Source organism: Schistocerca serialis, chromosome 12 (genome assembly GCF_023864345.2).
Source record: "Schistocerca serialis cubense isolate TAMUIC-IGC-003099 chromosome 12, iqSchSeri2.2, whole genome shotgun sequence".
NCBI lineage: Eukaryota > Metazoa > Arthropoda > Insecta > Orthoptera > Acrididae > Schistocerca > Schistocerca serialis.
Genome location: NC_064649.1, coordinates 14,351,268 through 14,473,163, shown reverse-complemented (window position 1 = coordinate 14,473,163; position 121,896 = coordinate 14,351,268). Strand labels below are relative to the sequence as shown.

The following is a 121,896-nucleotide window of genomic DNA, read 5'->3' as shown; positions in this document are numbered from 1 at the left end:
CGCGGACCACACGTTGGGAAGCCCCCCCCCCCCCCCCCAGATAGTACTTAATCATAGGTAACTTCATCTTCTGCAAAAGCTGTGAGGATACCTGTAATATAATTTGCCAAGTTATTGATGTATAATACAAACATCAAGGGTCGCAATACACTTCTGTGGAGCACACATAAAGTTACTTCTACATCTGTTGTGATTCTTCATTCAAGATAACATGGCGCAGCCTCCTTACCAAGAAACCGTCAATTCTATCACAAATTTTAATACCCCATATGATCCTGCATGGGTTAACGCAAGACCAGAATCTTGTTCATTGTTATTATTTGAATCACTTGAAAACACTGCCATCTTTTGCATCTTTACAGATCTAATTTTGTCTCTGTCACGGAAATCATCCTCAGAACCATAAAAACACCATCCACACAAGCATCCAAGTCCTCATTCTCACTAAGAATAATCAAGTTAAAAAAACTGCAAAAGTATTTCAGGTTTGTTCATTTTTTTTCCATCTGCTAAATTGGACCACCTCTAAAACCATGAGGAATGTAAAGCCATCAATAGTAACAATTTTAAATATCAGAATACAATCAAAACGCCAAATTTGCTTCAAGCTATGGGGTGTGAAATTCGATCATTCTTGTGCAGAGATGGAATACGGTGCGGGAAAAGAATGCCACAATTCGCCCGGGGACAGTAAAGAATTGTCACACAAACCTATTGACCACAGGTTTGATGAAGGATGCAGGAAAACAGGTCATTCACCCACAACTTGGGTGTCCTGGGAATGTGGCGATTGTGCAGAACATGTTCAGTTGTAGCCCATGGAAATGAACACACACACAGATCATGAGAGCAGACTCACATGGCACACTGTGCATCATATGTTGCATAAAGAATTTACTTTCAAGCATGGAAGCCCTTAACATGCAGCAACTGACACCAGAAGACTGTGATCACAGAATGGAGTATGGAAAGTTGGCACGAAGGATGGCTTCAAATGTTTCCCCAACTTCCTCTAGAGTGATAAGGCCTTATTCTGGGGTGGGGGTTTCATCAATCGGCACAATTGCCATTATTGGGTGGCACTGAATCCTGCAGTTACAGTGGAGAAGATACAATCTCATCCAAAAGTGACTGTGGTGTGGAATAATGACCACAAAATGTCATCAGCCAATATCTTCTTCGTGACCAATGAATGGGACACACTGCCTTCGAATGCTTGAGGATTATGTTTGGCCCACGATATCTGAATATGAAAATACCGACAACATTATCTTCATGTGGAAATGGCTGGATGAGAATTTTCTAGGATGTTCAAACAAATTTCAGGCATGCATCCAGTCATCGATTAATTCACTGCGCGGTATTTCGACTAGGCAGCTGCCAGTCATCTTCAGGTGAGCCATTGAATACTGACGAAGACTTGCTCTGGTCCACCCTATATAGCACACTGTGAGTGTTCTGCACATGCATCAAAATTCAAGTTGACAGACGGACCACACTCCGTGGCCGCAGCACCCTCGCTGGTGGGACCGTGGAACTCCCCTTTTTTCTGTGTTACCACTCTCCCTGGCTGCCAGTGCACTCTGTCATCTTTGACCAGAACAAGTTGTGGAGATTATGGTGTTCCGTGCACTGCCCAATTGGTAGCTGCTATCACAATTCATTTGATTTTTTGCCAGGCGTTCAACCAAGAATATTTTGAACATACTGACAGTGTTACCATGGACAGCCCTCTGTCTTCCTTGGTGGCCGACCTTTTTTTAGAGGATTTCAAGGAGAGAGCACTTGAGTCAGTTGTCCCTAAACCAACTATATTTTGGAGACATGTCATGATACTTTCATACTGTGGCCTCGTGGAGAATATAAATTGATGGATTTTCTTCACCACCTCAACTCCATTCGGTTCACCATGGAAAGAAAGATGGTTGTCAGGCACTCTTGGATGTATTGGTTGGATGAAAGAATGATGGTTCTCTGGGACATTGTTTATTGTAAGCTTACTCATACTGATTTCTATTTGCAAGCATTAAGTTGTCATCACCCGTCGCAAACTATGAGCGTGCTTAAAACACTCATAAACAGAGCTCACACTGTCTTAGATCTGGATAGTTTACCTAAAGAGCGCAGCAACCTAAAGACAATATTTAGAAAGAATGGACATTCCACTCAGCACACAGTGGATATAGAGAAGAACACCAGCAAAATCTTTAGCTTTTTTTTCTTAATAACAAGAATCAGTAAATTACAAGTGATAGTGATTTTCCATCCACCATCTAAGGGTGCAGACCTTTTGGGATTGGTTAAGGATGACTTGTTATTGTGGAAGGCTGGAATTTGCAAAATACCTTGTCATTGTGGTATGGTTTAGATAGGACAGACCACATGCACTGAACTTCAATGCCGCACTCACCTTTGCAACCAAGCAAGACTGCTATTGTCAAACACTGTATTTCCCCTGGACATTCAATGGAGTATGAAACTGTGATTCTGACCACAGCTACATCTTTTTGGGACTCCATTATTAAAGAATCTGTAGAAATACGCCTGGTGGAAAATTTGATGAATTGTGATAGCAGCTAACGGTCCACGGAATCCCATCATCTCCACAATTTGCTCTAATTGAAGACGACAGAGTGCATCAAGGATGGTGGTGAGTGGCAACACAGAGGACAACTGAGTTCTATGGTTCCACCACCAAGGGTGCTGCCACCATGAAGTGTGGTACCGTCGTCTGCCAACTGGAATTTTGACGCATGAGTGGAATACTCACAGTGAATATGACTGGCAGGTGTCCAGACGAAATATCGTGCAGTGAATTAATTGATGATCGGCTGCAAGCCCACAATTTGTTTGAACATTCAGTTTGCTGGGAGAATTTTAAAATTCACAATTTCCAGGCTGACACCCTGTGCCTTTTTATTTTATGGGGCTGGGCAAAAGAGGAGATGTACCGGATGAAACCTTGCACGTTGGACATATTGGAAGCACAAATTTGGGAAATTCATACAAACATTCCACACAACTTCCTTCAGAAATCTATGGATCCCATTCCAGGTCGGTTGATGTCACAGGTGCATACACTGAAATTTAATTGACTTTTAATGTATGTATTCATATTCTCATATAACAATGTAAATATTGCATTAATTTCAAATAAATAACCCTGCAAAGACAAAAGTTATACATCAATTTCGATACCTACCTGCTCATCCTGTACATGAATGCAATCGGGTTTGATATATTGACCAGCAGTGTAAACATCTAAATAGATGAAGCTGTTAAAATATATCGCAGCAGATGGCACCTACAGACAGCATGTAGAAAACGCAAGTTATCTCGATATCCAACCGTAATGGATGGTGTGTGAAATACAAGTAAACTCTGGATCTGTCCATATTGTTAATAAGGGTTTATATGGAAGTCAAGGAAAACTGCATCTACCTGATTGCCTTGTAATGTAGCCCTCAGGATGTTGTATGGGAAACATGCAAGTCGGATTAGCATGACCAGTGTTTGCAGAAGCCACATTCTATCTTAAATACTCATTGTGCTTGAGCTGGGGATACGGTGTAAGATTCTACAACTGATGGATGTCAATGAAATGATAGCTGATTTTGTGCATCGTTTCTGCCACCCTGCTTATTGACAGGTGTGATCTGTGCTTTGTTCCAGCTATTTGGCATGGATTTTTATTTGAGGGAGATACAATTTATTATAGTCAAGAGGACCTAAGCCAGAATAGAATGTGATGGGGATCCTTTGTGCACTGGAGCTCTCTTCAGTTTCAGCTGTTTCTCAGTGTATATCACTCACCTTAGCAGTGTTGCGTGAATTGGTGACAGGTTCTGTCTTTAATGCATTAGCTAAGCTTCACTTGTGAGATATCTATAGACCATGTGTCAGTATGTGTGAATGTGATCCTCTGATCATTTGTATTGCAGAAGTAATTGCCATCTCATAGGTAAGTGTGAAAACATATTTAAGATGGTATTCAAAGGAGGACCAAGGTCTTCATACATGCCAAAAGGTGGGAAAGTCCAATGTGATTCCAAGACTAGTGAGATCGAGGCATCTCATATGCCAGCATCAAGATTAAATCAGCTTCAGAAGTGAGTACAAACCTCGATCTGCTGTGATTGCCATCTGCTGAAGTCTTCATCCTGTCGGTTTCCATAACAAGCAAAAAACAAAACAAGCCATTACATCTCGCTACTGGAACATGTGTTACGTACCTCCCAGCTGGCAGTGACTTCTGGGAACTGCTCATACTGCCCAAAAAGTAAGCAGTCTGTTTGCACAAAGCTGACAGACTGTCTGTATCAAGAGCCAACCAATCTTGCTACCCTCTGAAATGCATAGCTCTACAACAGCACAGAATGAAAGTATGGGTGTGACTGTTAGGTTTGGATCACTGCAGCTGCAGTGGGATAACTGGTTGCAGTTCATCCAGGATGGATTTGGACAAATAAACTGTAAGGGGGAAAAAAAGACACACCATGAAGGAGTTATCCGGATGGGATGGGAATCTGTAGATATGATGTGCATGCACAGACAAACAAGTTGTTATAATTTCAGAAAAACTGGGTGATTTATTCAAGATTAAGAGTTTTCTCTGCCTCTGGCCATTAGGGAAGCAGTTATTCAGATTGGCATTGATAGAGTTGTTGGATGTCCAATTGGCACTTTAGATCATCAAAATCTGAGCTGGTGCATAATACTCTAAGTGTTCTCAAGTGGGGAGAGATCTGCCTACCTCACTGGCCAAAGTAGGAATTGACAAGCACGATGAAAAACAACAGAAACTCTCACAGGCATTATCCTGCTGAAATGTGGCTTGCCACAAAGGGCAACAAATTGGGATATAGAATATCATTCACATACTGCTTTACTGTAAAGGTACCTCATGACAACCAAAGGGGTCTGCTATGAAAAGAAGTGGCACCTTGTATCATCACTCCTGTTTGTTGGTCCTAATGGCGGCCAACAGCCAGATTGATATCCCACCACTGTCCGGGTTGTCTTCAGACAAGCCTTTGCTGGCCACCAGGGCTCAGTTTGAAGTGGGGCTCATCACTGAAGAAAATTTTACCTCAATCAATGATTTTCCAGGCTGAAGACGTGTCTGGAGGCACCCCAGACAGCAGTGATATACCAACATCACATCTACCAATTTCTGTCCCACTCGAATGATTCCTTTGTTGTGCATTGATAACTCCTCCCCATCCCCCCCCCCCCCCCCTTCCTTCCTTCCTTAGAGTGTACATACATCTGTTAGAAGAACATATGCTGTCAATCACTTTATCCACTTGAATAGTTCTTCATCCCCTTTTTTTATGGCGACACATGAAAAACAACTAATAAGGAAAGAAGGGAGAGGATGCATTAGATGATATCAGCGTATTTGTGCCTTCCTCACATTCTCCCATTCCTTGAGAACTCGACATTGTGTTTAGCGCTGAGGAGGTATGTAGAATTCATATTATAAGTAGAAGTGCTAACATGTATTTTAAATTTTTCTCTTCCCCGAATCGTGTTACAATGCATATTTATTGTGAGGGAGCTCGATCATGCTCTCAGTTCATTCCAATACTCTGCCCCAGGGCCAGACACAATCCACATTCAGATGTTGCAGCACCTTTCTCTTGCAGGCAAGCACTTTCTGCTTAACACGTACAACCGCAGAGGGCACATTTCCCGGGCGCTGGTGTGAAGCCACTGTCATACCCATACCTAAGCTCAGTAAGACAAAAACCTTCCTTCTAGCTACTGCCTCATCTCTCTTACTACCTGTGTTTGCAAGGTGATGGAATGCATGATTCATGCCCGGCTGATATGGTGGCTTGAGGCTCGCAATTTACTGATGAATGCACAGTGTGGATTTCGAGCGCTGCATTCTGCAGTTGACCATCTCATTACTTTATCCACCCATGTCATGTATGGTTTTCTGTGGAAATCTCAGACTGTGGCCATGTTTTTCCATGTGGAGAAGGCCTACGACACCTGCTGGAGAACTGGTATCCTCCATACTCGTTACACATGGGACTTCCATGGCCGTCTGCCCCGTTTCCTTCAGGCATTTTTTGTTTTCAAGGTGCTTCTCCCACCATCTAAGCCTGTTCACTCTGACTGCTACATCTATAGAGTTCATTCCCAGTTTTTCTTTGATTTCCTCATTGTGGACACCCTCCTGCCATTGTTCCCATACTAGTACCTGCAATCATCCTAGCTACTTTCATATCCGTAACCTCAACCTTGTTGATAAGGTAACCTGAATCCACCCAGCTTTCGCTCCCATACAACAAAGTTGGTCGAAAGATTGAACGGTGCACAGATAACTTAGTCTTGGTACTGACTTCCTTCTTGCAGAAGAGAGTAGATCGTAGCTGAGTGCTCAGTGCATTAGCTTTGCTACACCTCGCTTCCAGTTCTTTCACTATGTTACCATCCTGTGAGAATATGCATCCTAAGTACTTGAAACTGTCCACCTGTTCTAACTTTGTTCCTCCTATTTGGCACTCAATCCGTTTATATCTCTTTCCCACTGACATTACTTTCGTTTTGGAGATGCTAATCTTCATACCATAGTCCTTACATTTCTGATCTAGCTCTGAAATATTACTTTGCAAACTTTCAATCGAATCTGCCATCACAACTAAATCATCCGCATATGCAAGACTGCTTATTTTGTGTTCACATATCTTAATCTCACCCAGCCAGTCTATTGTTTTCAACATATGATCCATAAATAATATGAACAGTGGAGACAGGTTGCAGCCTTGTCTTACCCCTGAAACTACCCTGAACCATGAACTCAATTTACCGTCAACTCTAACTGCTGCCTGACTGAAAATACATTAATCTTTCGTCCTATCTGTATGAGTACAAGTTCTCATTATCCAGAACACCAACCATTGCTTTTGAATTAGAGGAAGGCACTGAGTATATTGTGCAACTGGGCACCCTGAGGTCACTGTAGGCCTACCTTCAAAAAACTAAACATTATGACTGATTCTTATCTTTATTTCCAGTGTGTGCTGTATGTGGTCGCTGCTTTCTAGCAGTAATGTCTAATCAACAGGTACTGGCTCACAAGTTTGATTAACTCCAGCATAGGAGCTCAAAACTAGCTCCAGATACCTGACGAGTTGTCAAATGGGCACACTTGATACCCACAGCTGAGAAAGAGGACATGGCCTGCTCTATGAGAAGTGGATGATCCATAGCCCAATGTATTCTCTATTTTATGAAGACAACAAACTGAGCATCAATGACCTGAGGATGAAAGCATTCTCTCTTGAAATGCACAGCTGAATTAAATCAAGTGCTATTAAAGCGGTTGAATGAAAATAATTAGTACTGATAGTGTATAACAACTGCTCCCAAACATCCAACATTTGATAATATTAAAATAGTGTCATCAGCAATAGTGGGCGAAGACTTCTAGCACAGGAGTCCTTCCCTCATTCTGCCAATGGTCACGTCAATGAGGGCAGATGAATACACAGAGGCTCGGGGCATCATCTTGCCCTTGGAGTGGGAAACTGCCCCTCAGATATGGAACCATAAGAAATGACCGATGGCGCGAGGATATAGTGGGCAATGGAAACCCCTGCATTAGACACACATGACGTATATCCACAGGAAATATGGCCTGTACCATGATCTCTCTATTGATAAAAGAATCCACTTTTAGTCCCCCATTCAGATAGCTGAAGGGGACTGCCAATGGGAAGAGGGCCATGAGAAAAAAGACTGAGAAGGCAATGGAAGGGGTGACGTTATATGAATCTGAGTGTGGAATGTCAGAAGTTCGAATTGTTATACGCAAATTAAAAATTCTGAAAAGGAAATTGCAAACGTTGAATTTAGATATAATAGTAGCCTGTGAAGCGAAATTGAATACAGATTTCTGGATAGATTTATGCAGGGTAATATCTTCAAATACTTATCAACACCGACAATAATAGTTCAGGTATACATTCTGATGTTACAAACAGAAGATGGGGAGGGAGGGGGGATGTGTGTGTGTGTGTGTGTGTGTGTGTGTGTGTGTGTGTGTGTGTGTGTGTGTGTGTGTGTGTTTGTTGACGTTACTAAAAACAGGAGAAGGAATAGATGACAGAGTTGTGGAAGAATGTGGGCTCAATAGTAGGAAAGAGAGGAGACAAATATTCTTTGAGTGTAGTAATAAATTTTAGCTGGAATTTATAGAAGCACTATTCGAAAATCGCAATAGGAAAAAGGAACTTGGAAAAGACCAGAAAACACAGAAAGATGCTAGATGAAATTTTTCTCTATGAGAGGGAAGAACTGTCTTCTGATATGATAGAAGAATAAATGGGATTCAATTTGGACAACAGAGCAGATCCAGTATAGGAGTCAGAGACTGACAAAACTTTGGAAGGCTTGCTATCAAACAAGGCAGAATGTATAAATTATATTCCTTCAGAATTTCTAAGCTCACTGGGCGAGAGGGATGGCATCCCAATAATTCAGATTAGTGTACAGAATCCATGAGATTGGAGACATACCATCCAATTTTCCATAGAAGATCAGTTGTACAATTCTGAAGATAGCAAAGGCAGAACAATAGAAGAATAGTACAGTCAGTTCAATGGGTTGTGCATCCAAGCTGCTCATTAGACTTATATACAGAAGAATTGAGAAGAAGACTGAGGGTCTGCTGGACAACACACAATTCAGCTTTAGGAAATGTTAAGGAACAGGCACCAGAGAGACATTTCTGACTGGCAATGAAGGCAAGACACAGAAAAATAAATCAACAGTTTTTACAAGACTTGTTGAGCTTGCAAAAGCTTTTGCAAGTGTCAATTGGTGCAGGATGTTTTAATTCTCAGATATAAAAGTAAAGCTATATGAATGCGCAAGTAATATACGATATGTACAAGAATGGAAGAGCTAGGAGAGAAATGCTTGGATTATAAAATTGCACAAGGCAGGGATGTAGTCTTCCTCTCCTATTTGGTTTTGGGTTTGTTTTGCTTTAGGATGCAAAAAACCACTAGGGTCATATGCGGCCAAGTCAAAATTATAGAACATGAAGACAGAGACAAGTTAAAAAACGACTATACGTCAGTCCCAATTGACATAATAGAAGACAGCTAAAAACAGGCATGTGGAAAAAGGGCTAAAAAAGACACCATACAGAAACAGAAATCCAAAACTAAAAATTAAATGGCCTTCGCCATATTGCTTTGGCGGATAAGAAATAAAATACAGTTGACAGCTCGCGCTTCATTTGCTAAAACGGCCGATAACTCAGATGACAAACCCAAGCGAGAATGTAAATGGTTAAAAAATGGGCATTCCATCAGGAAGTGGCAGACAGCCTTAAACTTGGGCGTGCAATGTGCCAAAGTGGTGGGGTGGCATCACTTATCAAATGACGATGGCTAAAAAGGCAGTGCCCAGTACGCAGCCTAGTTAAAATGACCTCCTCCCAGCAGGAGGGTCGAAAGGAGGTCGTCCAAGCTGCTGGGAGAGGCTTAATAACCTGAAGCTTATTCCTCTGAAGGGAGGACCACTGGTGATGCCAAAGGGACACCACCTCCCGACAGACAGCAATACAGAGCTCATTGGAGGGAAGACAGGAACTTGCGGGCTGAGATACGAGGACTGCAGCTTTGGCAGCAGCCTCGTTTCCTGGCAGACCGACATGACCAAGAACCCACAGAAACATCAGACTGGCTCCACAAAGAGTGAGCAAGAGACTGTTTGCCTGGACCTGCTGCACTAAGGGATGGGCGGTGTGCAGCACACATAGACTTTGAAGGGTGCTGAGTGAATCTAAGCAGAGGACACAATTGAAAAGTCTGTGTCGCCAGATGTACTCTGTGGCCTGATACAGGGCAAAGAGCTCGGCTGTAAATACCAAGCAGTGTGCCGGAAGCCGATATCGAAAGACACGGGTGCCAATGACGAAGACACACCCGAACCCACAGTCAGTCAGAGAGCCATCAGTGTATACAAAGGTACTGTTGCGAAGTTCCATGAGGAGGTCGTGAAACTGAAGGCGAGAGACGGAGGCTAGAGTAGTGTCCTTAGGAAGCAAATGAAGGTCAAGGTTAGCATCGGCTGCTTCATGAAGCCAAGGTGGTTAAGGGTTCACACACGCCATGAAAGTTGCAGGTAGTGTGAAGTTAAGCTGCCGTAGCAAGTGCTGAAAGCGGACTCCAGGAGGTAACAAAGAGGGATGCGCCCCATACTGGCGATCATAGGATGGGTGGCCACGCATGCGAGGCAGACAAATGGCATGCATACCTGCTGAAGAGAAAGTCATGGCAGTAGGACAGTGGTAGTTCAGCAGCTTTCAGCATACAGACTCTCAACTGCGCTAGTGTAAAAGGTGCCCATGGCCAAATGGATGCCACGATGGTGGATAGTGTTGAGATGGCGTAAGAGGGACGGATGTGCAGACGCATAAACCAAGCACCCATAGTCGAGTTTCGAACGGAGAAGGGACCAGTACAAATGGAGTAGGGTCGTTCGATCGGCAACCCAGAAAGTACCACTGAGGACATGTAGGACATTGAGGAACCGTGTACAGCGGGCTGTCACATGGGAGGACCATGAGTGTTTCCTATCGAGCATGAGCCCCAGGAATTTTGCAGTTTCAACAACTGGAAGGGCAACAGGCTGAAGATGTAAAGATGGTGGGAGAAACCAACTGCATCGCCGGAAATTCATACAGACGATATTGTAAGTGGAAAAGCGAAAGCCATTGTCGAAGCTCCAGGAGTAAAGATAATCAAGACATCATTGAAGATGCCGCTCAGTGAGACAGGTCTATGGAGAACTCAATAGATGGCAAAATTGTCAACAAAAAGGGATCCAGAGATACTCGGCAGGAGGCAGGTCATTATAGGGTTAATGGCGATGGCAAAGAAGATGCTGCTCAGAATGGAACCCTGAGGCACAATATTTTCCTGGATAAAAGTGTTCGACAAAGCAAGGTTACCCAAGAGACTCATGGGTTCAGCAGTAGAGGGTAGGAGGAGTCTGGGCAGACCAAGGAGAAGGTACCTGGATTCAGTTAAGAATGATTTTGAAGTAATAGGTTTAACATCAGAAGAGGCACCAATGTTAGCACTGAATAGGGGATCATCGAGGAATTTTATAAGGGGGCTATGCTCCAGACTGAACGCTGAAAGGCATAATCAGTCTTAAATGATGATGATGGTGAATTTCTTTCATTGTTTCATAATGATGGATCTTTAAATTCTATTGCAAAGGCTATTTTTTTTCTACAGGGATAATGGAATATAGTCAAATTGAATCAAGTGATGCTGAAGGTATTAGATTAGGAATCAAGGCATCTACAGTTTTGAGTTTTGTTATATGGGCACAAAAATAACTGATGATGGCCGAAGTAGAAAGGATATAAAATGTTCACTGGCAATGGCAAAAAAGAGAATACAAGCTTTTGAAATGTGGCCCTACAGAATAATTCTGAAGATTAGATGGGCAGATCATGCAACTAATGAGGAGGCACAGGAAAGAATTGGAGAGAAAAGAAATTTATGGTGTAACCTGACCAGAAGAAGTGCGCTTGGTAGGACACATTCTGAGAAATCGAGCAGTCACCGGTTTAGAACTGAAGTGATGTGTGGAGGGTAAAAATCGTAGAGAGAGAGACCAAGAAATGAACACAGGTAGAAGATTCAGAAGGATGTAGGTTGCAGTAGTTATTTGGAGATGGAGAGGTATGCACAGGATACAGTAGCAGGAGAGCTGCATCAAACCAGTCTTCGAGAGAGACCACAACAGCAACATTTTTTTTCCCACTATTATATGCTGATATTCCTTTAAACTATAAAGGAAACATTGCTTACTGGATGACCTTTTTTTTCTTAACAAAAAAAAAATCACCTTGATATAACTGAGATGACAATTGGCTCTTATTGCTTAGGTACAATAGGCAATTTGTTTCTGTATTAACCAGTCACTTTTAAGCATTATCAATTTTGAGTGCTTCTGAATATAATGTGCCCCGCCCCACCACTCCACACACTTCATATGGTTCCAAACATTTAAAAAAAAATTCCATATTACAATTTCAAGTTGTCATGTTATAAACATATGTGCATATTTTGTTAAAATTGTACAGGCTTTGTATTTAATAAAAATTATTTCTTGATTTGATAAAAAAATAGAAGTGACATAAAGTAATACTCTCTGAATATAGTAGAAGTAGTGCACTACATTTTATGACATTCTCAGAATTAAAGCAATATGTTAAAAATATATTCTGTGTAGAAATATAAAACTGCGAAGAAACTTTAACAGGTTATGGGTCCTGTGACACAAGTTTTAAGAATCAAAGCTATGAGCAACAAATGCATGTTTAAAGTTATACTCATTGATAAAATGTTATAAAGCATTGTGGGTGTATGTAAACTGAATGTAACAACATAATTATCAGATGACACTAAACCTTTAACTGGAGAAGCAGAATGGCTGGTATAGAGAAGAAAAATTGACTTGCTGGACTATCATGAGGGGTGCATTAGATATCATACACAAATGATTAGTAAAACAATAACTGTCGTATGAAGGGGCTATGGCCTTAAAGCAGTAATTCAAAGCCAGTTGAAGATATTAGTTGTAAAAGATTTGCCTTTATCTGGCAACAGGTGAGGATATAGCAGCTCCCCTATGAAGATTAAAAAGCTTGTAGAATGAAACAATAGCCTTATAGCTAGGAATGAAAATATTTTGCCAGAACATGCACTAGTTTGCAAACACTTGCATATTTTGAAATTTTTCACTCTAGTTAGATGTTATTAAAAAATATGAAACCAAACCTTGATGAAATCAGTTCAACCACGTTTGCAGGAGAGAATTATTGTCAGAAATGTAAAATGTGACACTTTACAAAAGTCTTTGACTGTAGATGCAGACAAGCAAAAGCAGGCCAACAAAAATTTAGGACTACGAAATGCTGCACTTGCAACTACTGTAAAAAAAAAAGGGGGGGGGGGGCGGTCACTGCGCAAGGACATGAAAAAAGTAGATTTCTGATAGACGATTAAGTCAGAAAAAATAATCAGAAAACCCTGACAATTGCTAGTGCTGCTCTGATGCTTACTTGTGGAAACGCACTTGATGAAGAAACATGACTAGCTGTTCAAATTATTTAATTGGATACATAAAAAAATCTACTCGCCAAGCAGTGGCAGGAGAATACACACATAAAAGGAGGTTATACTAATGCAAGCTTTCTAAGCCAGTGCCCCCTTCTTCTGGTAGAAGTGTTGAAGAGGGATGAAGGAAAAGTACTGGAGAGGTTTAGGAAGAAGGGAAGATTTCAGAAGTCACCCAGAACTGCGGGTCAGGGGAGACTTACCAGACGGGATGATAAGGAAGGACTGATTGCTGGGGACTGCACCAGATGAGATTTGAAAAAGTGACAGCTTAAATGCAGAAGACAGGGTTATATGCAAGACAGAGATTCCTGCTGAAACATTGCATACAAGTTAAAAAGAGTGAAAAGCTAAGTGCATTGTAGGTGGGGGGCGGACTGCGAAAAATAGACAGGTCAGAAAATTAAAGATGTAGAAAGTAAAATGGAGTGAAGAAAGGGGTAGTTACTGTGAAGAAATGCTGAGAGGAAGTAATTAACGTAAATTAAGGCAAGATAAGTGGTGATAACCAAGAACAATGTTGTTGTGCTAGATCCCACCTGTGGAGTTCTGAGAAACTGGTCTCTGGGGGATGAATCCGGATGGCACATGTAGTGAAGCAGTCACCGAGTTCACAACTTTCATGTTGTAGACCATGCTCTACAGCAGGATATTGTGTGTTGCCAGTATACACCCTCTACCTGTTCATCCTAACTGACAACTTGGGGGTAAAAAGTCATGCTGATTTAAAAGGCCGAACAGTGTTTACATAGGAGCTGGTATATGACATGTGTCCTTTCACAGGTGGCTCTCCCTTTGATAGTATATGTTTTGCCAGTTACAGGGCTGGTGTAGGTGGTGGTAGGAGGGTGCATAGACCAAGTCATGTAGCGGGGAAGAGTTGGAACCATATGATTTCAAATATATTGTCTCCCTCAACGGAAAAGATCAATAAAAGAAAGTTTCTCCAGCAAACCGACAAAAATAACTTCATTGTTCTGCAAAGCAATTGATGCTTGACTGTCAGAAAGGCGGAAATAAAATAAAATATGCATCTAACGACACATTTTAGCCTTCCGTAATTATGTGAATGTATTTTAATTCACTTGATAGCCCCCTGCCACAGAAATCTGTTTTGTTTTCATTTGACGTGATAGCAATAAACAAAGAGGAAACAACAAAATCACTAAATGTAAACACGGGTCAAGTGGAGACTACCCACTTCCTCACTATAACTCAGACTGCTCTGCGCATCAGCCCTGGATCTACGATATTAACCGAACCAGGGCAATACCCCGCCACTCCCTCGAGCCTTTGAGATAGGATGTCAGAAATTAGAAAAAAATCTAATTTTCAAAAAATATTCATTTTGTAGCGCAAATCTTTCTGAGGAGTCTAATGCATAAAACGTGTGTTCGAAGAAATGTAAGACATGTTATTTGGTCGTAAGTGTGCCAAAGTGCAGTGCCACACCTCTTCACACAGCATTCTCCTACCGCGAAGGAATATGCTACCTCATAAAAGTTCGTCAAACGTTTTGCTACATGAGAAATCGAAATGTCGTTGTCTAATACTGAAAAAGCAGTTAATACAAATAGGACCCAAGACTGGTGTTGTTTCTCGATCTGATTTCGTCTATTTTGTGACTCGCTGCTAGATAAAACAAAATAGGCCTTTCTAATACTGCAACAATTGTAATACATACCAAATAAACGAGACTGTTTTGGCACAAACGGTCATTTGTTAACGACAGAATATAATTCACAAAGTACCAATATCAAATGCCTATTAGGCCTTCTACACGCAAAAAGCTTTACTTTAGGAAATAGTTAATTCATATGCTCCAATTTCTCAACCATGAGATCGAAAAGTAGTGGTACGAAATTTTTATACAAACTTGGAATCGTCATATTGTTCCATAATTTGTGAGATGTTCCCGTTTCTTCTCTTTCCTCGTTCTAACAAAGAGTCTTGTTATCACTAATTTTGTAACTATTCCTGTCAATGTCAAAGCTTATTTGCCTGTTAACTTCACTAACTCTGCCAGAATCACCAGTTTAGTTATCCCGCGATTATTCTCCAGTTAGGCGTTGTTACGTGTTTGTACAACGCGTTTTCCGTGTTACTTCCAGACTAGAACTTAAAGTGGCTGCTAGACTGGGACTATACAACTGGCCCTTACTAGTATAGCGATCTGGCCAAAAATTTTCTGTCAAAATTTAATTTTCTTGGATACACCGAGAAGGTAAATACGTAATCGCGGTTCTAGGCTCTTCAGTCTGGAACCGCGCGACCGCTACAGTCGCAGGTTCGAATCCTGCCTTGGGCATGGATGTGTGTGATGTTCTTATGTTAGTTAGGTTTAAGTAGTTCTAAGTTCTGGGGACTGATGACCTCAGAAGTTAAGTCCCATAGTGCTCAGAGCCATTTTAATACATAATCTGTCTTGTTATTCGTTTATTTCCACTCCGGTAGTCTGAATCTATTGATTTCGCTAGTAATTATAACAACGCGCATCATTCGCAAACCCAATCAACCACACAATCAGACAGCGGTTGGCATTCTTCCATTCGGCCTTACTCCGCTCAGCTCGTAAAGCCCCTTTTGTCTGTAGGAAAGTTTGTTTCTACATGCGACAAGGATTCCCCTGACAGAGACATCATGTACACTGTGTACGCATTCACAAATCAACTTACAATTCATTCAGAAATCAACTTAGAATGTGTTCGAAAATGTTCAAAAAACGACAGGGATGCGTTTCAGTCATATGAATAACTGATAGACTAAAGTGCGCTGGATGCTTTGTGAAACAAGGTTTTTTTTTCCTCAAGAATATGAATTTGCCCCCTCTCCCTCAGATCTGGGCCTGCTGCGCATGGATGAATTCGACAGCTTGGGCGCTCCAGTAAAATTTTTCATGGTAACATCTAGCTGCTCGCTGCGACTGCTTACTCAGCCAACAGCAACATTTCTGTAGCCAGAAGCGGGAGAAGCTACTATCTACTATGCGTACGCATGATCCCGCTGTTAACTGCTAAAACGTCACGCTCATCAGAGGCAATTTGTTGTTAACGAAGCATTGCATAGTCTTCCTAAAGCCTTTGACATATTTTGCTGTTGGCAGGCGCTTGTATGAGCCCTGTGTTTTGTTGTTGTATATGGCGCATTTCCTTTGCAGTTAAGTTTTATTTTCGTTTTTTCTCTCATTCAAGTTTTATTACTGCAGAATTACTCTGCAGTAGCAGGATACAGTTATATCCTTTGTTAGAGTATCGGTTCTTACCAGCCAAAATTACAATAATATACTGAAAAATTCCCAGGAATTCTAAAAAATTTCCGGGTTTTACCTAGTTTTCTCCCGGATGAAAATTTTCCTGGATCTCACGGTTGTCCCGGGTCGTATACATCCTGTGATTAACTAAGGCGGACATTTTCATTATTCCGTGTTCAAATCACTTTGAAGATATTCAAAATTTCGTGGTCCTTATGGTATGAAACCAGTTTCTTATCTGATGTTTACTGGCAACTGGTTTACGAGTTTTCACCCCAGAATATAAAATTTAATTTTGAGCCCTACCTAGGGATGCACCTTATATATAGAAATTATTTTTACTTTTAGTATTGCAGTTGTTAATGTCACTATTAATCCTAAATTCACTCTTATTATTAGCCACAAATATCATTGCTAAGTAAATACATTTGCAAATGAGTCTAAGAAAATCGAATTATTACTATTATACCCATGTAGTTGATGCCACACTGATTAAAAAAAAAAGGTCACTCCACATTATTAAAAGTTTTCTCCAAATGTACCAATGCAGTGCATATTTCTTTGTTTCTTCTAAATCTGGTCTCGATTATTAACTTAAGTGCTAAAGTTGCTTCTTGAGTTGTCGTGCTTCACTTAGAACCAAAGTGGTCCTCTCCCAGTGTACTTTCAGTTTTCCCTTTCACACTTTGTGTTTTTTTATGTATGTGATGTTAGACTGATTGTGTGGTATTGTTCACATTTTTATCTGCTCTTGCTTTCTTAAAAGCTTCTCTTAGTTTGGTGGAACTTCTCCAGTGACATAAATTTCATTCAAAACTTTGGCCTGATGCTCGCAAGAGTTCTGTGCATTTCTTCCTTCTCAGTTCGTGGAAAGCTTTTTGCAATTAAAAAATAAACATTGAATCTCCTTCATAATTTTCTCACATCACGCTGTTGATTTCAATTGGCTGTTATAGCTTCTCACTTATTTTCAGGTTCCATAACCCATTGCCTTTTTGCCTCTACCTTCATCATCTACAGTCTGGTCTCCCTGTATGATTAAATTCTCATCCATTTTGAATTATTTGCCAAGTTCATTAATATTATCACAATCATCTTCACTGGTATCCTTATATGTGGTTGGTATCAAGGTCACTTTTCTCTGTTATTAGTTTCCCTATTCATAAGTATTTATTCCCTTTTGTGTCATCAGTCCTCCGAGTGTTTCAATGTGTCCTGCCATTTCTCCTTTGCCAACCTCTTCATCTCAGAGCAGTACGTAATCTGATGACTTCAATTATTTCTTGACTTTCTGGGCATATTCCAACCTCTGTCTTTCCCTACAGATTTTTTTAACCTCTGCAGCTTCTTTTAGTACTACGAACATTATTCCTGGGTGTCTGAACATGTCCTGTCATCCTATTCTTTCCTCTTGTCACTATTTTCCACATTCTCCTAAACTTGCTGATTACCTGAAGCACAACCTCGTTTCTTACCTTATCAGTCCACCTAATTTCAGCATCCTTCTATAGCACCACATGTTAAACACTTCTTTTCACTGCATTTTTAGTTTTCCCAATCCATGATTCCCTTTCATACAATACTGTCTCCCAAATTTACATTCTCAGAAATTTCTTCCTCAAATAAAGTCAATGTTTGATATCAGTGGAATCCTATTGGGCACAAATGCTGTCTTTGCTATGCTAATCTGCTTTTTGTCTTCCTTTGCTTCCAAGGTAGAAAGAATTCTTTCACTTTGTCTATTGTGTGGCTCCAAATTTTATTATTAAGTTTATTGCTAATTTCACTTTTGCTACTCCTCTTACTTTCATCTTTCATATATTCTGCACACAGTAGTATGTTCATTCCATTCAATTTGTTCTGTAATTCTTCTTACCTGTCACCGTGGATAACAATTCTATTAGCGGATCTTATCATTGATGTTCTTTCATACTGAATTTTAATCCCACCCTTGAAACTTTCTTATACACTATACTGCAAAACTTACAGCTGAGGTAGATAAAGTAACAAAACATATTAACTATTTGGTGAAAAGAAACGAAAGTGTGAGAGCATGTTCGAAGAGGTCCCTCAGTCGTGCACAGAAAATTGGACATCACATAGCTTGAGATCAGTGTGACTATTGCACCAAATGGGGCTGGCACCACAACAAGAGGCAGCTGGAATGGGAAAGGCAGTGTGTGTCAATCAATGAGCAGATAAGCTCACACTGGTGGTGTTCTTCACTATAACATGCCCAGCAATATTCAGATGACTGCATACAGGGAAGAATAAAAACTAGGATGAGGACGAAGTGGGACGAGTATAGCCCAGAATTTGGTATTGCTCACAGCAGTTTCATGTGCACGGGGAGTGTTGTGAACCACAGGCACTGCTGCCCAAAGGAGATAAGGTGGTTGTCCACAGTCAGCTACAGCATCTGGCTGCTACATTGTGCAACAGGCAACAAGAAAGGCCCCACTTAAAAAACAGCAGATGCAATTGCAGCCAAATTTCACTGCAAGGCAAACAGTCTCGCACTCCTCAGTCGTGCAGTGACTGCATGGTTTTGGTCTTTCTGCCTGATGACCAGTACAGTTGTGTTCTGTTGACACCCATACATTGATGGCACCGTTTGCGGTGGTACTGAGAGTGTGAGGGACTCGACCAAAGGGCGGGGTCGCTTGCTTCTCTCAGGTGAGGGCAGATTCACTCTTGGTTAGTGATTCTAAGCATACCTTCATGTGGCGAGAGGTGCAATTACGTAATGCACCCACGAACATAGTCAAACATGAATTTTTGATGGTCCAGCTATTACGGAATGGAGAGGCATAATGTGGCATGGTGTATTGACCTCTGCGTCTCGGAATGCAGTACACTTACCAGTGAATGCTATTGTCACGCTTCACTCCTTCCCCATGTACATCTTTTCTGGGTGCATTTGTCAAACTTCATTTTTATGGATGACAGTGTGCAGCTGCATTGAACAGGACAGGTGGAGCAGTTCTTTGAATGAGAGCAAATAGCAAATGTACTGGTCTACCATCCCCCCCCCCCCCCACACACACACACACACATACCTCGACTCGACTTTCATTGAGCATATGTGGGATGCTTTATTGAGGTATAGCAGCATGTCCATATGCAGCAATTGAGCGCCAGCCGTTATCAACCACACTGTGGGAGGAATGAAACACCTTACGACAAGAACTCCTTACCAATCTTGTGGCCAGCGGGGGATCACATTGCAGAGCACACTTTGTCGTCCCTGGTGATTACACACTCTATTAACCATGCCCAACTCCTTTTGTTATGTGTAGGGGGCCATCATAAATTGTGGTAACTTCAGTGTAATTATTGTCTCTGAATAAAATTGTCACTTCTGTTTGTCTCATTGGGTATTTCTTTTAGTTACCTTCTGCATATACTGTAGCAGCTCTTCTTATGTATGGTCCCAGTTTCATTGAGCAACTCATATATTACTTGGCAGAGACACATGGTGTGAAAGTTATTTCCTCCTCAAGTTTTGCACACCAGTGTATTTTCAACGTTGCTTCTTTGATGTACAGGTTGAACATGAAGACTCCACTCGTATTCTACTGTTAACTGAGCTTCACTCCAAAAATCTTCCTCCGCATCCTTTTCGTTTCGTTTAGTATTTTACCTCCAGAATATTTTAGGCATCCAGTCCTAGGATTTTTACTGTCACTTATCACATCTACCACCTCTAGCAATTATTTGTATATGAGAAAAATGCCACACTGCACCACAGCTTGGTGTCCATGTTAAAATATAGGTCCTTCTTGTGTAAGTCAGTTTCAAAGCCTATACAGAGGTAAGGGTACACCGCCTCCAATAGGAAAATTAGACATCCCAGATAACACTGCCTCTAGACTCAATAAGCCTCAGTTCAGTGAGGAACAGTCCGTAAGTTTCTTCAGACATGTCACCCATCTGCAGTCAATCGACTGACAACTGAAACCCAAAGCACTCCCAGACTGAAAGGATAATTATTGTTATATTTCACCCCCTGCCCAAAGAGTCCCCAACATTTTCTGTGGGATTAATGTTAGGTGATTTAGTTCGGTAGTGGTGCAATAGTCTGCTTAAGGGTTCACAAAACTGGGAATGCATGCATGCAGCCCTGTGAACACTGTTTATTGTCTGAGAAGTTGGCTGCATCCACAGCATACCCGTCGAGAAGATGTAGAAGTGAGGGCAACATCTAATCACTGAGGATGTTTATTTACACAGTGTGAATGAATGGGTCCAAGTCGTCATCAAAACAATCCAGAACCACCTCTAGCATAAAATGCACCCTCCGTACACCAAAAATTAACATGTCGGCTCCAAACACACAGCGAGGGATGTTTCCCCACTAGGCCAGGCCGGGCCACACAGTCAGCTGTGAGGCTCTGCTGTAGCCACTGCCAGCCTCACAGCAGTTGACAAGTTAATTGTCTAGACGGGCCACCAGTGCAGAGGCAAAACTGCAACTCACTGTATCACATTACATGCCGTCCGCAGCTTCACAGGGTCCCGGGTTTGATACTTGGCTGGGTCAGGGATTTTTTCTGCTTGAGGACTGGGTGTTTGTGTTGTCCTCATCATCACCATCTCACTATTCGGGAAGTGCTGAAACTGGAAATGGAAAGACTGGGAACATGTACGGACGCTGATGACCATGATGTCGAGTGCCCCTCAACTCAACATCATCATCATCACACGCCTCCATCCAACTAATGTGCAGTTTCTGTGTCGTTCAGAGAACCGAATACGTACAGCTAGACACATGGTCAAAATAGTCTCGTGTTGTACCCAACTATGAATGTCCATTGTGTGAAATTCCCTTCGCCGTGTTCACACGGAAACCACTTGAGATGTATGTGCATCAAGTGGCACAGCCTTTCTCGTAGACAAGTCGGACAGTCCACATTGGCACACTTACAAATTGGCCACCTTCTTTCACAGAGTGGTCTTGAGCACATCCAAACATAATAGCAATTTCTGAATGAGCTTCACACAGGATGTAACACTTGTAAGAATATGTAAAAAGCGCTCTGATGTGAGAGCAACAAAGGCAGCGGACAGAATAGATGGGCAGCTCACCACTGCGACACGCATTCCCGAGGCACACGATTGGTCCAGCTGTTGCAAATGAGGCAGAGGAGCCTGCAGTCAAACGGCTGCGAAGGTACGAACTGGACACAAACTCCAACACATTGCCTGAAGACAACAAGTACTAAACTTGTCCAAAAGTTGTTGCAGAATAATGCATTGACTCAGATGAAAACCTGAGAAGACTTCATCATCGAAATTCAGTGAGAATGCCTGCATTCCCATATATTACGTCCTCTCTGCCACATCTCCATGTCGACCTGTTTCACTGTGCTGATTCCATCTAACTGACTGACACACACACACACACACACACACACACACACACACACCACTGCTGCTGCAATTGGCAGTCACGTGACTGCTTGTTCCAGTTCTACATAGAAGCATGCCTCGATATGAAGAGATTCAAGGGGTGAGGAGACAGTGGGGTCTTTGTGACCAGATATCTTAGGCATTCCAGAGTTATGCTGCAACACATGGTAGCATGCGGACTGTCAACTCATGGGGGAACAGTCATCTTCACTCGTATCATTTGCGTTCCACCCTGGAAGATAGTATGAGTGTAAAATTCTTTTCAGTGTTAAGCTAATTAGAAATGGACACGAAAAAGGAATTAAATCAGCCACCCCCTTATTTAAAACATCAACTTCCGTGCAGCTGTCAGTGGACACAGCAGGTGTTCACACCTGACACTATGCGCCCACCGATGGCCATTTGCTCCTCTCAGTTTATTACAGCATATAGTTCAGTACTGTGAATTCATTTTTATTTCTCATTGTAGGCGATGCTGGTGTACAGGAAATCATACACAATACCTTGATCGACATTTTGAACTTTGTTTTTTGGAAATTTACCCACCATCGAAAGATATATAATACTAAACGGAGTGGAGTGTGGGCTCACCGGCATGAGGAGAGTATATGGGGTCATGCTTGCACCTTTGCTGTGCCCACCAGGGGGCCTCATAGCAGTCGATGTGTTAAAAAAATCATTCATAAATTTAGTTCATTTGTGAATCTGAAGAATATACATGTACACTGCCAAACAGGTATTTGTCCCTTGATCCATTCAAGAATTAAATGTCTTACTGCGCTACACTGCTTGGTATATTCCACAGATGATTTGCCATTACTGTATTAACTTCTTACCAACCAGTGAATAAGTACCTGTCATGCATTTTAGTGTCAATTCTCCATTCCTAAATTTTGTGTTCTGAAATTAGACCACAGGTGTAATGGCACTGTGACATTTTATATGTGCTTGAAAAATATTTGTGAAAATGGATCAACCACAGCATTCTACATCATCTTTCAATGGATCTGTGACAGAAAATAAAGCACTAAAAATGAGAACAAACAACTTAGTAATGATGGAATATGTATGACAGAACATTTGTATCCTGTTATGACACTGTACATAAAATTTGGTTGTGTTTTACAGATTGTGCAATAAAGTTCTCCATTAACAATTCAAATGTTAGCACATACAGTGTTTGTTTTTGTGTCACAGTTGTACATAAGAATTTGCCCAGATTAGCAATTCTTTGTCAGCAACTTTATTGTCAGAAGAATACTGTTTACTAAAACAAGCTTCACAAATAAACTTGATAACCTTAACATGCTTGTACTTACAAGAATTCACATAGAAAATTCCACTGATATTTGCACTATGTACACATTTTCTTCAACACAATGGCTAAAAATTTTGGCACTTGCCACATCTTAGAAATTTCAATCTACACTTCAGCAACAAAACAAGCAATGGTCCCACGTGAACAGAACTGCATATTTTGTGCCTATTTCTAAATTTATTGACCACTATAATTTATGTCATTTTCTTTCTAAATTTCAGAAATACATGCATGTACTGTGTATTAGGAAATAAACACATTGCTCTTTAATCTATCTGATTGTATTTCAAAGGGTAGGAATTTCAGTTTTAGAGTTTTCTCTTGAAATATGATACAAAAGGCAATACATAAAATAATAAAAACAGTAAAACAATGATGTATATATATATTTATACATACTGCACACATGCCAGTCCTTAATTACATCCTCTTCATATTGTACAATAATATACATATATAAATTATTTCACATGTATTTACAGTAAATAGAGGAGACAGTTTTCCTGTGATACTAAATAACTTTTTCAGTCTCTCTATATTCACAACTAGAGGAAAGAGAATAACAAAGCTTCTTCAAGTGTTAACTACACATTAAAAAAATGAAAACTTTTACCCCTCTGTGTATCAAGTATAACATAATCACCTGACAGCACAAACACATTTATTCCAAAGTCATGCCACTTGGATATTGCAGGTCTTATGATATCTGTCACAAGTTACATACAGCAACAAACTTTTGTAGTTTTTAGACTAGTAATATACTACAGAGGATCCGTATCCATTATTAAAAATAATAATAATAAAAAAATAATGAACTGGTCCTTTCGTTAAGGGCAATTTACCTTAATTTCGTTATGATGCCAATGTTTACTCATCAATGTGTACACTGCAGTAAAATGAGGAAAAATATTAATGCAAACAATTCTCTTATCTATGACAGAGACGCAGATTGTACTCATCAACTAATGTACCATAAATAATGGCAACAAAATCAGAAACCATGCACTGAATATGTGCTGAATAATTACTTTCCAACCACATGTGGTACTTATTTACAAGAGCAGATAGCAGAAATGAGAATGAAACAAACAGGAAACAAGGAAACCAGGCTGGGGGAGGGGGAAAAAAAACTGTTTTGAAACTCATGCTGTATACATCAAATTTTCCTTTTGGGTAACACAGTCAGAATTAATTCTCTCCAGTAATGTACCAGTGGCTTGTCATAGTCTGACAGTCATTTCCAAACACAATTTTATACTGCTGAGTATGAAAGATCAATCATCATGGGAGACTGAAAGCTTTGAGCCACACTAGAAACCAACTACTTGTGCTCTGATGTGTAAAGTAACGATATCATACACAGACATTGCAGAATCCTTAATTTCACCCAACTTATACCCAATGCAACTGTGTTTCCTTGTAACCTTTTCCATTACAACAATGCTGCACGTGAATCCCTTCACTACTAGATGGCACTGAATAAACCTTCCCTGACAAGCAATGCATACAAAATAAAATATGTGGAAATATCATACAGCCTGAAAAAGGAGTAAAGGGAGGGGGAGGGAGAGGAGAGGAGAGGAACTGTATTTATCAATTGCCCCTTACTGTCAGAAAATTATCCTTTTCAGTCTTACAATTACCAGCACAAATTTAGTCTCCCATGATATACCTTCTAACAACAAACATCCTTCCTCACAGGTGCAACCTGCAAAGAATATGGAAATCTACAGCACCAAAAGTAACAGAAACCATAGCCATAGTAGTGATTAGAAAAGTGACAAGACAAGGAGAGCGATCCTGGTTCAAACGCATACTCAGCACACAATTTTTGTCTGCCTGTACATCATATTCTCTCGCACATCAGTGGAAAGTTCTTTGTGACTGTAAGATGACGAAATGGCTCTGTCACATTGTTAGCAAACTTGGCCGACATTTGGAAAAAAATCTCTGAAGAACAGAGATATAATTGTTTCTTATTTTATGAACAAAAAGAAGTGGGTAATCCATATAGCTACCCTTCTCCTTGACAAGTATTTACCTTCACGCAGCTCGGATGGAAGATACAGTACGCATGTTTCTGATAACAGTTTAAAATTTTCCACTCTGTGACTTTCGAGTCACGAGGGACAGACGGTAGGAAAGTACGCCCGCACTGCGCACTTCCTCCCCTTACTGGCGCACAACATCCTGGTCAGGGATGTAGGTGCCTAGCACAGTGAAGGCGACAACCCCAGTGAGCCCGACGAGTGCGACGGTCGTTGTGACGCTGAACAGCTGGGCGTACTGCAGGCGGCAGTACCAGGCCACCCCCAGCGCCAGGCTGAGAGACGCGAACAGCACATTGCCCAGGTCCCACTCACGTCCACCCTCTGTCCCCGCCGCTCCGCCCACACCAGCGTCACCGCCCCCCAGTGTGAGGCTGCCCCGGAGACTCGACTGCTGCGAGTGCAGTTGAGACGATGACCCCACACCTGATTTGATGAGCCAAACAAAACACAATTACTAAAACAATTACAAATAGAAAAACTAAATTCAGATAATACATAAGGTAGCTCACCGCACAATGTTTATTCCTATCTGTGGATTCATATTGCTAACACCAAAATAATTTTGTCTGCACGAATCCACAGCCTCAATATGATTTTCAAATGAAAATATTATCTGCTGTACAATTTTCACATTTATTTGCAACCAGCCAATTTTGACTTTTTAGTCATTATCAACCAACCTATTAATATACCAAAACACAGAATAAAACACGTGACACTTATAAAAGAAATGTGTAAAGCGTAGATGGGTGATGCTGGGGAAATGAAATAGTCACGGCAGGCAAAATACACTAAAAACACACTATGAAGGAATTATCCAAATAGGACAGAAGTCATTAGATGTGATGTACATGTAGGGACAAAAAAATTATTACAATTTCAGAAAAAATAGAAAATTTATTCATAGAAAAGAGGTTCACAAATTGAGCAAGTCAATGATGTGTTGATCCACCTGAGGCCACTATGCAAGCAGTTATATGGCTTGGCAGAGGGTTATCATGACAAACTGTTGGGGAACTGCAGGATATACAAAGGAAAATGGCTGTCAGAAAAGTCAGTTATAGTCAACATCCCAGATTTTAAATCCCTATCAGAAACTATCTCCCCAATAACCTTCTAATCAGGAAACAAAAGATACATGATCATCAACACACATGCACCAACAAATGATTGCAACAGAACGAAAGTGCAAAAAATTGAAGACTTTTGGGAACATGTGGAGAAATAACAAAAACACAAAACACCAGAAAGAAATATCAAAATTCTAATAGGAGATTTTAATGCATAACTATGTAAAGAGAAAAAGTACAAGTAAATTGCACACTCAGAGACAGCCACAAACAGGAATGGGGAAAATCTCATACATTATTCTCAATTATGTCAACAGAATTCCAAAAGCCAAGACAAAAACTCACAACATGTAAAATGTCCAAAAACATTTGGAGAGAATTCCAAACAGATCGTTAGCATAACAAACAGAAGTATAAGAGAAATTCTGGATGTGGAAACATGCAAAGAATCTTTGAGTCTGACCTCACTTGCTACAAGTAAGTGTTAGGCTAATCCCTAGAAATGAAAAAACTGTAAGAACAAACCCATAATAACTGAAGAACGTAGTGTACCACAACTACTAAATATTTAAAGAAGGTCTTAATTTACCAAGAGCTGCTGATACAATTTCTTTACTGAACAATCAATCAGTCCACGGAGCGTCATGTACGATGATGAAAATCGCTTTTATGAACTTGAGATGGCCCATTGATTGAAACTGGCTTTTCAAAAAAAAAAAAGAAATTTTATCATAAGCTCTTGGTGGTAAACTATAACATTCTTCAAAGACAAAATTATTGCAAAAATTAATCAAAATATGACAGAAAATTGGAAACCTTCAGAAGACAGTTCAAAAGCCAATGCATCTGGATCAACATTGCACAAAATGCAACTTGGAATCAAGACTACTGAACTAAGAATCGAGGCATGCAAGAAGTTTAGCAGTAACATAACAACAGAAACATGCCAGGATTCCCACAAAGTCTACAAAAATCCTTGAAAGATACTAGAAGAGTGAGAACATCATATGACAAAAGTACACTAAATGAAATTGAGGAAGACTTCAATAAAAATAAAATGAGAAATTTCTACAGAATATTCAGGGAAAATATAAAGGTTATTAGCCTCCATATATCTGCTACAAAATCACAGACACATCTGACAAAAAATTGTCAATTTTTGGAAATATAATGTAACCAGAGAGATAAATCTACTCACCAAGAAGCAGCAGGACACACACACATGAAAGTTAAGGATATTCGCAAGCTTTCTGAACTGGTGGTCCGATCTCCTGGCAGAAGGGTTGAAGGGCCAAATCATGGGAAATTTACTGGATGAGATGAGAAGGAAAGAATGATTGTTGGGGACTGCACCAGATGAGATTTGAAAACCTGAGAGCTTAAAGGTTGAAGCTAGGGTACTATGCAAGACAGAACTTACCAACAAAACATCGTGCAAGAGATGAGCAGAAAGCTAAGTGCATTGTATATGTCAGAGGTGGAAAATAGAGATGTCAGAAATAAGAGAATAGAAAATTAAAAGTAAGCGAAGAAAGGAATAGTTACTGAGAAGGAACACAGAGACCAAAGAAACTGACATAAATTAGGGCCAAGTGGGTGATGAGAACTGAGAACATTTTGTAATGCCAATTCCCAACGGCAGAGTTCTGAGGAACTGGTATCTGGAGGAAGAATCCAGATGGCACATGTGGTGAAATAGGAACAGAGGTCACAACTGCCATGTTGTAGAGCTTGGTCTGCAACAGGATATTGTGTGTTGCCAGTACATGCCCCCTATCTATGCCCATTCATCCTAACTGATAATTTGATGATACTCGAACCAATGTAGAAGCCCAAACAGTGTTTACATAACAGCTGGTATGCAATGTCTGTTATTTCAGAGGTGGCTCTACTTTCGAAAGCATATGTTTTGCCAATTAAAGGGCTGATACAGGTGGTGGGAGGATGGTGCGTAGGGCAAGTCTTACAGTGAGGATGGCCCACCTTTAAGCTCTCTATATTAAAAATGAAGAAATTCCTCCAGCTGTATTTAAGGTGTCAATTTCATTTTGGCAACTAGTTTCAACGTTATAATGACGTCATCTTCAGGCCCATACACTTGTTGCTGTCAACTGTGTGTGGCTGATACGAGAAGTCAGTGGTGAGATATGGACGTGCTCCACACCATCTTCCAAAACTCTTTAAACAAAATTTGAAATTTTTCCTTAACTTTTTCCTGCTAGCGTGCTTAATGGAAAATTTATAACACACAAACTCATCTGCATAGTAATCAGACATCTGAAGCTGTTTTGTACACAGAAATTCAACTTTAAAGGATCAGAACTTTATGGTAAACACTAATGCGAGTTTTGTATCTAATAAGGGCCAAAAATTTATAATGTACATGGGAGAACCATGTACAATTTAAGTTAAGTATCTATTGAAGAACAAACCACAAAGAATCCACATCACTTTATATATCAATCCCAAACTTATTCTCATGTAATGTCCACATTTTTGTACATTGGGACCACTGTTTTGTACTTCCATCTGCATTTGGATACATCCATCTGCATTTGGATACATCACTAGAATAAATTTGATGTTGGTGTATGAAATTATGTGGACTGCCAGTGGTTTGTTGTTCAATACATACTTAAGCCATATTTTACATGCATTATAAACATTCTGTTCCTATTTGATGCAGATCACAGTAATGTTTGTAACTGGCTCCACATGTGTGGGTGGGTTAATTTCCACACTACATGTGTTGTGACGTGCTAAATAGAGGTTATCTGAATGGACGTAGAAGGTTGCTTCCTGTGTTGAATTAAAAATACTGCTATTTGTCTTTTTTTTTTTTTTTACACACCCACATATTTTTGTCTGTGTTTTGGTATGTTTATTGACTGCTTGATAATGACTTAAAAGTTTAATCTGGCCAATAGCAAACAAATTTCAAAACTGTACAGTCCATAAATAACAATGTTTCCATTTGAAATATCGACATTATCGACAGGCATTACATCCAAATCAGAATAACCAAGTGATCGACAGTTAGCAGATTACAGAACAGCTACTGTAGCGACAACATATTAGAGACAAAAACCAGTTCCATCTTCTGTTTTGCTCAGAGTTGCGCACCGAAGCAATATGGCCTTTATGGTCTCACAAGGTAAACTCAGCACTACACAGGTTAATGGAAAATGCAAAGGAATTGGCACCAAATTGCACAGCTGCAATGCTTTCTACCATGTGAGCCTGGCACAGTGCCCACCTGTGCTTCCTGGGCGTGGCGTGTGCACCAGGCAGTGCACAACGCAGTTGTCGAACAGGCCCAGCTGTCGCAGGGTCTCCGAGTCGCTGCCCAGCACCTGCCCATTGAAAATCAGCCGCACCAGTTTGTCTGCCGACAGCTCAGAAGCGAAGTGCCTCCTGTAACACACCGACCAGTCTCGTTCTCAAAAATGATCGCCCTTTTTTTTTTTACGTTTCAGCTTGCAGGAAAACTGGGAAATAATGGTAAAAACCATATGAAAATTAAAAAAAAAATACTATGAGAGCAGAGCCCATATCAATAAATGAGTATCTTCTTTTGTCATTACGAACATAACGAGAAAAAATGTTGTGAAAGTTTGATATATATGGGGTGGCCAGGAAAAGAGGGTACCCGTGTTATACTGAACGTGATATCTGAAGCTATCTGAGTGTTGCTATTTTTCTTAATGCTGGTGCGGTGCTCAAACAGTGGCACGTTATGTCGAGTGGTGGTTTAGTGATCAGTGCTGTGATGTCAGTAGGCAGTTTCAAGCTTGTGAATACAGTTATACAGAATGTCTTTTTCAATCAAAAAGTGTATAATATCACTTTTTTTACATAAATCATTTAAAATGTTAAATTATAGGTTCATGACAAAATATACAGAGACAGCTGCTCTTGCAAGGAGTGTTGTGGAGAAACTGATCACTACATTTAGAGCAACATGTTCATTCAGTAACACCAATGTCGCTATGTAAAGGAAGTTTTTTCACCCGAAAATACTGAATGTGTCTATGGTAGAAGTTCACGGAAATTAACTATGTATCTATTCTCCCAACTAAACATCAAATGAATATCATGCTAGAAGACATTGAGGTTGTTACATATGAGAGCATACAAAGTAACAGTGAAGCAAACAGTTAAAACCTACAGATTACGCATAATGACAACAATATTGCAAATGGTAATTCACAAATGTTGCTGATGGTTATCTGTATCCAAATCTTTTCTTCAACTCAGACGAGGCCTGGTTTCACATTATTGGGTACATGAACTCTCAAAACACACACTATGGGTCAACAGACAATTCCACAGAATGCTTTGAGGTGCCTCTGCATGATCTGAAAGTAGGTGTCGGGTGTGCAGTTTTAGGCCAACAGATTGTAGACTCCATTTTCTTTAACAACACCATGAACTCTAACATGTATGTAATAGAACTGTTGCAACTATTCATAGCACAGCCATTGGAGGAAGAACAAGAGTGCGCATTTTTCGAACAAGATTGTGCTCCAGTGCATATTTCAATTTTCGTGTCAAATCTCCATGAAACTTTCAGAGAAGAATGTACAGTTTCCACAAATTTATGGCCTCCCAAACCACCCGAACTGTCTACTTGTGATTTCTGTTTGTGGGGTAAGAAACAACCTGCATACAGCTGAAGAGTTAAAAGCAAACATTCACAATGCAATTGCCGAAACTGTACCAAATGATTAGGCAAAAGTTTCCAGAAACAAGAGTTGTGTATCAAAGATTATTTTATTGTCAATGTTTATGGTGAACACTTTCAGCTCTTCTTGTGAACTACGGAATGTTCAGTACATTGTTTTTCATAGCAATAATTTACTACTCTGTATTCTGAATTTACAGTAAAAGAGTGAATTGTCTGTATGTTGTTTATAAGGCATGAGGCTTCTTTTATTTTGGCCACCCTGTATTTGCTGAACAATGAGGGTAAAAGTTCAGTTAAAGGTATTAAAAATTTAAAAGATATTTTGATAAGGTGTTACAATATACAGTAGAAGTCTGACAGTCCGGTACATTTGAGACTGGGCATGGCAGATTATCAAAAATGCCGGATTATTGGGAAGTACCTCTTACTACTGGTATAGGCTAAGCCATACAGTGAAAATAGCTGTAACATGGTGTTTTGCAGTAATATGTTAATTAGCAGAATTGTTAAGTTAATAACTTTAGCTCAAAATTAGACCAGTACAAAATTTTTATTCGACACATTTAGTTAAATAAATGTACTGTACAATATTTTAGTTTGGTTTAAGAAAATCTTGAACATCATTCTGTTTTCAGAATCGTTGTCACTTGGCACAAAAGTTATTTCTAATTATAAGTAAACCAACAACTTCAGAGGCATTATAATTAGTAACAGTCAGCAAAAGTGTTGAATTTATCTACGGACTCTGCAGTTTCTGCCCAACTGAGTCTCTCCTCTCCTCCTGTTTTCTCACCTGAGTCACTCTCTTCAAGTATCTGTATAAGTTGAGGTTTTACTACACTTTGGATAATGTCCTCCTACTCAAAAGGTTCATCATTATCCATTTGCATCCACTCTGCAAGTTGTTCTTCAGATATGTGTTCCAAAGGATTGTTACTGGTTACACTTCACTTAATGTCCAAAACTTCAGACACTGATTCAAAATGCCGTTCCTCCTCGACAATCTGTGATGTTGAATCATAAACAGGATTTGCAGTTGGCCAAAGTTTTCTCCCACAGTATCGTAAAATAACTTTGTACTCGAGCCTATGGCGGCATTACAGCATACACAGTATCTTGTATATTAAACTTTTTCTGAAAGTCTGTAACATCACACTCAGCATTTAACAGACTGTGAATAAAAGAGACCCTATGAAAACATTTAAAGTTCTGGATTACCCATAGATTTATGAGCTGAATCATTGATTAAGATTATGTGGCAGAAATGTTGTAAATAGTTTTCCAAAAACTAACTCAGCTACTAGTGGATGTGCTTTATAGTTGTCCAAATGAGGGATGGCTTGCTGTCTTCTGGTGTACTGAGATTTCTAAAGCTTTCTTCCAACTTTTTACCAATTACAAAAGGGGTTATTCAGTGGCTTCCATATTGTACTAGCACATAGCACAACTCTCTCTCTCTCTCTCTCTCTCTCTCTCTCTCTCTCTCTTCGCCCCCCCCCCCTCCTCCTCTCCCTATCACCCCTGGCTAGAGTGGGTCTCTTTCATCAGCCTAGTAAATTTGATCAGCTGTTAGATTATTACCTCTGATTATTTCTTCATACTTGTCTTTGTATTTATCCCCTGAGTCTTGGTTCACTGAAACAGTTTCTCCAGTTACATGAAGTCTTCAAATTCCTTGCCAAAACCTGAAGTTTCTGAGCCAACCATCAGAAAAATTGCATTCAGTTTCTACATTACCAAATTTCCTTGCATTTTCAACAACCATTGGCCCTGTTACCAACTTTCCTTCAGAGCATACTGCACTGAGCCATTTATATAATGTAAAATCCAACTGTTCCAATTTTGGCTTCTTAATATGTGCCTGAAAGCCAATTTTTCAGTTATTACCAACTGAGTTGGGCTGTTTTGGGGGAGGAGACCAGACAGCGAGGTCATCGGTCTCATCTGATTAGGGATGGACGGGGAAGGAAGTCAGCCGTGCCCTTTCAAAGGAACCATCCCGGCATTTGCCTGGAGCAATTTACATAATCATGGAAAACCTAAATCAGGATGGCCAGAAGTGGAATTGAACCGTCATCCTCCCAAATGCGAGTCCAGTGCACTAACCACTGCGCCACCTCGCTCGGTCTTACAGACTGAGAATCAAACTACATTAGTCAGTAAACGGTCAATGAACCAATATTAAATTAATGCATCAAAACATTTCTATTCTTACCTCTCTCTGGGCATTTGATGATTTCCAATTTCTGGTCGATGGTCAGAGTTATGTACTTGCATTTCTCTCCTGATTTGGAACTTGTAGAAGGTTTTGGTTTCGAGAACATTGTCCCTGCTTAAATATCAATAAAACTTCTGCAAGCTACTTCAATATTTACGTTCGCTACAGTAGTATGGATCCTAGTTTGCAAGGAAAAACAGCTTTCAATCAAAACAATGAACTGAACCTGTGTGTGGTAACAGCCGAGATAAGCTCTGTCAAGTTCAAATGCTACCAATTGATTCCAAACAATGTCGATTGAATCCAACAGTAGCAGATGTGTAGTGGAGACTTCCAAGTAGTTTCAAACTTGGGAGGATGGTGTTGGAAAATCTGATGTTCTAGATTGTTTGATGGTGGACTGATAGAAGTCTACTATACTTGAAGAGATCATCATCATCAGCCATGTCCATCATTAAATGACATGGCCTTTCCAAGTATTGAACTCAGGTATGCCTGCAACTAATTCTTCCACGAGTAATGGTCTAGCGAAATAGACAGCTGATTCCATCGACCTCCTGTAAGTCTTTGTGCCAACGCTCTGGCTGTCTTCCTCATGATCTGTCTGTCTCTTGAACTCCATTCCATCACCGCCTTTATTCATCAGTCGTAATTCCTTCTGACAACACAGACATTGCCATTTCATAGGCCTGTTCTCTCCAAGGGTGTCCTTGACATCGATAACTGGTCCTGTGTCTTTTGTGATTCTTTCATCTTTCTGTGTAAATCCCAACACACTCCTCTGCATGCCTTGCTGCACAGCTCTAAGTTTCTGCCTTGTATATTCATAAAATGTACAGTACTCACTGCTGTAACGAAAAATGGGGAGGACAGATTGACCAAAAATTTTTAATTTTGCCTGAAGATAATAGAAATGCCTGCCAGTCTAGTTCAATGTGTCGAAAGGTCATATTTATATGCCGGAAAATTTAGATGAATTCTCTGACAGTGTACAGTAGCGTGTTTTTGAGTTGTACATTTCCAACCATGCTCCATTTATCAGACTTAACATTTACCTTGGAAAGGGTTATGTTCAATCCCACCTCAGCAGTATGCAGATGGTAACTGCGTGCGCTTCACTGAGAGGGATTGTGCTTCCTCTTACTGTCAACCTCATACTATCGTCTTTTCAACCCTGAGAGTATAAAAAATAACAACAAAATCCACACCTTTAGCTGCTTAAAGGTGTTGATAAATATCAACGGGGACTGATGAAAAAGTGTGCTCTGGCTGGGACTCAAACCCAGGGTCTCCTGCTTGCATGGCAGACGCTCTAGCCGACTGAGCCACCGAGGACACACAGGGTAGTGGACTGCAGGGACCTATCTGCGGCATGCTCCACGTAAGACCCACACTTCCAACTTACTGTTCACACACTACCTTTGTAGCACCCCTGCCAACTATACTCATTACTCGCGGCAGTCAATCTACCAATTCCCGTAAGAGTTTGAGCAATGTGAGTGCATCTGCACTGAAGAAGATCAGAGATAAGCCCCTGCAACCACACTATCCTCTGTGTCCTCAGTGGCTCAGTCCGATAGAGCGTCTGCCAGATAAACAGGAGATCCCGGGTTGAGTCCCGGTCGGCGCACACATTTTCAACTGTCCTGTTGATATTTATCAACTCCTGTAAGCAATTAATGGTGTGGATTTCATTGTAATTTTACTCTTCGAGAGCTGCAAGATCACCAATGGTATCTGTTCTTTTGGACATGTCCGAAAGAACAGACACTCATCTTCATACTGAGAGTATTGTGTTTCTAGGTCTAATTTGCCTCTACTTTGAAAATTTTTTATTGGCCAAACTGTCAAGGAAGCAGGTGTGGTGATTAAACTTCATTATCTTTGAGCTTAAAGTCTGTGATGAAAGACTTGACGAGGCGAAACTCCATAACTGTTTATGTGTTATATCCACCTGACAATTCTGTGTTTGATATACATTACCTCGGCATTTATAAGGAATATCCAAAAATGTGGGATCACCTTATAAGTACACAATTCCCTTATCAATTTTTGAAATGTTTTTATGATCGAAATTTCCTGGCAAATTACAACTGTGAGGCAAACAGTGACAAATTTGAGTCCCAATCAACACAGAGTTTTAATCTTTCAGGAAATTTTGAAACAGAGCACACTCATAACATACTGTGTTCTTTTGTAATTCAGAATATCGACTCTTTTTAGCACCTTTAACAACAACAACAACAATACATACATCATAGACTGATTTACCACAAATACCAAGTTACAACCTTCTTCCATTAAATGTAAGTACAGTAACAGAGAACAGTATACACATCTGGACCAGCATGATAAAGATAAATTTGGTATCATTAATCTCAAAATCAGAAAGATTTCTACAACTTGAAACACTTACCCACGTCTAGAGTTCTACAGTATAAGGATGCACATGATAGCATCTAAACATACCAATACACTTCAAAGTTGTTGGCTACCTACTGAGAGACACGAAACTAAAGGAACAACTATAAAATAATATGTTTTGGTATTCAGATTAGAGTCTATCTGAGGAAGAATCTTAAACTTATGTTGATGGTATGTGGCAGTAAACTGGAAGATGAAAAAAATGAATGTAGTGTGGTGAAGGGGGTACTTGTCACACTTCAAATCAAAAGATTCAGGGTTCATTCCTCAGTCCTACGGCTTTTTTCCTCTCAGTTTTCGCTTCTTTCACCTCTGGAAACCATTTTTTAATGTGAAAAATGCCAGCGGCACAGTGGTTCAGAATTCACATTAAACTGTTGCTCTTCCGAAAACTAACTGCGCAGCTCGGTTCCAAGCTAAGAGGAAGGCAAGGGCATATCACATCCAACACGGCCACCCCAGGGCATTACCAATTAATGTCAACCCTAAGTTATAAATTTCTTGATTTGGCCTGACAAAGTTTCTGATGATATTTTGTTTCAAAACACAGAAAACTCATTCCACATATTTTCAAATACCTTTTAAACTCCCCCAACCGCTCATTCAGCTTGCCATCGACGAGTTTCTGATCGTCGTTGAGGTACTTCAGTCTGATACGTATGCAGTCTCCGGCATCTTCCGCTGCAGAGCTGGCTTCCTCTGCAGGTGGAGCACTAGCTTCCACAACAACATCAGATGTTGCATTTGGCTCTAAAAGAGTCACCTGAAATCAATTATTTATGAAACAGAAAATGCTGAAATGACTGTATACACAAAGATATGCAAAAGAAGTTATAACTGCGCAGTTCGATTCAGTTTGTAGTAAAGGTCACTAGATTTATGGATCCGTATGCACCAGAGAAACTTTTGAAATATGGCGTTACAGGAGAATGTTGAATATTAGATGGGTACCTCAGATAACTAATGAGGAGGCACTGAATGGAATTGAGGGAAAAAATTATGGTTCAACTGGACCAGAGGAAGAGATTAGTTTACAGTGTAACAATACAAGTCAAGATGGATGTAACGGAACTTGAATAGCGTATTTGCCTCTATTGGTTACGGTAGAGAGATCAATCTTCCGGCCCTGTCTGTATATTTATATATATGATGATTGTATGGCATTGTTGGCCGGGAGGCCCCATGCGGGGAAGTTCGGCCGCCGTATTGCAAGTCCTTTTTAGTTGACGCCACTTCGGCGACTTGCGAGTCAATGAAGATGAAATGATGATGAACACACAACACCCAGTCATCACGAGGCAGAGAAAATCCCTGACCCCGCCGGGAATCGAACCCGGGACCCCGTGCGCAGGAAGCGAGAACGCTACCACAAGACCACGGGCTGCGGACATTTATATATAATATTGCATGAATAAAGGCTGAGCGAGTGTAAAGCTATCGTTAAAAACGCACGCCGCGTGATTTGTTATGATTTGGTCTGTCATAATAATAATAACATGCTTTTGAATACAATTAAAATATAACGGCAATACCTGTTTAGTGTTATTGGAAATAATATGTAGTAAATTAATGAGTAAGGTAGCCGATCCTATAAGAAGAGGTAAAATTGGGCATATTGAGGTGTTTTGCTTTATATCGACGAAGCCGATGATACGACGTCATTTTTTTTTTCATTTACTCTTAGAAATAAACAAGTAAAAAAGTGCTAATTGTGCGTAGTGAAAAATATAGGGGCGAGTTTTAAATAACTATGGTATACAATCAGAGTAACAAAAGTACATTTAGTTACACGAAATCGCGGATAGCGAAGTGCGGTCATTAAATTGAGTACACCTACAGGGCGAGCGGGCTACAATTTACGAAAAGGAGAAAAACGTTAACTTTTACGCGAACTCTTAATAATGGCGGATCGGAGAGAAAAGTGTGTAATTGTCTTACGCCTAACAAACATTCGTGGAGGCGGTGGCTTAACTAGAAGAGTCAATTACAAAATACTGTATCATTATCATTGACTGTTGGTATCGAGCAACCAAAACTGTTCATTAAAGGGTTTGGATGGAACTTGGGAGTTAGGGTTCAGGCACTTGCATATACTCCACATCTGAGTATGAATGAGTGGTGAATACGAAATAAAACTGTGAACAAAGTTACATTAAATAAAACAGAAGAAACAAGACAGTTTGGTCGTATCTGTTATTATTCTATAAACTGTAACATTTCTTATCGTTGTACGAAGCCTTTATAGATGATCGTTATGACAATTTGCTTCGAAGGGATCTCATTACGAGTTAAGTTTTGGGGACCTGGTCAAGAGGGGGTAGTTCATAGATCCCAACTACTGCAGCTATTCTGGAATCAGGTGCTACGGTGACCGTTGTGTGTTGTCAATGACTTACGGTTACCATATCTCATGCTCTAAGATCGACGCGCCTTTCCACTTGGTGTAACGGTGCCTCACCGCAACAACAACAAACCGACGACGAAGGAAGATACGGTAGAACAGGACACATTGTGAGGCATCAAGGAATCACCAGTTTGGTGATGGAAGGAAGTGTGTAAGGTAAAACTTGTAGACAGAGAACAAGAATATGTACAGAGTGATTCAAAAGAAACTGAAAGTAACTGTACACACTCTGTGAGTGTAACGTATGCATCAAAATAAGAGAAACATGTTAAATAAAGTTTATCTCCGATTGCTTTATTCCAGATATATGCAGTTGAGTAATGATCACAAGTGCACCACAATTCTTTGTGATTCAAAAGTAACAGTACACACTTTGTGGGTATAATGTATGCATCAAAATAAGCATAAAATGTTAAATGAAGTTTTGTGTGAAACTGCTTTATTTTATAGGTATGCAGTAAAGTAGGGATCCCTTCGTGTCATTGCTTTCTGAGAAGAATTACTTTTGTGGTGTCTTCGTTACCCTTATGATTCCTACTTTACTGCATACTGTGTTCAAACTGATGTCCACGTAGACAAAGACAGTGGCATGTTCGACATCTTATCACTCTCTAACTGTTGCTGGCTCTGTCAATCTCATTCTGCACAGTTGTACAACAATTTTCAGTTTGCTGCTGTAATTGTGCCACATTTTGCAACACTGTACACAAGCTCCTTGAGATGGCCCCAAGGGTAGGAGTCCAGGGGTCAAAAGATCTGGCGGGCCGAGCAAATGGTCCTGCACAACTTGTCCACTTAAAAGGATAAGCAACATCGAGATGCTCTCTCACTTGCCGACTGAAATGTGCAGCAGCATGATCACGCATAAACTGTAAATTGGTTTGTGTAGCAAGTGGGACATCGTGAAGCAAATCGTCCAATTCGTGTTCCAAAAACTGTCAATACCTTTTTGACGAAGCAAGCTGTGATATTTTTACTTCCCCTCTTGTTTTACCATATGCCCCCTTAAAATTCATTTTTTCATGCCTGACTAATTATCATTAACATGTTGTTGTTGTGGTCTTCAGTCCTGAGACTGGTTTGATGCAGCTCTCCATGCTACTCTATCCTGTGCAAGCTTCTTCATCTCCCAGTACCTACTGCAACCTACATCCTTCTGAATCTGCTTAGTGTATTCATCTCTTGGCCTCCCCCAATGATTTTTACCCTCCACGCTGCCCTCCAATACTAAATTGGTGATCCCTTGATGCCTCAGAACATGTCCTACCAACCGATCCCTTCTTCTGGTCAAGTTGTGCCACAAACTTCTCTTCTCCCCAATCCTATTCAATACTTCCTCATTAGTTATGTGATCTACCCATCTAATCTTCAGCATTCTTCTGTAGCACCACATTTCAAAAGCTTCTATTCTCTTCTTGTCCAAACTACTTACCGTCCATGTTTCACTTCCATACATGGCTACACTCCATACAAATACTTTCAGAAATAACTTCCTGACACTTAAATCTATACTCGATGTTAACAAATTTCTCTTCTTCAGAAACGCTTTCCTTGCCATTGCCAGTCTACATTTTATATCCTCTCTACTTCGTCCATCATCAGTTATTTTGCTCCCCAAATAGCAAAACTCCTTTACTACTTTAAGTGTCTCATTTCCTAATCTAATACCCTCAGCATCACCCGACTTAACTCGACTACATTCCATTATCCTCGTTTTGCTTTTGTTGATGTTCATCTTATATCCTCCCTTCAAGACACCATCCATTCCGTTCAACTGCTCTTCCAAGTCCTTTGCTGTCTCTGCCAGAATTACAATGTCATCGGCGAACCTCAAAGTTTTTATTTCTTCTCCATGGATTTTAATACCTACTCCAAATTTTTCTTTTGTTTCCTTTACTGCTCGCTCAATATAGAGATTGAATAACATCAGGGAGAGGCTACAACCCTGTCTTACTCCCTTCCCAACCACTGCTTCCCTTTCATGTCCCTCAACTCTTATAACTGCCATCTGGTTTCTGTACAAGTTGTAAATAGCCTTTCGCTCCCTGTATTTTACCCCTGCCACCTTTAGAATTTGAAAGAGAGTATTCCAGTCAACATTGTCAAAAGCTTTCTCTAAGTCTACAAATACTAGAAACGTAGGTTTGCCTTTCCTTAATCTTTCTTCTAAGATAAGTCGTAAGGTCAGTATTGCCTCACGTGTTCCAGTATTTCTACGGAATCCAAACTGATCTTCCCCGAGGTCGGCTTCTACTATTTTTCCATTCGTCTGTAAAGAATTCGTGTTAGTACTTTGCAGCTGTGGCTTATTAAACTGATTGTTCGGTAATTTTCACATCTGTCAACACCTGCTTTCTTTGGGATTGGAATTATTATATTCTTCTTGAAGTCTGAGGGTATTTCGCCTGTTTCATACATCTTGCTCACCAGATGGTAGAGTTTTGTCAGGACTGGCTCTCCCAAGGCCGTCAGTAGTTCCAATGGAATGTTGTCTACTCCGGGGGCCTTGTTTCGACTCAGGTCCTTCAGTGCTCTGTCAAACTCTTCACGCAGTATCGTATCTCCCATTTCATCTTCATCTACATCCTCTTCCATTTCCATAATATTGTCCTCAAGTGCATCGCCCTTGTATAGACCCTCTATATACTCCTTCCACCTTTCTGCTTTCCCTTCTTTGCTTAGAACAGGGTTTCCATCTGAGCTCTTGATGTTCATACACGTGGTTCTCTTATCTCCAAAGGTCTCTTTTATTTTCCTGTAGGCAGTATCTATCTTACCCCTAGTGAGATAAGCCTCTACATCCTTACATTTGTCCTCTAGCCATCCCTCCTTAGCCATTTTGCACTTCCTGTTGATCTCATTTTTGAGGTGTTTGTATTCCTTTTTGCCTGCTTCATTTACTGCATTTTTATATCTTCTTCTTTCATCAATTAAATTCAGTATTTCTTCTGTTACCCAAGGATTTCTACTAGCCCTCGTCTTTTTACCTACTAGGTCCTCTGCTGCCTTCACTACTTCATCTCTTAAAGCTACCCATTCTTCTTCTACTGTATTTCTTTCCCCCATTCCTATCAATTGTTTCCTTATGCTCTCCCTGAAACTCTGTACAACCTCTGGTTCTTTCAGTTTATCCAGGTCCCATCTCCTTAAATTCCCACCTTTTTGCAGTTTCTTCAGTTTTAATCTACAGTTCATAACCAATAGATTGTGGTCAGAGTCCACATCTGCCCCTGGAAATGTCTTACAATTTAAAACCTGGTTCCTAAATCTCTGTCTTACCGTTATATAATCTATCTGATACCTTTTAGTATCTCCAGGGTTCTTCCATGTATACAACCTTCTATCATGATTCTTAAACCAAGTGTTAGCTATGATTAAGTTGTGCTCTGTGCAAAATTCTATCAGGCGGCTTCCTCTTTCATTTCTTAGCCCCAATCCATATTCACCTACTACGTTTCCTTCTCTCCCTTTTCCTACACTCGAATTCCAGTCACCCATGACTATTAAATTTTCGTCTCCCTTCACTATCTGAATAATTTCTTTTATTTCATCATACATTTCTTCAATTTCTTCGTCATCTGCAGAGCTAGTTGGCATATAAACTTGTACTACTGTAGTAGGTGTGGGCTTCGTATCTATCTTGGCCACAATAATGCGTTCACTATGCTGTTTGTAGTAGCTTACCCGCATTCCTACTTTCCTATTCATTATTAAACCTACTCCTGCATTACCCCTATTGGACTTTGTGTTTATAACCCTGTAGTCACCTGACCAGAAGTCTTGTTCCTCCTGCCACCGAACTTCACTAATTCCCACTATATCTAACTTTAACCTATCCATTTCCCTTTTTAAATTTTCTAACCTACCTGCCCGATTAAGGGATCTGACATTCCACGCTCCGATCCCTAGAACGCCAGTTTTATTTCTCCTGATAACGACATCCTCTTGAGTAGTCCCCGCCCGGAGATCCGAATGGGGGACTATTTTACCTCCGGAATATTTTACCCAAGAGGACGCCATCATCATTTAATCATACAGTAAAGCTGCATGCCCTCGGGAAAAATTACGGCCGTAGTTTCCCCTTGCTTTCAGCCGTTCGCAGTACCAGCACAGCAAAGCCGTTTTGGTTATTGTTACAAGGCCAGATCAGTCAATCATCCAGACTGTTGCCCTTGCAACTACTGAAAAGGCTGCTGCCCCTCTTCAGGAACCCCACGTTTGTCTGGCCTCTCAACAGATACTCCTCCGTTGTGGTTGTACCTACGGTGCGGCTATCTGCATCGCTGAGGCACGCAAGCCTCCCCACCAACGGCAAGGTCCATGGTTCATGGGGGGGATCATTAACATACTGGAGTATAATGGATCATTAACATACTGGAGTATAATCTGCACTTTCATAAAAGAGAAAGGTTGGCCCTCAGTTTTAAAGAATATAACACGAGATCTAATTTTGTGCTTAGTTTTATGTATGTAATTGATTTTCTAATTCATTTTGACTATTCCTAGTTAGTATTGTTATTGGGTGAAATCAGTAACTGTTTTGTAACTCAAATTCTATTGTTGACTTATAAACAAATATAAATTCTGTACTAATTGTAAACATTTGGAGGAACAACTAATAGTATTCTTAAAGGATCAATTTGGTTCTATTCGAAAACATGCTAGCAAAGCCAGCCCTTAATTAATTCCAAAGTAATCAACAGTTCTGTCAAAAGTATATTTTGGGTTACAATATCTGTTAATTTCATCATTTAAACAAATAATTCGGCCCAACTCTTGTAGTAGAAGAAACTGTTAAAAAGAACCAATTTTTCGATGTATGCAGTTAATTGAAGGAGTGAGGTTTTAATTGTGATTTCTGTAAATTAAACATCAAATAATGTGTAGTTTCAGTGACTATTATTGTGAGGATGTACAGGGTGTTACAAAAAGGTATGGCCAAACTTTCAGGAAACATTCCTCACACACAAATAAAGAAAATATGTTATGTGGACATGTGTCCGGAAACGCTTAATTTCCACATTAGAGCTCATTTTAGTTTCGTCAGTATGTACTGTACTTCCTCGATTCACCGCCAGTTGGCCCAATTGAAGGAAGGTAATGTTGACTTCGGTGCTTGTGTTGACATGCCACTCATTGCTCTATAGTACTAGCATCAAGCACATCAGTACGTAGCATCAACAGGTTAGTGTTCATCACGAACGTGGTTTTGCAGTCAGTGCGATGTTTACAAGTGCAGAGTTGGCAGATGCCCATTTGATGTATGGATTAGCATGGCGTGGTACGTTTGTATCGAGACAGATTTCCAGAACGAAGGTGTCCCGACAGGAAGACGTTCGAAGCAATTGATCGGCATCTTAGGGAGCACGGAACATTCCAGCCTATGACTCGCGACTGGGGAAGACCTAGAACGACGAGGACACCTGCAATGGACGAGGCAATTCTTCGTGCAGTTGACGATAACCCTAATGTCAGCGTCAGAGAAGTTGCTGCTGTACAAGGTAACGTTGACCACGTCACTGTTTGGGAGAACCAGTTGTTTCCGTACCATGTACAGCGTGTGCAGGCAGTATCAGCAGCCTCCACGGGTACACTCTGCGAATGGTTCATCCAACAATGTGTCAATCCTCATTTCAGTGCAAGTGTTCTCTTTACGGATGAGGCTTCATTCCAATGTGATCAAATTGTAAATTTTCACAATCAACATGTGTGGGCTGACGAGATTCCACACACAATTGTGCAATCACGTCATCAAGACAGATTTTCTGTGAACGTTTGGGCAGGCATTGTGGTGATGTCTTGATTGGGCCCCATGTTCTTCCACCTATGCTCAATGGAGCACGTTATCATGATTTCATACGGGATACTCTACCTGTGCTGCTACAACATGCGCCTTTACAAGTACGACACAACACGTGGTTCATGCACGATGGAGCTCCTGCACATTTCAGTCGAAGTGTTCCTACGCTTCTCAACAACAGATTCGGTGAGCGATGAATTGGTAGAGGCGGACCAATTCCATGGCCTCCACCCTCTCCTGACCTCAACCCTCTTGACTTTCATTTATGGGGGCATTTGAAAGCTCTTGTCTACGCAACCCCGGTACCAAATGTAGAGACTCTTTGAGCTCGTATTGTGGACGGCTATGATACAATATGCCATTCTCCAGGGCTGCATCAGAGCATCAGGGATTCCATGTGACGGCGGGTGGACGCACGTATCCTCACTAACGGAGGACATTTTGTTCATTTCCTCTAACAAAGTGTTTGAAGTCACGCTGGTACATTCTGTTGCTGCGTGTTTCCATTCCATGATTAATGTGATTTGAAGAGAAGTAATAAAATAAGCTCTAACATGGAAAGTAAGCATTTCCGGACACGTGTCCACATAACATATTTTCTTTCTTTGTGTGTGAGGAATGTTTCCTGAAAGTTTGGCTGCACCTTTTTGTAAAACCCTGTATAAGGGCCCACTTTTTGTCCCGAGACAGTCAGTCCACGGCCGAGTTAACTTAACTGTGATGTAAGTGTAACACAATTAGGCCATGTGTTAAAACAATGACAGTGTCTGTTCAATTTATTTGAAAGACGGTGAAATGTGTGGTTAGGCTTTTACTGTTCGTAGATGTTAACAGTAACCTATTGTAGCAGTATGTGGATGCTTGCCTGCAACCTATTAATGAGGCTTATCGAAAGTTAAACAACAGAGCACTGGCCATATACCTGTGTATTATTGGGGGTTGTGAACTGTGAAAGTAAAGAACTGCGAAACGCGAATGTGCATCTGTCAGCTACTTCATTTAAAGTAGTCAGCGTTGAACTTCCACGCTCATTTTTCAGCCAGTATCACAACACAGTACGTCGACACCAGGCACAATCGACGATGAAATAAAGCAGGCGAATGTCACACACTCTACCAATCAGGTACTGTGGAGTAACTTGCAGTCCAATTAATTGACTCTACACTTCACTGCGCCAAATGTTCACTGCAAAATTATTTCCATATCACCCTACTGTAGTTATGTGAGGATTCTCAAATGTCCACACGTGTAAACTATGAACATTCACGATACCTGCCTGGGTACAAAGGCTCTCATCCGTAAACAGTACTCGATGACCGAACCACGAAACAGCAGCACAGCACTCAAGTAACCACTGACAGAAATTCTGACGTCAAGTGTAGTCTACAGGTGTCAGCTAGTATACTATTTGCAGGTGAAAAGAGTGGAATTGCTGTCTGCATAGCAGGCGCCATACAGCTGATTGAGGAACCCTGACAGCAGCACTTATATGGCTGGATCTGCATCTACCTTTTACAGGATGTTCCTCGATACCCAGTCCATCCAGTTGAGGAAGACCTACCCGTGGCACAACACAAATGCCGTATTCCCTTATGTGCCTGTCCACAGCTGTGAAAGCATGGTGGTTTGGTACTTTTCTGTTTGGAAGCATTTTCATATACCGTCAGCTAGCTGCTCGTGCATTGCCTTCTGCTGCACCGTTTGGGTACGCCATCGTACCGTACGTATCAACTGCAGTCTAAGAACTACTGACAGAATGAATGTATGTAGTACATCTGGTACCAGGGCAACCACCATACAGTACAACAGGCCACAAAAAAGTCAAGTAAATAAAGGCATTTTGTGCCAGAATCAACCAGGCAGCGTAGAGGTGTGTACAAAACAATATGAGCTGACATGCAGGCCAACACAACATCCCGAAAGCATGTACTGGCCCGTGGTGTTCAAATGGCTCTGAGCACTATCGGACTTAACTTCTTAGCTCATCAGTCCCCTGCCCGTGGTGTAATGCCTACCAAAAATGACATTATGCATCATCACTCAGAATAAATAAATTTCACATAAATCTTTATTTAACATTTTACTCTCATTTTGACGCATACATTACACCAAGGAAGTGTGTGCTGTTACTTCTAAATCACCCTGTACTGTAGTGAGCAGGTTCAAGTGGACATCGGCTGCTGTGGTTACATATGGAGAGGCCTGCACAGGACATAATAGCACAAAAGCTACACTGAACCAGCTTTTGACTGAAGACCACAAAAATAATGACAACTGCTACAACAATGTACCAGGGACACTTGCAGAATTACGCACTTATACCTACAGCTTGTTGCTGTTTGCTTCCAAACTCAATATTTTAAATGAACCTCAATCATTTACTGGTGAAAAGGAGGAGACTGACATACACATGCCAAACAATACTATTTTTTACTGTCCAATAATGCACATTAAGGGGGGAAAATATTATCACTATCTGCTTAAAAGTCACTACCCCTTTGAACTGCAATACAGCAGCTATTTGCGTGGTATGCATTCGACAAGTTGTCGTTTGGTTTCTGGTGGTACATGACTGCAGATGTCTACATACAGATCTCACAATTCCTGTAAATTACAGCTAGTCGCTTGTGACCGTGGAGCTGGTGCCAAAAACATCGCAGATGTCGTCCTGTCGAGCACTATTGTGCTCCAGAAACAACTGTAGCACCATTTTGGCTTCGAGACACAGAAAGTTACCCTGCCGGAATATGCTGCTGCCGACAGATGAGACGCCGGGCATGAAGGGATGCGGTGGTTCACAATGTCTGCAGCTGTTGCAGTGCCTTCGATTACTACCATGCGTCCCACAGAAGTGCAGACAAATGTCCACCGCAGCACGATCCTGCCCCCTCCGGCATGATATTAGATTCTAACAGCTGTTCACCTCAATGAGAATGTATTCGGTTACGATTGTCGGCCCAGTGTGAGAAGGAACAAAATTCACCTGAAAGGGAGACATTTCCATTGATTCCCAGTCCAATCTCGAGGTCACATGTGCGCTACAGTCATTAGTGACAATTTTGTCAGGTGAACGTGGGAACACACAGGAGTGTGCATGCACTCAAATGACTGTCTTTGCCACTTTGGAGATGCTTGTGCTGGGCTGCAACAATGAGGCCTTTGTCAATAACAATACAATGAAGAGGAAAGTTGCGACTTATTATGTAGGGGTGATGCTTAGTCGCAGATAGGCACAATAAAAGACTGTCACAAATAAGCTTTCAGCCAGTAAGACCTTTGTCAAAACTAGATGACACACACACACACACACACACACACACACACACACACACACACACCTGTCACACACATGCCTGCAACTGAAGCCACACTGCGAGCAGCAGCACCAGTGCATGAGGTGATGGCAGCTGGGTGGAGATGAGGGGGAGGCTGGGGAGGGGGAGGGATAGTATGGTAGGGGTGGGGGACAGTGAAGTGCTGCTGGCGAGCCTGCAGGCACGAGGTGGAGAGAGGGTCGGGCAGCTATGTGCAGTTGGGAGGTTAGAAAGAGGGCAGGGGAGAGGTAAAGAGGATAGCAGAAAAGGAGCGATGGTGGAATGAGGGCTGTGTAGTACTGAAATGGGAACAGGGAAGGGGCTGGATGGGTGAGGGCAATGACTAACGAAGGTTGAGGCCAGGAGGGTTACAGGAACGTACGATATATTGCAGGGAAAGTTCCCATCTGTGCGACTCAGAAAAGCTGGTGTTGGTGGGAAGGATTCATACGGCACAGGCTGTGAAGCAGTCACTGAAATGAAGGATGTCGTGTTGGGCACAGTGCTCTGCAACAGGGTGGTCCACTTGTTTCTTGGCCACAGTTTGTCGGTGGCAATTCATGCACACAGATAGCATGTTGGTTGCAATGCCCACAAAGAATGCAGCACAATGGTTGCATCTTAGTCGTAGATCACATGACTGGTTTCACAAGTAGCCCCACATTTGAGAGGATAGGTGATGTTTGTGACCGGACTCGAGTAGGTGGTGGTGGGAGGATTTATGGGACATGTCTTGCTTCTAGATCTATTACAGGGGCAGAGCCATGAGGTAAGAGTTTGGGAGTGGGGATTTTGTAGGGACGAGCAAGTTTATTGTGTAGGTTCAGTGGATGGTGGAATACCACTGTGGGAGGGCGGGAAGGACATTTCTCATTTCAGGGCATGACGAAAGGTACTTAAAATCATGGCGGAGAATGTAGGTTGGTTGGTTGGTTTAAAAGAGGGGGGAAAGGGACAAAACTACGAGGTCACTGGTCCCTTGTTCCTAACCAAACAATGCCACAAGTGTGAGAATAAAACAGACAAGATGTATAACACAAAATGGAAGGAAAGGAAAGACCACAAGAATGAAGGAAAGGCAACAAATACTAAAAGGAACAAAAGAGGACAAGAGAACAACAGAGAGATGCAAGAACAAATTAGAAGAGAGTAAAACAAGGAAGCAGATTACAGTGGCTGGCCGACTACGAAAATAAAAAGGAAAAGCCAGGCACCCTGCAACACATTAAAACCTTCACCCTAAAAGCACTAGGGTGGAGGACACAGAGGGACAAAGGACAGGCACTAAAACTCAGATCGAAATGATAAAACCTACCTTCACGGATGAAACGTAAAACCAAATCAGCCGATGAAGCGTTGTCTGCTAAAATCAATGATAATGAGTCCGGCAACCGAAGATGAAGTCTCAGGGCAGCCTAAGAAGGACATAGCAGAAGAATATGGGCCACTGTCAACCGGGCGCTGCACCGACACTGAGGTGGGTCTTCACGGCACAGGAGGTAGCCGTGGGTCGCCCATGCATGGCCAATGTGGAGCCTGCAGAGAACCACAGAGTACCTGCGAGACGTCCTCATCGAGGACTTCCACACATTCGTGGTCCACTTAATGGCTCGCAGTTTGTTGTGCGTACTGAGATTTTGCCATGCCGTCTCCCAAAGCTGAAAAACCTTGCGGCGCAATAACGAACACAGGTCAGTTGCAGGGATGCCCATCTCCAGAAGTGGTTTGCGTGTAGCCTGTTTGGCCAGCCTGTCAGCTAGTTCATTTCCTGGGATTCCGACATGACCAGGGGTCCAGAGAAACACCACTGAACGACTGGACCATTCAAGGGCATAGATAGACTCCTGGATGTACACTACCAAAGGATGACAAGGCTAGCACTGGTCAATAGTTTTCAGGTTGCTCAGAGAGTCAGTACATAAAAGAAAAGATTGCCCAGGACATGAACGGAGATATTGAAGTGCACGAGAAATGGCCACCAACTCTGCAGTGAATACACTCACCAATCGGGTAAGGAATGCTGTTCAACATGGCCGCCATGCACGTAGGCAAAGCCAATGTGACCCTCAGCCATTGAGCTTTTGGTGTAAACCACTACAGAGCCCCGAAACACGTTAAGAATCGAGAGGATGTGACAGCAGAGAGCTGCAGGGTTAATAGAGTCCATAGGGCAACGTGAACAGTCCAGACGAAGCTGCGGCCGAGGTGTACACCATGGAGGCGTACATGAACGGACCACAAGTAGAGGTGGTAAAGGGAAGGGCTCCAGTTCGGAGAGTAGGGACCGCACGCGAACCTCAATCGTTAGCCCCGATCTGGGCCGCCGATGCAGGAGATGGACTGCCGTGGGAGGGAAAAGGAGACAGTAATTTGGATGCTCAGGGGAACTACGAATATGTGCTGCATTACTGGCGAGCAGTTGCACAAGTCTGATCTGCAATGGAGGGGCACCAGCCTCCACCAGTACACTGGTCACCGCACTCGTCCAAAAAGCTCCTGTCACTAGTCAAACCCCACAGTGGTGCACAGGGTCGAGTAAATGCAACCCTGAAGGCACTGCTGAACCATAAACTACACTCTCATAGTCAATTCGGGATAGGACAAGGGCTCTGTAGAGCTGCAGCAGCGTAGAGCGATCTGCAGCCCAATTTGTGTTGCTCAGGCAACGGAGGGCATTGAGGTGCTGTTAGCACTCCCGCTTAAGCTGACGAAGGTGAGGTAGCCAAGTCAATGGGGCATCAAAAACCAGTCCTAAGAATCGATATATCTCCACTACAGTGAGTGAAGCATCATTCAGATAAAGTTCTGGTTCCGGATGAACAGTACCACGCTGTCAGAAGTGCATGACACACGAATTCGCAGCTGAAAACTGGAAGCCATAGGCTAGGGCACGTGACTGCGCTTTGTGTTGTGAATGGCTCACTGTAGGCGCCGCTCAGCAACACCAGTACTGGAGCAGCAGTACGAAATGCAGAAGTTGTCTGCATCCAGAGAAGGTGAGATGGAGAGCCTGACAGCTGCTGCTAGACCATTAATGGCCACTAAAAATAGACACACACTCAATACAGAGCCCTGCAGGACGCCATTCTCATGGATATGGATGGAACTATGGGAGGCACCACCTTGGACAAGGAAAGTACGGAGCCACAGTAAGTTTTGGATAAAAACCGGGAGAGGGCCCAGGAGACCCCACTCATACAATGCGGCAAGGATATGATGTCACTAGGTCGTGTTGTATGCATTACGCAATTCAAAAAAGTCGGAACCAGGTATTGCTGTCTGGAAAAGGTTGTTCGGGTGGCAGACACAAGGGACACAAGATTATCAGTGGTAGAGCGACACTGGGGGGAGCCGCCCTGACATGGTGCCAGCAGACCACGTGACTCCAGGACCCAACCCAACCGCCGACATACCATACGTTCCAACAGCTTACATAGAACACTGGTGAGGCTGATGGGCCGATAGCTTTCCACATCGAGTGGGTTTTTAGCGGGTTGGAGGACCGGAATGATGGTGGTCTCCCGCCATTGCGATGGAAAGACACAATGCCACCAGATCCGGTTGAAGATGAGGAGGAGATGTCGCTTGCAGTCAGCTGAGAGATGTTTAATCATCTGGCTGTGGATCCGATCAGGCCCAAGAGCTGTGTCGGGGCAATGTGCAAGGGCACTGAGGAGCTCCCACTCTGTAAATGGGGTGTTATAGGATTTCACTGCAATATGTAGTGAATGAGAGAACATTCCCTTTCAGCTGCCGTTTGAATGCCTGAAAGGCTGGGGGTTTTTTCTCCAACGCAGAGGCTCGAGCAAAGTGCTCGGCAATTGCGTTTGTGTTGGTAGATAACACGCCATTTAAGGTAACGCCGGGGCACCTGTTGGGGCCTGGTACCCGAAAAGACGTTTAATCTTTGCCCGGACTTGGGAAGGTGACGTATGGCACCCAATGGTCAAGACGTATCTCTCCCAACACTCCTGTTCCCGTCATTTGATAAGATAGCGAACACAGGCAAGGAGCTGTCTAAAAAGGCTATGAAGTGCTCCAGGGAAAGGTGCCGCTTTAGAGCTCACCGACACTCCTTAATTGCTTCAGTGACTTGCGGCGACCCCCAAGGGGCTGCTTTACGCCTCGAGCACCCTAAAGAGCGAGGGATCACGTTTTCTGCTGCAGAAACAATTGTTGCAGTCACTTGTTCAACCATCACATCAATGTTACCGTGTGGGGGAGATTCAACGGTGACAGCAGAGGTGAAAGTTTCCCTGTCTGCCTTGTTTAAAGCCCATGTGGGCAGGCGTCCGTGGGCCTGATGCTGGGGCAATGACAGGAAGATGGGGAAGTGGTCACTACCACACAGGTCCTCATGTGCTCTCCAGTGGATAGATGGGACAAGTCTTGGACTGGAAATTGATAAATCAATGGTTGAGTAACTACCATGAGCCACACTGAAATGTGTGGCAGCCCCAGTGTTTAAGAGGCAGAGGTCGAACTGAGACAGTAAAGTTTCAACATCTCTGTCTCGGCCAGTAAGCATGGTACCACCCCACAAGGGGTTATGGGCATTAAAATCTCCCAAAAGTAGGAAAGGTTTAGGGAGTTGATCAATCAGTGTAGCTAATACATTCCGGCGTACTGCACCATCTGGAGGAAGACATACATTGCAGACAGTTATTTCCTGTGTCGTCCTTATTCTGACAGCCACAGCTTCAAAATGGGTTTGAAGGGGCAAATGTTCACTACATACTGAATTTAGGACATTAATGCAAACTCCACCTGACACTCGATTATAGTCGCTACGGTTCCTGTAATATCCCTTATAGCCCCGGAGGGCAGGAGTCCGCATCGCCGGGAACCAGGTTTCCTGGAGGGCAATGCAGATAGCAGGTGTAAAGCTTAACAGTTGCCGTAGCTCAGCCATTAGGTGGAAAAAACTGCCGCAATTCCACTGTAGGATGAGATCATCATGAGACTGGGAAGGCATGGAACAATTAATGAGGCAGTTTACGCTTCAGGGTCGCCTGCTGCCACCAACTTTTTGCCTGAGCAGTATATATCCATTTTGTCTGAGGGCCTGGTTAGATCTAGGTTCTCAGCAGATGCCTAAAATCTCTACCCCATACTCAGACGCAGAGCCTGTAGGTAGCGGTGGTGTGGGTGCCACTGCAATTTCCTTGGTCTTCGGTGTTTTCTTTTTGGATTTCTCTCGCTGCTCCTTGGGTTTCCCTGGTTGGGTGGACTTCACTTGCTCAGTCTTCTCCGGTACTGATGATGAGCATGAAGCCCTACGACCAACTGCTTTTAGGCTCTTCAGCCACTGGCGGGTGTCGTCTTTCCCACTAGCAGAAAGCTGGGAAGGGGGTGACCCAAGGGACCCCTTCCTAGCGAGAGAAGCTGAAGAAGACTTACGCTTCTCCGGCTTAGAAGTGGCGACGGATGTCCCAGATGGTTGGGGAAGGTGTTGCTCCCAAAGTAGATGGTGCAGGAGCAACAGGGAGGGAAATGCCCCCAACCATCAAGGGGGCAGGTGTAGTCTTCCGTCTCTGAGAGGTGACTTGGGTTAGCGGATCTGATGGTGCCAGAATTGTTGTAGGCGTTGCGTAAGACGATGTCCTACGCACAGGATGCAGGCATTCAAATTTTCTCTTAGCCTCAGTATAGGTCAGTTGGTCCAGGGTCTTGTGCTCCATGATTTTCCTTTCTATCTGGAGAATCCTGCAGTCTGGCAAGCAAGGCGAATGGCGCTCTCCGCAGATGACACAGATGGGAGGTGGGGGACGGACCCTGGTGGACACGCCAGACGAAATGTACACCTCGCCGCTCTAAATTGGTGCGCAACTCATCGTCAGACTGCAAAAGAAGGTCCCTGTGAAATATGATACCCTGGACCATATTTAAGCTCTTATGGGGCGTGATGGTTACAGAAACATCCCCCAGCTTGTCACAAGCAAGTAACGTCCATGACCGGGCAGAGGAAGCTGTTTTGATCAAGACTGACCCAGATTTCATTTTGGACAAGCCCTCCACTTCCCCAAACTTGTCCTCTAAATGCTCAACAAAAAACCAAGGCTTCATCGTCATGAAAGATTCCCTATCAGCTCTCGAACATACAAGGTAGCGAGGCAAATAAGATCCGCTGCCATCCTTAGCCTAACGTTCCTCCCATGGTGTAGCCAGGGAGGGGAATGATTTGGGGTCGTACTTCCGTGCATTGAATTGAGCTCATAATCACTTAGAGACTGCTGGTGTTTCCCCACCAGCAAGAGATGATGGACTATGCTTCATCACGTGTCGTCCACCTAGATGCTACCCACTCCAACCAGGGGCCCTTCCCAGGGCACCACGCAGCTGCAGCAAAGGCCACCTGGCAGGACGGCCATTGCCGGGAATCCCGATGCCCCAGGGGATGGGCATCTACCCCTTGCCATACATGAGGAGTTACTGGTGCAGGCATCAGCAGAGCGATCCCTGTGTGGTGAGGGGGCTACAACCAACAGGGTACATGGCGGCCCCACCACAACGAACTGGCTATCATGCTGGGTGTCAGGTGCAAAGAAGTCCATGGTCATCGTCGACGCAGAAAGCGACACTGCATAGTGCACAGTGGAAAACACACCCAGGAAGGTGTCCTCGCCCACGAGATGGAGAATGGGCGGGACTGCAATGCGACAACGAGAAAGTGGGCTAAAGATCTCAATGCACGATGGACACGCTGCACCATGTAAGGTGCCCTTCCCCAATTGTCTCGTTCTTCCGGAAAATTTTGAAGAATGGAGGTCAAACCCTACAGGGGACCATCACATAAAGTCCGAAACATTTGAAACTCCTTTTAATCGCCTCTTATGACAGGCAGGAATACCTCGGGCCTATTCTAACCCCTGTACCCGCAGGGGGAAGGCGGAGAATGTACTTCAGTTGCTTCAGTCCTGTGGCCAGCCAGTGAGTCTTTGGGAGGTGGAGGGAGACTGGAAAGATAAGCCACAGGAGATTTTTTTTTAACAAGGTTGGAAGGGTAATTTGTGTCTGTGAAGGCTTCGGTGAGACCCTCAGTATATATCGAGAGGGACCTCTTGTCACTGCAGAAGCAACGACCACAGGTGGCTAGGCTGTATGGAAGGGACTTCTTGGTATGGAACGGGTGGCAGTTGTCGAAGTGAAGGTATTGCTCGTGATTAGTAGGTTTGATATGGATGGAGGTACTGATGCAGCCATCTTTGAGGTGGAGGTCAACATCTAAAAAGGTGGCTTCTTGTGTTGAGTAGGAACAGGTGAAGCAGATGGGTTGTTGAGGTTATGGAGGAATGTGGAGAGGGTGGCCTCACACTCGATCCAGATCGCAAAGGTGCCATCAATGAATCTGAACCAAGTGAGGTGTTTAGGATGATGGGTGTTTAAGAATTCCTCTAGATGGTTCATGAATAGGTTGGCATAGCATGGTGCCATGCAGGTGCTCATAGCCGGACCCTAGATTTGTTTGTAGGTAATGTCTTCAAAGGAGGAGCAATTTCGGGCGAGGACATAGGTGGTCATGGCAACTTGGACTAGGGTTTCGAGTACCTCTCGTCGTGCCCTGAAATGAGAAATGTTCCTGCCCACTATCCTTCCCCCCCCCCCCCCTCCCAACCCCCTTACAGTGGTATTCTGCCTACCACCGAACCTGCACAATATACTCATCCATCCCCACACAACCCCTGCTCCCAACTCCTTACCTCATGGCTCATACCCCTGTAACAGATCTCGATGCAAGACCTGTTCCATCCTCCCACCACTACCTACTCCAGTCCAGTCACAAACATCACCCATCCCATCAAAAGCAGGGCTCACTGTGAAACGAGTCGTGATCTACAAGCTAAATTGCAACCACTATGCTGCATTCTATGTGAGCCCAAGTGGACAACACTGTTGCTAGCATGCTGTCTAACACGACATCCTTCATTTCAATGACTGCTTCAGAGTCTGTGCCATATTGATCCTTCCCAGCAACACCAGCTTACCAGCTTTTCTGAAATAAGCACGTGAGAACTTTCCCGTATCCCTCCTGGCCTCAAACTTCGTTAGTCATTGTCCTCACCCTTCCAGCCCTTTCCCTGTTCCCATTCTGGCACTACAAAGCCCTCATTCCCCCATCACACTCAGTCTTTTTATGTCTCTCCTTTTCTGTTACCCCTACCCTGCCCCCACCGCTCCCCTGCCATCCGTCTAACCTCCCAACTGCAAATAGCTGCCCTATCATCTCCCTGCCACGTCCCTACACACTCCCCAGCAGCATTTCACTGTCTCCCCCCCCCCCCCCCCTCTACACTACTATCCCTATCCCTCCTTGCCTCAGCCTCTCCCTTACTGCCACTCAGTCACCACTCCCATCATGCACTGATGCTGCTGCTTGCAATGTGGCTTCAGTTGCCAGAGCCTGCAGTCATATGTATATGTGTTTGTGTTTGTGTGTGTGTGTGTGTGTGTGTGTGTGTGTGTGTGTGTGTGTGTGTCTCGTCTATTCAAGATGAAGGCCTTGCTGGCCACAAGCTTATTTGTGACAGTCTTTGTTGTGCCTATCTGCGACTCAGCATCTCCGCTATATGGTGAGTGGAATCTTTCCTTCTCATAACATTGTTGGCCTTCGTCAAAATTTCTTAAGTCAGGGGCTTTTTTCATTTGTGCCCTGCATTACAGCTACAACAATTTCCTGTTTGTCTGTGCTCTGCTTATATACTTGCCCTGTTGCACCACACTGCACACCACCACCAGATGCCATTCAGTCTCGCGGTGGACAGAGGTCATCATGTTTTGCCTCATCGGTATATCTGCCACATTTTGGCCCATTCTTTAAGTTTGTTCTTTCGTTTGGCCCCATATCGAACCTCTGACAGAAAACAATGTCTGCCTGCTGATAATGTTTCACAACTAGCCTTAAGTTTCTTGAGCCGTGCGTGCACTGGGCATAATATTTGAATTGGACACAGCCAATAGGCACTGCTCACAAGGTGCAGATGCATGGAGGCCGCCGCCGCCGCCGCCACCACCAACACTGCCATCATCATCATCATAATTATTATTCTTCATTGATTGATTGATTCATTCATTCATTCTGGTCCAAGCTGCCGAAGATGGCAGTCGTGTGTGTGAGGTGTTGTAGCGATGCAAGGGGCACAAAATTTGTTATAAAAGTCAGTAAATTTCTCAACGGACAGTATTTTTTCAGTACAGGTATTTCATTCATTCCGAGCAAATGTCAATTCGTGACGTCATCGTCCAGACACGAGTTGAATGTAATCTGAATCCCTTTTAACAAACTAATAATTTCACTCAGGCAATAAAATTTTATTGATTATGAAATACAAGTTCTTAAAGTTTATTCAGCATCGGAAATGTTTCATTAGTAATTACATGCCATAATTTATTTGTCTAACATAAAGGTGTTTTGAATTTTGTATGCATAAAAAAGGGTGAATTTATGTGCGGTTTTTACTCTGAGACGAGTTATCACTTACAGTGCAAAAAGTGCACATGTACAATTCGCTGACCTATGTGGTGAATTTTATTTTGTCATCTTGAACCGAATGGAGAGTAAATTCAGTTCATTTAAACTTTACATGAGATAGACACATCACATTATTACAAAAAGTCGTTTAGCCCATTAGGGGAAACTGAAACCTGGCCGCTCGATTTGAAATACATAACACGCCAGTGCACTATCGAGCTGTCCAGTAAATCGTGTACAGTAGTTGCAAATGTGTTTGGACTTAATGCACGAAGTTGGACATCATTTTTGAGACAAGTGCCGATTTTGACAAAAAAATGAACCAAAAGTTTATTCAAAATATTGAGGCCCATTACACACACACACACACACACACACACACACACACACACACACACACAAGTGTTACACAAAGTTTGCTGACCGCATGAGAGTATTTTTCTTTTCATAAATGCCAATAAACCAGCAGTTTTAAAAGTTAAATTATTAACTGTGGTGTAACTTCACTGACAGTCCTACACCACTACAGAACTTGTCGAATCGTGTCTCTTCACAAGAGATCTCTAGAAGCCGGGATAAACAAGAAGAAGAAAAAGACTAAAGAAGAGGCATTGGTATATAGTGTGCTTGCTTGTGTGAATGAGTGAGTGAGTAAGGGGGGGGGGGGAGAGGGGGAGAGGGGGGGAGAGGGGGGGAGAGAGAGAGAGAGAGAGAGAGAGAGAGAGAGAGAGAGAGAGAGAGAGAGAGTGTGTGTGTGTGTGTGTGTGTGTGTGTGTGTTTTTGCCTTCTCTGAAATTGACTTTCACTGAAAGCTAATGTATAATTGTCTTTTCTTTGTTCTTTTCTCAAACTCAACATGTCATCTTTAAGGTGAGTACCCATGTAGTTTTTCCTTATATCATGATATTCCAATCTGGAGTTTCCACTGTTTCATTATGTGTTGTGGTGTACAGGACTTTTCTAAATCAAAGTGTAGCTTCAACTTCATATAGAGAGAACAATTATAATGACAAACACAACATTTAGTGATCTGTAATTACTTGTTGTCAATTACAGCCTCTATTTTCAATACAGCGATCATTCTTAAAATGATCTCGTGAATTGCTATTGGGCTAAATAGAAAAACTGAACTTATCTACTAGTTCAGGGCAATATTTAACATTTGCAGATCCCTAGGCTCAGCCTATAGTGCGAGTCCTTGCAAGGGAAACTTGGTGACCACTAACGTGTGCATGAAAATGGCCCAGAACTACTAATTACGATTGGCCAATTGTGGAACAGTTAGATAGACGTGGGGAGCACGGATGATGGCATGTGGGAGGAGATGAGTTATGTTGCACCAAACCACCACTAATGTAGGGTGTAGATGCCACCAACAGTGCCCTATGCAACAGAGTAGGACAGAGGAGAGTTACACTCTTTCCAGCTGTGAGCTGCACTCTCTCCTCGGCAGTACACTGCTCACCTGGCGACTTTGGAAGAAAGCCAGTCTCCTTCTCCTCAAAGTGTTTGGCGAACCAGTGCCCTCCGAATCGGGCTCTTTGTCGTCCACGGAGCCGCTCTCTGTGTCACCTCCTGCTTCTGCCTCAGCAACTGCAAGAGTGTCGTCAGCCGTCGTCTCTTCTGCCGGAGAACCCTCGTCCGCCGCGTCAACGGTGACGTCCGTTTGCCCCGTATCGTCACTCTCTACAGACGAATTGGCCCCTACGGTGGCACTGGGAGGTGGGAGTTCCCCCAGAGCTTGTCTGAGGCGGCTGCGACGTTCCAGTATCAGCACCTGGCAGAATGGGATCGGCACAATTAGCGAGTAGCTCTGAGGACAGCTACTAAGGATCTGAACCTTATACTACAAAACATTACGATAAACAATTAAAGTTAGAGTGTTCCTGTGCCATTAATTGAAAAAAATCAGCAACTACACATGTTTCTTCATCTTGCAATATTAAGAAAAGGGTAGTTGTTACCATATAGTGGAGAGGGTGAGTCACAGATAGCCACAACAGAAAGACGGTCAGAAAGTGAGCTCTTTCAGTTAACAAGGCCTTTGTCGAAATTACTAAAAAACACACACACACACACACACACACACACACACACACACACACACACACAGGTCCACAGTCCCTGGCAGCTGAAGCCACACTGTGAGCAGCAGTGCATGCTGCAAGACACAACCAGCTGGTGGCGGTAAGGAGGAGGATGGGGCAGGGAGGGAGAGGGATAGCAGGGTAGGGGTTGGGGATGGTAAAGTGCTGCTTTTGGGAGCATACCATCCCCTACCCCTACCCTGCTATCCCTCCCCCTCTCGCCCTAGCCTCCCCCATTTTCCACCACCGATTTGCCTCTCCCATCGTGCTGCTCCTCGCAGTCCAGCTTCAGCTGCCAAGGACTGTGGTCATGTGTGTGTGTGTGTGTGTGTGTGTGTGTGTGTGTGTGTGTGTGTGAATTGCATTTGCCTGAGTTGGTGTGTGTGTGTGTGTGTGTGTGTGTGTGTGTGTGTGTGTGTGTGTGTTGTCTAACTTTGACGAAGGCCCTGTCGGCCGAAAGGTCACTTTCCAACAATCTTTTCATTGTGCCTAACTGCAACTCAGCATCAGCACTGTATGGTGAATAGCAACTGCCTTTTTCATAATACTGTAATATTCCATCCTGGATTTTCCTTTATGCCAGGATGCATTTTAGGCTTTTGCCCATTTTCAGTTGGTGTAATACATTTATATCTTCAGTAATATGACTGTGACAGAGGAACCCTGAGTCTGTCTTTGACAGTTCACCTAAATATTACTAACATGCATCCTGTTGACATATGTTGGGAAGCAACTGACAACCAACTGAAAGATATAGAAAGATTGGCTCTCCAACCTATTCTCTCCTTCCAGAAGAAAGTACTAATAGTTTAAAAAGCTAGGATAATGTCTTTGCATTTACATTTGTGTGTGTGTGTGTGTGTGTGTAACAAATAGTAAACATTTCGTTTCCTGAAGGTAAGTACTTTCCAGAATTTCCATCTCATTTCCCTGAATGAACTTTCTTTTGACACAAAGTGCTTTCTTACACATTTTTGGTCAGATGAAAAAGTGCTAGGCTGGGATTAACTGTCACGCAGTAAATTTATAATTCGATCACAATGAATTTCACAGAGATTTATCTCAAATAGTAATTTGTGCGTCCCACACTGTGGGGTGTGGTACTTGCAGAAAGAGTGAAGCATTAGAATTAAAACAGTTAGTCGTTATCAGTCAAGCATCTTGCCCTCTAACCCTAAACGTAACAGCTGATGCTTTTGCTCCTAATAAATAAACACTGTGTGCCACCTATCTTACTGCAAGCCTTTCAAGCTTACTGCTGCTTTGGTTACTCATGTGTCAATTTTGCCACTTTTATATTCGAGTAGCTTTTCGCTTGGACTCACACAGCTGAGGGAACCTCCTTCCACACCTTTCCACCATAAACCAAACACGAGACCTCAGCATTACTAGCCACAAACACTAACCACTAGACTATGTGGTCAGTCTGTTATTGTTGCTGTTGACATTCGCTTTTTCTTTAATGACACTAGAAACGCTACATATCACACCAAAAAAGTGTGTGATGACAACTGCGGGTGAGATACATTAATTGATGATGAAACAGAAAATGTAATAAAATCAGTCAGTATAGATTCAAACAAAGCGTCACCCATTATCATCGTCAGTCAATGACAAATGAATTCAGCTTTCACCGGGTGAGGTAGTTTTAGAGATATTGCCAGCAAAGCATTGAGCAATCAACGTGTACTGTACATTCTGTCCCCACTCTCGTTATAAATGGACACTTCATTCGGTGACATCCACAGACGTGTAGCGCACGACGGTGCTCCACTGGAGCGTTTACTGTTACTGCCTCCCCTACCCACTTCTCAGGCGTAAACACAACAGTGCTGTCACTGTGGCCAGGTAACCAGTTCCGGTTCACCTCCCCGAGTAATAACACATTTATTGGCCTACTGTGCTGCAGTAGTAAACCTAAAAGTGAGTCTGTTGAACATATAAAGCTAGAAAAACTATACATAAATAACATGACCAAAGGCAGCTCCATCATTTGAGTTGCAGTCGATAACAGCATTTTACTTATGAAAATATAAACATGAAAAAATTTCATCTGTTGTTCTTAGCTTCATCACAGCCAACCCCACTCTTTTTCTGGTTCATTTTCCTCATTTCAGAATTCATTTGCATCACAGATTGTCGTGTTTTTGCTTACTTCTCCAACATTTATTTCTCTGGATTCTCTAATAGTTCCAAATGCTTATGTTTTTAATACCCAATCTTACCAGTAATTGTTTGTCCTAGTCAACTAATCACACCATTTTCAAATCTCCAAACTTCATCTACGACACATTCGCAGAGTGCGAAATCCATTTCGCACGATGAAGAGATTGAGACTGCTCGTTACAGAATAGGAACACTGTGTACATTGTACTGTATGCTATAGCCTGGCTTTGTCACTCTTTAAAGCTTCCAGCTACATCCGCAACAGAGCCCTCAAGAGCCTTCTCTCTTCCAAACTTCTCAGAGAGATTTCAAACTAGAGCAACTCTGCGAGAAAACTCTACAGTGTACAGGTATCTTAAATTTATTAATGTCACGTTACATTGTGTTATAGCGCATCACATCTTTGCCATAATTACGCCACTGTTTTTGGATTTTTATGGCGTACTTCTCATGAAACTAGCACTCATCAATTATAGTCCACTATGATAAGCTACTGTTTCGACAAGCACCACTGTGCAGACTGTTTAACTGAACTGAAGAAACCTGTTACCTGCTCGTTCAATTACTGAATGTAAATTCCAACTCACGATGATAAAAGCACATTCTACATGAGATAATGATGATGTCAAATTTGGTGTGCTTAACAGCATAGTCGGTGGCATCCTTACTAGCTATTAATGTAAGCTCCTCACAGTTTGAACAATGTCTGTTCTCACAAATGGAATTGCTCCAAAGATTCTTAGCTGCGACAGGCAGAAGACATGCTTCATTGGTGCTGCACATTTTAGCAATTTTGATCAAGATAACTCACGCTGCAATGTTGTTCTTGCAAACCAGTGTAGAAGTGGGCACAGAATCAGCTAAGTTAAAAATTCATGCAATACGCACATATAAACAAAGATGCAGTGACTTACCAAAAGGGAAAGTGCTGGTAGATAGACACAATAAAAACACACACACACACACACACACACACACACACACACACACACACACACACACACACAAATTTCAAGCTTTTGCAATCTCTGGCTGCTTCATCAGGAAAGAGGGAAGAAGTGGAGGGAAAGACAAAAGGATGTGTGTTTTAAGGGAGAAGGTAAGGAGTCATTTCAATCTATGGAATTTATTTATATATATACACTGACTTAGGAATTTTCCTTTGTGTGAGACATCGTGTACAAGGTTATGTGTCGATTTGAAGTTCCGGATTTGCATATTTTACTGTTCCTGGATAATCTTTCACTGAGTGTGTGAAATTTCGAACATTCACGTGTCCCACGGTAAACTCTTACCCTTATCCAGAATGAGATTTTCACTCTGCAGCGGAGTGTGCGCTGATATGAAACTTCCTGGCAGATTAAAACTGTGTGCCCAACCGAGACTCGAACTCGGGACCTTTGCCTTTCGCGGGCAAGTGCTCTACCAACTGAGCTACCGAAGCACGACTCACGCCCGGTACTCACAGCTTTACTTCTACCAGTACCTCGTCTCCTACCTTCCAAACTTTACAGAAGCTCTCCTGCGAACCTTGCAAGGTTCGCAGGAGAGCTTCTGTAAAGTTTGGAAGGTAGGAGACGAGGTACTGGTAGAAGTAAAGCTGTGAGTACCGGGCGTGAGTCGTGCTTCGGTAGCTCAGTTGGTAGAGCACTTGCCCGCGAAAGGCAAAGGTCCCGAGTTCGAGTCTCAGTCGGGCACACAGTTTTAATCTGCCAGGAAGTTTCTTACCCTTATCGTTAAATGTAGGCCTAAATTTAACTGTGATCTTTCAAAATTGTTGTGCACAGGTAGGCTATCCTTGTTCAAAACAATCGTTCTCTAGTTTCAATGTATAATTATGTGAGAAATAGTTTTTTTTTGAGTATTTTCAGACACTTAAAAAACTATTTCCATTAAGTTACTGGTACGGGATTTTTGGATATATAATTTGTTTTGTAGCAAATCAATGTTTGTATTTTCTGCCAAAGAGTACATTACCCCTGAACTTCATCGCATGGCAATGAAAATAAATGTGCATTTTTGAGAATTTTTGGAGGCTACCACTGTTATATGCATAATCTACAAGCAATTGTTTGTTTGTGATTTAGTTACTATAGCAGATTTTCTGACGAACATATTGTGTTACACCTAGTTTTCCCTCAAAGAGGAGCAGCACTATATATTATCTGCATTTATTGCAAATTACTTCAGGTTTTTGAATTTGCTAACAACTATAATTAACTTCAAAATGTTCTAGGAAACTAGCAGTTTTTACTGCAGATTTTTGGGTTATCTCGTTTCGTTATTTGCTACAATTCTTATACGGAATTAGCAACTTTTTAGCTTGACAGGTTAAAAGATAATCAGCGGGCTTCATTTAAAGTTATTTGTTCACTGCCTTGTAATATGTTGCACCAGCCAAAATGTAGCCCCACTGTGAATGCTGTTCTCGAACACAGGACGAGTTGATTAAAGTTCGTACACAGCTGGAAATCATCCCGACTACTGTCAAACGATTGGCAGTTGCTGTGAATTGGTGTGTTGGAAAAGTTCCACAGAGTCATGTACCTGTGATACCTACACCTGAGTTACCTTAAGTACTATCCTCTCCCGTGGATCCTGTTTCCTCTGCAGAAGGTACAGGATCTGTCATTACTTCTCCACCTGACTGTGAGTGGGATGTTAACAATAGATCTCGGTGACAGGTGGACAGGGACCAGGGAGGACTCAGGATGTTGTACCAATCCTCCTAACTTAACAAGTCTGAGATGCTGTCTTTCACTGAAACTGAACCGAGCCAGTGGGACTCACTTCATCTGTTATGGGGAAATCTGTTTTGTCTGGAATCAGGAGGAGGCAAACACAAAAGGATAGGGTCTATTAATCGTTGACAGTTCAAATGTATAACGAATGATGATACATCTTAGGGAATTGGCAGCAAGGGCCAGGAAAGGACAGCAGGTGCGAGGTGACCAGCCTTGTGCATGGAGTTTCAATGAAGATCACAATTTGCAAAATTGTCCCCCGAACTGTTTGTGGCACTTTGGTTCTGAGTCAACTGGAAGGACTGAACCAGAGACTTCAAAAGTTCTGTGACAAGTTAGGCTGCAACTTCCTGGACTTGCGCCATATGTTTGAGAACTGTTGCGTCCCCCAAAATGGGTCAGGTGTGCACTGCACATCAGAGGCTGCCACTCAGGTAGCTGACTGTGTATGGGGTGCACACAAGACTTTTTTATATTAGGTCGCTCTCCAACCGATCCAGATAACTACTGCTGTAGGAAACCGATAAATATAAGTGTAAGATTGAAATAAATGCCTCCCACAAGTGTGGGTATTAAAATCCTAATGCTAAACTGCTGAAGCATTTGCAACAAGTGTCAGAGTTTGAAGTGCTCATGAAAAGCAGTGAAGCTCACGTAATATTAAGTACAGAAAGCTGGTTGAAACCTGAAATTGATAGCAGTGCAATTTTTGGGGAAAATTTAAGTGTATATCAAAAGGATAGCCAAATGGGTATAGAGGTGGTGTATTTGCACAGTAGAGAAGAAACTCAATTCCACCTGCATGTGGGATTGTTGGAGCAAGACTCAGTATCAGGGGTGGGCATAAAATAAATGGATCCTTCTATCGCCCATCAGACTCATCTCCTCATTAAACTGAAAACTTTAGAGAAAACCACTGTTTACCTGTATGTAAGTTCCCAACATACTGTAATCATTGGTGAAAACTTTAATCATCCAACAATTCATTGGGAAAACTGAAGTTTTGTTAGTGGTGGGTGTGATAAGACATCCTGTGAAACTTTAATAAATGCATTCTCTGAAAACTACCTAGAACAGATAGTTAGGAATCCCACTCATGATGGAAATATATTGGATCTAATGGCAACAAATAGACATGACCTGTTTGAGGTTGTCCACACTGAAACCAGTATCAGTGACCATGACATGGTTGTGGCAACAATGATTACCAAAGTACAAAGGAAAACTAAAACAAGCAGAAAGAAATATACGTTCAGTAAGCTGGATAAAAAACCAGTAGTGTAATATCTAAATGCGGAACCTGAAACTTTCAGCACAGGGTAGGAGCATGTACAGGAACTCTGATTCAAGTTTTTAAAAAAAATAGTTGACCATGCACTGGGTACATACATACCCAATAGAACAGTTCATAATGGAAGGGAACCCTCCATGGTATACAGACACTGTAATTAAACTTCTAAAGAAACACAGATTACTGCATAATAGATGTAAAACAAAGCATAGGGCTATAGATAGAGAGATGCTGAATGAAATACATTTGGCTGCCAAGAGAGCAATGGATGATACCTTCAATGATTACCATATTGCCAAGTGATCTTTCACAGAACCCAAAGAAATTCTGGTAATATGTAAAGGCTGTTGGTGGGGCCAAAGTTAGTGTCTGGTCAATTGAGGGTAGCAAAACAAACATTGAAATGTGTAGCTCCAGTTTCAAATGTTTCTTTACAAAGGAGAATTATCCCAATTTCATTATTGTACCATTGAAAAGATGAATGATATAAGTCAGTGTTGTTGAGAAACAGCTCCAGGACCCAATGGAATCCCTGTCACATTCTATATTGAATTCATGGCTGAATTAGCCCATCTTGTAGCTGTAATCTATCGTAGATACCTCAAATAAAAACTCATGCCCAGTTCTTGGAGAAAGGCACAGGTCATACCCAAGAAGGGTAGCAGAAGTGATCCACAAAACTATCGTCCAATATCCTTGACACCGATGTGTTGTAGAATCTTAGAAATATTCTGAGCTCAAACATGAGGTATCTTTAACAGAAAGATCTCCTCAATAACAACCAGCACAGATTTCAAAAACACCAATCTTGTGAAACCCAACTCGCATTTTTTTCGCACGACATACTGAGAGCTGTTTGATCAAGGCAATCAGGCAGATGCTGTATCTCTTGATTTCCAAAAAGGATTTGATACACATACATTTACATCCAAAAGTATGATCATATGGAGTATCAAGTGAAATTTGTGACTCAAATGACGTTTTTTTAGTAGGTAGAATGCAACATGTTATCTTGGATGGAGAGTCATTGTCAGATTTAGAAATAACTTTGGGTGTGCCCCAGGGAAGTGTGTTAGGACCCTTGCTGTTCATGTTTATATTAATGAACTTGCAGATAATATTAACAGTAAAATAAGGCTTTTGCAGACGATGCAGTTATCTATAATGAAATACTATCTGAAAGGAGCTGCATAAATATTCAGTCAGATCTGGATAAGATGTCAAAGTGGTGCAAAGATTGGCAACTTGCTTTAAATGTTCAAAAATGTAAAACTGTGGACTTCACAAAACAAAAAACATAGTATCCTTTGCCTATCATATCAGCGAGTCACTGTTGGAATCGGCCAACACATAAAAATAACTGGATGCAACCATATGTACGGATATGAAGTGGAATGATCACATAGCTTCAGTCAGGGATAAAGCAGGTGGCAGACTTCGGTTTATTGCTGGAAGTGTAGTAAATCTACATAGGAGATTGCTTACGAATCACTTGTGCAGCCGGTTCTAGAGTACTGCTCAGGTGCGTAGGACCTGTACCATACACGACTAACGAGGGATTGAATGTATACAGAGAAGGGCAGCACGAATGGTCTTCTGACAAAGTTTCAAGAAGTGGCTTTAAATGATTACTCTAGAAATATACTACAGACCCCTACATATCGCTCACATAGGGATCATGAGCATAAGAGTAGAATAATTGCTGCACGCACAGTGGCACCCAAACGAGCTTTCTTCCCACACTCCGTATGTGAATGGAACAGAAAGAATCCATAATAACTGGTGGTTTGCAGAGTACAGATGTAGATGTAGACACAGTTTCTCCAGAAACATGTATTCATAGTTACCTTCAGAATTTTTTGATAGGTCAACACGTAAGTGTGGTTGTCACTAGCAAAATAAATTGTCCAGTTATGTAATCATATATTAAAATCCATTAACTGTTTTGAAAAATGTACTTACAACACACTAAACTGTGACATTCAAAATATCCAATTCGCTGTTACTGTAGTGGGTGGTCAATTAGCGTCCCATTTCACACTGGTGTCTCCTAAAGTTGAGGAAAACTGTACCAATCCCAACGCAAGACGGTAGTTAAGGGAACAAGAGCTGGCTGATTAAAAATTCTAAAATATGTGCATGTGGGTGGCTGGCAACTCAATAACAATTGGGGGCTCAACCGTGCGGTCAGAACTGACCTACTTCCTCTCGCCAGCTCTTTAGGTAAAAGGCCTGACAATTCACATGGTATTAGATTGCGTGCTAAACAGTTGCTGTGGTCATCTAGACAGCTAGGTAGGTCTTCAGCCATGGAGAGGGTTGTCAGTATGTAAGCATACCAAACACATGCACCTAACATATACTGTACTGACAGTAATATTTCATGACTTTCACACATCAGTGGAAGATTCCGCTGCAGAAATAAATGTGAGTGTTGCTTCCTTCTATCGGTGTGACAGGCGCGACATTTGCCACACCCAGATCGGTCGAATGTACCATCTACAATTCTTCGTTTAGCCCCTGCGACTACTCCCGTTCTCACCAATGTCACAATCCTCCTTTCCATTATGTGTTTTGTTACAACCATTTCCTCTCAGTGCCAATGAATACTCTTCAAGATAAATGAAGTGAAGCATTTCAGTGAGAAGGTAGACAGGTAGGCTGTTGATGACCACAAAAAAATAGAGATACACTCAATACGGAACCCTGCGGAACGCCATTCTCCTGAATATGGGGGAACTATGGGAGACACCAACTTGGATACAGAAAATACGGAGCAGGCCCCAGATAGCCCACTCATGCAATGTGGCAAGGATATGATGTCGCCAGGTCGTGTCACATGCTTTGTGCAAGTCAAAAAAGATGGCAACCAGATGTTGGGGTCTGGAAAAGGCTGTTCAGATGGCAGACACAAGGGACACAAGATTATCAGTGGTAGAGTGACCCTGGTAGAAGCTGCCTTGAGATGGACCAGTAGACCAGTGACTGCAGGACCCAACCCAACCGCCAACACACCATATGTTCCAGCAGCTTACAGAGAATGTTGGTGAGGCTGATGGGCTAGCTATCCACATCAAGTGGGTTTTTACCAGGCTTTAACACCGGAATGATGGTGCCTCCTGCCACTGCGATGGAAAGACACCATCCCACCAGATCCGGTTGAAGATGACGAGGATATGTCACTTGTAGTCAGACAATAGATGTTTAATCATCTGATTGTGGATCTGATCCGGCCCAGGACCTGTGTCAGGGCAATGTGCAAGGACACTGAGGAGCTCCCACTCTGTAAATGCGGCGTTATAGGGTTCGCTGTGGCGTGTAGTGAATGAGAGGACTTTCCTTTCCATCTGCCATTTGAGGGTGCGAAAGGCTGGAGGGTAGTTCTCCTACACAAGAGGCTCGAGCATAGTGCTCAGCAATCACGTTTGTGTCGGCAGAGAGCACGCCACTGATGATAATGCCATGGACACCTGCTGGGGTCTGGTACCTAAAAAGATGTCTGATCTTCGCCCAGACTTGGAAGGTGACGTATGGCACCCAATGGTCGACACGTACCTCTCCCAACACTCCTTTTTCCGTTGTTTTATAAGCAGGCGAACATAGGCACGGAGCTGCCTAAAGGCTATTAGGTGCTCTAGGGAAAGATGCCACTTATGTCACTCTAGAGCTCACTGACGCTCTTTACTTGCCTCTGCAACAGTCTTACACTGGTGGCATCCTAGAGGACGAGGGATCGCATTTTCCACTGCACAAATTATCGTTGCAGTGAACTGCTCAATCACAAAATTGATGGCATCACGTGGGGGAGATTCAATGGTGACAGCAGAGGTGAAGGCTACCCACTCTGCCTTGTTTAAAGCCTGTCTGGGCAGGCATCTGTGGGCCTGATGCTGCGGCAGTGACAGGAAGATGGGGAAGTGGTCACTACCAAACAGGTCATCATGTGCTCTACTGTGGACAGACTGGAGAAAGTCCTGGGCTGCAAATTGATAAATCAATGGTCGAGTAAGTACCATGAGCCACACTGAAATGTGTGGCGGCCTCAGTATTTAAAAGGCAGAGGTCGAGTTGGGACAGTAAATTTTCAACATCTCTGTCACGGCCAGTAAGCATGGTGCTATCCCACAAGGAGTTATTGGCGTTAAAATCTCCCAAAGTAGGAAAGGTCTAGGCAGTTGATCAATCAGTGCAGCCAATAAGTTCAGGGGTACCGCACTATCTGGAGGGAGATATATGTTGCAGACAGTTATTTCCTGCATCGTCTGTATCCCGACAGCCACAGCTTCAAGAGGAGTTTGAAGGGGCACAGGTTCATTAGATACTGAGTTCAGGGCATAAACGAAAACTCCACCTGGCATTCTATTACATTCGCTACGGTTCTTGTATTATCCCTTGTAGCCACGCAGGGGTCCACATTGCCGGGAACCAGGTTTCCTGGAGGGCAATGCAGAAAGCAGGTGTAAAGCTTAAGAGCTGCCATAGCTCAGTCAGGTGGCCACAATTTCACTGGAGGATGACGTGATTGTGAGACTGGGAAGGCATGAAACACTCAATGAGGCAGTCTACACCTCAGGGTCACCTGCTGCCACTGACATATTTCCTGAACAGGTTATACCGTATTTACTTGAATCTAAGCCGCACCTGAAAAATGAGACTCGAAATAAAGGGAAAAAAAAAGTCCCGAATCTAAGCCGCACCTGAAATTTGAGACTCGAAATTCAAGGGGAGAGAAAAGTTTTAGGCCGCACCTCCAAATCGAAACAAAGTTGGTACATTGTAATATGAGACACAATTTAGGTTGAATGAATGACGATACCGCTATAGTAGTTTGGTTTGAGTCGTAAGCTTAGCAGTTAAGCTTTACCAGGTAGCCATTGCTATGCATCAGACGCTCTGTCCGTATTTATATGGGTACCCTTCCTTTTTCACGTGCTTCGTCTGGTTTGAACTGATTGCTTAGTTTGCTTTGATCTGATAAGTGCCGTTTTTTTTTTGTTATAGGTGTTTACGTCACTCTAAGCTGAAAATGTATTACTGTACTGTGTCATGCATTGTTTGTCGCATTCTGATAGTGCGTGTTTACGGCCTGTTGCCGCTTGCGGCGTGGCTTGCTTTTGTGCGCGCTACTGCTGCTTACAATTAAAAAAAAAAAAAAGAAAGAGAAAGAGAAAGAGAGAGAGAGAGAGAGAGAGAGAGAGAGAGAGAGGAATCGTCTCATTAGTGAAACAATGGCAAGAGACTGCTATTTGTTGTTACTTACACTGCTGCTTTCTTTGATAATGATCAACAAGAACCAAATAATAGACTGCGTATGATAGAACATGTTCTGAACGAGAGTTAGGCGAAAATTTTTCTCCGTTTGAAAATCTTTGCAGCCGCTTCTTTAGTACATCAAATTCTGCACAGAAATTAGTAATCTTATATTTAAAAATCTAATCAGTTGCCGTGCGTCATTTTTGACAGTATCACTATTAGGCATAAGAATAATACGAATATAAACATGACATGATACGTATATTCTTCCGCGTTTGCTGTTGTCTCATTCTAGTTTTGTAGTTTATTAGGCAGACAGGATTTAAATGAGATAGCAGCAAACACGAAAGAATACATGGCAAATTGATTATATTCGTATTATTCTTATGGTGAAGAGAATACTGCATGTGAATCACATTTCATCAGGTTCCTATTAGCAACCATCTCTTCTCACAGGTAGGAAAAAATTCAGAATGTAGAGTTGGCCACATTGACAAACACCCTAAACAGTCTTGCCAGTCGGATTTTCGTAGTACATTGAAATTCTGCTACATTCAAAGATGAACAATACGGAATTTGTATTTACTTTGTTGGATAATGTATGAAAATGCAGTGGTCAAAACTCGGGGCAGAGAAAAAAAAGCTCGTCTTCCACCTTTTTTTTTAAATTTATTTACTGACGCAAGGTTTTGGCGCCAGTATTTATCTTTGTGCCTACAAAGCATGCCTGTGTAGCACTACATATATTTGACGGCAGAAGTTAGTTGTGGCGGCACCTACCAACATTTTTCAGAACTTCTGTTTGCTTTGCACTCGATTCTAAGCTGCAGGCGGTTTTTTGGATTACAAAAACCGGAAAAAAAAGTGCGGCTTAGATTCGAGTAAATACGGCATCCATTGTGGCAGCATCCTGGCATTTGCCTGATGCAATTTAGGGAAATCGTGGAAAACCTAAATGAGGGTGGCCAGATGTGGATTTAAACTGTCATCCTCCCGAAAACAATGACAAGACAGTGAAGTCTTAAAGCAATTGGATGTTGAAGGTACATTAGATGAAACAACACAAATGTCATAAAATAATTCAAAATAGATCTAGTTGTGTAGCCTCTCCTGTATTGCATTAAATTTAAAATTACTCGGCTAATATTTTTGCACTACTGCCAGATTTGCTATGAATAGGGCCAATTATATAATTAATTGTCATTTTTGTGCAAAACCTAAGATGATTCAAAGGTGCATTTCATTCTCAAATGACAAAATATTCACTCAGAGTATGAACAACATTAACATTTATTTTTAGTTATCCTTATTAACAATTATTATTGGATATTTACCTTTCCCACTAAGAATATTTCTGATACTGGGAGAACAAAAATTATTTTAAGATTCACAAAAGAGATCCAATCACTTAGCACAATTTGAAACCACTGATTTGATCAGACAAGATAACCAGGCCTATAAGAGTTTCAAACCATTCAGTATAAATAAATTATTCAGAAGCTGAATGAAGCAAAATACAGCATTGAGACAACTGCAGCAAGCACAGGAACCTGCTCTACAATATTCTTAGTTATGAAGATTTCTGGAAAATAGACTTCTTTTCTGCCTATCAATCTTTTTTAATTATTGCCCACTTCTGATCTGTTAAACAATATTTTAAAAAATTAAAACTGGTTTCTAATCTTGTGTATTCTGTATTATATAGACCTTAATCCTTTTCTATCTGATTACTATAAAATGCTGTATTAACATACCACTTCTTGTAGGTACAAAGTACACTAATTAGCCTTAATGGAACTATCACTTTCACTGTCATTCACTAAACCCAAACTTAATATTTTAAAATGTGTAGAGAGCAGTCAATAATATTACAGAATTAAAAACCGATCAAGAGCTCTTTCAAAATTTATTTTGGCAGCCTACCCAGCAATCCTATTCAGGTGCTGCAAGTTTTGCTGTTACGTGTACTCACTGCCTGGACTCCAACCAGACTGTGAGCTATTGTCAGTCTCACGCCACTATTTTCACCCAACTCTGATTTCCGATATCCACTGCGTCCTCTGACGCTCTTTTGTTTTACGAAGCACGCACTAATACCCTGTAAAAACAAATTGGTGTTCCGAAGGGGTACTCAGAGCAACAAACCGAACAGGTAATACAGCCAAACTCAAAAATCGCTGAGAAAAAAGCTGAGACTGGAAAGGTAGGTAGACTTCTACAGAAACGTGTCACCCAGTGTATTTTGTTCACTTCAACTACGATAAAAAAGTATGTTTGTTGCGGGTGTGTACCACATTCCTTGCAACGTTTTACGTCGAACTATCAGAACAGTCAAGGAGAGAAGTAAGGAATACAGTCTGCGACACACCTGACTAAACCAACCGAAGTGAATCAGCGGTCACAGAGCAGTGCCTTGAGTATAATTGTAAAATGAAATGAGAGCAATATCGTAGTGCAAATGCCAAGTTTCTGGGACAGCATAATTCAGGAGTCTATTGAAATTAAGATGTCAGAAAACTTAATAAACAGGAATGGAGTTCCAATTTAAATAACCCTTGGGATTCGGCACTCAATTTATTAATACCTCAATGACCATCAGATTCATCAGAGTTGGAAAGCACTGAGGGAATCTGCATTTCATGGAGTTATCAGTATGTGCTCTGAAAAACAAAAAGAGCATCAAAGGACAAATCAAACTCTGATACAAATAGCTGTGTGAGACCAATAATAGCTCACAGTTTGATCAGAGTCCAGGCGGCGAGTACACGTAGTAGCAGGACTCACGGCAACTGAAGAAGACAACTGGGCCGGTCGTCGAAATATTGTGCAGAAAATGTAGACAGCAACTAAGTTCTACACCGGGAAGCTCTCTATTAATCAGTCATGCCGAAAAACTAAAGAGATCATATTTTTATTTTATTTGACAGATTTGAAGATGGGTGACACTGCCTGAAATCAGTCAGTTTTAAATAATATAAACACAACTATTAATAAATGGAAAACAAATTTGTAATAACAATTAAGGATCCCTCCGAAAACAGTTGCGGAGCTGACGAAGATAAACGAGTAAACCTGTGGCACTGTTCTAGTCCTAGTCTAACATTTCCCCCATAGACAAAGCGAGAAGTTAATTAGCGAAACATAATAAAGTTTACTACAACTGATCATACCTCCACTGTGCAAAAACTTTCATACTGCACTCCAGTGCTAATTAGAATAGTTCTGAACAGGTTTCTGTTTAAAGCAAAATTCAGTGCTTGCTATATTCACAGTCCAAGTATGTGAGCACAACATTCCATGTAAGTTGTCATTACACAGCAACAGCAACCAGAGTACACATTTCTTTCTTCTGTTGTGTAGTACATACAATTTCACAAACAGAAAATTATATTTTAATCAGACCACGTGTTCTGTTAGGTCAGTATTGTTTATTAAATTCATTTTGACCTGCAATACCAAGTACTTGTCATAAATAACATTAAAGATTATATTTACATATCCTTCACAAAATAACAGCAGCCACAGGCACAAACTCCGATCAGTCACTCGCATATCTAATAAACGGTGATATAAGCTTCCAGCTGCCAAATTTGAAAGGCGCAGACACGATAAATGTACCGAGAAAATATTCTGCTTCCTTTTGTGACCCAGTTCCATACTAAATCTTTTGAAAAGTAACAGTATAGACTACCGAAAAATAAACCATACGTTCACAATACAATTGACAATGAGCCAAGTTTCTACTTAGCAGCACCATTGGAACTTATTTTAGAGCGAATGTAACAGACACTTTGCATGTACAGGCACAGTGAATACAACACATGAACTGAAACAATTAGAGATCAAAGTTTCACCATATAGGTGCGGTTCCGCACCGTACGGAAGATAGGTCTGTCAGAGATTCCTGTGGATCGCCAGGCCACCACCGCGACAATCACAGCAATCAGCACCGAGAAGAACTGTATCACCTCATCTCCGACACCTTCAATAAGAGGCATCTTGTTGTCACAGCCTTCTACCTGTTGAGCAAAACAAAAACACGTTAATTACAGTGGAAAGTTCTGGCAGAATATAAAAGCTTTAGGAGTAAAGAAGACTAATCACCAAAACGCAGAAATGTCAAGTCATCAACACGTGTAAACAAAAATAAGAAAAACTTGCCAGCTTTTGGAATGTGTACATTGTTGAGCTTTGTATTGGCAGGCACATGGTACACACGTGTCAGAGCCACTGGGGAGCAGTGAACGATGAAGCTGAAGTAGAGACGTGAATTAGGGGGAGGTAATAGGACAGAACAAGAGGAAACTGTTTGGTGGAGGAAGTGACGACAGTGGGCTAATGGAGATAAGCGTCCAGGACAGTTACGGATAGAAAGGATGTGTTGTGAGGACAACTCCCATCTTCGTAGTTCAGAAAAGCTGGTGTTGGGAGGGAAGGATCCAGTTGGCCTGGGCTGATAAGCAGCCATTGAAAATGAACTCGTTGTGCCCAGCTGCAAGTTGTGGTACAAGTTTTTTCTCAGCCACAGTTTGGCAGTGTCCATTCATTCCGGTGGACAGCTGGTTGGTTGTCATACTGACATTAAAAGCTGTGCAGAGACTGCAACAGAGATAGTATATTATAAGGCTGCTGTCACAGGTGGCCTGGCCTCTGATGGGACAGGATAAGCCTGTGACAGGACTGGAGAAGGCGGTGTCATATGAGTCGATTTGGGAGGTCTTGCATCTGTCTTCCACAGGGCTATAACCCCTGTGGCATGGAGTTGGGAGTGGCATAGAAAATGAACTAGGATGTTGTGTAGGTTGGGTGGGCCCTGGAACGCCACTTTTAGAAGGGTGGGAAGAATCTTGGATACGATGGTCTGTCATTTCAGGGCATGACAACAGATAATCAGAACACTGTTGAAGTATACAGATCACTTGTTCAACTCCAGGGTGATACTGAATGATGAGAGGGTGAGCTCCTTTGTCACTGATTCTTGGGGTGGTGGAAGGGTTGGGTATGTGTGAGGATATGGCACGGAAAGTCTTTAAAGGTCCTCACGAGACCTTCAGCATACTGGGAAAGGGAGTTCTCATCACTGCAGACACGCTGTCACCAAGTGGCCAGACTGTGCGAGAGGGATTTTTTCGGTGTTCGGGGGATGACAGCTGTCAAAATGGAGATAGAGTTGGTGGTTAATGAGTTTAATATGGGCAGAGGTGTGGATGGAGACATCAGAGGGGTTGAGGTGAATTGCAATGATGGAAGTCATCTTTGCAACACACCCTTCGCGTCCATAACCCTCCTGGCCTCAATCTTCATTAAGCCACTGTCCCCACACCCTCCACTCAACAGTTTCCTCTTCCTCTCTCCCATTACCCACACTCAATTCGCACCTCCCCTTCACCCCTTATCATGCACTGCTCGCCATCACCGCTGAGCAAACCAGCTGCCTGTCTCTTGAGCTGCTACCCACATTCCCCCAATGCCCTTTCCTGCCTCCTGCCAGCATCACCCATGTCCACCAGTGAAACTGCAATTCTGGTACTGTGAATGATGCCGGTACTGTGCAGGGGCACAAAAGTGTGTGTGTTTTGTGCATGTATTTGTACTTTGATGTTTCTGCTTTTTGGTGAGTGGCCAGCTTTACTCCTACATTATTTATAAAACACTATAATGAACAGTAGTCTATGCAGCTTGAATATGGTGAACAAAAGCCACTTTTAAATAACACTGACTGATGCTATATAATACGAATATTTACTTGCTGTCTTGCTGAACTAGTATCAAGCACAACACATATCTTCAGTAAAACAATCCGAAATATTTGTACTGCATAAGAACACTGATCCCTCCCAGGAGATGTCAGATAATACTGTGTCACACCGCCTCTAGCCCTGATAATGGCTTCAATTCGATGAGAAAGGGGCTTCACAGCTTTTTTCAGCTCTGCCACATTTGGCCGAAGTTACTCATCAATGATTAGATTAGGAAGAGCTATCAAGAAGCAAGGATTTTGATTACTACGTTTCACCGGCTGTTACAAATAGTCCCAGACATTTTCCACAGGCTTAAATTGGGGGATTTAGCTGGCCAGTCCAGGTGGAATAGGATGCCCGAGTGTTTATCAAAAGGAAATGTATGCATGCAGTGCAGCCCTGTGTGCATGAATGCTGTTACCTCTGAAGATGGGAGTGTTCATAGCGTACTAATCAAGAAGAAGCAATACTGATGCTGGCAACATTGCTACAACTTGCAAGTGCTGCCAAGTTTTGGTATTTTAGTGATTAAAAATCTACTAAAAGTGGTACTCAGAAGTCTAGTTTTACTGTATCTGCAGCTGTAGTAGTGAGTATAGTACATTGTTTATGTTACTAGCCAAACAGTGACAACATACTTTCTTAAGTGCTATCTCTACAGACAAAATGCACACTTTTACTCAACTCAGAGGATAAAAATAACACACTGTGGGCAGCAGTGCTAACAAGGGAACCTCCCCATCGCACCCCCCTCAGATTTAGTTATAAGTTGGCACAGTGGACAGTGCACATTATTCACAGAGAGTTTACAGAGAAGTTTACCAAGATTACACAGCAGATGAGAAATTTAATTCTTTCCTAAAAAAATATACTCACAAATATATGAATTCGGTTTTCCTTCAACAAACACGGCCATTCACAGTGGAAGCAAGGAAAAAGTGTGGCAAACATTTGTGATCAAAACACTTTGTGCTAAGTGAAGACAGAGCTTTACAAAGAGGTGACAAAAGTCATGGGATAGTGATATGTACATATACAGGTGGTGGCAGAATCACATACACAAGGTATAAAAAGGCAGTACATTGGTAGAGCTCTCATTTGTACTCTGGTGATTCATGTGAAAAGGCTTCCAATGTGATTATGGCTGCACAATGGAAATTAAAAGACCTTCAATACTGAATGCTAGTTGGAACTAGATGCACAGGACATTTCATTTCAGAATAGTTGGAGAATTCAATATTCCAAGGTCCACAGTGTCAAGAGTGCGCCGAGAATACCACATTTCAAGCATTACTTCTCACCACGGACAACACAGTGGCCAACAGTCTTCACTTAACAACTAAGAACAGCGGTGTTTGTGCAGAGTTGTCAGCGCTAACAGACAAGTAACACTGCACGAAAAAACCACAGAAATCAATGCGAGACATATGACAAACATATCTGTTAGGATAGTGCAGAGAAATTTTCCATTAATGGGCTATGGCAGCAGATGACCAATGCAAGTGCCTTTGCTAACAGCACATCACCTGCAGTGTCTCTCTGGGCTCATTATCTCACCAGTTGCACTCTACACGACTGGAATGGCATGATCAGATGAGTCATGATTTCAGTTGGGGAGAGCTGATGCTATAGTTCATGTGTGGTGCACACCCCATGGAGCCATGGACCCAAGTTGACGAGTGCTTGAGGTATACAGTCGAAGGCTTCGTTGAGGTCACACAGTACAACAGATAACAAATCCTTATTTTAAAATTCAGTTAATATCTGGTGAACAACTTTAGTTACAGCAGTATTCAAAATACAAATCTTGTTGTACATTAGAAATTAAAAGATTTAGAAAAAACTGGAACAATAGAAATTGGTCACTAGTTTTCCAGCACATGCACATCTCCTTTTCTTAAAGATAGATACTATTTAGAGCAGTTTTAACTGGACCCAGAAAAAATCAAAGAAAGCAACTGCTGATAAAAAAAAAAAAAAAAAAAAAAATACATTTTATTACATAATTTAATTTGAGAACCAATAATAGTCCACAGTTCTGGAGTTGGAGAACCCTGACACTAATTTTACAACACCGGCTAAGGTTATGTACTGGATCTCCTTCCCCCTGAAATCTTGAACATTCTGTGTCACTCAGCACGAAGAAGATCTAATGCAGAAATTCTGTTTGTCTTGATTTTGTTTTTCAGCTCACTCACTGAGGTTAGAAAGTAATCACTCACTTCCAGTGGGGCCAGCAGTATATCTTGTATGCAAATTTGGGAATCTTCTTGTCTGGTAATGTTCCATGCTGCTTTGAAGTTGTTTGAACCACCTTCTGCGTGAAGTTCGAGTGCAAGGTTTTTCACCAGGGTCAAATTTATTTATTACAATTTAAATAAGGTCTATCAGTAGTGTCTTCCAGTAGCATACAAGAATTTTTACATATTATGCACAGCTTGAGTATCTCTACTGTATTGAGGGCCAGCTCATGTGTATATCATATAACATTTTCTCTTTCATTTTATGCCTGGAGATATTTTTGATTAATGACGAACGTGAGTACCATAACTCAGAGAGTTTGGTTCAAGAAATTATCAAAAACTGAGTCCCAATTGACATCATTTAACATGTCATAATATATTCGTCTTTCTTCTCTCTTATCTGCTTAACATTAGAATTGACATTGGCTGATCCGTCTGGCTTACACAATTGTTCACAGCAGAATGTTAAAATTAAAGGTACATTGTCTGCTGCAGCTCCATATGCAAAGCTGACATCATACATACCTCTTCAAAAATTATTAGGCCTATCCAAGCAAACATTATTTCATGAGGCTATAGTTTGCACAATGTAAATTCAATTAGGCCTATCTTAAGACACCAAAAAAATATTATTGTAGCACATACATCACCACCAGCCACTGGAACACTGAAATCATAATACACAACGCAGAAATTGTTTGATACACATCTAGCCATATGTGGCAAGAGTAGGAGAAACAAATACTTCGACACAACAAAAAATGTCAATCAAGTTTAATAAAAACAATCGCTTTACAGAGCACACCGAGGAAAAAATCAATGGCACAACGAAGTAAATTGGAACTGAGATAAAATGTGACATTTACATTTTGAAAATGAACGAAAAAATACAATAATATTGTGGTAATATTTAATTTGCAATACATATTTACAGTTCATACAATGTCTGTGTTTCTCTAGTCATTGACAAGATACGTAATGTAGGGAAAGTAATAGGGGACGCGGATTACACGAACTACGGACGCAATCGCAAGTGGTATCTATTTAAATAGTCCTATAATTCAATTTCGCATTGATACTCCAACACAAAGAAAAAAAGCCATCAAATAGAAATTTTCTTAGTGTTCCTGAAGTGACGGCCTTGGGAAATAACCAAGGCAATTTATTTGTATGACAAGCCCAAGGCAATCAATTTTTTTCTCTCTATACCTTCGAAAGTTTGCATTCAAACGCACAACTATACAATGCCATGTCTTACAAAACGCCACTACGAAGATTGGATACATACCTTTAATAATGCAATTAAGCGCTTTCTATCCACTGATGACTGCAACTGACAGTCCGATTTCTGAACTTTTCAAAATCAACCAAATCGTATTTCAACTATCACATTTATCAACAGCACTCAACAACGTTCAAAACACTCACAAAGACAACAAACACAAATAATAACATAGTTCCTGCCTACATTTATCTTTCAAAACCCAGAACCCCCCTACTATACAAACGAGCAAAGATTTTATTTAAAATTGTAATCGAATATGCGATCTCATACTACAAAGCAAGTCCGACAAGCTTCCAGGCCTTGACATATCCATCTAAACATTGGATTACTAAATGCAGCACGAATTTAAAACTAATTTTTCCCAGAATTTGTAAATATGTAGTGGACTAGGATATCCAATAATGAACCAAAAGTATCCCAATTTAATTATTCCTTCTTAAATTTCCTGATAACCTGATACATATTTATTATATCTGAATCATTAAATGTTACTTAACCTTGCAGTTGCGCATTTAAAACAAAAATGCAGCCAATATAAGTTTCAAGAAGAAACTTTCAGCGAAGTATGGCTCCGTATGAAGCATACCATTAAGACGGAGACTTCAATATGACAACACAGTGCAGCAGTCAAATACGTCAAACAGACGGCAGGAGACACAGAATGGACAAATTCACATGAAAACCAAGTTGTTTTCCCCCCTAACACATACAGTTGTGTGTTTAACACATACCCACAAGAACAAATCACTGATATCTTCCTATTCAATAACGACGAATGTAATTTTAATAAGTTTCGAAAATTCTGAAACACGACAGCGGAGCTTTGTGCACAGTGCAGAAATTTATATTGCAAGACAGGACGTGTCATATTCTCATATAAAGGAAGTCTCAGGAGATCCCGGGTTCGAGTCCCGGTCGGGGCATACATTTTCAACTGTCCCCGTTGGTATTTAGGTCTGGATTTCATTGTAATTTAAATTTGTCACTGTCAATATCCCTGGAACCACAACAGATATTGACAATCGGCTTTCACGGGTATGAATGTACGGCAGAGGCTCTCGAAAGTAAATACTATAAGACATGCTAAACTCTGTGCAAATATTGGTTTCAATTCAAACTTCTGTTTCTCTCTTTTTTTGTAATGGACACCCCATGTTGTTCTATTCAATCAATAACATCAGAAATCACAATAGTAATGGCGTTGGTTGCATCGCAAAACGTCGATTACATTCGGAGAGACTGGAACGTGAAGTTGACGTGTGAAATGAACGAAACGCGCCACTGTTGCAGATATCGAGTTGCAAACGTGACCCACACGTCGCTCGTAATCGCGATGTGATTGACCTATTACTATGCTTCAAACTCTGTACCTACATATTGTTACGTACACTGTTAGTACATGACCTGGGAAACATATGGATGCCCAGTCACTCACAATGAAAACAAGGATATTATTTTCTCATATGTGCTTTATTGAACTGTTTGACTGAACTACACTCGACATAATGGCAATGAAATACCGATAACTACTGGCCAGATTAAACAAAATTAATGGCTGTCAAAGGGTCGCACAGAGGGATACATGCTATTTGTATGTAGTTGTACATCAATTACACAATGGTACATGCCATGTACAGGAGCATACCATTGAATATCTTTAGTGACTGGGACACAATTAAACTGTTGCAGATGGTGCAACACATACATAAATGTACATTAGTAACAACAACAAAACAAACATACATCTTCATTGTAATACACAAAATGTGCAACCACATATCTCACAGCTGAAATGCTACAGCATATGTTCGAAGAGATCATCATTTGCTTGGCAGCACCAATGCGCATGCTCCATCACTGATCCACTCATGGCTGTCAGTATTTATGGGGTTATTGCAGCCTATACAGCGGTAATACGTCCTTTCATGTTGGCCATTGTTGTTGGGACCTGCTGATACACCACATCTTTCACAAGTACCAAGAGAATAGATCCACGATGGTGAGGCCTGATGACCGTGCTGGAAATCCCTTATTGGGACTGCCGCAGCTAATCAATCAATGTGGGAATTGTTGTGCAAGGGATCCATCATGCTGATAACACATTATTTGATGCAAATGAATGGGTAGGTCTATCATCAGTCCAGGTAAGGTACATCTCAGGAACCGCTCGTACTGTCAACCATTAAGAGTGCAGTGATGTAAGTATTTTAAATATTCTTCTGTGTTAATCAAACATTTATTTAATAGTTAATTTTTTAATCCTAACTTAAATTTTCCCACATCTTCCATTTCCTTGATGCAGATTGTCACAGCATTATACAGCTTCATTCTATAATGACTCACATGTTTTTAAGTTTTTTTTTTTACTCTTTCTACATGCAGATTCTTACCGATTGTGTGTTCTTGTTACGTAACATTACCCCACAGCTCTGCTATGGGGTTTATTCACACAGTCTGTCACGTCATGTAACATCACATCAAATCCAAGCTGTGACTGTGAGTTGTGAGGAAGGCCAATTCACATCACGCCAGTTCAAGTTTCGTGATCTCAACTCACATGACTTTTATGGGAATTGGGGTCTTCATAAGATGATTCTCATTTGTATAAGCAATTCACAATTTTGTACTAATCTGTTACATCGATACAGTTTATTCTGTCTTCACTCTCTGACGCTATATTTCAATATTGCTGCCTTTACAGGAAATATTTTTAACAGGTGTCGCACATCTTACAACAACTAAATTCAAAAGCAATCAGGATTCATATTTCCCTTAAAGGCCATTTCACACTGGCCATCTTTCCTTTAGTTTATCATCAGCCTTTCCATCACATAAATGATGTAGGAGTTGTCATAATATTGTACAGCATATGTACAGCACAAGTCTACAAATTAATATAACAAACATAAACTTAACACTTTACATAGTGTTAAGGAAATTGGCACAATAAACTAATGCATTTAACTTACATATGCTTTCTGAGCAAGTAAGTAATGAATTCAAATACATGAAAGACACTTTGAAAAACTCATTTATCATATCATTTTTATCCCATCATTAAGAGCAAAAAGAGTATACAAACAAAATATAAAATCTACACTTAGAAAAGCAAGATTCAAATGACAATGAAGAAAATACAGTACATGTTAGTGATGTAGGTATTTTAAATATTCTTCTGTGTTAATCAAACATTTATTTAATTGTTAATTTTTTAATCCTAACTTAAATTTTCCCACATCTTCCATTTCCTTGATGCAGATTGTCACAGCATTATACAGCTTCATTCTATAATGACTCACATGTTTTTAAGTTTTTTTTTTTACTCTTTCTACATGCAGATTCTTACCGATTATGTGTTCTTGTTACGTAACATTACCCCACAGCTCTGCTATGGGGTTTATTCACACAGTCTGTCACGTCATGTAACATCACATCAAATCCAAGCTGTGACTGTGAGTTGTGAGGAAGGCCAATTCACATCACGCCAGTTCAAGTTTCGTGATCTCAACTCACATGACTTTTATGGGAATTGGGGTCTTCATAAGATGATTCTCAACTTTTTTTTGCACAAAGTGCATGTACGCAATGCGGTAGCTTATATGCATTGATACTGGAGTCCATATTTTTACGAATGTGACATTTATCAGACGAAAATGGCATGCAGCCTGCAGAGTGGTTACCATTCGGATGGTTTTAGCTGGAAAAATAGAGAATTTTCCCATTTTGTTACAGGCACCGTGCAAAAGCGCATATGATGGTAGTATGCATCGACAGGAGCAGAACAACATTCTGTGCTTTCATTGCATGCAAGAAGGCATATGGCTTCATTCATTTTGGAAGCAGGTTCAATGCTTTATCGTAATATTTCGTATATTTTACATTTGGGAGCTGATTTATTCGAGGAAATAGTGTGTTCAAAATGGGTGGGAGTGTGACAAATCCCACGAAAGCAAATTAGATATTCAAACCAGTACACACCGGAACAGAAGCCTGATAGTGTATCATTCAGTTTGGGAAAAAGAATTTCCAGTATTGCGACGAATTCCAGCAAATGCATATAAAGCAAGGTGTACTACATGCTTTGGAAAAGATGGAGAGGGATTTTACATTTCACATAGCACTGTAACTGATGTTAGGCATCATTTTAACATTGTTACCGATAAATGCAGACCCTCAACATCAGTACAAACCACACTGACGAACAATCTGTACAAGATGGACTCTGCTGAAGCAGACAAGATATTTAGTAAGTGCACACTAATTTCAACATTTCTAATTTTCAAGATAATGAAAGATGCGTTTAGGAAATTATAAAAAGTTACTATTAATAGTGATCTTTTCGTTTCAGATAACTGCATTTGCTCTTAAATTCGGGTTTCAAATATTTAAACATCATTTTAACTACACCAGCACTGAGTGCAGTGTGAAAATATCGCCTCAATTATTCCCAGATCCGATAATTGCAAATAAAATCACATGTGGTAAAAAAAAATGTCAGTCATCAATTACTGGTGTTTTGAACCCTAACAGCATCAATAATTTAATTCAAAACTTAAAGCATAAAAAATTTTTGCTGTGGTGTTTGATACTTCCAACAAAAGTGTTCCTCTTTCTGTTAGGTATTTCGATGAGCAAGCATATGTATCCCACAGAATTCTAGATTTCTATGAGGACTCAGGCGAATATGTATCTGCAGTGTATGAGCAGATCTTGAAAAGCTGAATCTGTCCCATGTTTCAAGTTTTACTGTAAACAATATAAATGCAAACTATTGGAAGAACAACTTTCCCTATGTTCACTTAAAAAGGAAAGTTGTGAAAATTGTGGTATAGTGAAACCAAATGGTAATGTACATATAGACTATAAATACACAACTGGAAGAATGCTGACATACATATAAACTGTGTCTGAAATATTTAAATAAATTGTTTGATTTTGATGATAGTAATATTTTGTCCTTAAGGATACAGGATTCCTATAAATGGTGGAAAAATCGATTTTGTTATGACTTTATTAATTCCTATAATCTTTCCTGATTACATTGATACATAAATTATAGGTTTCAAAAAAAATTACAATTTTTAAAGTGAAAGTCATGTATACTGCCACACCCCCTGTATTTCTGTTACAGAAAAAAGTATTATTTCGAAAAGAACTGTGAACTTTCTGTTTCCAGCGATTATACGTTTGATACATTATATATGTTGGTAACAGTGCAGGTCTCTGGTGTCTGTATATGATTATCTTTGCTAGTATTTACTTTTGTTTTGCTGAATCAGTTTGTTCACGTGTTACTGAATGTTTATTGCCCATATATTTGTGGAAGTACATATGCTTTAGTGTGCAATAAAGACGAACTATGCCACACATCAAGCAATTCAATAAAAGTAAATTCCTTGGTAACCAGTTCACAAACAAAGCAAGCCACACTGCTGAAAGTAACCTATGTATCAGTTCTTCAGGGAAGAAAAACCCACTTATCACACCTCCTGGTGATTCAAATTTCTATGTTAAGAAAGGCGCTGTTTGTAGTGGATTTGGGCATCTTTTCTTATTTGATAAAGGAAGTGGCGAAATGTAAACAATGTGATTGTGTAGGCTGTTTAGAAATAACTGAACAACAAAGTAGAAGGAAGGGGTTTAGCGACAAAATTAGTTGTCCAATGTGGATTCTGCAATAAATCTACCTCAAAAATGACTTCGAACATTGTGCATAGTTCATATGATGTGAATTTGAAGTTAGTGTATGCGATGCGTGCAATAGGAAAAGGAAAAAAGGTTACTCAAACGTTTTGTGGTTTGATGGACCTTCCTGCTACTCCCAGTAGGTTCAGGAAGTACATAAAAATACTTTTAGGTGCCTTGATGGTTGTGTCTAATGCTACCTTTGTGGAGAGTGGAAAAGTTGTTGATGTTGAGTGCTTATCTAAATACTGCCACACCTGCCATGGTAACACTGAAGGACATATTGAACATCAGTTTTCTAAGAAGTATGATGGTTGCAGTGGAGGTATGGAGTGTGATGGAGCTCTAAAAATATTTCAGAGGTCGGTGCCCATTTGTAACGTTAGGTATACGAAGTACCTAGGCGATGGGGACTCTAAAGCTTTCAATAAATTTAATAAGTTCAATGTTTATGGTGATACCTTGGTAACAAAATTCGAGTGTTGTGGACATGTGCAAAAGAGGATGAGCGCTAGAATGAGCAAGCTGCGAAGAGAAACGAAAGGATAGTTGCTATCTGATGGAAAAATCTCTGTCTGACAGAGGCAGATTGACAGAAACTGAAACATCCTGGCCATTAGACGAACTGCACCTCTGAATCAAATTACAGCAATGAGAAAAGCTATATGGGTCACCTACTTTCATAAGTTGTCCACAGATGATCACCCTGTTCATGGACTTTGCCATAAATGGGCAGATTCTTGGCTTGGTTACTAAAAAGCAAAAGAAAGTGGCCATAGCATCATAAACATTCTCTTAATGAGCCTGTTATGAATGAAATAAAACCAATTTTTAGAGACCTGAGTGACCCTGTTTTGCTTAGTAAACGTCTTCAAGGGCGCACTAAGAATAAAAATGAAAATTTCAACCATTGCATGTGGGAAACATTACCCAAGAATGTTTTTTTAGGACTAAATATATTAAAAGTTGTTGTACTAGATGCAGTGATATATTTCAATGATGGATTGATAGAAAGGTTGTAAGTCCTGAGAAATGTAGGCATAAAATGTGGCTCTAATAAGGAAGATCAATTGTTTGCCTGTGACAGACAATGGGGGCATTAAGCTGAAAGATTCGCTCTTCAAGTTACCAAAGAAGCAAGAAGCACTAAAAGGAATGCCAAGAGGAAGCTAGAAGATGCAGAAATGCTGCAGGATGGAGACTATGTTTCAGGAATGTTCTGAAGCACAGTTTAATTGGATTCATATCTTCACTCAGAACTTTCTCAAGTTGTATTTTTCAGAATTCAGGTACAATTATTTCCTAAAGTTTATAAAGCATTGCTCTAATTTTTTACTGTAACTTGCAATAGTCCATACTTATACAGTAGACCTAAGCTTTATTGCAGAGTTAACTAAATTACAGAAAAAATAACATTTTCATTAGGAAAAAATTATAAAAATTAAAATGTAGGATGTGCTATTTTCTATCATTGTAATATACATAATAGGTGGAATTAAGTGGGTCTAGTACTGTTGGGGATATGTGACCAAACATTTTGCAGCGTGCATAGTGGCACACAAGATAAGATGTGCAGAGTGCATTAGACTCTATGGAATATGCATGTTCCGTGTTTGCTGATGGGGCAACGTAATATAATTTGGTAGTCAAATGTATTAATATGTGTTGAGCAAATAAAGCATAAGCTTATTTTGTTCCTTAAATAGTTGTTACCTGTCAATTAGCTGCGGTAATCTGCATAAACTACAACAGGTTATGGGGCCAGGTAAAGCGAAATAATAAGCTTTAAGGTGACGTGTGTTAACACAAAAGGTGCGCGGAAGTTGTATACACTTGGATTGTGAACACTATACGAAGAAGAAAGTAACTGAAAAATGAGTACAACACAGATACCACAAATAGAGCGGCTTGTAGGGCGCGAAAACTACGTGACTTGAAAATTTGCCATTGAGGCGTATTTGCACTTGGATGACTTATGTCGCCAGCAGGTGTGGCCGAGCGGTTCTAGCTGCTTCAGTCTGAAACCACGCGACCGCTAAGGTCGCAGGTTCGAATCCTGTCTCAGGCATGGATGTGTGTGATGTCCTTAGTTAGGTTTAAGTAGTTCTAAGTTCTAGGGGTCTGATGACCTCAGATGTTAAGTCCCATAGTACTCAGAGCCATTTGAACCATTTTACTTACGGGACGTCGTAAACAGTAAATTAGTACCTACGGAATCAATTTTCGCTACTAAGGATCGGAAGGCGAAATCAAAACTAATCCTTTTGATTGACCCAGTGAATTATGTTCACAAAGAAAAGGCTATGTCAGCAAAAGAGGTATGGGACAAACTGAAAAACTCATTTGAAGATGGTGGTTTAACCAGAAAAGTAGGATTACTTCATGAGCTGATAACCACAATATTGAATAAGTGTAAAAGCGTGGATGAATATCTGAATAAAATAATTTCAGTCTCCAATAGTCTGAGGAATATTGGTTTTGAAAATACGGATGAATAGATTGGAGCTTTATTGTTAACTGGACTACCAGAGAAATATTCGCCAATGATTATGGGTTTGGAAAGTTCGGGACTATCCATTACAGCAGATAGCGTTAAAGTAAAGATTCTATAGGATGTGAGGAATGAACCAGATTATAATGCTTCAGAAAAAGAAACAGCGTCGGCTTTATACACTAAGTACAAGAAGAAGAAGCCAATAATATGTTTCAGATGCCAGAAAATTGGACATATTGCTTCAAAGTGTAACGAAAAGTTAAGTATAAAAGAAAAGAAGCATGTTAATTCTAGTAGTCCTGAGAGAAAGGCTACTGATAAAGGTAAGTCATTTTCTGTTTTTTACTATTTTAATGAAGCGAGTGACGATTATGCAGAATGGTTCCTAGATTCAGGAGAATTTGTGCACATTACCAAAGCTCCGTCAGGTTTGTGTGATGTTCAGTCAAGGATTGACATTGGAATTTCTACAGTTGACGGATCTAAGTTAAGGTGTGAACTCGCACGAAAAGTGGATCTTAATTTGCTTGTGAATGGGGAAAAGGAAATTGGTACTGCTCATGATGTACATTATGTAAAGAATATTGTAACTAATTTGTTGTCAGCAAGTGAAATAGTAAAGAAGGGTAATAAAGTTATCTTTGACATAGAGGGAGCCAAATTGATAGACTCTTGTGGTGATATTGTAGCTACTGCAAGTAATGTAAGAGGTATTTACAAAGTGAAAGCAATTCAAAATACTACTGAAACAGGAAATGAGTCTGTTTATGCTGCAAAAGGTTTCTTGTGGCATAGGAGACTTGGACATTTGAATAGGAAAAATATGACTTTACTGAAGAATATGGCAATTGGGATGGATAATTATGGAATGAATAATGTTTAATGTGAGGTTTGTTTGCAAGGGAAGCAGGCTAGATTGCCATTTAAATTGAGTCAGAGCAGATCTACCGAGGTCTTGCAACTCATACATTCAGATCTCTGTGGACCTATGGAGAATGAAACCTTAGCAGGTAACTTCCATTTCCTGATATTCATAGATGATTTTTCTAGATACATGCATGTTTTTTTATAAGTAGCAAGGTTCAAGTGAATGACGTATTTGTTATTTACCGCAAAATGGTCGAAAGACACACAGGAATGAAAATTAAAATTATTAGATCAGACAATGGATCATAATACGTAAACAGACAGTTTAAGGAACAGTTTAATGGAATGGGTATTAGGCATCAGACTACCATTCGCTACAGTCCTTCTCACAATGGAGTTGCAGAACGAGCCAACAGAACCATTGTAGAAAAGGTTAGAAATATGTTAAGGAATTCTGAGCTACCGAAGTGTTTTTGGGCAGAGACTGTGTCATCAGCAGTGTATTTAATTACCAGATCACCTACCAAAGCTGTGAGGCACAAGACACCTTATGAAGTATCGACTGGGAAGAAACCGGTCCTAAAGCACTTAAAAGTCTTTGGATGCGAAGCCATGATTCAGATTCCAAAGTCATTAAAGGAAAGTGGGAAGCAAAATCTCAAAAAAATATTTTTGTTGGCTACTGTGAGGACAAAGCCCCAGGAGTAGGCAACATTCCATTAGAACTACTGACAGCCTTCGGAGAGCTAGTCCTGACAAAACTCTACCATCTGGTGAGCAAGATGTATGAGACAGGCGAAATACCCTCAGACTTCAAGAAGATCATAATAATTTCAATCCCAAAGAAAGCAGGTGTTGACAGATGTGAAAATCACCGAACTATCAGTTTAATAAGTCACGGCTGCAAAATACTAACGCGAATTCTTTACAGACGAATGGAAAAACTAGTAGAAGCCGACCTCGGGGAAGATCAGTTTGGATTCCGTAGAAATGTTGCAACATGTGAGGCAATACTGACCCTAAGACTTGTCTTAGAAGCTAGATTAAGGAAAGGCAAACCTACGTTTCTAGCATTTGTAGACTTAGAGAAAGCTTTTGACAATGTTGACTGGAATACTCTCTTTCAAATTCTGAAGGTGGCAGGGGTAAAATACAGGGAGCGAAAAGCTATTTACAATTTGTACAGGAACCAGATTGCAGTTATAAGAGTCGAGGGACATGAAAGGGAAGCAGTGGTTGGGAAGGGAGTGAGACAGGGTTGTAGCCTCTCCCCGACGTTATTCAATCTGTATATTGAGCAAGCAGTGAAGGAAACAAAAGAAAAATTCGGAGTAGGTATTAAAATCCATGGAGAAGAAATAAAAACTTTGCGGTTCGCTGATGACATTGTAATTCTGTCAGAGACAGCAAAGTACTTGGAAGAGCGGTTGAACGGAATGGATAGTGTCTTGAAAGGAGGATATAAGATGAACATCAACAAAAGCAAAACGAGTATAATGAAATGTAGTCGAATTAAGTCGGGTGATGCTGAGGGAATTAGATTAGGAAATGATACACTTAAAGTAGTAAAGGAGTTTTGCTACACTCCTGGAAATGGAAAAAAGAACACATTGACACCGGTGTGTCAGACCCACCATACTTGCTCCGGACACTGCGAGAGGGCTGTACAAGCAATGATCACACGCACGGCACAGCAGACACACCAGGAACCGCGGAGTTGGCCGTCGAATGGCGCTAGCTGCGCAGCATTTGTGCACCGCCGCCGTCAGTGTCAGCCAGTTTGCCGTGGCATACGGAGCTCCATCGCAGTCTTTAACACTGGTAGCATGCCGCGACAGCGTGGACGTGAACCGTATGTGCAGTTGACGGACTTTGAGCGAGGGCGTATAGTGGGCATGCGGGAGGCCGGGTGGACGTACCGCCGAATTGCTCAACACGTGGGGCGTGAGGTCTCCACAGTACATCGATGTTGTCGCCAGTGGTCGGCGGACGGTGCACGTGCCCGTCGACCCGGGACCGGACCGCAGCGACGCACGGATGCACGCCATGACCGTAGGATCCTACGCAGTGCCGTAGGGGACCGCACCGCCACTTCCCAGCAAATTAGGGACACTGTTGCTCCTGGGGTATCGGCGAGGACCATTCGCAACCGTCTCCATGAAGCTGGGCTACGGTCCCGCACACCGTTAGGCCGTCTTCCGCTCACGCCCCAACATCGTGCAGCCCGCCTCCAGTGGTGTCGCGACAGGCGTGAATGGAGGGACGAATGGAGACGAGTCGTCTTCAGCGATGAGAGTCGCTTCTGCCTTGGTGCCAATGATGGTCGTATGCGTGTTTGGCGCCGTGCAGGTGAGCGCCACAATCAGGACTGCATACGACCGAGGCACACAGGGCCAACACCCGGCATCATGGTGTGGGGAGCGATCTCCTACACTGGCCGTACACCACTGGTGATCGTCGAGGGGACACTGAATAGTGCACGGTACTTCCAAACCGTCATCGAACCCATCGTTCTACCATTCCTAGACCGGCAAGGGAACTTGCCGTTCCAACAGGACAATGCACGTCCGCATGTATCCCGTGCCACCCAACGTGCTCTAGAAGGTGTAAGTCAACTACCCTGGCCAGCAAGATCTCCGGATCTGTCCCCCATTGAGCATGTTTGGGACTGGATGAAGCGTAGTCTCACGCGGTCTGCACGTCCAGCACGAAGGCTGGTCCAACTGTGGCGCCAGGCGGAAATGGCATGGCAAGCCGTTCCACAGGACTACATCCAGCATCTCTACGATCGTCTCCATGGGAGAATAGCAGCCTGCATTGCTGCGAAAGGTGGATATACACTGTACTAGTGCCGACATTGTGCATGCTCTGTTGCCTGTGTCTATGTGCCTGTGGTTCTGTCAGTGTGATCATGTGATGCATCTGACCCCAGGAATGTGTCAATAAAGTTTCCCCTTCCTGGGACAATGAATTCACGGTGTTCTTATTTCAATTTCCAGGAGTGTATTTGGGGAGCAAAATAACTGATGATGGTCGAAGTAGAGAGGATATAAAATGTAGACTGGCAATGGCAAGGAAAGTATTTCTGAAGAAGAGAAATTTGTTAACATCGAGTATAGATTTAAATGTCAGGAAGTCGTTTCTGAAAGTATTTGTATGGAGTGTGGCCATGTATGGAAGTGAAACATGGACGATAAATATTTTGGATAAGAAGAGAATAGAATCTTTCGAAATGTGGTGCTACAGAAGAATCCTGAAGATTAGATGGGTAGATCACATAACTATTGAGGAAGTGTTGAATAGGATTGGGGAGAAGAGAAGTTTGTGGCACAGCTTGACTAGAAGAAGGGATCGGTTGGTAGGACATGTTCTGAGGCATCAAGGGATCACCAGTTTAGTATTGGAGGGCAGTGTGGAGGGTAAAAATCGTAGGGGGAGACCAAGAGACGAATACACTAAGCAGATTCAGAACGATGTATGCTGCAGTAGGTACAGGGAGATGAAGAGGCTTGCACAGGATAGAGTAGCATGGAGAGCTGCATCAAACCAGTCTCAGGACTGAAGACCACAACAACACAACAACAACAACAGTGTGAGGACTCAAAAGGCTACAGAGTTTATAATCCAGTGAATAAGAAGATAATAAGTAGTAGAGATGTAGTGTTTTGGAGGATTATAGACCTAAAATAAAGGAAAGTAGTCCAAATGATACAGTAATGCAACGAAGCATAATGTGTAATAGTGCTGAAACAGAGATGGAAACTGAAACAGAGGAAGATGAGAATAAAGAGTAGGCTAATGTGCTACCAGAGAATCAAATTGAGGAAGTCAGTTTAAAGCGGTCTTCATGTATGGAAAAACCGAAAGAATATCCAGATTAAGAAATGCACGCTGCCCAAACAATCAACAATGAACCAATCACAGTTGATGAAGCTGTAGCAAGTTCAAATGCTCACGATTGGAAAAAGGCTATTGAAAATCAGTTGCAATCTTTTGTGGATAATGATACATATGAATGGGATGACATGCCTGAAAATAAAAAGCCACTATGAGCAAGTTGGGTGTTTAGTATTAAAATTCCTGAGAATGCAGTACCAAAATTCAAAGCCAGATTGGTAGTTAAAGGATATTCCCAGAAAGAAGGAATAGATTACAAGGAAACTTTCTCACCAGTGCTGAGGCATTCATCATTAAGATAACTTTTAGCTCTGGCAGTAAAGGAAGACTTATTAATTCATCAAATGGATGTGAAAACAGCCTATCTGAATGGAAGACTGGAAGAGAAAATATATGTGACTGCTCCTGAAGAAATTAAGCGACCTTATCAAGGGAACAGGAGAATTTGGCGTTTGAAGAAAGGCATATATGGATTAAAAGAAAGTTGCCATTGCTGGAATAAATGTTTGCATAAAAGTTTGAGAAAACGAGGCATGTTACAGTCAAAGGCAGATCCCATCATATATCATAAACAGAGCAATGAAGAAATTGCAATCATAGCCATATGTGTAGATGACTTTTTTTTATTTTAACCAATAGTGAAAGACAGATGGACTTTTAAAGAACAGTTACGGTTAGAATTTAATATGCATGATTTAGGGGAAATTAATCAATACTTAGGCACGAAGATTCTAAGAAGTGCCAACAGAGAATGATTATGGATTGATCAATCTCTGTACACAAGGAAGATCTTAGACGAGTTCAATATGGAAAATTGTAAACCTATTTCTACTCCTATGGAGAATATGCAAAACTGCTAATAACTGATGATGACAAGAAATGTAAGGAAAGTGTACCCTGTTTGGAAGCTGTAGGAAGTCTACTGCAGTGATCCGAGAGAAAAGTACTGGATGGCAGTCAAAAGAATATTCAGACATTTAAATGGCACTGATGATTATAGGTTAAAATATTCTAAAACTGGCAATGTAAATTCAAAAGGATACAGTAATGCAGACTGGGGAAATGAGATAGAAACTCCATCACTGGAAGTCGTTTTAGACTAATGAGAGGATTGATATCATGGTCTTGTAAGAGACAAAGAACTGTTAATAATGTCACTAGTGTAAGATCCAAACATATTGACTTAAGGTATCACTTTAGAAGACATCATGTGGAACAGGGGAATATAATCCTCAGTTATCTATGCACGGAAAAAATGTTATCTGACCTCCTAACCAAGCCTCTCAGTAAGGACAAATTTCAGAAGCTGGTGAAACATTATGGTTTAACCTGGGATGTATAGTGCTGAGTATCTGAAAAATATTTGTTCAAGGGGGAGTGTTGGGGATATGTGAACAAACATTTTACAGCGTGCATAGTGGTGCACAAGATATGATGTGCAGAGTGCATTAGACCCCATGGAAAATACATGTTCCGTGTTTGTTGATGGAGCAACATAATATAATGTATTAATATGTGTTGTGCGAATAAAGCATAAGTTTATTTTGTTCCTTAAGTAGTTATTACCTGTGATTTAGCTGCGTTAATCTGCATAAACTACAAGTACCTCAGCCATCATGTCATTCGTATCTGGTAAAAATTACGTCTCCTTCAAATGTATAACATTGGATTAAGTGCTACCTCAATTTAAAGAAGCACTTTGAAAAAAAATTGCACCAATTTCTTTGTAGTTTTTTTAATATATCTAAGCAGGTTCAAAAATATTCAAAATACTTCTAATTTGTTTAGAAAGTGTGCTGCATTACCTGATATCAACAAAAAATCTGTAAAATATACACATTACAAACTGTGCCTCAAAGAAATAGCTGCTGTTTTTTACATAATATTGAGCCAGAAAAGTACCATATATCCTTAAAGAATTGTATACTACTTTTAAAAAAACCTGTGTTTCTAAATATTTAGGGATTAGCCAAATCATTTTGTGTTGTTAATTTCCTTAGTTCAGATAGTATGTGTTCAGAGATCACTATGGTAGTGATTTGTTTTTCTGGGGAAGGGATTGACCATTTGAATGCAAAGGCAGCTACGATGAGAATATCACAGAGATGGATCTACATCATAGAACTGACTGGCATATCAAACATGTGCAGTCTTTTGGTTTATTTAAATTTGTTTTGAGTAAATTTCCTACAAATGCACACAAAGAGAGTGTTTTTTTCCATTATGAGGGACGAGCGAAACATATCTTCACCTAATCTAATAAAAATTGATTATACACTTACTTCAGTTATGATGAACGTTGCAGTGATTTCTATAAGATTGTGTTGCCCAATGAAAAAGTGTTGAGAAATTCATACTCAACTGAGAAGTACTCATCTTAATTGTATTGGATGTATTCTGAAGAAAATATGCAGTAAATATAATTTTTTAAAAAAGTCTGCATCAGTATATGCGTTCCCATTTTTCCCGCTGACCTCAGGCACCCGTAACTTGCACAGAGAATTTGTATACTAGAGGACGAAAACAATATAAAAACGAGTGGGGTTTCAAAAAATTATGTCACAGTAGGCTAATTTTACATACTCTACAAGGAGCTCAAGGAAGAGGAATCCGCATTTTATAAATATTTTAGAATCTCGAAAACTCAATTTTTTCATTTGTTACCTCAAATTACACCATAAATTACTAAAAGGGACGCAGTGCTAAGAGCTCCCATCAGACACTCTGAAAAATTCATCTGTTTACGGTTAAGTTTAGTCGCCAGATGAGTGCAAATTTTTGCTGTAGTCATTTCTCCCCCAATACCTTCCCCTTCAAGATTTACAGGTTTTGTTTACATCTTGGATTTGGCATTTTATAGTTCAGGTACCTTATTTCTACTGTGGTTAGCTAGTGAAACTACAAATCAAGAAGCTGCTTAACATATTTATACATATGGCTATATTAAATCAGTTGATGTTTAATTCACAAAATTAGCATTTTTCCACTGGAGGTTTCAGTCCATCTCTTTAGTAAGCATTACGTATGCCTGACGACATACAAATAAATTCCACTTACTAATCAATCTGATTCTGTCCACAATACGTTTTTAACTTCAAGTTCAGCAATATTGCAGTCCATTTCATCGCAAAATACACAGAAAAAACCGCTTTATAAATGTGATAGAGGTGAAGTAGTTTAGAAGTGCGATTGAAAAACATTTCTGGCACATCCTAATTACAATACAAAAGGATGAAGGTTTAAAGTGTTTATAATCAGACCTCAAATATTCTTTAATTCAGTTGTGTTCCATAATGTCTCTTTCCTAACAGAGCTTGTGTACCTCCTAATTGTTCAGACTGCTGATTCAAGTATCTTTCATCACTCACTATAAAGTATTTAATTTTAACAATATAAATAACGAAATGGAAAAATTTATAAGAAATAACAAAAATAATGAATAACAATGACTTAGAATAACGTAACAACATTGAAATGTATGAGAAAATGAAGTGTGGAAGATGTTTGCCATATACTTACCAAACATAACTAGACTGCTCACTAGTGTTAATGCAGCTTTCCCATACTGAAGCCGTCATTTGTAGGACAATGCTGTGTTTGGACTTAGTAAATGATGATCTGAGAAAACTGAACCCACGAGTTGACTTTTCTGCAACGTATACTACGAGGTGTGGTCTCTGAGACCCCTATCTTTAACCCAAGATTTAAGCTGTAAATCATTTGACAATTTAATTTATGTTACATAATATTTATCGTTACAACTATGTAAGTGTTGTTTAAATACTCCTTGTTGATTTTCTTGCATTAAATATAGCCAACAGTATTTCATGTTTGCACCAAGCAAAAATCACATACTTTTGTGAAGCTTTTTCAATAGAACACAAAACGAACTGTTAGAGAACTGGAACTTCACATTCTGAAAAATTATGCTATCTCTGTACAAAGAAAATTTTCGCATAAAACTAATTTCTGGGGTTTAAACTTGCATATAAAAGCTCATCTCGATAGCCAGTAAAAGAAAGGCTGCGAAATTAATATTCAGTACTGAGATCTACGTCTTTCTTTACCACCACTCAGTACATATTTAATTTTAACTTAGTATTTTGTCGGAGGAACAGAAAGATCCTCATCACCATTATCCTGAAGTTCTTCCTCTGAATGGTCCTCTTGTTTAATAGCAGAATTGTGATCACTGGCTATTGGAAAATCGTTGTCTTCTTCGTCTACTTCTAGTTCTACATCCTCACATCATTCTCCATCCACTGACTAAAAATTTCATCGAACTTATAGTGTGAAAAATTGTCACATTCATGCTGACACATTTTGTACTGAACTGACGAAAACAGGTGTGTAGTTCAAGAGGCGTGGTCTACGAGACCTCATCACATATGAGTAACACATGTCAACAACAATCAAATAAGGCGATAATGCAACTGACATTTGTAGGGTTAAAATAAATGATAATTAAATGAAACCCACAGCTGGCGATAGCTATTGTTCATATACCTCGATGGGGACATCTGAAAATGTGTGCCCCAACCAAGACTCAAACCCGGGATCTCCTGGTTACATGGCAGATGCTCTATCTATCTAAGCCACTGAGGACACATATGAATAGCGAGACTGCAGGGTCTTATCACTTGCACGCTTCCCATGAGATCCACATTCCCAACTGTCCACAATCTACATACGTAATGTACCTAATTGATATTTGCCCATCCACTCAGAACTCGCACACACTAAGGTGACGATTCGTGTAAGAGTTCAGACAACCTGTGCGCACTGCCACAGACGAAGGTCAATGGCTGGGTAGCCTTTAACTATATATATGAAGATAGTAACTATTCTCGAAAGAACAGATACCATTGATGATCGTGCAGCTTCTCTAGAATAAATAATTAATTGAAACCCTCAGCTGCCGACAGTTGTTGTTGATATACCTCTATGGGGACAGCTGAAAATGTGTGCCACAACCAGGACTCGAACCCGGGATCTCCTGCTTACATGTCAGATGCTTTACCCATCTGAGCCACCGAGGACACAGATGAATAGCGCAAATGCAAGGACTTATCCCTTGCATGCATCCCATGATACTCACATTCCTAACTGTCCACGATCTACATATGTAATGTACCTAATAGATATTTGCCCATCCACTCATTACCCGCGCACACTAGGGTGACGATTCCCGGAAGAGCTCAGGAAAACCTGTGCGCATTCGCACAGACGAAGGTCAATGGCTGGGTAGCCTTTAACTATATATATGAAGATAGTAACTGTTCTCGAAAGAACAGGTACCATTGATGACCGTGCAGCTTGTCTAGAATAAATGATAATTAATTGAAATCCTCAGCTGCAGCTGCAGCTATCATCACATATATTTGTAGGGTTGGTGATTAAATGAGGGTAGGTGGCGTATAAAAACGTTCCGCCATAATTGACCTACGAGAGCGACTTGGAAAATTCTGGCGCAGTCTGAGAGAGCACACCTCATGAGTTAAGGGTTAAGAGATGCAAGTAACATTCAGAAGCACTCTGTATCGCTGTCGTTGGGAAAAAATGTGAAAATGAACTGGCAGAGTTCTATTGGAGATCACAATTATTCACGTCCAAGCTAGTCAAATATGAGATACAATAAAATTATGGAAAGTAAGGTAGATGCAATGATAAAAAAAAGATGTGGAAGAAGCAGTATTGGAAGTATGCAGAAAGAAAAATAAGGAAGAATAATCCACAGTTTCCAGGAAAATACGAGCAAAAAGTCAAAGAAAGCACCTCCAAGAGGATTCCAACAGATGTAAAGCAGCATATGAAAATGCTAATACAGGAACTAAAAATCTTCGCAGAAATAAAAAGAGAGAACATGTGGGTAGTTTAACCAGAAGAGCAGAGGATGATAAAAGTACAGGGAATACAAGAAATTTTTACAGATCAGTCAAATTTTTCAGAAAATGACATATACCACAGTTGTATGGCATTAAAGATAAAAGTGGCAATACAGTTTTGAAAAGATCCAAAAGTATGTAAATTTGGAGGGAACATTTTGAGGAGCTTCTAAATGTTTAAGACAGAACTACACAAATGAAGCAACAGCATGATTATCAGAATGTAGCTCCCTTTGTACAACTGCCTAAAATGAAAGAGACAATAGGCTCAGTCAAAATACTAAAAAAAAACAAAGCTCCAGGGAGAGATGGCATAACAGATGAATTGTTTAAGCAGGAAGAAATAAAAAATGCAAAACAAATAATATCTGGAATGAAGAAAGAATGCCAGATGAGTGGATAGAAGCAATAATAATACCAATTCATAAAAAGGACGACATATAAAAATGCAGGAACGACAGAGTCATCACATTAATTAGCACTGCCCATACATTGTTCTCCAAGATGCTCCAGAAAAAATTAGAACTATATTTAAAAGAGATAATAATTGAGAAACAAGCAGGATTTATGAAGAATCGTTCAACTACCGTCCAGATATTCACACTAAAAGAGGCCATATTCAAATATAGGGGGTGTAACAAAAAAAAAGGCAATATTATTTGTTGATTTTAAGAAAGCCTATGACAGTATATCCAGAGATGAGTTGTGTGGGAAAATGCAGAGATTCGGAATACCGAAGAAGATTATAAATCTTGTGAAGGTGACACTGCAAGGCTCGAAAGGGGTAGCGAAAATGAATGGAGAATATTCCAGGGCGCATAACATAAAAACAGCAGTCAGGCAGGGAGATGGAATATCACCCCTCTTGTACAACACCGTAATACACGAATCCCTGGACGCAGCAAGTGAAGCAGAACAGGAAATTAAAATAGGAACAAAAATAAATGTATTGTGCTTTGCAGATGATATAGCAATAATCGCAAAAAATTCGAATTACCTTAAAATACTAGAAAAAAGGCGCTTTCAAAAAGCAAAAGAAGCTGGATTAGAGGTAAATGATGAGGAAACAACATTCATGAGGGTAGAAAGCTTTATGGAATACCCATTCTTTCAACCAATTGAATTGTTGTTATAAGGGTAGTAAAATTAGTTGCACACACGTTTGATCATTTGCAGCTGTTGAGAGTGCATTTACAAAGTTTCACACCTCTAATGCCTATGCAAAAAATCCTAAATTTAATTCAGGCAAGTTCTGTACCCACTCAACAGTTTTGCAAATGTTCAAAACTACACAATACACTGTGATACACAGAAGCCTTGTTAAAATTAATAGACCATGCGAAAATGATATGAACAGTAAAATATTAGACTCTAAAATTTCGTATCAGACCTATCTGGGACACAATCAATCACACAAAAAGGATAGCCAGCCCATAAGCTCATACGTGTGAATAAACATGCGAAATACACGAATTTTTCGCTTAACTAAATTTGTGGCACATACACTATTGTACCAAAGATGAACACTGCAGTTTATCACTGTGAAAAAAGAGCAAAAAATAGTTTGCAGCATCAAAGGACGACTCTCTGCTTGGGACTGCTACAGTGGAACTAATGAATAAAACTTGGACATTCGCCATGTGAAATACAAAAATCGTTGCAATTTGGATTGCTGTTATTCTGTAGCCTTAATTATGGATTTAACACTGTTGGACAATTCTCTCAAGGACTTTTTCTGTGTTCTGAATGAACACATTAACCTCTATTGAAATGTACACACAGTTTTCCTTACTATAGATAATTGGATCATTTGTGGACGTTAGTTATTTCAGAATAAACTTTACATATAAAACGATAATGAATTCTGGTGCTGCCAGAGCCAAATAACTAATTGCACTGTATCACACAAGTGGAGGACTGTGCTGAGCAGACTGTTTGAGGTAAAATGTAATATGAACCCAAGAAATTCCTGTCATCGTCTCCACCTTCATGTATAGGATGACCAGACGTCCGATTAATCAGGACATATCCTCCTTTTTAGGTCTTTGTCCGGGGTCCAGGAGGATTTTTGCAGTGTCCGGATTCTTCGCAAAGTTGGCGTAATACAGTTAAATTTACAATTCGTCCCGTTCTATTGCTCTTTTCTTAAATACTTTAACTATTGGCATAGCCTTCGTGATAAACACGCACGAAGGCGGTGTTAGTAGGTGGCACCAGGATCGACGATGTTATCGTTGATCTACCTATAAGCGAATGCAAATATCGATTATTTGAAATTTTCATTTCGTATCTTCGCTTTGTATTGGCTTGGCTTCCTGTAGTGCACGTGTGATTTGTGAGTGTAATTTTTAACCAAGTGAGTTACATAAAATATTTGGCTATGCCTAAACGAAAGTGTACATTCTCTTATGTCCTTTCCTGCAAATGTCCGGCTTTAAGAAAAGGTGAAATGAATTTGAAGCGTAATGTGAGATATATGGAGCTGGAACGTACGTCTCAGTGGCCAATAAAGGTAAGAAACAACTCGACAGATTAACTGTCATGGTTTTATTTCATTGTATCGTAGTCATTCAATTTATTTGTATTCGGAAGGTTAAAGTGCAGTTTACATGTCATCAGTTGCTGCTTGAATTGTAGATGTTGGTAGCGGTGCGTCGAATGAAAGGAGGTGAATGGTCTTACATTTTATGCTTTGTAAACAATTCCGTGTTGTTGACATAACAAAACAATTGACGCCACACTGTCACCACAGTCAATGTTTCTAATTTTTTTATATTCCTCAGTTAACCACCACCTGACCTTCGGAACAATTAACTACTAGTTTTACCGGTAATTCCCGGCAGTCACGTGACTTCTCCAAAGCTGACAGGTGGTATCCTCATCTGCAGTTGACCCGTTCGATGTGTCCTCTTTTTTCTTCCTTTGTACTCCTTTTTGAAGCCGTTTGTCCTCCTTTTTAAACAATATAATCTGGTCACCCGATTCATGTCTTCCCAGACTTTTGGTTCTTTCAGATGGACTCTTTAAAACACATGGAGTAAAGATGAATAATGGAAATTTATAGAGTTTGATGACTTATAGATACCTAAATTTTTTGAGAAGGAATAATTCCAGCATTAGAGAGTGTAGGAACTGGCGACAGACTTAATACTGAGAAAATGTTCGGGCATTCTTCAGAAGTGACTGAAATTTGAAACAAGATTGCAGGATGGGAGACCTAAACCAGCTTCCTTTGAATGAAGTCAAACGACCAAAATACTGTACAACCACTCTCAGTACTTCCGAGCGAATGTTTTCGCCTAACATATTGAGGTAACGCTCATCTACAGAACTAGAAAAATATTAACTACAGAATCTTCTTTAAAATGCGAGAATTAAAGGAGTTCCTTTTATATGATTGAATTAGCTCATTTCTTAAAAACGATTAAAAACTATGCAAGTCCAGTTCCCAATAATGAACTACTGTTTTAGCCTATTTTTAAAGGCATGAAGTTTTCATTAATCGCCTATAATCTTTGTGTCTTAGTCTAGAATCAGGTTTGGACACTGGAAGCACTCACATAATGTACAACCAAAATGGGGTTGACGTCTCCTATCAGTCTATTTGATCTCTTTTGTGGACGCACACTTACAGGAAAGATACCTAAGTCCTCATGGAACTTGAATCAGATGTGACCAAACTACAGTAAACAACTTTCCTAAAGTAAACAACTTCCTGCCTTATCCTAACCTAATCCTATCCTACTCTGTTTATATTTTATATATGTATTTAAGACTTCTGTGTTGTATATGACATGTCTGGTACTGTTCTACTGAATCGTCCAAGAACGAATAAATAAGCTATATGGTCAGAACAAAGAAGAGAAAAATATAGGGAAAGAAAGAAGAACTAATGGAAAGAAAGAAAGGAGGAAAGAAAGAAGATCTGCGCTATTTCCTGTGGTTCTTAGTAGGCCAAATCAACAATAAATAAAAAAGTAACAATTATACTAATAATAATAACAGTACCATAAAGATTAAGAAAACGCAAGTTCACAAAATCTACTACCATAGTTTTAGTGAGCGCAGCGAATAGTCTAAATCCCTATGTTAGCAGACAACTGTATCGTCCCCTCACCACAGTCAATGTCAAAACTTTCTTCCCTGGAAACCTTGACGCTGCTGTGTCTGGTGTCATTTTAAGTCCATAGTGTGATCTTTTGAGATTTAATCCCATACGTAAATGTTCAAACTTAGTCAGCCTAAAGTTACTCTTACAATCCTGTCTCATTGCCGAACTTAAATGTTCTTTCATATCACAGGTGACTTGTCACAAGCCAGAGTCATGGCAAATGACAACGCAGCAGACTTTTCCCGACGCAGAACTATATTTCGGCCAATCCACACTGGCTATCAAAACATTCCACAGTGCAATTCAAATAGCTGCATTCACAGAGGCTGTTTATGGATCGTCATGCCACATCACATGACGAGAAGGTTTCTCAGAAAGCAAGTTTTGACGGCTGCATCGTCTGATAACACTGCCGCGCCCACTGATATCATAGGAGCGGATTTTTTGTTCTTATGTCTTCTTAACCCTTATTTTTATTACTGTACTTTGTTACCGTGACATATTGCAAATGTTCCACAGCGACTTCGATACTTGTTCTATTCAGTGTTCCTCCACAAGCAGGGTCAGATATCTGGAAATGAAGAATTATTTACGGTTTACAGTAACAAAACAGAGCTGATGGCCACACTGTATATAAATAAGAACATAAGTTGCTGAAGCAGTTTTCATTAAATAAAAGTGTAAGTGAACAAGTCAGCTCCAATAAAGGAGAAGAACACAGTCTTTTGTGATGTTATTAGTTACATAAGATAAAACAGGCTCTATTTACGCCTTTTAAATATTTTTTGACGTGTATCTGTGTATAAATTTTCGATAGCAAATCGATGTGGTGTTTTACTTCTCACTATTTTACCACACAAAACTGATCAAGAACGTTTGGCACGAAGTTTGCCCTGGTCATTAATAACCTTCATTGTTGCTAGTTCCTCAGTTTTGTTACTATACTCCTACATTTCGTATCATGGATAGTAAAGGACAGTTCACATTGACCATCACATCAAGACACGTCCCTTCAAATCACTGTGTAATGCATTTCAAATAATGGCATCACCACTGGCCATCACATCACACTACCATCAAGGTTTCGTGAAAAGAAAGTTTTGACAGCTGATGTTATTGATCTTTGTTGATCTCATAACCTGTAAGCTCATTTCCGCCAATACACAGCCATATGCTCATGAAGCCTCCACCATGACATAGTGGAGAAGTGTGGAATCTGTTCCCAAATTGAAGACTGCGAAAGGAATACTATTATATGATTTGAATGAAAGACTGCAAAATGAAACTGAAGAACAAAATACACTACTGGCCATTAAAATTGCTACACCAAGAAGAAATGCAGATGATAAATGGGTATTCATTGGACAAATATATTATACTAGAACTGACATATGATTACATTTTCACGCAATTTGGGTGCACAGATCCCGAGAAATCAGTACCCAGAACAACCACCTCTGGCCATAATAACGGCCTTGATACAATTGGGCATTGAGTCAAACAGAGGTTGGATGGCGTGTACACGTACAGCTGCACATGCACCTTCAACACGATACCACAGTTCATCAAGAGTGGTGACTGGCGTATTGTGACGAGCCAGTTGCTCGGACACGATTGACCAGACGCTTTCAATTGGTGAGAGATCTGGAGAATATGCTGGCCTGGGCAGCGGTCGAACATTTCCTGTATCCAGAAAGGCCGGTACAGGACCTACAACATGCGGTCGTGCATTATCCTGCTGAAATGTAGGATTTTGCAGGGATCGAGGGGTAGAGTCACGGATCGTAACACATCTGAAATATAACGTCCACTGTTCAAAGTGCCGTCAATGCGAACAAGAGGTGACCGAGACGTGTAACCAATGGCACCCCAAACCATCACGCCTGGTGATATGCCAGTATAGCGATGACGAGTACACGCATCCAATGTGCGTTCACGGCGATGTCGCCAAACACGGATGCGACCATCATGAGACTGTAAACAGAACCTGGATTCATCCGAAAAAATGACGTTTGGCCATTCGTGCACCCAGGTTCGTCATTGAGTACACCATCGCAGGCGCTCCTGTCTGTGATACAGCGTCAAGGGTAACCGCAGCAATGGTCTCCGAGCTGATAGTCCATGCTGCTGCAAACGTCGTCGAACAGTTCGTGCAGATGGTTGTTGTCTTGCAAACGTCCCCATCTGTTGACTTAGGGATCGAGACGTGGCTGCGCGATCTGTTATAGCCATGTGGGTAAGATGCCTGTCATCTCGACTGTTAGTGATACGAGGCCGTTGGGATCGAGCACGGCGTTCCGTATTACCCTCCTGAACCCACCGATTCCATATTCTGCTAACAGTCATTGGATCTCGACCAACGCGAGTAGCAACGTCGCGATACGATAAACCGCAATCGAGATAAGCTACAATCCGACCTTTATCAAAGTCGGTAACGTGATGCTGCGTATTTCTCCTCCTTACGCGAGGCATCACAACGACGTTTCACCAGGGAAAGCCGGTCAACTGCTGTTTGTGTATGAGAAATCGGTTGGAAACGTTCCTCATGTCAGCACGTTGTAGGTGTCGCCACCAGCGCCAACATTGTGTGAATCTACTGAAAAACTAATTATTTGTATATAACAGCATCTTCTTCCTGTCAGATAAATTTCGGGTCTGTAGCACGTCATCTACGTGGTGTAGGATTTTAAATGGCCAGTAGTGTAAGATGTTATATACTTCACAGTTCCTGCGGAGTAATAAACTCTGTCTTAAACGTTTGCAGTTTCCTAGTTTTCTGTCTTAAGCTTCCATCAAAAGACAGGAATATATAAATATCTATTCAGGAATGTAGGATTCGTTTCGTACAAATATGAGCGAAAAGGCTGTTTGTTTTCAGTTCGGTATTGTGGAATGAAACTTATGAAGTAGCAGATAGTGTGGTTAGTTTATCATTCACTAAATTTCGGTTTCAGTTCTTGTTTAATATTTCCTGGCACATTTTCTGCGTCTGTCTTTTGCGAATATTAGAAGTCTTTAATTTATTTTTGTATGGCTTTACATACTAACTCTTCTGGCCCCAAAAACCACAGTCGGTTTTGGCCTCATGAAGTAGCCTCTCCCACTGTCTAGCACCTTTCCTTGCTCCCAGTACCTGAAGATCCCTGGCAACCTGGTCTCTCCATTTCAGTTTCAGTCTGCCTAGAGGTCTTCGTCTTTCCGGTTTATTTTCTGAGACTTCTCTGAGTAAAGATCCCTGCTCTCTTCGATACATGTGGCCGGCCCATCTTAGTCTTCTTGTCTAGGCTTCTGCAACTACATCTGGTTCATTGTATAGCTCCCTGAGTACCCCGAGCTTCCTTCTTCGCCATTCTCCTCCCTCATAGAATGGTCCAAATATCTGTCGCAGAATTTTATTTTCAAAAACTTTTATCTTTCTCTTCGTATATTTATCTTACCCATATTTCCGCCCCATATATATAGTAATACTGATCTGATCATGGTTTTACATATTCTTACTTTTGTTCCTCTTGAAAAAATTTTAGATGACAAATATTTGTTGAGTCAGTATCATGCTCTGGATGCAACTTTGATTCTCGCCTCTATTTCTTGCTTCTCATCTATCTGCAGATATTTAAACTCATCTGCTTCTTCAAACATGCGATTATCGATCTGCAGAGTTTTCTGGCATCACGATACCGTCACATGAGAGGAAACACATGAGGATGCAGGGTGTCCAAGGCATACCATTGTGCTATCAAGACGGCAGGAGTGGCCAAGCGGTTCTAGGCGCTTCAGTCTGGAACCGCGCGATCGCAACAGTCGCAGGTTCGAATCCTGCTCAGGAATGGATGTGTGTGTCGTCCTTAGCTTAGTTAGGTTTAAGTAGTTCTAAGTTCTAGGGGACTGATGACCTCAGAAGTCACATAGTGCTCAGAGCCATTTGCGCTATCAAAGGTCCCTCAATCACTACAATCCTTGATGTGAAGTCGTACCCAACGGCACTGTGGCACATTGAGTAACAATGCTGTGCCTTTCCAGCACAGAGAAAGCATGGGGTCTCTGGCACACTCGCTGATGATGGGCAGAGAACTGCAATTCATCATTCAACACAATGTGACATCATTCACTGTCCATGCATCCTTGTCACAGTATCACAGTCATTTGTATCGTGTTAGCAGCAGCCTACACATGGGATGGTAATTTCCTAGTCTAGTACGACTGCAGCTAGTCTCCAGCCAGCACTGCGTGATGACCAGAACGATGCAAGGAGTCCGTTGTTTATGCTTGTATACTAGGTGTCAATGTGTCAGTCTCATGATGTGCTTGGCACACAATACAATGATCCTCCCTTATCGTGATCAGACATGTTCGACAAGAACCTTGACAATGAACATGACTGCCATTTTCTCCTGCAGTTCAAGACCAGGCCACTGTCACATACAATTGCCCCAATGATATGGATGTAACACGATTCGACCAGTAGACCAAATTGAGACCCACATAAGGCTACTTTCAAACTCTGTCACACGCTGGTAACACTTACTCACATGAGTATGTGGCTTCTCCACAGTGATCTTTCAAAATATGGCTCTGTTCACATTCCTTACGTACCTTAATAGGCCTGATAAAACTAAACCTAAAGAGTACTAATCTACTCTGACGGCCATTCTAATAGTAACAGAAACTTGCAGAACTAATCATTTGCACACTCACCAATGACATGTATTGTATGAGGTTATACTGACAGCTGAGAGCGTCTTCTAAGTGGTTCACTTTTCTTTTCGTTACACAGTGTATGTTCAGGTATTTGCTTTGCGTATCTATTATTTGTTTGACATGTTCCTTGGGCGTTGTGCAGCAATGGAGTTGGAGAGCAAAAATCCCATGTCACAGCAGGTACTGTCTGGAGCTACCAGTGGTGTGCGGAGTACAGCTGTACCAAGGAGGACATCAGGCTGCAGCATTTCTATGTACTTCCATGGAATGCCAGACAGCAATCCTAACAAAGAAAAAGATCAGAAGTAAGGTAAAGCTATTAAGCAGTGTGAGCTTACTGTTGCTCAAACAGGATGTTTGCACACACATGTCTATAATAAAAGTTCAGTGATACTCAGAAATAGAAAAATTTTATTCAATGAAACTCGGAAGAACGAGAAAACACTTAATCACTATCATGTGTGTTTTACTTCGACAATCAGGGAAATAGAGGAAAATTGCGGAATTAGATACTTTGATGGGTATTACACAATAGTTACTTTTGAAAATTCGTTAGGGACAAGTGACATATTGAATGCAAATACTCGACATTTTAGTTCGTCTCTGATGCTCTGAAATATCTTTTAGATGGCGACCACAGTGAAGAATACTGAATCTGTGAGACTTCGAATAAATCAGATGGAAGTGCTAAAGTACAATGTTTAAGATTGAGAAAATGCGTAACCTAAAAAGAACTGGAGGCTCCTGCGACCATTATATATACGTAGAGGCGTTAAATCAACCTACATCGCAGTGCAGCCTACAATCAGGGCCAAAAAACGGTTTACAGGAATTTTGTGTTGGAGTAGCATTGGCATGCTTTATCAACCTACTTTGCATGGCAGCCTGTATGTCACAGGCAAATAAATGAATTTGAGGCCCCTGATGTGTAGCTTGGCATGTGCAACACATGTGTTGTCGGAGAAACATTGGCCAGCTTTATGGAACTAAATTGCAGGGGCTACATATGCTGCTAAGCACGGCTGAGAACGGGTTGAGATGGACAGAGGAGCAGATGGAGAGAGCAAGAGCGAGCAGGGGAAGATGTGTGAGGCAGGTGAAAATTGGAGAGTGGTGGTGAGCAGGTGGAAAGAGGGGGAGGAGGATATGGTCGGAGAGAGGGGGAAATTGATATGGTAAGAGAGAAGGGTAAGAGGAAATGGATAGAGAGAGAGGGAGGAGGAGTTGAAGAGATTGAGAGAGTAGGGAGGACGACATAGACGAATAGTGATGAGAGGATGAGGTAGACTTCAGAGGGAGGAGTAGGTCTACACAGAGAATGGGAGGAGAAGATGATGCAAGAGGTCTATGGGTTGGCTATACTCTACCAAATGTGCCTTTGCTATACATTGAGTATCCCCTCTCGAAATGCAAATCATCCCACTATGGTACAGATGTATGGTAATGATATGCATGTAAGGCAATGGAAGGAAGAATGCCCCTAACATATGAATCCTAGATGTGTGCCTGATAAACATTAATAATTCAATGATTATTGATGGCAGCTATTGACTACTTGAATGAGACAAGGATTCTGAAACATTATAAATTTATTGATCTGAGATTTTGGATAATATGCAACAACAAGCTATCAGACAAATAATATACTTGGATGAAATGAATGTGAATACTATAATCCAAAACAGTTATGGCAGATCATAGGAAAAGGAATGGGCAGAGTAGCTCTAGAAGGATAATGACTGAATTGGCAACGAATGCAATGATCTATGCTAAATAAATTTATACATGGTGCTGAATTATTTGTGATGACAGCATCAGTAGGTAAGTGAAAAATGTAAGAAGCAAAGTCATGGACAAGAAGTAACATAAAACAGATTTGCTGAGGTGAGACGATGTTGCAGCGATGCTGGACTCTAGAGTGCTGCATTCTAACTGCTCTGCTGCATCAATTTGCTCACAAGGAGACTCTAACCAGAATACACATGTGACACATAAGAGGGTCTTGGCATGAATGTGTGAAAGCTTGTGCCCTCCACTCCTCTGTGGCGCAGGCTCATCAAAAACTGCATTTCAGTCCAATCTGCGGCTGTATCTCTAATTCCCCTATACGAAATTTTATTACAACATTTTCACACTTCTATTCCATAATAAATAAACTGAGAAGAGATTTTCTAAAATACACAAAAAAATTTCTCAAAGGGACAGAAGACATTCTAACATAGATGATGAACAATTGATTAGGTTTCTCAATTAAACTGGAGAACGATAACACTAGAAAAGAAAGTGAAGTAGATTCATATGATCATCAAGGCTTGGTGAAAAAAGTTAGAAAATAAAGTTGAGCATTTACACATAGTTACATCAAGTCAGAATATTACAGTGAACAGAGTGCAAATATCATAAAAAGAGTAATAGGGACAAACAGTAATTTAGTACGGGCCACAACTAGGTATGTTCAAATGCTTGCAGGATGTACTGTTAGAATAGTAGAGAAAATACTGAGAAGCTGTTGCAAATGTCTGAAAGATAAAGCAGGTACTTCATCTATACACACTATTTCCCATCCAGTAGTACCAGAAGGTCTTCAGGATCCTGTGGCAGTGTCTTTTATGAGCATCTGCCATGTGGTCTGGGAGGAATAGCATATATTTATGTGGTAGTAAAATATTTTTAAAAATTGCTGAAACTCTATTCTTTAAAAAGGACCAAGGCAAATATTGCAATAGATGAACTGAAGGGTCATTAATGTAAGAATATAGTTATAGTTACTGCCTGATGATGGATCTCAGTTCACTGCAAAGAAGTTTGAAGAACATTTAGCAGGGAAAATATAAACCATATATCATTTACAAATAATATCCGCAAGAAAATCCACCAGCAAGAATTATACATGCAAATAAGCAGAACAAGTATATGTAAATGATCGATAATTTGAGAAGAGGTCCCATTCAGTACGAAATTGGTTCCTGCAGAGGTAACAGGATATCAGACTAAAGGATAACCATTCCTAAAACATGTCATCTTGATTTTACATGATTCTGAAACAACAGGGCGGTGTTTCTCCAGAAGTGGGAGCAGTGCTGCAATCAATGTGGTGTGCTTGCAGGAACAGAGTAGATTTCCAGTTCAAACCGTCCACAAGGAATTTTTTTACTTAGTGTTTATCATTTCTGGAAGGTTCTCAAAATGTCTGATATATCTGCATATTCCGAGATATTCTGTGTTTCTATAAATACCAGCATTTCGTACTACTCAATTATTGTCTAAATAGCTGCACACTCTGTCCAGGGGCATAGTTCTGTTCTTGCTCACGTTGGTAATTGTAATAACCATGTTTTGAGTTCTATGTGTTGTACTTCATATAGGAGACTCCAACTGAAATATTAATGCTAGTATTGGCATAGAATCTTTCACTATGAGAAACATGGTCTAAATTGATGATTCCATCAATTCCCTAACATATTTGGAAATTAGTGTTACTGGTGTATATCTCACTTATATTTTTAGTGGGATTTCATAAATTTGATCTATTAAGCGACAACTGATAAGAGTTTCTACAATTTTCAACAAGGTGGTGATATGAGTATTGTATAGGTTTTATATGTAGGGATTTGCACTGTTTGGTATTTTGTGAATGCCTTCCCAAACTTAAATAATTTAAGATTGGGCTGCATGTATGGCTAATTAGTCCATCCACTTAACAGTCTGGTTCTTATTGTGAATGGACATAGCCAAGTGCATTGCATCACTCTCGACAGGCTTTCTTCCGTAAGATGTTATAACCAATTTTTGGGACTCTGAAGAGGAAGGCCAGCAGTTATTACTCTGTAGGACTGTAGGACTGTTGAACATTTCCTATGGCCCATCAGTGCAGCTCTTCATAGAGGGTGTCCTGGAATGAAGGCTGGGATGTATATCTATCTTTGGGGACTTACATCTTCTTTTGGGGTACCATTCTGTTCTTCATCAATCCATCTTCAAATATTGCATTGTCTGAACTCTTCTTTTTTCTGGTGCATTTAAAAATTGTTTTCTCAGGTCTTTGCAGGTTGAAGCTGTGTCCAACTAACTTCTGGTTGAGATACTTTTTAATAGCACATTGGATCAGAAATAAGTTAACATTTTCGTAAATAGGAAATCATACTAACCCTTACATTAAAATATGGAGTAAAATTTTGTGTAATAGCGTAAGAGAGTGGATTATATAAATACTTTATTGTCAATGAAAGCTAAAAAGAAAATTTTGTTTTAATAAGTGAGGTTATGGTATTGTCAGTATAAAGTCAGGAATAACTTTTTATTGTAATACGTGGAAGACTGTGGTAGTTCAGAAGTGATAAGTCCCTTAGACTAGAACATATCTGTATATGATATAAACCAAGTTTCAGTTGTAAAGACAAGATAGTGATAAATGATTACATATCAATAGTATGACATTATTGGAACTGAGGGCACAAAATCCCTGTGGATTTGTGACTTTGAAAGAAAAATATGGACAACAGTAATAAGGAATAGTGAAGCTTATTACAACAAGTACATAATTATCTGATATAATTCATAGACTAGTAGTTTCCAAAAGCAAGTCAGGAATGGTGTGGATATTTTGTGTGGATTAATAATTTATTAACGAAACAGAAATATAAACATAACTAATGCTCAAGTATTTGTAGGGTGATTAAAAGGAGGAATTCTTCTTAAGATATTTAATATCTGAATTGGATAGCTTAGAAAATGGGAACTTTCTCCCCCATTTATGCGGGGTGGAATGTGAAAGCGTTCAGGAATTGACTCAATAAAATTCGATAATTTTCTCATATGCTTAAAAGCTGAGAGAATTGATGGTCGTCCTTCCAGTATAAAGGTGTGGACCCAGTGCTGAGAATGAGAATGCATCTCTTGGCAGAGGCAAGTTGCTTTGCTTAAGCTGTACTAAATAATTATCTTTCACATAGGTAGAAGAGCAGATGAGTTTAAAATCTTCACGCATTAGAAAATTTTCTCAGTCATGAATATTTCTATTTGGCCATTGCACCACAGGATGAAGATTAGATTAGGTTAGTACTTGTTCCAGAGATCATGAATACGACACTTCTTAATGATGTGGAACGTGTCAGGTTAATAAAAGGTGTCTATACAAGATATTACATTAGACAAAATATTACATGACACTCAATATTTTTAATTTTTTTCTAGGGTTGGGAAATTACCCACTTACTATATCCAAAAATTCATCTAATGAGTAGAAGGAGTTGACATTAAGAAATTCTTTTAATTTCCTTTTAAATGCTATATGGCTATCTGTCAGACTTTTGATGCTATTAGGTAAGTGACCAAAGACTTTTGTGGCAGCATAATTTACCCCTTTCTGAGCTAAAGTTAGATTTAACCTTGAGTAGTGAAGATCATCCTTTCTCCTAGTGTTGTAGCCATGTACACTGCTATTACTTTTGAATTCGTTTGGATTGTTAATAACAAATTTCATAAGTGAATGTATATATTGTGCAGCTACCGTGAAGATTTCTAGCTCTTTAAATAAGTGTCTGCAGGATGATCTTGGATGAGCTCCAGCAATTATTCTGATTATACGCTTTTGTGCAATGAACACTCTTTTACTCAATGATGAGTTACCCCAGAATATGATGCCATACGAAAGCAGAGAATGAAAACAGGAGTGGTAAGCTAATTTACTCAGATGTATATCGCCAAAATTTGCAATGACCCTAAAAGCATAAGTTGAGAAATCACCAGTTTTTTGCATATTATGTGAACTGTTTATTTCAACTTTCTGCACTCTTCCAGTTAGGTATGATTTAAACCATTTGAGCACTGTCCCATTCATACTGCAGTACTTGAGCATATCTAGGAGTATTCCATGATTTACGCAATCAAAAGCCATTGATAGATCACAAAAAATCCCAATCATTTAATATTTCATTAGTGAAAGTATATATAGCATTTTCCGTTGAAAAATCCTTCTGGAAACCAAACTGACATTTTGCTAAAACTTTATTTTTGCAAAGGTGTGAAGCTACTGTACAATACATTACTTTTTCAAGAATTTAGGATATGGAAGTCAGAAGAGAGATTGGGTGGTAGTTGTTGACATCAGACGTATCCCCTTTTTTATGCAGTGGTTTAACAATGGCATACTTCAGTCTATTTGGAAAAATACCCTGCTTCAATGAGCTACTACATATGTGGCAAAGAATCCCACGTATTTCTTGGGAACAAGCTTTTATTATCCTGCTGGAAATGGCATCAATTCCATGTGAGCTTTTATTCTTGAGAGAGTTTATTATCTTCCTAATATCAGAAGGAGAGGTGGGTGGAATTTCAATCGTATCAAATGGTGTAGGTAAGGCCTCTTTCATTAACAGCCTTGCTTCTTCTAATGAACATTATATCCTATTATCTCTACAACATTTAAATAATGATTATTCAAAATGTTTTAGACTTTCGGCTTATTGTTTATCAAGTTTCCATTCGCTTTGATGGCGATGCCATCGTCCTGTACTCTTGATTGTCCTACCTCCCTTGTAATAATATTCCAGATTGTTTTGATTTTGTTATCAGAGGTATTAATCTCCGACATGACGCACATGCTTGAGGACTTTTTACTAACCTTTCTCAATGTAGCACAATAGTTTTTATTATATTTGGCTGTTTCTGTGTCATTACTCTTTCTTGTTGTTAGATACAGTTCCCTTTTGTGGTTAGAAGATATTTTTATTCCTTTAGTAAGCCAAGGATTTTTGCATGGTTCCTTATAATTAGATTTAACTACTTGGGGAAATTCTCTTACAAGTGTATCATGAAATTAGTTATATATATTAAATTAGCATCGGGTTCCATGTACACCTCATCCCAGTCTAACTGCTGAAGACTTTCTCTGAAATTTCTAATTGTTGAGTCATTAACTGAATGCACAACTTTGCAGGGTAGTTTTGAATTACTGAATGGAGTTACGTCATATACCGTAACTAGCTAAGCATCATGATCAGAAAGCCCAGCACAACTTTGCAGGGTAGTTTTGAATTACTGAATGGAGTTACGTCATATACCGTAACTAGCTAAGCATCATGATCAGAAAGCCCATTCTCAAGAGGACAAGAATTTATGTTTTTAAACCTATCTTGGTCTATAAAAGTGTTATCTATCAATGTGCTGCTGTCCTTTACTAACCAAGTAGGAAAATTAATGACAGATGTCAAATTGAAAGAACCAAGCAAGACTTCCAGGTTATTCTTCCTATTACACTCTTCCAGTGAACCAACATTGAAGTCCCCACAAATAATAACTTGCTTTCCCTATCTGCCTATCTGACAGATAGCACAACAAGGCATCCAAGTTTTCCAGGAATAAATGAAAGTTTCCTGAAGGGGACCTATATACTGTTACAATTATAAGAGAGCCCTCCTTCAGTTTACGTTGACAGGCACATGCTTCTATATGTTGCTCTAGACAAAACTTTTTTGTATCTAAGCTTTCTACACTGTGATAAGTTTTGACATATATGGCAACTCCTCCTCCTACCTTATTCTCTCTACTCATATGTGCAGCTAGTTTATAACCACTGATATTTACCTTTTCCATATCAGACACATTGTGATGCTCAGATAGGCATAGTATATCTATTACATTATCAGATTCAATGTCATCTACACAAACCAGGAGCTCATTTACTTTATTCTTCAATCCCGGAATATTTTGGTGAAAATTGGCAACATTATTTTTTACTTTACTTTTGTGAGAATCTACTTTTTTCTTTAATCCAACAATATTTTGGTTAAATATGGTAACATAATTATTTACTTTTTCAAAAGCCATGTGCGGTAATCTACATGTTTCTGAATATCATCCTCCCATATTTACTGCCCAATCATCACAGAATATGACTTCACATTAAGGCTTTTCTATATCTGCTTCAACTCCTCCTACTTACATGTGCCTTTTGAGCCGATTTACAAATAGGCATCTTTGGGTTTGGATTAATTCTTCGACAAAAATGTGCAATAACTTCTGTAGTGCAAATGAAGGAATTCTTTCTAGTTTTACATTTTGCACAGATCCATATGTGTGCCAGTTTACATACAGATTCTGTATTGATCTCTTTGCTAGTAATCCTCTATCCAGATATTTCGCCTCCATAGACTTCGTGAATTTCCTTAATCCGACCTGTTTTCACAAATGCTTCCAGAATTTCAACTCTTTCTTCTACCAAGAAAGTCATTTTGCAGACTGCAAAGAGAACTGTCTAACTTCAATGATGAAATAAACTGAAAAGCTGGCTGAAGAATCCTGACAATCGACTATTGCCTAAAATTGTCAATTGTCTTTTTACTCTATTTCAGGAGTGGAAATATTGCATTCACATTCAAAGAGGAGGGGGGCTACTTTTAACTGTGCCATACTGTGCTGTCCCATGGCTTAAACATCAAAAATTCATAATTAAAATCAGATGATGATGATGTTGATTTGTTGGGCGCTCAACATCGTGGTCACCAGCACCCACACAGTTTCCAATCTTTCCGTTGCCTGTCTCACCACTACCCGAATGATGAGATGACGAGGACAACAGAAACACCCCATTCCTAGATGGAGAAAAATCCCGAACCCAGCTGGGAATTGAACTGGGGATCCCAAGATCCAGGGGCAGCAATGGTAGCCATTAGACTACATGCTGCAGACAATTAGAATAGCTAATCCAAATACAATCTGTAGGAATATGAGCTGAAATAATCACATACGATCAGTCATAGGTAAGGTAAATGGCAGATTTCGCCCATTAGTGGAATACTGCAAATATGAACATGTACAAAGTAGGATGGCATGAATGGTTTGATGACTATAGGTAGAGCATTATGAAAATGTTCAAAGAATGAATTGGTGGACTCTTGAATGCAGATGCCGACAATTCCATAAAAGTCAACGTATAAAATTTCAAGAATCAGTATTAAGCAAATAATCTGGAGTTATTCTTCAGGCGTCTACCAGTTGCTGCCACAGAAACCATGAACAGAAAATCAGACTAGCTGCAGCACACACAAAGCCATTTAAGCCATCATTATTTCTGATCCATATGTTATTGGTGAGTGAACAAAGTCTAACATGTGGTATTGTGCTAAGTACCCTCTGCCATGCACTTCACAGTGGTTTGCAGAGTATGTATGTAATATGGTGTTATTTTCCAACAATGATGTGGTAATTAGAGACAAAACAGAAACTCTGGTTTTTAAGGATGGCAATCGAAACTCACCATGTATTTTTGTTAATTTTTTATTTATTTTTTCGAGTTTCTTAGATGTTCTCAAAGAGATCTTTAATTTGCGATGGGAGGGCAACAAAAATCTTGGTGTAGTTATATAAAACCCCCTTCTGCAGCATACTCTTTTTTTAGATCATAAAGAATATTGAGTGAACATTAATATTTTTAGTAACAATACACAACAGGGAACAGTTAGGTTGAGCAGTTTTAGTAAACATCTGACGATTTCTACACAGATTTCTCCGTGACTGCCAAGGACAATCTCCATACATAGTTCTTCAACTCGCTTTGGTGCATAGAACACTTTTTTTTGCTAGTGGTTGATTTCTCCAGAATATTATAATATAAGCCATTCGTTGATGAAAATAGCCAAAGTATGCTTTTTTATCATGCTTATGCCATTACTGTCAGATATGATTCTTAAGAAAACGTTACTTTGCTTAACATTTTGCAAGGGTAATGCCACTTCAGTTTGATGCCATTATGCAGACCCAAAATCTTAGAGGATTCGACCTTTAAAATCTCATGCTCACACATTTTCAGATTAATTTCGTGTGTAAGCTAATACTTGATAAGAAATGAACATGATTTCTCCTGTCTAGATTGAATGAACGACCATTTCTTTTAAAACAGTTTACCACACCTGCAAAAGTCTTATTTACTTCCTCACTTAATATATTCTCCATGGAATTACTTACTGATGCAGTGGTGTCACAACCAAACATGTTGGCTTTCCATGTTCTGTACATAGTGGCAAAGCATTAATAAATATTAGAAATAGCAATGTACCGAATATTGAGCACTCTGGCACTCCATTGCAGCTCCAGTATGAAGGTACATGTCGATAATGCATTTCTTCCTGCTATCTTCCACACAGATAAGATCAAAGACATTGCCTACTATAGTATTCATTCTTGAAGTTTCAGCTTTATTCAAGAGATTGTGGTAACTATCACTGACAAATCTTTTGAAAGGTCGCAAAATATTCCATCTGCCACCATCTTGTCATTTGTGGATTCCAAAACATTGTCAACAAATGTTTGTATTGCATCCTCTTTTGATATGCGCTTCTGAAAACCACACTGGTTATTGCTAAGGATGTAGCATTGTTTTACTAAGATGTCCAGCCTTTCTGCTGCCCATACATATTTCCAGTATCCTATAGAAAACTGAAAGTAATAAAATAGGTCGATAGTTTGAAGTATCTGTTTTCTCCCATTTTGTGAATTGATCTTTAAATGCACCTTTTATTCTGTTGGGACCTACTCGTTACTCAAGTGACATATTAAAAATATGGTAGAGAACTTTACTTACTTGTTCGCAGCAGTACTTGAATAATTTAATGAAAATTTTGTCAATTTCAGCAGAAATTTTGCTTTTTAAAGACGAAATTATTTTTTCTATTGCCTTCACTTTCGTTGTCTGAACATGTATCTCATCTGTTTTTTGCTTAGAATGTAATGTAAGAATTAGTTTACTTACAGAACCCAACTGCCCTGCTGGACATATTAGTTGGCATTCAGGAACGTCCACTATATTGCTCCCACATCTTAAACTAATCATTTCGATAGCAGTTGAACTATTCCCTGTTTCATTTTTTTACATATTTCCACGCAGTTTTCATTTTGTTATTAGACTTATCGGTTTCCTTTTTTAAATGCATACTTTTCGATTTTTGTATCATCTTCTCTAATATCTTATAGTACACTTTATATTGCCTCATAACTTCAAAGAAACCATCTCAGATTAGATTAGATGAACTTTTCATTCCAGTTGATCCATAGTGAGGAGATTCCCCATAATGGAGAACATGTGAAAAAAACAAGAATGCAGTAAATATTTAAAATGAAAAACAAATGTGCTAACGTATCTTCCATAAATACACATGAAATTATTGCCATGAATGTAGAATGCATAAAAAATTTAAAGATATTTACATTTAAAAGGTACTAAATAATAAATTGAAAAATAATTTTACGATACTTATTTACAACTACTGCACTAGATTTGTACAGAATGCAGATTTTACTGATAATCACATTATTTGATATTATTAGTAGCATGTGCACATCAATTGGTTCTACTAAGAAATTACGGAGTACAAGGCGGTGGCTACCAATAATTGCTTTTGCTCCGCCATGAACTGAACTTTATTGCTAGTTAAACTCTTTATGGCTGCTGGCGAGATACCGAAAATGTGTGTTGCTGAATAACGGACACTTTCTGGACCAAAGCAAGTAATGTTAAATACCTGTGAAAACTATTTTCATTTCTAATACTGATTCAATGAACTGAGCTGTTGATTTGAAAAAGAGGTGCATCTTTAATGATAAATTTCATTACGAAATAAATACATTGGGAAGCGGTAGTTAATATCCCTAGGTCCCTAAAAACCATATCATATGACATGGAATGAATGTAAGCATAATATGCCAGCTTTCCCGTTTTTATGTCCACTATGTCTGAGAATATGCACATTACAAATAAAGATTTGTTTAGGCACTTCAGCAGTTCTGTTGTATGTTCCTCCCAGTTGAATTTATTAACAAGCTGTAATCTCAGAAATTTGACACTGTCCACACCTTCTATCTGTTTGTCGTCATATTTTAGGCTTCTACTGTGTGAAATCTCTTACAAGCTCTGAATAACATGTCGTGTTTTTATGCCTAGTCACAAAGAATTGGTTAGGAACCATCTATTAATGGCTATGAAATTTTCATTCACCAGTCTTTCTAAGACTACAGTTGTTTTGCTTTTTATTGCAATTTTTGTATCAACTGCAAACAAAACAGATTTTGCATCTGGTAATGTAGTTGATGAAAGGTCATTAATACATACAGGAGAAAGTAAGGGCGTTAATATGGAACCTTATGGGAGTCCACATGTAATTAGTTCCCAATTGGATTTTGCCTGAGAGCTCAATACATGTCTCTATCCTGATTACACATGTCAGAGGTATAGGATTTGAACCATTCTGCCATATTCCCTGTCACAGTCTAATATTCTAGTAAACTTAATTGGATATTGTGATTTACATAGTCAAATACCTTTGAGAGCACACAGAAATATCAGCAGCATGTAATTGTCTAATCAATTAAGCAAAAAAATGGTTCAAATGGCTCTGAGCACTATGGGACTTAACTTCCGAGGTCATCAGCTCCCTAGAACTTAGAACTACTTAAACCTAACTAACCTAAGGACACCACACACATCCATGCCCGATACAGGATTCGAACCTGCGACCATCGTGGTCGCGCAGTTCCAGACTGTAGCGCCTAGAACCGCTCGGCCACACGGCTGGCTCAATTGAGTACATTTCCACTGTATGTATAGGTAGCATTCTCAATACAAGAGTCCTTTACGAATCCAAACTGCAACTTTATACAATATATTATTTTCTGTCAAATGGTTAAGAAGTTGGCTGCATATAATCTTTTATAAAATTTTTGAGAATGCTGTGTGGATATTTCTTTATCTCCTTTCTTAAAGGAAGGCTTAACTTCAGCATATTTCAACCATTCAGAAAACATTTCACTGATAAATGACTGGTTACACAGGCACTTAACATGTTATTAAACTCTTTAATTAACTATGTTGATATTCTATTATAATCACTAGAATTTTTTATTTTAAACATTTTATGATGGATATTACTCTACCCATTATTTGATGTACATAAATGTTTGTGCATAGCAAAAGTTTGAAATGTTTATCATTCTCAAAGTTTACCATGAGTTTCACTCACTGACATGGAAATAAACACTAAAACTTTCCAAATTCGAAGTTGCAACACAAACACGATGTAATATCAATATCGAGTAATCACACCTCATCAAAGAATTGAAAATCTGAAAGTCCAACTTACGAAAAACAGTCAAAAATAAAGTTAAAACGCATAATTATAAACATTTTTCTTGATATCAGTGTGACATATTTCACTGTGCCCAACCGAGCGAGGTGGCGCAGTGGTTAGCACACTGGATTCACATTCGGGAGGACGACGGTTCAATCCCGCGTCCGGCCATCCTGATTTAGGTTTTCCGTGATTTCCCTAAATCGCTCCAGGCAAATGCTGGGATGGTTCCTTTGAAAAGGCACGGCTGACTTCCTTCCCCGTCCTTCCCTAATCCGATGAGACTGATGACCTCGCAGTTTGGTCTCTTCCCCCAAAACAATCAACCAACTGTGCTCAATGAATCAAGAGGAACTTGTTATGTGATCACTATGGTCATTCTTGTGAGCAATGAAGACAATCTTATCTAAGCTACTACAGTTAATTCTAGATTATCTTCACAGGGATTACACTTCACTGTTCTTCTGTGAAGGCATAGCTGGATACGCTGTTCGTATAGTTAATTTGGATGTTGGGTACTAGTGATCCTTTTTTGATAATGTTTGTTGCTGTTGAACTAACAAAAAATCTAATATAAGGTTGCTGGAAGAAGAATCTTAGCCCCACCAGCAGGTGGATATGTCTGGTGCACCCTCATACCCAGTTTGTGGATATGTTACTTCCACACTTTTTTATATTTCTCATAGAAGTCACTCGACAATATCGTTAAACTCCTCTAGAGCTAATGCATTTCTGGTGGCTGGCTGAGTTAATCTCTGAAACGTCCTAAAGTAGGTGGGTTTGCCTGCTTCAAAGCTGCTGTTTCAAGTCTCTATGTAATACCAGTAGTCCTCCCATTGTGAAATTTAAGTCAGTGCTTTCTGCTTCATATGTGTCCCTACTTCAGCTTGCACCTAATCAGTATACAAACAGTAGTTACACCGTCAGAGACATATTTGCAACGAAATCTGCAAATAGAGTAATTTGTAATTCTCAGACATCTGAACCAGTGTGTCTGCCCATGACATAATTTTCATGACATACTCACTAGAACGTCCTAGGAGAAAATCACAATGGACTATATACACAGGCTTCAAACACATTAATTTATCTAAACTTGCAATTGAGCACAAGAAACTGTGCGGATGTGTCATCTATTCCATTCTTGGACATAAACGAAAAACTTCATGGATCAACTAACAAATTTATTCAACTATATGACAAAAATGCTCCCCCAAAGACCAGGAAAGTAAGATGGAAACCAGCACTTTGGCTAACTGAAGAACTAAAACAGCTCATGAATCTCAGAGTCGCTGCAAGTTGGGCATAAAAATCATATTGCTTAAAAGAGGAATCGGAACAGAGTCAGCCAAGTTGTGCAAAATGGAAAAGCCAGGCATGCCCATACATTAAATGACAACAGAATCAGACCAGCTGTCCTATGGGAAAACATGATTGGTCTTTGTATAGGCAAAGTAAAAGCTGCATCTGATTCAGCTGTCTCATCCAAAGAACTGAACTGGTACTTCACGTGGCCTACAATCATGACTGAACAACAAACGAAAGAGACTCATTGATTACTTCGTGGGGGTACATGACTAGAGCAACAAAAAATTCTATTTAAAGCACGTTACTTACAGTACCGTTAAAGAAGCTATCATGCATATCAGATCCATCATGAATATCAGATCAGTATCTAGTGGACATGACAGCATCACAATCCATGTGGTAAAGCTTACTATTGAGCCACTACTGCTTACTATAATAGACAT

General features: G+C 40.5%; 1 protein-coding gene across 3 annotated transcripts; it reads right to left on the bottom strand.

Annotated features, from left to right (window-relative positions):
• Positions 1-23,052: 23,052 nt before the first annotated feature.
• LOC126428156 (transmembrane and ubiquitin-like domain-containing protein 1) lies at positions 23,053-79,622 on the bottom strand. Of its 3 annotated transcripts, none has more exons than XM_050090065.1 (6): positions 79,394-79,622; positions 73,976-74,140; positions 58,046-58,357; positions 36,172-36,356; positions 29,521-29,678; positions 23,053-25,617 (listed from the first exon to the last, which is right to left on the bottom strand). In XM_050090065.1, exons 2-6 carry the CDS (start codon positions 74,117-74,119, stop codon positions 25,316-25,318), a joined length of 1,101 nt encoding a protein of 366 aa, XP_049946022.1. In that variant the 5' UTR covers positions 74,120-74,140; positions 79,394-79,622; the 3' UTR covers positions 23,053-25,315. The 3 variants fall into 3 exon arrangements, with proteins under 3 accessions (XP_049946022.1, XP_049946024.1, XP_049946023.1); XM_050090067.1 differs by having other exon boundaries at positions 73,997-74,140; XM_050090066.1 differs by lacking the exon at positions 79,394-79,622 and adding an exon at positions 75,868-75,975.
• Between the last annotated feature and the right edge of the window lie 42,274 nt (positions 79,623-121,896).

Coding starts and splice junctions, on each gene's coding strand:
- LOC126428156 (XM_050090065.1), bottom strand. CDS start 74,119: ATGCCTCTTATTGAAGGTGTCGGAGATGAGGTGATACAGTTCTTCTCG. Junction 58,358..73,975: donor TGCGGAACCGCACCTATATG/GTGAAACTTTGA, acceptor CCATTCTGCCAG/GTGCTGATACTGGAACGTCG. Junction 25,618..29,520: donor GCCACGCCCAGGAAGCACAG/GTGGGCACTGTG, acceptor TCATCAAATCAG/GTGTGGGGTCATCGTCTCAA.